This window comes from Sarcophilus harrisii, chromosome 3 (genome assembly GCF_902635505.1).
Source record: "Sarcophilus harrisii chromosome 3, mSarHar1.11, whole genome shotgun sequence".
Taxonomy (NCBI): Eukaryota; Metazoa; Chordata; class Mammalia; order Dasyuromorphia; family Dasyuridae; genus Sarcophilus; species Sarcophilus harrisii.
The window spans coordinates 542,723,208-542,867,386 of record NC_045428.1 but is presented as its reverse complement, the minus strand read 5'-3'; the positions used below and the strand labels follow the sequence as shown (position 1 = coordinate 542,867,386).

Here is a 144,179-nt window from a genome sequence, read left to right as displayed (position 1 = left end):
CGCGTCCCCTCCCCCTGGGGACGCAGGCAGGCAGAAGGGGCTGCGCTCCTCCAGTTTGCCTCCACACCCCACCTCCCCCATTCCCTCTTTCTCTCTTTCCAGCCAGCCCTTACCCCCCCACCCCCACCCCCGTCCCTCCGTAACTCGACTGCCGTCCGACCGCAGAAACTTCTTAGCTCCTTGATCCTCTCTGTCTGTCTTATTTCTTTCTCATTTTCTTTCTCCCCTCCCTGTGTTTCAGAAAGACAGACACAAAGACACACGCCTAAAGTCCGTGGAGTCTAGAAGCTTAGGGTGTCTGTTCCCCACACCCACTTCAGAGGAGCCCGGGAGCGGGTTGAGGGGAGTGCAGAAATATTCCGGTAGCCTCCTAACCGGTCTTCCTCCTCCGCTGCCTCCACCCTCTAATTCAGCCTTCAGACGCTGGCAGATTAATCTTCTTTATGCGTATATGAATCACGTCCCTTGCTGAAATAATGCCCCAGGGCAGAGACGTTGGTGGTGGAAGGGATCAGAGCAGCCATTGGATCCATCCCTTCATTTTACAAGCTGAAGAAACTGGGCAGTGACTTGTTCCTGGTCATCCCCCAAATAGGTGGCAGATCCAATAGGTGGATACCTACCATCTCCTGACTCCCAGTTGCCTCCCCACTGACAAGTCAGTATAAATTCCATTTATGGCCCTCCACAATCTAATCCCAGCTAATTAGCCCAGCTGTATCTCGTACCACTCCCTTGCCTGTACTCTGAGACATCTAGAAATCCCTCTAGAAATCCCCATGTCTGGAATAGATTTCGTCCCCAGCCTAACTTCAACCCGATCCCTGTCTGTTCAAATCTCTCCCTTCATTAAGACCCGACTCTGGTGGCCCCTCCTCCCTAGCACGAAGCGGTTCCAGACTCCCCGGGTAAAAGGGATCTCTTCCCTCCACACATTTTCCATAGTACTTTTCAGGATTCTCTTGGGTCCTTTTCTGTGTCTCAGTTATTTGTCTTTCAGCCTTTCCCTGAATTCAAGAAGCATTATGGTGGGGTAAAGAGAACACTGAATTTGGAGTCAGCATATAGGATCGGCTGCTTATCTGTGGAACTGTGTGTAAATTCCTTCCTTTCTCTGGGCTTCAGTTTTCTTATTCCTGCTCAAAATATGATAATAGGGCCTTATGGGATAGCTATCTTTCTAATCCCAGCTCTGGGTCACTTATATAATCAGAGGTAAATTGATCAGAATACCTTTTGGTTTTGTATTTATTTTTTTTCTCATTACAAACAATTTTTACAGTATATATATATATATATATATATATATATATATATATACTGTAAATGCAAGATAATTTAGAGAGGAAGGACAGATATCAGATAGGGCTTCTTTGATCTTCCATCTACAGCAATTTACAAAGTATTTGAGATAGGGAATGAGAGAATTGCTGTCCCTATTTAAAGATGTAAAAGCTGAGGCCCCCAAAGGTGACATAGCTGGTAAGTGATACTGAACCCAACCAAATATTCCCCCACAGAAACCTATTCTTTGGACAGACCTGGATCCAAACATAGCCTCATATACATACTAGTTGTGTGACCTTGGATAAGCCAGTTAATTGGTGTTTTCCTCAATTTCTTCACCTGTAAAATGAGCTAGAGAAGGAACTCTACAACACTGATAAAATGAGGCTGTACAGGAATTGATGACCCTTTAACAAGTGATGTATACTTTCTAGGAATTGAATTGAGGATTCAATCAGGAAACAGTTCTGAGCAGTATGACTGATTTCTGTGAGTCCAGAGAAAACCAGCTCTGGCTATTAAGAGTTGAGCTGCAGAGAGAAACAGTTTCAAAAAGTTCAGCTGAACAAACTATCCAGCAGAGACACTGCACCAGAGCAAGCAGCATGCTGACACTACAGAAAAGAAAGGATTCTGGGGACCTGCAGTTGAGTTGCCTTAGTCCGATGTATTCCCTAGATATCCTGTCTGGTACTAGTAATCACTCCATTAATATGTGGTTGTGATAGTTGGGTGGGAGAGTGTGCCCCAGTATATTGGAGAGGATATATTGTTACTATTGTTTCTACCGTCTCAGAAAATACTTTTGTTTTAAGCTAAATATGTCAACTTGTTGATTATTAAAGGTAAATGATCTGGTGGAGGCTCATGGACAATAGTTTTAGGAGTGTAAAAACACAGAATATCTTATACCTATGGGTAGTTGCCCCTACACACCAAGCATGTATAAAAGGCATTGAAACTACTAACCTCTCAAACTATCTGCTGTCCCCTTTCTAATACCTATTACAGGGTGATTGATTTTGATCATATTTATATGATTAATGATCAAAATTGAACATTAGAGATAATCAATAGGTGGATGGTTGCTGTCCTTCAAACTCAGAGGACCAAAATGACATCACTAGGTCTGCTGCATTGCATAATGTATCCAACTGTAGCGATACAAGCCCAGAAGCTGTATCACAGATGGGGCACAAATAAAGCATCTTGGAGTGGAGATGTCTAAATTTGCACATCACTTTCTTTTTGAGCTACTGAATTTCTGTTTTGCCCAAAGAGCACAGTGCCTTCTTTGATGCTGGCACACTATGTTAGACAGGCCTGTGCCAGTGTCTCCTAAGCAATCCCAATCAATTCCAGAATTCTTCAAAGAAACGTTGAGAGTGCCCCAGTATCACTTCTTCTGACCTCTGTGTGAGTTCTTTCCTTGTGTGAGCTCTTCATAAAGTAATCTTTTAAGCAAACATACATTTGGCATTTGAACAATGTGGCCAGCCCATCTGAGTTGTACTCTCTGCCATCAATTTGAATGCCTGGCAGTTCAGCTCAAGAAAGAACCTCAGTGTTTGGTAGTTTATCTTGCCAAGTGATCTTCCTAAGACAATTCAAATAAAATCGATTCGGTTTCCTGGCAAGGCACTGGTTTATTGTCCAGGTTTTGCAGGCGTACTTGTACAATGATGTATGTCAGCACAACAGACTTTCAAGTTCAGTAGGCAGTGAATACCTCGTCTCTCCTGATTTTTCTTCAAAGCCTCGGAAAGACTGAGTGAGCTCTGACAATGTATATTAACCTCATCATCTATGTCTACTTTATTAAAAGTACAGGTAAATGAATTTATCCACTGATAGAATGAAATGTGTGGCAAAGAGTGGTAGGCTGATCATAGACTTATCCTCTCCAGGCTAAACATTCAAATTCAACACAAGCACTGGCCCCAAGGCAAAGATAGATTACCAGAAGACTTAATGTCAAAAGATTAGATTGCTTCTCCATGCTTGAACAGTTTGTTGCTAACTTGGAAGGAGAACTGAGCCAACACATGAGCTGGTAACAGTGGAGCAGAAAAAGAGCAGCTTTCAGAAATTTGTTGTACACGCCACATTTATTCATGTGGGCCAGAACACTCATAAACATCAATACTGGTTGGATGAAAATGATGAGGAAATTCAGAAGCTGCTAAAATAAACTGAGAAGTCCATAGGGTTTGCCAGCAGGGTAAAATTTCTGTTTCAAGAAGATAGTGCTTAACTTCATCAAAAGTAAAGTGCAAAATTAAAGCAACTCTGAGATACCACTACACACCTCTCAGATTGGTTAAGATGACAGGAAAAGATAACAACGAATGTTGGAGAGGATTGGGAAAACCGGGATACTAATACATTGTTGGTGGAGTTGTGAACAGAGCCAACCATTCTGGAGAACAATTTGGAACTATGCTCAAAAAGTTATCAAACTGTGCATACCCTTTGATCCAGCAGTGTTTCTACTGGGCTTGTATCCCAAAGAGATCATAAAGAAAGGGAAAGGGACCTGTATGTGCACGAATGTTTGTGGCAGCCCTGTTTGTAGTGGCAAGAGTGGATGCCCATCAGTTGGGGAATGTCTGAATAAGTTATGGTACATGAATGTTATGGAATATTATTGTTCTATAAGAAACGATCAGCAGGATGATTTTAGAGAAGTCTGGAGAGATTACATGAACTGATGTTAAGTGAAATGAGTAGAACCAGGAGATCTTTGTACACAGCAATATCAATATTATATGACGATCAGTTCTGATGAACGTAACTCCAACAATGAGGTGATTGATGCCAGTTCCAATGATTTTGTGATGAAGAAAGCCATCTACACCCAGAGAGAGGACTGTGGGAAGTAAATGTGGATTACAACATAATATTCTCAGTCTTTTTGTTGTTGTTCACTTGCATTTTGTTTTCTTACTCATTTTCTTTCCTTTTTGATCTGATTTTTCTTATGCAGCAAGAGAATTGTAAAAATACATTTACACGTGTTGGATTTAAGATATATTTTAACATGTATAACATATATTGGGTTGTTTGCCATCTAGGGGAGGAGACAGTGGGGGGAAGAATGGGAAAATCTGACACACAAGGCTATGCAAGGGTCAGTGTTGAAAAATTATCCATGCATGTGTTTTGAAAATAAAAAGCTTTCATTCTCCAATTGATAAATGGTCAAAGGATATGAATAGACAATTTTCAGATGATGAAATTGAAACTATTTCCACTCGTATGAAAGTGTTCCAAATCACTATTAATCAGAGAAATGCAAATTAAGACAATTCTGAGATACCACTACACACCTGTCAGATTGGCTAAGATGACAGGAAAAAATGATGATGAATTTTGGAGGGGATGCGGGAAAACTGGGACACTGATGCATTGTTGGTGGAGTTGTGAATACATCCAGCCATTCTGGAAAGGAATCTGGAACTATGCTCAAAAAGTTATCAAACTGTGCATACCCTTTGATCCATCAGTGTTTCTACTGGGCTTATACCCCAAAGAGATACTAAAGAAGGGAAAGGGACTTGTATGTGCCAAAATGTTTGTGGGAGCCCTGTTTGTAGTAGCTAAAAGCTGGAAAATGAATGGATATCCATCAATTGGAGAATGGTTGAGTAAATTGTGATATATGAATGTTATGGAATATTATTGTTCTGTAATAAATGACCAGCAGGATGAATACAGAGAGGCCTGGAGAGACTTACATAAACTGATGCTAAGTGAAATAAGCAGAACCAGGAGGTCATTATACACTTCACAATGATACTGTATGAGGATGTATTCTGATGAAAGTGGATTTCTTCAACAAAAAGAAGATCTAACTCAGTTCCAATCGATCAATGATGGACAGAATCAGCTACACCCAGAGAAGGAGTACTGGGAAATGAATGTGGACTACTTGCATTTTTGTTTTTCTTCCCAGGTTATTTTTACCTTTTCTTGTGCAACAAGAAAACAGTACAGATCTGCCCACATATATTGTATCTAGGATATACTGTAACATATTTAACATGTATAAGACTGCTTGCCATCTAGGGGAGGGGGTGGAGGGAGGGAGGGGGAAAGTCGGAATAGAAGTGAGTGCAAGGGATAATGTTGTAAAAAATTATTCAGGCATATGTTCTATCAATAAAAAGTTATAATAAAAAAAGAAAAGAAAAAGCTTTTTAAAAAAAGTAAAGTACAAGTAAAACTCAGACAGATTCAGGATTCTTGGCTTAGTCAGAAAGCAGGTAAAATTCTGTTTTATGCTGATGATAATAATCCTAAGCATTTTTATTATGCCCTGAAGGGTATTTATGGGTCAGAGACTATGGAGCATCTCAACTACTCATGATGGAGCTATGATCTGGGAGAAATAGGCTGAACACTTCCAAAGTACTCTCAACCTCATCAATCAATACTGAAGTTTGAAAGTTGAAGTCAATCTCTCTCTGGCCAAACTTTCAACTGAATAAGAGATTTTGAATGCCTTAGACTCCTCCCATGTGGCAAAGCACCTAATGCTGATTCTATTTCAACTGAGATTTACAGGGGAAGGGACCCACTGCTCATATAAAAGCTGACTGAAATCTTCCATGTTATATGGCAAGAGATTATTTCCCCAGTAGTTCAAAGATGCCTCTATTCCCATCTCTATAAAGGAAAAGGAAATAGGTTGTTTTGTGGCAATCACAAATTTTCTCACTTAGTCATTGCTGGCAAGATTCTTGCCAGGGTCCTCCCTAACAGGTTGATCTTTCACCTGGAATATGATCATTTTCCTGAGAGCCAGTATGACTTTGGAAAGAGCTAAAGATTAGTCGATAAGGTATTAGCCACTCCACAACTCCAGGAGAAATGTCAGGAACAAAACCGAGTCTGTATACAATATTTGTTTTTCTGACTAAGGCCTTTGATCCTGTCAGTTGGGTGTGCTTATGGAAGATGAAAGTGAAATTTGGTTACTCAGAGAAGCAGTGTTATTGCTAGTTCTATGATGTCTGGGTTCTGAATAATAAACTATCCTTTTGAGCTTTCCCAGTCAGCAATGGAGGGAAGCAGGGCTGTGTTCTTGTTCCCATGCTTTTTGATATATTTTCGGCAACATTGTCAGTTACCTTCAATAAGGGCAAAAAATGGCCCCACGGTCAGCTATTGAACTGATGACAAATTTCTTAACATGAAAGGATGATCAATAACTAAGTTGCTAAAGTAAAAACTGGAAACAAAATGTCTATCCATTGGGGAGTATCTGAACAAAAATAGCATACTTATATAATAGTATATAAATGTCATGGGATATTACGGAATGCTAAGAACTTACTAATGGAAAATCAAAGAAAAATGGGGAGACTTGGGGCAGCTGGGTGCTGCAGTGGATAGAGCATCAGTCCTGAAGTCAGGAGGACCTGAGTTCAAATCTGTCCTCAGACACTTAACACTTCGAAGTTGTGTGACCCTGGGCAAGTCACTTAACCCAATTGCCTTAGCCAAAAAAAAAAAAAATGGGGAGACTTGTATGAACAGATGAGAGTGAAATAAACTAGGGAACCTATATATATAATGATAATGACTGTAGTAATGTAAATTTTAAAAAGCAACACTAAAAGGAAGCCAACTTTGATAAATTGTGTCTCTCTGGAGTAGTGACATTAGACAGCTATGTCCACAGGGAGCAGTTACTACTATTCCTTCTCAGGGTTCTATCATCGAATAACTGAAGGGCTACAGTTTCTAATACTACTACTCCTACTCCTCCTACTCATAAGCCTCAATTCAGAATGCTTACCCTTACCCCACCCCCATTATCTATCAACCAGCTGGTAGTAATTAGGTTTCATAAAGCTATTAATTAATTTTTATGAAGGAATATTTACTGAGAAAGTTTAGCAAGAAGAGTAATTGCATAGCAGTAACCCCCCCAAACTGGGGAGTGTGCTCTTTTCTGGGAAGATTGAGTTCAATTATTTTTTTTAATTGAGCTCAATCTTAAAGCTATATGTGAAACATCCATGTAGAGAATAGGTTCTTCTAGACCTGAGAATCCTTGCAGGGATCCCCACTAAATTGAATTCACTGAAGTGCCATTATAGGTGAACAATTTTTCCTTGTATCCATTAGGTTAGCTCCATGTAGAGGATAGTCGTTAATCCATTCCTGGACTTAGTCAGATACATTGCTTCCACAGGCTGGCTCCTCTAGATTCAGGTATTGATGTTACTGGCTCTCAAAGCCTCTGATAGCAATTTGATTTGTTGGGAGAACTGTTGGGAGCTTTTCCAACTTTTGAAGCTCAAAAAAGGTAGTAATCTTATTTATTCCATCTTCATATGCAAAGATGAAACACAACAGAGAAAAACCCTATATATTCAGGGCACCATGGCAGCCTGAGGACATAGAAACCTGAGGTCCATAGCATTTCTTTCTCACTGGAAAGACTCCAGGGGAGAATAAATGTAGATCATTTATTCCAATCTTTTGTAGTTACTCTCAATTCTGGCTCAATCTCTTCATTATCAGTCCTTCCAGCTCACCAGTCAACCAGAAGACTTTTCATCATGACCCAAACCAGCTTCTAGAGTTGGACTGGTGGCAGGTAGGTACAATTGTTCATAGTTTATGTAGCCAGAAAGGCAAATCTGACATGAGAAAGTCAGAGAATTGATGCAGAATTGGCAGAACAAAAAGCACAATGATCACCATAATATAAAAAGGGGGAAGAAAATAACACCAAAAGCAAACTAACTCTAAAAAGTTGTGGAGGTCTATCTTGGTTCTGGGGAACAGAGAATGAAATAAATATTTTTTTTTAGAATGTTGTAGGGAAGGCAGAGTGTTCAGGGAGGACTAGAACCTCTGGTGTGAGAACTTGTTGAGCCCTTTTCATCCACTCATCAAAGCTCATCTACCTTTGGTGTCCACTCAATTCTCATGCGTGGCTCCAGGAAGCTGTAAGCAGGTAAAGTGGCCATCCCCTGGTAAAACTGCCTTTTCAGACAAACTAAAACAGATTGAGGATAATTGACGGGTTTCAAGCCTGCCAGTGAGTTAGGAAGATGTACATCCCAAGCATATTAAGACTTCCTCCTGTGAAATGGGTGGATGGGGACAATTTGGTTCCAATACCCATGAAGGCAGATAAAGCAGGCCCTGCTTAGAGCTTGGGCAGACATGGAATTCATGAAGGCCATCCACTGAATCCCAAGCCATTGCCATTCATCTTTTGTCTTGCTACTGGACTTCAGTGATTCTGAAAGAGGTAATGAGGCTGACAACTTTGTGAAATTCTCTCCCACTGAAATATGTCACATCCAAGTCAAGATATCACCCTGTGATGTCATTCATCTTCAGGAATGAAGGACAAAAAAAAAAAAAATACCAGAGGAATAAAGCTCAAAAGTCCAGATTGAGGCTCAAACCAGATTAAAATGTAATTTGGAATTGTTAAATAAAATAAGTAAAAATACAATTCAACATAGATAATGTAATTTTGTGGTTTTCAAAGTCAATATGGTTCATAGGGATTAATTTCTGATCTATTGTTATTTACAGTGAAGATACTATGTTATTGGTTGTGATTAATTGATTCCATGTTCAAAAGGAAGTTTTGGTAAGAGTAAGTCAAGGGCTATATCCAGAAATGACAAAAGCCATCAATAAAACAAAGTCCTATTTTGATATTACATCTTAGCTTGGAGTGTGAGTTCTTGAAGGTTACCAGAGAAGTATAAATTCTGACGAGTTCTATCTCATGCTGGAGAGACTTTATAGTCTTCAAAAACCAGATGGAATTGACTTTTCTTATAGGAATATCCTAGCTAAGAAGAATTGACTGGTCATTTGACGATAAATTCTTTGATTATGACCAAAACTTATTTTATTTATTTATTTATATTTGTTGAGGCAAGTAGGGTTAAGTGACTTGCCTAGGGTCACACAGTTAGGAAATGTTAAGAGTATCTGAAATCACATTTGAACTCAGGTCCTCCTGACTTCAGGACTGGTGCTCTATCCACTGCGCCACCTAGTTTCCCCCAAAATTTTTTTAAAAAATTAAAAATAACTTTAGAAAATGTTGCTGATTGTGTATTTGCATAGATATGTCACATAATTTTAAAGCTACCTTTAAGTAACTATAATGTAGATTTCTTCCTGTTCTCCTACTGGGTCCCCAATTATTTTGGATCCTCCCCCCTCCCAGGCCTAGGCTGGGACACCGGAAATTAAATGGGTTGTTTTTGTTGTGGGAGAGGGAGAGAATGTGTTTTTTGTGGTTTGAGAAGTAGAATTAGTGGAATTCTAGTGGAAATATAAAAAAAGTGGGGGAAAAAAATCCCTAAATTCAGGAGTCAAGGGATTTAAATTAAATTAACACTGTAAGTACAAACACAAGGAACATTAATAAAAAGTAGATTAGAATTAGAGTTGGAAGACCTATGTTCTAGCTATGTAAATCCCTTCTTCATCTGTAAAACTGGAATGACAGCATCACAAGGCTGTGAAAAAAAAGTTTTGTAAATTTTAAAGAACTATGGAAATTATTGTACTCTGAGTATTTGATGTAGTTTCCTCCTACGTAGATAAGCATGTCAACCAATAAATATTTATTAAGGATGTAGTATGTGCCAAACCCTGGAGATACTGAGAAAGACAAAAAGCAGTCCTTGCTCTCAGAGTTCAGAGGAGGCAAACAAGCCTGCATTCAGAACAAACTGAGACAATCAAGAAAAGGGGAAGGTGCTGGAATGAAAGGGATTTGGAAAAAGCTTCTTGTGGAAGGTGGGATTTTGGCAAAGACTTGAAGGAAACCCTGAAGATCAGTAGTTGGAATGGAAGAGGGAGAGCATTCTAGGCATGGGGGACAGAAAGATGTTTGGTGAACAACCAAGAAACCAGTATCACCCCATCAAAGACGACTTGTCGGTGAGTAAGGTGCAAGAAGACTAGAAAAGTTGGAGGCTAAATTAAGAAAGACTTTAATGACAGCATTTTGTTTTTGATTCTGGAGACAATAGGGAGCTACTGAAAGTTATGGAGTGAGCCATGGTCAGACCTTTTATTTAACCATTTTGACAACTGGAGAGGGGGGAATTTTCTGGGCCATTGGTGTTTAAGTCATTTTTGAATGTCACCCTTTATCTAAGTCTCAGGTTTTTCTTCTGTAAAATGAGGCTAATGTGGAAATATGTTTAGAAGAAATATACGTGTTTATATTGGATTACTGGCTGTCTAGGTGGGGGGAAGAGAGTAGGAAAAATTTGGAACGAAAGTTTTGCAAGGGTGAATGTTGGAAATTATCTTTAAATGTATTTTGAAAATAAAAAAAAAACTTTTATTAAAATAAAATAAAATTACCTAGTTTAAAAAAATGAGGTGGATAACAATATAAAAGTCTGAAAAAAAAAAGATGTAAACGATTAAGGAAATTATTATTCTCTGGGATAACGTGTACAGCATTACGCAAACTTTATAGAAACGTCGGTAATGATGGGAACGATGTAAAATGGACAAGATGATCTCGAAATTGTCTTTTTTAAAATACTCTGTCTTTCAAGATCTAACTTAGTTTCAATTGATCAAGGATGGACAGAAGCAGCTACACCTAAAGAAAAAACACTGGGAAATGAATGTAAACTGTTTGCATTTTTGTTTTTCTTCCCGGGTTATTTTTACCTTCTGAATCCAATTCTTCCTGTGCAACAAAAGAACTGTTCGGTTCTGCACACATATATTGTATCTAGGATATACTGCGACATATTCAACATGTATAGGACTGCTTGCCATCTAGGGGAGGGGGTGGAGGGAGGGAGGGGAAAAGTTGGAACAGAAGTGAGTGCAAGGGATAATGTAAAAAATTACCCTGGCATGGGTTCTGGCAATAGAAAGTTATTTAAAAAAAAAAAAAAAAAAAAAGACTATTACAGCCTTCCAAAATAAAAAATATAATAATAATAAATAAATAAAATAAAATAAAATAAAATACTGTGTCTTCATCTGTGAAATGGGTGCAGCGACGCTTGATCGGCTTCGCTCAGGGGGCTATTAGAAAGAGGGCAGGATATGGATGGCGTCTGATAGGTCCCTTCCAGGAACGTGGGCTTAGGTAGCCGCTGAAGGCCAGTGCTTCCCTACGGCCAGCAGGGAGCGCTGCCGCCGCGGCCCGAGCTGCCAAGCTCCTCTCGGTGCTTCCGCCTCCCCGTGCCGGCTCCCGGGCCAGGACTTCCGGCGAGGGCGGAACCCAAGTGTCGTGGGGTGTGAGAAGCGGGCGGCAGAGCGCGCTGAGCCGCACCGGCGGCCGCGGCAACTTCCGGTCGCGGCGGCTGCTTAGTGTGAGGTGGAGGTGGTGGGGGCAAAATGGAGACTATTCTGGAGCAGCAGCGGCGCTACCACGAAGAAAAAGAGCGGCTCATGGACGTCATGGCCAAGGAAATGCTCATCAAGAAGTCCACGGTGCGGCCGGGGGGGGGGGGGGGGGGGGGGGGGGGGGGGGGGGGGGGGGGGGGGGGGGGGGGAAAAAAAAGCGGCGACATCCGGGATCCCGCCCCTCCCCCTCCGCGGCCCCCGCCGGGCCCGGGGCTCTCCGCTCTCCCCTGAATCCCCAGGCCCAGCTTCTAGGTCGGGGGGCGGGGCTTCTCGCGCCCGGCCGGCTCGCCGAGGCTGACTCGCTCTGTGTCTCTTCCCCCTCCAGCTCCGGGACCAAATCAACTCGGACCATCGCACGCGCGCTATGCAGGACGTGAGTTCCGGGGCGGGAGGCGCAGGAGGCGGCCGAGCGGGTCAGGGCCCCCCCCCCCGGGCGGGCAGGGCCCCGACTCTCTGCCTGCTCCCTCGCCGCGCTTTGTTTCTGCCTCGCTCACTGTCCGGAACGCCGGGCCGGGCCGGGCCGCCGGTTCTGAGGCTGGAACGTTCCTAAGGGCTCGGGGCCCGCACCAAACCGCTGCTGCCTCCGTTTCCCCATCCGTGAAATGGGAACAATTCTGGCGCCCGACTCGGAAGGTTGTGGCCGATGGAAACGCGAGGCGCTGTTTGTGAAGAGCTTTGCAAACCTTAAGCGCTCCGTAGAGGCTGTCGCTATTATTCTTAGCGCGTTGGCGTTTTCTTTCTGAGACAACAGTCGCAATGAGGGGTGCAGGGATTGACCGGCGCCGTGCAGCCTTTGTAGTGTTACGTCAGCGTCAATTGTCGTTGCGGCGGCTCGGCAAAGGCTTTGCGTGATTCTGCACATATGAGGGACGCTGGGGGGGGGGGGGGGGGGGGGTTGTTTTTTGTCTTTGTGTTTTCACTGGGGGAGGGAAGGAGGGAATTCAGAACTGATTTTTTTTTTTAACTCTCTTTTGTGGACACTTTTTGTCTCATCTCTGAGGGAATTGTCTGCTAGCTAAGGTCTTGATGGCTGAGGCCAGCCTGCTGTGCTCTTAACTTTCCAGTTAGTTAGATTTCCCCTAGGTCTTGGGCCAAAAAAAAGGAAGCTCAAAAAATGAATTGTTGGGACGGTGGCAGGCTGGCAGAGAAAGAACTTTAAGGGGGAATAGACCTTCCTCCTGAAATTATGTCACGTAAATATCTGAACTGTCCTGATTTATCTTGGAGATCGTTTTTTGTTGTTGATCATGTGTTGACACAACTGCTTTATACTGATGAGAGTTTGGGTTGTTGGTTTTTTTTTTTTTCCTTTTTTAGAGGTATATGGAAGTAAGTGGGAACCTGAGAGACTTATATGATGACAAAGATGGGTAAGTAGCCGTGATGGGCCATGTTTGGGTGCTTTGGAGAGTCAGTGTCAATCAGCTGTTGACCTTGGTATCTTGTTTGCTCTTTTGATCCTTTTGGGAATCTCAGGTTAAGAAAAGAGGAGCTCAGTGCTATTTCAGGACCAAATGAATTTGCAGAATTCTACAATAGACTCAAACAGATAAAAGAATTCCACCGGAAGCACCCAAATGAGGTAAGCCCTAAGGGTTGTTGATGAAATGTAGCATATACTTTTCAGAGAGAGCCAAGTGAGACTCCAGGAAGAAACAGCAGAGAAGAGGGACATTAATAATTTTTAGTTTATTTTTACTCATCAGTTACCTAATCTGTACCTCAAAGTTGTTTCAATCACCTTGAACAATTGAGCACATGGCAGATATTTATCATTATAATGTATTCATTGGCACCTATTGTCACCACCTTTTCTAGTTTGCTATTTTAACACTTTTCTTGCAAAAGTATATTATCTGTTAACATAGAGATTTTTTTAATTATTATAGTATGACAAATAGACATTTTGGTATAGGGGCACAATAGAGTGCTGGACTGGAAGTGAGGAAGATTTGGGCTCACATCCTACTTCTGGTACTTAATGGTAGTATTTGACTATAGGCAAGCAACTAATTTTCTCTGAGCCTTGGTTTCTGTAAAATAGGGATAATAATATCTAAAGCACCTACCTCCTAGGGTTGTTAATAATGTGTATATATATATATATATATATATATTATTATATATATACATGTGTATATATATATACATGTATATATAATAATAATATATGAAAACTATTTTGCAAGCTTTAAAGGGTTATAGGAATGTCCATTATTGTCATCATCATTATTACCATTATGATCTGTAGTTGATCACAATATGTTGAGTGCCTCTATGTATGTACTTCAAAGAAACAAAAAAGTCTAAGACTTAGTCTTTATCCTCAAAGAACAATCCCAACAGAGAGATATATTTAAATGCCAGACAAGAGACAGCCATGGTATACTAGACAGTTGACTTGGGCTCAGGAATCTTTCCCTTACCCTGAAGAGAACTGGGTTTAATCCAGTTCTGACACTAATGAGTCCTGTGGCTTTGAGCAAGTTCCGATTTCATGTTTCTGGGCCTCAAATTTTGGATCTGAAAAGTGAGATGGCTGGATGGGATGATGACTGAGATTCCTCCAGCTTTGACCTTGCATGGTTCTGAGGATACAGGCAGTAGGTCCTGTAGGTATTTAAGAGGCAAGAAAGCGCTAGGGATGGAGAAAAGGAAAAGCTTCTTTTAAGAATAGGGATTTGGAGGGTGGGGGGAGGGAGGGGAAAAGTCATAACAGAAGTGAGTGCAAGGGATAATGCTGTAAAAAATTACCCTGGCATGGGTTCTGTCAATAAAAAGCTATTTAAAAAAAAGAATAGGGATTTGAACTTGTCCTTGAAGAATGTTTATATGAAGAGATATGGGAAGGGAATTCAGTGGAATACTGTGAGAAAAGATATAGAAATGAGAATTTTTAAAATTATGTCTGAGAAACAGTAAACCAGCTTTGAATGGAAAGTCATGTTTAATTTTAGCAGAAGAGGAGGAAATGAAGTTTAAGGGCTAGACTATAGAGCCTTGAATTTCAGGTTCAGAGATGTAGGAAGTAGAGAACTGTCAAAGGCTTTTGAGAATGTGAAAGGAACAAATTAGAAAAGGTAATCTGACAATGGTATATGGACTGAATTGGCTGCATAGACCAGTAAGGTAGTTACAATCATCTAGGTATTAGATGATATAGAGTTGGGCTTTATATACATATATATAGATATAGATATAGATATCTGGATGTAGAGTTGGTGCTAGTGGGAATGAAATACCAGGATGTTGCTGAAGATATAAAGACACCTGCATTGAAGAGAGTGTGTAGTAGCTAAGGAATCTGCCAACTTAAGATTGTACTTACCATTCTGATTATTACCTTTCTGGTCATGAACAAATGGACATAAAAATAATTAAACACTTACTTTGTGCCAAACATTGTAGTAAGTTGCTGGGGATACAAAAAAGTAAGCATGGAAAATTCAAGAAGATCTGTCAGGGAGCTCACATTTCTAATTAGGGGAGAAAACAGATGTGGGAAGTTCAGTCAGAAGACAAGAGGCATGTAACAGCATTAGCAGCTACAGGCCAAGTCTAGGGTTTTTAAGTAGAATTGTTTGGCCAGATGTCAATGCCATGAAAGTTTGAAAATCAAAGTTTTGTAAGGATCAGAATAAGACAGATGCTCAGGTATCTCTTAGCTACCTTTCTGTGATATATTAGGATCAAAGACAGTGCTTATAGAGCCCAGTTCAGGACACAAAGGCCTACATATGAGACAATGTTGCTTTTGTTCAGAGGAAATGGAGGATCCATCTGTGCTTTGTGCTGTCTCTTAGATTTGTGTGCCGATGTCAGTGGAATTTGAGGAGCTTCTGAAAGCCAGAGAAAATCCTAGTGAAGAGGCTCAAAGTAAGTGGAGTTTCATATTTCGTATTAACAAAAATATAGCAAATGTTCAGTCAGTTTATGTGTAATTGAACTTGCCCTCCCCAAGTCTGGAAAACATTCTTTCTCAGAGAAAATGTGCATTAGTTACTTTAACCTATCTGTTGAGATGAAATCTTGGCTTCGTTTATTGCTGTGACAGGGACATCATTTAGGAAGATAGTGGCTTCAGTTTCTATGATTACCTAAATCAAATTAGGACTCTGTGGAGTTGGAAGTTGCTGCCTGAGACCTTTTCTTCCAGAACCTACTTAGCTTCCAGAATTACTTGGACAATTTTTCAGCATGTTGTGGTCAGCTTACCCAGAAGCAACAGGGAGCAACTTTGTGAATGGATCTTACTGTCTAGTGAAGAAACAAACAGACTAAATAAATAGGCTAATGAGAGAGGTTTTATGTAAGGGACTGTTTTTAATTTATTTGATACAACTGTTCTCTCCAATTCCCCCAGACTTGGTGGAGTTCACAGATGAAGAAGGATATGGCCGTTACTTGGATCTTCATGACTGCTATCTTAAGTACATTAACTTAAAAGCATCTGAGGTAAGATAGAGAGAACTCTTGATTCATAAAAATAGAATAGGGAGATTGGATTGGGGTTATTAACTGAAGCAGGTAGTGTTCACTAGATTCACCTTCTTTTAATGAGCCTACTTATTAGAAATGGAAATAATATTGTGTTCTGTTTATGTACAGGACAGTGTGCTGAGTGCGATTGTGATTACATTGTTGTATGAAGCATGAAGGAAAATGGCTTTATTAAGCACCTCCTTTGTGCTAAACACTGCTAAAAACCTGAGAATACAAATAGAAAAGTGAGATAATCCCTATCTAAAGGAAATTTTGTCTTAATGGGGGAGACAACATATATAGAGAAGTGGTGGTCACTTGAAAGGTCAAATGTGGGAACATTAGTTGAGGAAATAAGAGGGATAATTCTACTAATTATAGGAAAGGTATTGACCTGCCTTTTCCAGTAGCAATGGCAGTATAAATTTGATTATGATTCCTAGAGGAAGAGATGAAAAGGGAGAGTTCATCTTCATAGCCAGGTTAGATGGAAGGAAGAAGGCCATGCTGGAGAAGATTGGCTTGATATGTGGTGGGTCATTTAACCATGTGGGTTTGTGCATATACACTTAACCACTCATAAGCCCCAAAGTCAGAATGACAAAGGTAGATGGTTTAAAACCCCCAGAATAAGATATCTGATGTTCCTCAGGATGTAGTAGTAGAATGGAAGACAAGAAGAGGGCCAGAGTATATGGACCCTACCTTTTAAGAAATTTACAGGAAAAAAGTATTTGATCATACTATAATTTGTTTTTCATAGTATGAACTTTAGTATTCATATTTGGGTCCATTAGCAGTTTATTGTGCTATATAATTATGCATTAGATTGTCTTCCAGGTTTCTTAGCAGTTCTGTTCAATTAATTGCTTTATATTCTTGGTAAGGTTAATTTTGGATTAAAAAGCCCCTTTATATTAGATACTATATTTTGGATTTTGGTCTTTTTCTGCTGCCACTTCATCTACATGTATATTAAAATGTTCTTCTTAAAAAAAAAAAAAAAATCTACAGGAAATGTTTTCAAAGCATCTTCTGTGTAAATGCCACTGACTTAGGTGCTAAAAAGTTTAAATTGCAAAAACAGTTGACAAAAAGTAGCTCTCAAGTGAAGATGATAAACATTGAGTAAGGTCAGAATTGAGAAGAAACTTCAGTCAAATTCCAAAAAGTTAATTATCTGGAGCATCCACTAGCAAATGGAAATCTTGATTGATTTTATAAAAGGTTACTGTTTCTAATTTTCTTCTAAATGTCCAGACTAAAACATTGCCCACTGAAGTAGTACAGAGTGTTGGAAAAATTGTACAAGAAGAAAAAGTTTCAAAGTTGTACCTTGTTACACTGAGCTCTCAAATTGCATCTTGTATAGATTGATTACATTGTATCTTTTGAATTTTGCACACCTAGCTTAGTCGAGTCTTTTGTGTTATTTTTCAGAAACTGGATTATATCACATACCTATCTATCTTTGACCAGTTATTTGATATTCCCAAAGAAAGGAAGAATGCAGAGTATAAGAGGTAAGCATTGTCAAGCTCCTTGGCTTCTTGTTGTTTTTTAAATTAGAAACTAACTTCTAACCTTAGCTATCCTCTGAGCGCTCCTAGCTTCTAAAGTTATTGGGGACGTGGAACTCTAAAACCCAGTTTTAGAATATTTATAGTCCACTAGTCAGTCTTGGTTGGGTGAATATATTTTTAAATTATTATGAATTTGATAAACATGAATACTTATATATATAAAGAGAACAAGGAGAAAAAGAAATTTATCTGAAACTGCATGGTTTTTGCAAAGTTTATGTTAATTTTCATGTGTTAAATTTAAACACTGCCTTGCTTGTCTGTGTTCCCTTCTGAACTTTGTATTCCTCTAGTCATTGATGGATCTTTCTTTTAATCACCATCCCTCTTCTTCCCCCCCACCACCAAATAATTGTAATAAATAGGTACTGTTAAGCAAAAGAGATCTGTACATTGGCCATATTTGATTAAAACATATTGTCTAAACCTTTGGTCATCACCTCTGCCAGGAAGAGGACTTTATCATCAGTCTTGGAAAATGTTTTCCATTACAGTGTTTTATAATAATTCTGTTAATTGTTCTGCCAACTTTGCTCCCTTTAGTCAGTATCAGTTCAAACAAGTTTTCTCTGGTTTTTCTGAATCTGTCCCTTTTGACATTTCTCATGGCACAATAATAGCCAGAATATAGTTAGTCATCTTAGGCTCAACCTGTTATTTCATTAACATATCCCATAAGAAGTATAAGACTCTAATGCTTAGCATTGTGTGATTGTGAGGCTATGGCTGCAGTCATAAGAGTAGGCCTATGCCTGGATAGGAAACAAGACTTACTTTGCTGTGTCACCTCCATTACAAATAGCACCCCTAACTTTCTCTAACTGAGTCTCTCTCTGTTAGGTACCTGGAAATGCTGCTGGAGTACCTCCAGGACTACACAGACAGGGTGAAGCCCCTACAAGACCAGAATGAACTGTTTGGGAAGATTCAGAATGAATTTGAAAAGAAGTGGGATAATGGTACCTTCCCAGGCTGGCCGGTGAGCTGGAGGGGGCACTTAATTAAGACTCTTGGTCTTTACATTTTAGTAATGGATCTATAATAGATGGTCCTTTCTCCTTCAGTTTGTGGCCCTGAAGCAATCTCTGCCTTGTAATTTTCTTTTATGATTTCTTTTGGGGATCATTCCAAGATTTGCATATGTGAACATGGGAGGGATCCGTTGCTATTGTCCTAAAGCAGGCTATTAATAGGATTCCTTGTTGTTCTTGGCAGAAAGAGACAAGCAGCGCACTGACCCATGCTGGAGCCCATCTTGACCTCTCTGCATTTTCCTCCTGGGAAGTATGTTTTCTGTAACTCTTCAGCCTATCTTGGACTAGTCACTCTTCTTGTTTATCTAATACAGATTCTTTTCTTTGCAATTTAAAACAAAACAAAACAAAACCCAAGGTTTTCTAGAACTGGAACTTATCTCCTAATGCAGGAGATAAGGAAAAATCAAGTGGGCTAATTTGTTTCTACACATTTGAATAATAATAATATGCCATATGCATATATGGTACTTTTGTTATTTATTATTGCTTGACCATGATGTGGAGAGCATTCTGGGAGCTCAAGTTCAAGCAGGTCCTACCAGCCTGGAGGGACTTCACATCTGGATGAATGTGGAATTGCAGCAAGATTCTTCAACGGAATGTTGGCCACAAGCTGATGAATTTTTTCAGCCATAATGACAAATGAAGTCATTTATTAAAATGTTGAGGAGTTACCATCTTCATTAGTATCTAAGGATAGCATTTGGTCTCAGGAGTCATTTTCTTCAGCATCCTAACTCATTCCTTTGTTTTATAGGAGTTGGCTTCCTTGGGTCTGGACAGACTGAAATCTGCACTCTTGGCTTTAGGACTAAAATGTGGCGGGTAAGAGGCAGGATCTGTAGTCTTAAATGTTCTAAGCTCCATTTGTCTGACTACTATAAAACTGGTCAAGTATGGGTGAAACTGCTTGGTATAATAACTTTTTCTTTATACAGTACACTGGAAGAGAGAGCCCAGAGGTTGTTCAGCACTAAAGGCAAGTCCCTGGAATCATTGGACTCCTCTCTGTTTGCTAAGAATCCCAAATCAAAGGGAACCAAGAGGTGAGTGAGCTAGTAGCTTCTGGGCCCCTCTAGTACAGTTGGTTCTGTCTTGATTCTCTTCCCTGACAGGTGATGTGGTATAGGTGGATATATATATATTGGACCTGGAGGCAAAAAACCTGGGTTTAAATCCCAACTTTGATACGTTGGCAAGTCATTCACCTCTGATTTTCAAACTCCTCAAGGATAAAATGGGAAAGCATTTGGCTAATCAAATCCCAAAGACTTACACCAAACTGTTTCATCAATGAGTTGCTATCATTATTGTTTAAAAGGTAGATTTTTAAGTCTGTATTTTACCCTCACTGGTCCATAATAATGGCTGGTTGTTAACTATCTGTACTACTGGAGGGAGGTTGTTAACTATCTGTACTACTGGAGGGAGGTTGTAGTAATGTTCCCAAACAGATAAATTTATGCTTACTTAATTTAAAATTGATTTTTGACTGTGCTATAGAAATGTTACCTCAATTAGCTAGAAATTAAATAGATTGACTTTAGTGAACATATACTAAACAACAACTTAAAGCAAGGCACTTGGGATGAAAGATAAAACAAAATCCATTCTGCCTCCACAAGTTAGTCTCCGCTGGAGGGCTATAGTACATACATAGTTGAACATGATACAGAGTCAGGTGTTATGGGACGAAAGCTCTGAAGAGATTTTAGAGAGAGACAGACGATATTGAGAGCTAGAATTAAAACTTGATCTAAGCTGAGCTTAGAAGAAAGAGAAGACTTCTGAGAGACATGAAGAAGGAAGAGGAGAAAGAAATGCATGATATCAAAAATTGCTTGTGTCAGTGCATGCTGGCTAGACCTGTGGTGATTTAGGAAATGAAACTTTATTTTATAGTCCAGTGTAGTGGTAATGATGAAGTCAAAGATGAAGCTGGAAAGGCAGATTAGAGCCATATTATAGTTCAGACTAAAGAGTTTGTGTCTTGGTCTAATGGTAATAGGGAGCCATGGTTTCCTGGACATGGGTTCAACTGGCTATGTATGTGAAGAGAAAGATGGGAAGAGGTTTATGGAGTTAACCTGACAGGATTTAGAAACTTCAGATATGCAGGAGGAGAAGAAAAGAGGAAAGGTCAGAGATGACTGTTTTGGTCTGTTCATTGCTGATAGGTTAGTGAACCACTTCACTATTCAAATGTCCTTTGTCAGTGGCATTAATTATAGTCATTGCCTCTGTTACATTATTTTCAAATTTCTAGAAAAGTCTATACTTTTTTTTACCATCAACTCATGATGGTTTTGGGTGATTATGACTTTTGAAATTTTTAAACATTGCTTCTCTAAAGGACATATTCACTTAATAGGGGGTGAGGTGCTAAGTGGAACTGTTCTCTGAAGTGGGGGTTTGAGTTTATAGAGAAGCCACCCATTATATCATTGTTCTTTGAAAGATTTCAATTCCAGGGCAGCTAAGTGTCTCAGTGGATAGAGCACCAGCCCTGAAGTCAAGAGAACCTGAGTTCAAATCTGGTCTCAGACATTTAACACTTCCTAGTGGTGTGACTCTGGGCAAATCACTTAACCCCAGGTGCCTCAGCCAAAAAAAAAGAAAAAGAAAGATTTCAGTTCCCTTCAAATGACCAATTTTTGCTGGATCAATTTTTGTTCACAGAGACACTGAGAGGAACAAAGATATTGCTTTCCTTGAAGCCCAGATATATGAATACGTAGAAATTCTTGGGGTAAGTATAACTGAAGGTAATGGGACCACAAAACAAGATCCTCTGAAAAGCCATCTACCTAGATCACACTTTTTGTTTAGTCAGTTAAAAAAGAAAGAGGCTTATTCTCCTTGGACAACTTCAGGTTCTCCACCCTGGTCTTGGGCAAAATTTGAGCACAATTGTGGCACAAATCTCTCTTAAGTTTTTGATTTGAGGGAATTACCTACATCCCTCTACACTTCTGAGCGCTTGCCATATTTCCACTCAAAATGTCCAGGGCATTAGAGGCCATTTGATTTCTAGAAGAAGTTCTGATATTTAGAAGGATGGCGATTCTATACCTCTGCCTAAGACAGTTTGATCCTACAGTAAAGGATGTTAGGTGAACGAGTAGAAGCTTGGATTTTTTCCTCCCAGATTAGGAGATTTATGCTGACAGGAAGCTCTGAAACTGTTTGGATCAGATAGGTCCTAATAAGTTCTCTCCTCTTTTTAAAAGCCTATAATCCTCGTCCTATCAGAAAATAAACTTTAGATTGCTACTGTCCATTAGAAGTGATCCTGAAGGTTCCAAGGATTTTGGCATGTTGGGAGAGATTCTCCTTGGTAATAACAGCAGCTAATATTTATGTAGTGCTTTAATTTGCAAAACACTTAATACATTATCTCATATGACCTTCACAGCTACCCTGTGGAGATGAGTGCTATTATTTTCCCCAAAATGAAGCTGACTTGAAGTGACTTGACCTTGTCATGTGGCAGATGTCAAGGGAGATTTGGACTTGGGGTTCCTAACTCTGGTGGTCCTGCAATGTACCCACTAGATCTACCTTGTTAAAAATGTATTTTTTTTGTTTGTTATTTTGAATTACATAAACATAAGCTTTTCCATATGCAGAGAACAGGAAAAGAATTGTATAAAAATCTTATTACATAATCAGTTATGTAACAAAATCTTTAGTTTTTTGAAAATTTATAGTAAATTCAATTTGATACTTTCAAAGCTGAACTGCTTCTATATTCTCCTGTTTCCTTCTTTATCTGTTAAAAAATACTTCAGTGATGCTTTTCTCATCTCTTTTTGGGGCATAACTATTATTAGCTTTTCTTCACTCCTGTTGTTCTTCCCTATTAAAAAAATCAAAATTTAACTCTTGTAACAAGCATAAGCAAGCAAAATTGATCTACACGTTGGACATGTCTGCAAATGTTAATTTTTTTACTCTCTAACTTTAGTCTGTCTTCCATCTCAAGTGGTAGGTAGCGTGCTTCATTATTAGTTTTTTGGAGCTGTAGTTGGTTTTTGCATTGATTTGCATTATTAAGCCCTCATGTTTTAGTTATTACATAAATTGTTCTTATTCTGTTACCTCCACCTTATATCAGTATATATAAGTATTCCCACATTTCTCTGAATCCATCCCTTATTTTTATTGCACAGTAATTTTATGTTTATATCCCATAATTTATTTAGCTATTCACCAGTTGGTGGGCAATTACCCTTAATTGGCTCTGACAAAAAACTGCTCCTGTAAACAGTTTTATATATGCGGTCTTTTTCCTCTTTAATTCTTTGGGGTATATTCCTGTTACTGATATAATAGAAGAGGATGTTGTATTTTTTGATTTGGGGGAGTATAGTTCTCAGGAGTGTCCACAGATAACTGAATCACTTCAGGGTTCCACTCATAGTACATCAGTGACTATCTTTGATTAGCTTATTTTCTGATCCTTTACTGGTGTGATAGAAGAGAATGTTGTATTTTTTGATTTTGGAGTATAGTTCTCAGGAGTGTCCACAGATAACTGAATCACTTCAGGGTTCCACTCATAGTACATCAGTGACTATCTTTGATTAGCTTATTTTCTGATCCTTTAGGAACAGCGACATCTCACTCATGAAAATGTACAGCGCAAACAGGCACGGACAGGAGAAGAAAGAGAGGAGGAAGAAGAAGAGCAGATAAGTGAGAGTGAAAGTGAAGATGAAGAGAATGAGATTATCTACAACCCCAAAAACCTGCCCCTAGGTTGGGATGGCAAAGTGAGTGCTTGTGCCCTATGTAGGAGTTCTGTTTAGCCCTTCCTATCTTCATATGTCAGTGTCTTACTTACTCTCTTCTATGTCTTTTTTCTTCTAGCCCATTCCCTACTGGCTCTACAAGCTACATGGCCTCAATATCAACTATAATTGTGAGATCTGTGGCAACTACACCTATCGTGGGCCCAAGGCCTTCCAGAGGCATTTTGCGGTAAGGAATCCTGGGCCTTTTCCACTAGAAATGATAACAAAGCCAAGGAAAGGAAAATCGTTGAATGGAGACAGCCCATTCAAGGTGGAGTTAAAGGGAGGAGGAGAGGAAGGATGGCTAAAAAGTGTGCTTGGAATGTGGCAGGGTGGCCCGGATCAACAGCCCATGCCTGTGGCGCCATGGTGTCAGAGTGGGCATCCTGCTGGGCCTTCCCTTATGGGCTACAGAGGCCAGACTGAAGCCACCAACCAATATGTTCCCCAGAGGCAGTTATGTGGATCAGTTTGGGAAAATAGTTGTGAAAGGTCATGCATGTATCTGTCATTTGCCATTCTTTAAAAGGGAGGAAATAAGGCTTCTCTTCCTTCAACCTACATAATCCATACAGATATTACTATACGTCTTGGAATTTTGTTTCTTCTTCTCTTTTCCTTTGACTTTTTTGCCTTCATGGTGGCTATGTCTTATACTTGCCTTAGAGCATTTCTTGGTACATTGATAGCATTAAAGGTAGGGACAGTGCTATCTAGCCCTGAGGTTGCTGTGGGCTCTGCAACTTACCTCTTATAGAATAAAATTCATCTATAACAGTAAAGAAGACAATGTACACAGTGGCATTCTTAAACCAAGGGGATAATGTGAGAATTTACCATGACCAACAGAACCGCTTATGCTCCTTATTTTTATCTATTTTTGCTATTTAGAACTTCCAGGAGGAAAAATGCTTTTGTGGTTGGCATAATAAGGGGAAAGAATGTTAACCATAAAGTCAGGCTTCATATCAAATTTGACATTTACTTGCTGAGTGACCTTGAGCATATCTCTTAACCTTTTTTTTGGCCTCAGTTTTCCATCTGTAAAATGGGCTTAATTATGATACATCTACCCTCTGTATTCCAGTATGGTTGTGCAAAAAAGCACCAGTGCACCTCTTTTGTAAATATCAGTTCATATCCAAGATAATACATCTTACAGTCTTTTCATAGACCAACGATGAAATGAACGTATTACATATATGAAGATATTATTGGCCAGTAATCACTAAGATATTCTTGGGGTTATTTTTCTTCTAGTGATGATAGTTTATATCTAGCCAGTCAGCTTCTCTCACTCAGTTCTTGAAACAACAATATGAATTTTTTTTCTTTCTTTTTTTTTGCTGAGACAATTAGGGTTAAGTGACTTGTCCAGGGTCACACAGCTAGGAAGTATTAAGTGTCTGAGGCCAAATTTGAATTCAGATCCTCCTAACTTCAGGGCTGGTGCTCTATCCACTGCCCCACCTAGTTGTCCCCAACAGTACAAATTTTAAAATTACTAGGCAGATTGATTAGGAAGATCCACTAAGGTCATAAAATGATGTAACTAAGAGATAGGTAATCTTACCACCATATTTTATAGATGAGGAAACAAATTCCCAAAGAGAGCATTCATTTGCCTGTTGTTGCACAGCTAGCTAGTTGTAGAGCTGATGGTCAGCATTGTGCTGATTCCCTCTCTAGGAATTTTTTTACTGCTCTATGATGTTGCCTTCCATTCTGTGTCCATGGCACAGAATTATTGACAGCAAGATGGCCTGACCTTTCAAAGCTAGCCTTTGATGGATTGATTCTGACCAAATGATCCATCCAGCTAGGAAGAAATGTATTTGGGTTCAAAAATATTTCTTTGAATCACTGTGCCTCTTGTGTTAATTGCAGTCGTGCTTGTAGGCAATCTCTGATGAAAGGAAGTTTCAGGATTTAGGGATGAAGTGAGAGTGATGCTTTGTATATAGTTGGCACTATTTCCCATTGTCCTGATTTTCTTACTTTCCAGGAGTGGCGTCATGCTCATGGCATGAGGTGCTTGGGCATTCCAAATACAGCTCACTTTGCTAATGTGACTCAGATCGAAGATGCTGTCTCTTGTAAGTAACCTTTAGTTCTTTCTCAATATTAGGACAGACTGCATGCCCACTCCCTTTACCACTTATTACTTTAGGTACTTGTAGTGAATCAACCCTCAAAGCAGCAACATAGCGACCTTGTGAAAGGTGGGTGGAATCTTATCTTGCCAGGCTAGAGTTATGGAGAGGACCTATGCCAGGTCCCTCTCCCATTACCAAGGGGCTCAAGAGCTTTTACTTATTCCATTTCCACACTGGAACAGTTTGCTCTTCCATGAGTGCCCTGAAGACCTCATCGTATTAATACCAAACTCATTATGGACATGTGACTAGCAGTAGCCCTCTTGAGCCCAGCTTAAGAGGTCCACCAGATAAAGTTCTCTCCAGTGGATGGAATTACAGGCATGCACTTGTGTACATGGCAAAATAGAGTGTTCTTAAATATCTGATTAACAATTCAATCAGCTTTCCTTCATTAATATAAAGTCTAAGGTGATGTGACCATCTTCTTCCAAGATTCCCCTCATTCTGTCATCAGCCACTTCTTCCTTTATCTCTAAGACACTTACACCTATTGTGCTCCAGGTTGCTTTCAAGGCCTTGAAGTTACAGAGCAGGTGCTCATCTTATACCAATGAAATCGTAGCCAAGGTGGTATACAGGAGATAGAGGATTTTTGTGACCTACTTTACACTTTTTTTGTTATCTGCTTTACAGTTGAAAGCACTTTATAAACTTAAAAATGCTGCGTTAATATCAGCTCTTAATATTTCAATTACACCAAGGTTCTAACAAACATGTAGCTCATGGATTTGAAGTAGAATTGGGATTCTAATTCATGTATCTCTTGGATACTATTAATACTAATTGCTGGTAATTATTTTGTAGTGTGGGCCAAATTGAAACTGCAGAAGGCTTCTGAGCGGTGGCAGCCTGACACAGAGGTAAGTAATCATATTTGAAGATTGCTGGTAGTCATCAGTCAGTGATGATACTAAGCAGCAAAGACCCAGATCCTTTCTCAGGGAACTGTAGACATTCGCCTGGGCCTGCTCCATTGAAGCACTGATTCTCTGATCATGACCAGTGAACTGACAGTGGGCCAAATAGATTTGAGGTTTATTGTTTGTAACCGTGTGCATTCTTTGGTTTCTGAATTAGACATTTACCTGGGAACTCTCCACTGTTGTCTTGTTGCTATTCTATTCTAGTATGGAGATGACTCTGTTTTCATAGTAAAAGCTCTGCCAAGTTCCACCAAATTGGAAAGGTTTTCAGTCAGAGCCTAGTGATGGGTGGGCTCTGCATCCAGCATTCAGGAACTAGCCTAGCTTAGTAAGAAGAAACTTATCCCCAGAGTGAGGACCACCCAAAGGCTGAATTTTTTGAGCCACAGCACCTCATAAAGACAGTTTCTGTAATAATCTTCAGCTGAGAGTGCCCACACTAATAAAATCAGGAATTCTTGAAGCATGTCAAAACCAGAAGTCATCTCATTTGCCTTACTTCAAAAATAGTTTCATTTTTCCAATCATTCTGGCATGGATTTGTTAAGGGGATCATCAGTGGTTAGACAAGTTCTTTGCCTTACCAAATGAGCCAGTAGCCACAAAAATTGAGAATGGTTGTGCTCTGGCAGGCATTCTTCACCTTTTCTGTGTCCTGGACCCCGTAGGTATTCCAGTGAAAACTTTGTTTTTAACTCATAAAATAAAATAGAAAGGATTATGAATGAAACTAATCACATTCCAATAGTTGTCAAAATTTTAAGATTAATAAGTTGATGGGCTCCAATTTAAAGAACCACTACCCTAGGAATTCTGAATACTTTTTTTCATGATCTGTCTTTGTTGGTGTTATCTAATGATTGATTGGCTCCTGTATATATGTGATTATCAATAACAATAGTGCCATGCTTGATTTGGACAGATGAAGATGGAGTACAGAGGAAGGGCAGATATGTTAAGGCAAACACCATGTGGTTTCTCACATATCTTGAGATTGCCCAGAAATGACCTAAGGCCATTTCCAAACATCCAAATGCTCATTTTCCCCAGGACTGAAACCATTTCCCTCTTTCTTCCCCTGCTTTTTAGGAGGAGTATGAGGATTCCAGTGGAAATGTTGTGAATAAGAAAACATATGAGGATTTGAAACGTCAGGGATTGCTCTAGTGCTTGAGGACAAGCACAGTGACTGGTTGATCATCCCAGGATTTGGCATTTTTTTATTCTACACAAGCACATGTTCCCAAAGACTCTGCTATGTGATCTAACATTCTAGCATGTGTCTTGTGAAGACAAGAATTGTGGACATAGTGAAGATTTGTGGACTTAGTGAAGATTTGAAATATGTTTAAACTTTTGTTTTATATTAAAAAGGGTTCTGAAAAAAAAAACTGGACTTGATTTGAATGTAACACTTCCTAATATCTGATAGGGAAGCCAGTTCTTCAGGCCATTAGTTCCTGTCACTTTCCTATGCCTAGACTAGAAGGTCAGGGGTTGAAAAGAAGAAAAAACACTATCAGAATGTCAGAAATCAGCAGACTTCTTTATCGTTAATGAGAAGCCAACACAGAAGTGCCTTAGAGCCCCTCTTCAGGGAGTCACCAAGCACCGTTGCTCTCTTCTGTCTCCAGTCCCTTGTCACTGGAGCACCTTTCTCCTGATGGCCCTGGGAGAGCCTCGTGCTTAATTGTTGGAGCCCTAGCAGCTGCTTTCTCTTCAGGAAGCTCGCCTCCCTTCCTAAAGGAGTGGCCTGTGGTCTTTAATTCTACATTTTCAGTGTCTTTATCTTCATATTGTCTGTCAGCCAATAAGCACTGAAGGTCCTGATATGTTTTGGAACAGGGAATACAGGTTAAAGAAAAGTGAAACGCTATGGACAAGCATCTGAATTCCCTTGTGGTTCCTCAGATCTTTTCTTCCACATTTTTATTGTTGTGGTCTTTATTTCCTCGCCAAAGACCACTTCATTCTCCCTGGTCTAGAGAGGAGAGAGATGTTCCTTGAGCCTCTGCTGCCTCTTCTAGGAGGTAGACGAGGCTATGCTTTGAGGACAGTTTGGTTTCTTGGCCATGACAGAAAGACCAGTATGCCTTCTCTTCAGGACACAAATATTTTCCTTGCCCACTGTTCTTGTTGGAAATAAGATCCTTTGTAGTCCTCCCTCTTGTTGGAAGGTATCACAGATGATAATCTTGAAAGACAGTTTGCTGAGGTAAACTGCCTGTCAGCACAGTTTAATAAGAATCTCCTTATCTTTTCTTTCAAGATGAAGCAAACTTGCTCACCTTGCTTTGGTTCAGCACCTAACACTTGTCTTACATACAGTAGGCACGTACTAAATGTCTAGAATGCTCCATTTTCAGGTAGAGAGCTGCTATGCCAAATGCCTTTTTCCCATGAGACTAAAGCTCAGCTCTCTTCCACAATCCGTGGGAATCTGAGCCCTCAGTCTCTACTCTTTATCTGTAAAATGGGAGTCAGGGGAAGACGTTTAGTCTAAATGATTTCTGAAGCCTCTAAGGTGCTGATCCTCTGCTCTGGGTTGGCCTCCCCCTTCCCCCCAACTGGTTTTTACTATCAGAGATCTTAAGCCGGCTCCCCCTTCTAGGCTTCACTTTACTCGCAAACAAAGTGCCTCTTCTGGGTCTGTTTCCTACAAGCTGCCACCCCAAACTCCTCTGCTTAGCCCAGGAGAGCCTCTGGGACCCCAAGGCCTTGAGCATCTCTCACACCTGCACCTGCAGGCTGGGCAGTGGGTGGATGGCTGAGACCTGCTCTCTGCCTTTGGGGCATTTCCCTCACCCAACATGGTAATGGCTGCCCTGTGTGCTATGCTTTGTTGCTTGGATGTCATCTCATGGGCTTTTTTTCATTTCATCCTAATTGTATGAAGCAGGTGGGACATTTGTCATCCACATTTAGAGATGAGAATTTGGAGGCTCAGAGAGAGAAAGTATCCTTGCCCTTGATTACTCTGGCAAAGTGTCTGATTTCAAGGCAGATCTGCAGACTTGTAAGTGCATTTTCTATGGCATAGGTCACCCAGAGAGGTGGATATTGGCTTGGGTTCTACTCTGGCTGCCCTCCCTCCCTCCCAGGTGCTCAGCACACTGCAAGGTGGCAAACGGCTAAGGGGGTCACCTTGGGGTTTGGTACTCTGTCTCAGGAAAGATCCAGGGAGTTTGGGGTGGCAGCCCCTGAGCTTTCCACAGGCTTCAACCTGAGCTGATTTCTATTGTCCATTTGGACCCTGATTTGTTAATGCTCACAAGAAATGTGTCCATTTGTCTAACCAATCCCAGGAACAACCAAGCCAGTGACTGTGGTCAAACAGTCCACGTCATCAGTGTTCTCATGATGGGAGAGAGAAACTGATAATCACAATAAGTTATAGAATGCCACTGTGGTTTCTGATGAATTGAAAATGGAAATTATCACCCAGAGAGCAGTGGAAAGAAGTGTGGGAGGTGATGAGGAGACAAACATTTCAAATGAGGCCCCAGAAAGAAATTCGGAGTTAACTGATGCTTTAAAAAAAAAAAACAAAAACAAAAACAGTAAAGAAGAGCTGGTTGTGTGAGGAACAGCTGATATCTGCCTCATGGGATCCACTGGCATCCTTACGATGCCAGGAGAAATGGAGGAAAGTCATGGGCACGTTGGATGAACGCCTCTCGGGGGCTCGAGTTCTAGTTGAAGTCATTTATTTTTAGGGATTTTCTGTGTCAGGCACTGCACTAACAAATACAAAGAAAGGCAAAAACAAAACAACTTAAGCTCATGGTCTAAGAATACTCAATGCACAAACAAGCTATTTTATACATGCAATATTAGAGATAATCCCTCTCAAAGGGATAAAGCCTCTCAAGAAAGACTGGGAAAAGCTTCTTAGCCTCGATAGCAGGGACTTGAAGGAAGCCATGAAAGAAAGTTCTAAGTATTGGGAGGCAGCTGGGGAAAAGGTACAGAGCCGAGAGATGGAGGGTCATGTCTGAGGAGAGTACGGGCCGGTTACTGGATCAAAGGCAGGTGAGGGGCTAAGATGTAAGAGGGCTGGAAAGGTAGATAGAAAGAATTGAGGGTTTTATATTTGATCTTGGAAAGTAATGGGGAGCCACTGGAGCTGAAAGAGAGAGAGAGTGTGTGTGGGTGTGCACGTGTGTGTGTGATACAAGTGATGTGAGAGGTAAAATAATAATGAGAATTAACATTTACAAAGTACTTCCTGCTTTACAGTAATCTCATTTTTTCCCTCACAGTCGTAGAAGAAAGATGCTATTATTATGTTTCCCTCTTGCAGATGAAGAGATTGAGGCAAACAGGTGTTGATTCACCCAGAGGTTGTCATTAAAGTTGAATTTGAACTGGGGTCGTCTGGACTCCAGGCTTAGCACTCTTAACCTAACGTTGCTACTCCTTGATTATTAGGAGTGGAGAATGAGAGGAAGGGGAGTTGAGAATGCCCCCAAGGTTGTGAACTGGGGGCTGGGAGGCTGGTGTGCCCTTGATGGTGAAAGGGAAGTCAGGAACGAGGGAAGATTATATACATAGAGCTGTGAGTCAAGATGTCCAGAAGGCAGTTGGAAGTCCAAGACAAGGTTAGGAGAGTTTAGGGCTGGACAAGCAGACAGAGCAGAATCACACAGGATGAGACGTGAACTGCAGGGTCACAATCTCTATTACTCATTTGAGTATTTATGTTTTTATATATTTCTATAAGCATTTCTATCATCATAATTCGGTGAGGATCCAAATCAGGTCCAATTGATCAGCAATGAACAAAACCAGCTACACCCAGTGAAAGAACACTGGGAACTGAATGTGGACTACAACATAGCATTTCCACTCTTTCTATTATTGTTTGCTTGCCTTTTTGTTTTTCTTCTCAGGTTATTTTTACCTTCTTTCTAAATCCGATTTTTCTTGTGCAGCAAGATAACTGTATAAATATGTATACATATATTGGATTTAACATATACTTTAACATATTTAACATGTATGGGACTTCCTGCCATCAAGAGGAGGGAGTGGAGGGAAGGAGGGGAAAAGTTGGAATAGAAGTGTTTGTGAGGGTCAATGTTGAAAAATACCCATGCATATGTTTTGTCAATAAAAATCTATAATGAAAAAAAATACTAACAACAACAACAAAAAATAACCCTGTGAGGCAGCTGTAAATTGAAGAACTGGACTTAGCTAGGTGAAATAACTTGTTCAGGTGCACCCAAGCCAGCATTGTTAGACCTGGAACTTCAGCTCAGAATTCTAACTCCAGTTCTCTCACTACAAACCATGAGATTTAAAACCTTCATATGTTGGACTGTCTCCCTAGCTGCCCCATAGTTCTCTAAGTTTGTGAGTATGAGGGAAAAGGGCTTGCTTTTTTCTCAGAGTTCAGAATACAAGTCAGTCAATAAGCATTAGGTAAAAATACAAAGAGTAAATCATCTCAATTTTATGGAGCTAACAGTCTGTGGGGAGACAAATATATCTATACAAATATATATATATGTCTATATATAAACAAAAAAATCTATACTGAGCAGAATAAATATAAAGAAGTGGATGGCTGGAAGAACACTAGGAAGTGGGGGGAGAGAGTGATCAGACAGAACATGATGCTTGAGATACAAGATGAACAGAGTGAATTCCAGGTATGGGATACATGGGACCAGTGCAATGCAGAAAAAGGACCATTTATGTGTGAGGAACAAAGAGAAGTCCACTTTGGCTGGAAGTATGGGAGGAGGAAGAATATGTAATGAGGCTGGAAAGATGGGTTGGAAGCCAGGTTAAAGGAATTTAAAAGCTAAAACAGGAGTTTATATTTTCTCCTAGGAGCCACCTGAGCTCAACCAGTAGGATGGTAGCATAGTCAGATCTCACCTAAGGAAAATCACCTAGGCAGCCTTGTGGAAGATGGGCCCATGGGGAAAGATTTGAGGAGAGAGACTAATAATACCAAGATACTCCATGTACCCCACTTAGAGAGTTCAACCCCTGTCCCTTGGGCTCCCTAGGACCCATGGGCCACTCCTCACATGGCAGTTTATAGATTAGTTCCTGCAGCTGTTGTAAACCTCAATTAGTCTGTGTGTTGTCTTGGGACTAGAGTAGCATGAATGGATATTTAAACTTAATTGGGCCATCCAGGAGGGCTTCATTACTGTAATGACCCACTGGGGTGAGCAGGGCCAGGGCAAACCCCTGGCAGGACAGGGGTGGGGTTGGCTGGATATTGGAGGGGAAGATAAGACCACTAATGTGTGAAAGGCAGAGGGATGTGAGGGGAAGAGCACTCGTTGATCAGATCTGAGTCCATATCTCTGGCACTCACCAAGTTCAAATGACCATAGGCAAGTCACTTCTGAACTTCTTCCTGAACATAACCTTTACTGTCTACCTCTCAGGGTTCTGAGGAAAGCTGGAAATCTTAAATTGCTGTATAGATGTTCTTATGGGGAGGTCACAATGTGTACCCCAAACTCAAATATCCAAGTTCCTTTCTTAGGTTGGAGGGCCTAGAGCTCTTGGGTTTGTCTTGAGACCCAAACCTCTCTGCCTCCAAGCAAATTCTTAGAATTAGAGCCACCCAAAGGATGTATGGACTACTTCAGAAGGGAATGAGATCCCTAGATAATCACTTGTCAGAAAGGCCATAGTGGGAATTCATAGTCAAGTAATAATTGATTAGATGAACTTGAGGTTTCTTCTAAGTCTTGAATTTCTATAGAAGGGAAAACTGAAATTCAGAGATAAGATTTTAATGATCCTCATGATTCTACTCCTAAATAATAACTCCAATTTCTTATAGCACTCCTCAGACCAGCTCCTTGCAATAGGGAGACAAGTATTATTTTTTCATTTTATGGATTAGGAAGTTGAGGTTTAGCAAAAGAAAGCAATTTATATTTAAATCTAGGTCTCTTGATACCTGGCCAGCGAGCCAGCCAGCCAATCAATAAACATTTACTAATGTACCAGGCTTTAAGCCAAGTCAGACCAGGGTTACAAAGAGGGTCAAAAGACTTCCATTCAAGAAGCTCACAGTCTATTAACAGCTGTTATATTTAGATTATATTGGCTCTCTTATAGTATGAGCTTAATGTCATTCCCTTACTTCACTTATCTGAGGAATACAGGCATTTGAGCTCTCTGTGTGTGTCTTGTTCTTCTCTCTCTCTGTTTCTTTGTTTCTGTGTCTTTGTCTCTATCTCTGTATCTCTGTCTGTGTCTTTCCTTTCTCTATTTATGTCCCTTTGTGTCTCTTCTTTTTCTCTGTCTTTTTCTCTCTCTCTTTTCCTCTGTCTCTGTCTTTCTCTCTCTCATACATACACACACACACACACACACACACACACACACACACCTGCCTCTGTAGAAATTGGGTACTTTTTGCTGTTGAGAGTACTGTTGGTCCCAACTGGGGTATGTTTGTAATTGTATTTTTCCTCATATAAAATATTTTTGTAACTATTACATTATAATTATGATATCCTTTGTGTTCATATAGTTCCTGACTTTGGATTATGATTTCCTTTGTAATCCTTGACTAGTACTAGGTTGCCTTCCCAACCCAAGAACTAGCATTTATATAGTGCTTTAAGATATATATGTTGCTTCATTTAATCATCACAACTCTGGGAGGTAGGGATTATAATTATCACCCCCACCCTCCTATTTTGAAAATGAAGAATAGTAACTTGTGTAGAGAGGAAACAACAGAAGGAATGAATAGGTATTTATATAGTTCCTGCTATGTTCCAGGTGCTGTACAAAGCAAGCACTTTATAAATATTATTTGCTCCTCAGAAACACCCTGTAGGTAGGTGTAGTTATTATCCCCACTTTACAGTTGAGAAAACTGAGGCAAACTGTGGTTAACTCGCCCAAAATCAATCACACAGCTAATAATTGTCTCAGGTAGGTTTTGAATTTGGATCTTCCTGACTCCATGTCCAGCGTACTCCTCCCTGGCTACAATTGCTTGTCTTATAAGGTTTAACAGTCAGAGAAGGGTTTTGGAGATGGCCATGATAATTCCTCCTCCAAGTGAGGGATCACTCAAAGGCCTTAGACAGATGCCTCTGTTCACCCCCCCATCCATACTGGGATTTCCATCGGATTCCTCATATATCTTTCCAAGGGACGGAGTCAAAGTTGGAGAAGAATTTCCTCTTGGAAATTACTCCAAAATTCAGTGCCTGCTCCTATGGCAGTACTTTTGGCAAAGCCAGAGGCAAACCCTGGGACTGACCTTCTTGGCCATGAACCTCACTCTCCATCCTCTGGCTGTTCAGGCATTCCATCACTTCATTCCCTTTAAACTGTGTCTGTACCTCCCACCTCGGACTCAAAGCCCCAGCAGCTTTGATTTGCACCCATCCCCTTCCCACTAGGATTGCTTGTGCTGGAAGGATCAGTGAAGGCAAACAGGGAGATGGGGGAAGGAGCAGAGCAGAGCTGCAGGGTTGTTATGTCTGGAACTCTTTCAGCTGGATTCCCCATCCCTAGTCCGCCTAGCCTTGCTTTCTCCTACCCACCTCTAGGTCAGTTGGTCAGTCAACAAGCATTAATTCCTGTGAAGAATTGATTGTATGACATGGGAGACCCTGGCACAGGAATACCCAGCATGGACCCTCATCAGAGAAGATGCTGTGCTCTGTGAGCAAAACTGAATTGAATTAGCCCAGAAGAAACTTGAAACACGCAAAGTTAGGGAAGCCCCTGAAATGTTCAAAGGGACTGTGTGTGTCGGCCCTCGGCGGAGCACTCCGAGCTCGTATTGCTCTAATCAGCCACAGATGGACACACTGACTGTCCTTTGGGTCCTCTCGAGAAGGAAGAACAGCAACCAACCACATATAGCATAAAGCATGCATAGGAAGTAAAAAACAATACCTAGCCTCATTCCTCCCCCATCATTCAGCCAAGGAAGAAGAATAAATTTCTAAAACACTTTAAGGTTTATAAAAGATTCTCTTCACAACCTGACAATTATTCTTTTTTTTAAGATGAAAAAAAAGACCTTCAGAGAAGTGGATGAGATGGCATATCCCTGGCCATTTGGCTAATACGTATCTGAGCTGGGATTTCTGACTCCTGGTCCAAAGCTCTTCCTATTACCCATCACTGCATCTCAGAAACTGCATCTGAACTCAAGCAGGAGCTCTTACTTTGGGTCCATGAACTGGGTGGGGTTTTAAAATATTTTTATTAAAGCTTTTTATTTTCAAAACATATGGATAACTTCAATATTAACCTTTGCAAAGCCTTGTATTCCAGTTTTCCCCCCTTTCTCTCACCCTCTCCTCTAGGTTACAAGTAGTCCAATATATGTTAAATATGGTAGAAAGATATGTTAAATCCAAAATATGCATACAATTATCTTGCTGCACACACACAAAAAAATCAAATCAAACAGGAAAAAAATGAGAAAGAAAATAAAATGCAAGCAAACAACAACAAAAAGAGTGAGAATGCTATGTTGTGAACCACATTCAGTTCCCACAGTCCTCTCTTTGAGTGTAGATGGCTCCATCACAAGACCTTTGGAACTGGCCTGAATCACTTTGCTGTTGAAAAGATCCACATCCATCAGATTGATCATTGTATGATCTTGCTGTTGCTGTATACAGTGATCTCCTGGTTCTGCTCACTTCACTTAGCATGAGTCTCTCCAGGTCTCTCTGAAATCATCCTGCTGATTCTTCTTATAGAACAATAATATTCCATAAACATTCATATACCGTAACTTATTCAGCCATTCTCCAACTGATGGGCATTCACTCAGTTTCCAGTTTCTGGCTACTACAAAAAGGGCTACAACAAACATTCTTGCACATGTGGGTCCCTTTCCCTCCTTAAAGATATATAAAGATAAACCCAGTAGAGACACTGCTAGATCAAAGAGTATGCACAGTTTGATAACTCTTTGAGCATAGTTCCAAATTACTCTCCAGAATGGCTGGATCCGTTCACAATTCCACCAACAGTTTTCTCACATGTTTTAAAATATTTTTATAACTATTACATTATAATTCCTATGAATTCCAAGCATTTAAAAGCATTGGTTTGTGAAGGGATCCATAAGCCCATGGACAGAGGACATATAAAAATGTTAAGGAACCTTGAGGGTAGAGTTTTGTTCACTCCCCCATGCTTGGGGCTCTGGGAGGGGGCAGAATCTCTCTCAGGTGAGGGTTGATACCTTCTTCCTGGACCTTACTTCCCTCTGTCAACCCCCTTCTGAGATTTCTGGTCCAAATCAGGAGAAGCACTTGGTGAGTGATGGGAGGAGGGAAAAGTTAAGAACAGCCTCTTCTTCTGCCTAAGATGCAGGACTTTCCCTAAGTTTCCTTAAGGAAAGATGGGAGAACATACATTCATACTTCATATTTAGCCCCTCTGGGGTACTAGACTACATCAGAAAGCAGTGTGGATGAGAGGTGGCTCCTTGAGTTCTAGCCTTACTATGGGGAGTTCTCAGCCCACAGACTTTTGCTATGACTGCTGACATTATCCTTATCCACACCCAGGTGGGTGGGCTGTAGGGGACTCTGAGTGATCAACCTGACCATTCAGTCCTCTTGGGATACTCTTGGGAAGGCTAGCCTGAGGAATGGAGGAAGAGTCACAATTCGTGGCAAATCGAGAAACTGGGTTTTTTTTCTGATCCACAGATTCAGAATCATCATTGCAGTGACTTTCGGTGCTAGGAAGGTCCTGTGCACAGGGCCCTTCAGGCCCTGTATATCATCACCAGGAATCAGTGACCAAAGAGAAATCTGGCTCCAAGCCCCTGAGTTTCTATTCCCTGTGACCCCCAACTATTCACACCAGCCACACCCACACAGGTCAGAAAGTGGCTGGTCTTGGCTTACTAAGCAGAACTAAACCGGCCCTTCTGCTTCATCCCTTCATGAGGACACAGTAACTTTGGCAAGATCTTCCTGATTCTCTGTCTCTGCCTCAGTTTTCTCCTAGGAAAGTTGAGAGAATTAGATACTGTGAAGATCCCTTGAAAAAGCACTGAATAGATGACATAGAGAATCCATTCAATTACTCCTTGAACATTTGGCAGGTAAGATTGACTGATAGTCCATCCCCAGTGGCCAGGGAAATATTTGTCCAGGGAGCTCCTGCAGTGACCAGTGTGGAGCCCCATTCCTTGCCTAATGCCAGAAAAATAGTACTACCTTTCCCTTCCTCTGTTCCTCCACCCCCACTCCCCGTCATATAGCACATAGTATCAGGGGAGCTCAGCCCACAGTCCAGAGTAGGAGGCCCCAAGCAGGGAAGGAACAACCAAATCTCTGTCCTGTAGATTCCCTAGCTATCCCTAGGGTGGGACGGGGGTGGGGGGTGGGAGAGAATTGCATTGACCTTTGTCATAGCTCCCACTGTTATCTAGGGAACTAGTTCTTGGACTCAGATCTGAGGAGTCTGTTGGCCGCTGCAAGGGCTTGGAATCTGGTTATCCCTGGGAAGCTTAGGGCTTGTGTCCTCTGGCAGTTGGAGAGGGAACCTGCCCTGTTAGCACTACTTTTGGGAAGGGAACAGAGCTAGTTCATGGCCTGCCCTCTGAGGCTGTGATCCCCTTGCTTTGGATAGAGGTAAAGAGGGAATTCCTTAGATTCCTTTATCTTGGTGGGTGAGAATCTTGGTCTTGGGACCTCAGTGATCTTGTGCTCAAAGCACAGGAGTTATCCAAATGAAGGAGCCCCAGAGGAAGGGTATGTCTTGCCTCTGAGGAGATAATAGCTCTTAGGGATTGGGAGATTGTTGATTTTTGCTTCTTGATTTAATTGATTGGATCTGAGAGCTGCCTCCTTCTCTACTCTACCTGCAGTTTGGATATAAAGTCTACAGGATCAGAATCTGCACAACTAGAGCTTGTAGTCCTGAGAAATTATTCTGTAGGGTCTCTGATGGGCGACTGAGCCCAGCTCAGGAACTGAAAGGGAGAGGGAGAACTGAGGTTCAGTCCCAGAATGACATAGAGGTGTCTTGGGGAAGGGGGTGCTCCGTGCTTTGGGGTCAGAGCAGGACTGTGTCTGACATGCCTGGAGAGCCTAGATAACAGTGCCTGGAGATCATGGAACTGATCCTGAAATGACCTCGGTTTGGGGAAGGGGCAGCTCAGAGCTTGGTGCCCTTATGGATCACCTGAGGAGGAGGGGACAGAGAGCCAGTCTGAAATAACATAAATAGGGACAAGCACAAATAGAGAGGCTCCACTTTCCCTTTCTGTCAGCTGGTGACATTGGCCATTGGGACATTGGGATGAAGGCCACTATATCAGCCACGGCTGCTGCTGCTCCCCTTGGTGCCGGGTTCCTGGGCTGTGGGACCTAGGGAACCCTTGGTGACAACACTGAAGGGAAAGGCAGAGGTGCCGAGTTTCTAGAAGCAGGGATATCGTCCTCTTGCCCTTTCTCCATCCTCTCCCCTGAGGGCAGTCACCTCAGCAGGGCAGCCTTAGGTCTTGCACGGGGGAGCTGGGGTATGATGGAGGAACAGTTTGTTTCTTACTCCCATTGGGCCTCAGTTTTCTCATCTGAAAAGTGGGATGATAGCAATGGCATAATAATCAATTCTCTTTTCAGCACTCACTGGGCCACCCAGTGCTCGTCATTCATTCTCCCCAGGTGCAGTAGTCACTGGCTGAATATGGCTGGTGGTAGTGACAATACCATGGTGTCCCGTTCCTTCATAGGTGCTTTTAAACCCTGTGATCTCCCCCAACCCCAAGATTTCCTCTTCAGATACATGAACATCCTAATTCTAGGACCTTTTCCTAACTTTTTAACATTTTTTTTTACCTATGACCTTATGAGACATAATCTCTTTCTGACCCCATGACCTTCCCTATTCCCCTGGCCTTTCCCCAACTTGGTGACTGCCATTGATCCAAGACTCTCTCTTCCCTCCAACTCCCATCTTGACCCCTGACTTCTTTCCTTCATCATCACAGCCCCAGCTTTTTCTGAACCTATCACTTCACTTGACCTATGAATTTCCCTTAATTGTCATCCTTCCCAACCTGATGACCTTCATTTGTCAGAGTCTGTGGACTTCCATAATTCTTCAACTTTCCTCTAAATCCCCTAAACCTTCTGTGATCCCTGTGAGGGTCCCCTCTTGATTCTCCATCCTTTCCTTCTCTACCAGTTCTCCTCCCATTGAGCTGGTTTACCACCCAAGCCTGTTAAATGCTCAGGTGACTCTTGCTCCAAGCCAGCCCCAGGTAAGTCTGGCAGTGAGGAGACTGGAAGGGGGTGGGTCCAATCTTACCCTCAGACCTGCCACAGTCTCCACTGCATACAGTATGCAAGGTACAGATCTAATACTGGACTGTAAGGCTGCAGAGCAGTACTTCCAGGTGAGGCTGTGCGAGCTGGGGGAAATGTCACTGTGAATTAGCAGAATATGAGTATATTGGGGTGAACTATGGGGGAATGGGAGTTGAGGGTGCTTTTTCTATGTGCTGGGAAGTAGATGAGACAAAAAACTCGTGAGGGGGAAGAATGAGGAGGGAAAGAGCTTAGCTTATTAGCAGGAATTATTTGGAGCTGGGGGTGGAAAATCAAGAATTTGTGGAGTAGGGAGGACACCATAAGGAGCAAGGTGGGTCAGTCTTCCAAGACCTCAGTTAATCCCCTTTCTTCCTCCTGGGGACTACTTTCTCCTCATGACAACTTTTCTTACCAGCTACACCAAGTCATTCCTACCCACTACATGGCCTGATATAGCTATTAGTGTACCAATGGCAGCAACAGTACCACACCATGAATGATGCCCAATGAGACTGTCCTCTGCCAGTACCTCTGCTCCCTGGAGTGCTTCAAGCGATCTCTGTTTCTCTCAGTGCCACTGCCTATGGTGAGCTATCCCTAGTGCTTTTTCAACTTATATCTCTTCCTCCCTCCCTCATTTCCTTCCTTCCTCCCTCCCTCCCTTCCTTCCTTCTTTCCCTCCTTCCTTCCTTCCTCCCTTCATCTTTCCTCTCTTTTTCTCTCCCTCCTCCCTCTCTCCCTCCTTCCTTTCCTTTCTTCCTTCCTTCCTTTCTTCCTTTCCCCCTTCCTTCTTTCCTTCCTTTCTTCCTTCCTTCCTTCTTTCCTTCCTTCCTCCCTTCATCTCTCCTCCCTTCCTCTCTCCTTCCCTCCTTCCCTCCTTCTCTCCTTCCCTCCTTCCCTCCCTTCCTTCCTTCCTTCTTTTCCTTCCTTCCTTCCCCCCTTCCTTCCTTCCTTCCCCCCCTTCCTTCCTTCCTTCCTTCCTTCCTTCCTTCCTTCCTTCCAAAGGTCTGAAACTCTGAATAGGTGCACTAGAATCAGACAATCGAGCACTTAAGGCTAATTACTTATTGGACAATACTCTATTAGCATATGCTTGGAAAAATGACCCTTCTCGCTATTCTGTGCTGGCTCAATCTTTTGGTGTATACAGAGAATTGTAGGAGGAATTAGTGGGTGGAGTAAGATAAGCAGAGTCACTTTGGAGGAGAATGAGGAGAAGGGAGGTCAAATAAATTGGTGGAGAGCATATGGCAGTTTTGTCGATCCCCTTCACTTCTCCCCCTAAAGACCAAGGACTTTTGCTTATCCTGACTCCAGCTGATTCTGAGGCCTCCAGGGAGCTAACCTGGACTTCATACTTCCTTCCTTCCTTCCTTCTCTCCCTCCTTCCTTCCTTCCTTTCACTGAACCACCCAGCTGCCTCTTTTGAATTTTGCTTATCCTTTAAAAGCTCCACTTAGATGCCACCTCCCCTGATTAGTAATGACCTCTTCTTTCAGAATTCATAAAATACTTTGTAGCTGTGTGATCTTCTTAATTGTGTAATAACAAGAATGTCAAGAATCATTTGTACAATTGCACTATAAATTACATAGGGCAGGGATCAGATTTCATCTAAAATTGGTACCTCCCCCAGTACTGAGCATAGAATTCTTTTAAAATATTTTTTGCATTTAATAGTATTTTATTATTTTCCAATTACATGTAACGACAATTTTAAGTGCTAACTTTTATAATGTAACTTTTTTTGCTAAGCTTTTCTTCTTCCCTCTTTTTTTCCCCCTCCTCCCCAAAAGAGCAAGCAATCCAACATAGGTCATTACATGTAGGATCATGTTAAACATTTTCATATTATTCTTATTGTGAAAGAAGAATCAGAACAAAAGGGAAAAAATCATGAGAAAGAAAAAAACAAAATTTAAAAAGGGAAAATAGTATTCTTTGATCTGCATTGAGACTCCCATAGTTCTTTCTTTGGATGTGGATAGCATTTTCTATCACAAGTCTTTTGGAATTTCTAAGATTATTGTACTGCTAACAAGAGCAAGATCTATCATCGTTGATCATCATATGATATTACTGTAACTGTGTACAGTAATCTCCTGACTCTGCTCACTTCACTCAGCATCAGTTCATTTAAGTCTTTCAAGGAAGTTTGTGAAAAGGGAAAACAGATGGGCACAAATTGTTGCAGGATTTCCAGAAGGGACTGAGGTACTAGGGAGGGCTTCAAGGAAGAGATGGTATTTGAGTTCAACTTTGAAGGTTTTAATAGTTGAAACATGATAAGGAAATGAGGATTGGGGGGGGGGGGAGGCAGGAAGGAGGAAAACTATTCATTACACCTGAACTACCTGCCTGATGCTCTCCTAATACTATCCCTAAATAGGGGAACTATGAGTAGCTATGACTGACAAAAGAAGGCGGCCCAGTGGGGACCAAGGAGAGGTCAGGCTTGACAAGACCCTCGGAGTCCACAAATACAGATAGGTTTCCTTTCTATTTGACCAAAATGAGAGAAAAGAAGATGAAAATTCACTGGTGACAGAAAGTGATCCTGCTTGCCTACCTTGAAAGTCCTTGAGAATGGCCCAGAATTACTCCTTGTTCAGTTCATTTTCCTCAGATGATGAAGACAAACTCTGGCTGTGAGGCAGGCTGCAGCCATGGATGCCAAGTGAGGAAGTCCAGGGTATTCTCAGGCCAGGATCTAGACTTGCTACCAGGAGTGCTGCTGGGCCATGCCCTCCACTAGCCACCTCTGTCTAGATGGATTCATTTACTTTAACAGAGCAGCCTCCAGGTTTGCAAAGAACCTCCTCTCAGTTATACTCCTTCTCCATGTGCCCCACTCCCCTTCCTGCCCTCTTGCCCTTCCTGCAGAGGGGAGCCAGGGCATTCCTGGCTCTCAGCTCTCACATCCTTCCTGTAGCCAGAACCTTAGAGAAGGTGACAGTTAGGAGACAGTCACCATCATAAGCCACTCTCTGTTCTTCCTTCCTAAGCTCCCAAGTCTCTCCTACCCCAAACTCATGGTCGATGAGTACTTTTTCATTATTGAGATGAAGGTTGCTCATTGGGCTCTAGGCTAGAGAAAAGTCATGGTTTGGGGAAGAGAAGTCAGCTCTTTCCCTTCTAAGACCACTCAGGACAGACTGTGCTCCTTCCTTCTCCCCCTTCCAGCTTCCCTAGCTGCCCTCTTCCTTCCCTCTCCTTGCAGTGAAGTGGGGTTCTTGCTTTGAACAAAGTGAAAAGAGCAGAGGGAAGCAGCTGAAGGAATGGGTCAAAGCTCTTCTCTCCTGCTAGGATTGAGGGAAGCTATTGGTGTTGGTTTGAAGACCGGCACAATAGAGGGAGTTTTTTCCTCCTAGCCTTCTGTCCCTCAGTCAGAGAATTTTCAGCCTTGCTGTGTCCTCTTCCCATCAGAAATGTGACCTCAATAAACATGTGACTGAAAGGTGGGTATTTACTAAGGGCAAGTAGTGGATAGTGAATGGGGAATATGGGGGAGAAGTTGGAACCAACAGTCTCACCTGGTTTCCATATGCAAAACAGGATAAGCCAGGGCTTTAACCAACCCTCAGCTTTGGCAAGTAAGTGCTTTGGGAGGTTGAAGGCAGGGGAAGATTCTATAGAGTCAGAGAAGAGAGCCCAAACAGAAACGTATCCTTATTTAAAGGTTTATTGATTTTTTTTATGTGCCCAGGACTGTGCAAGAGTTTAAACTCAGATTCACAGAGTATTAATAATAGAAGGGACTTCAGAATACAGAACACACCCACATACACAAATATATGTATGTGACATATTTTAAATACAATATATAATCCAATGTAATATTTATATGTAATATTACTTATGTGTATATGTTGCAGTGCAATGACATAACATTAATGATATAACAAACAGGCTATGAAATAAAGATTATATAATGAATTATATTTTATAAAATACAGTCAATATAAACAATACAGTAACATTGTACAGTATATGTACATAGAATATATATAGCATATACATACACATAGTATATAATAGTATACACATATATGTATATACATATTATATACTATTAGACTAAATTTATAATACATATTGGATCCTATGTATAGAATTTTATATAGTATATAATTGTATACACTTATATATATATATTATATATTATTAGGTTAAATTTATAATATATATTAGATTCTATATATAGAATATATATTCTATGTATATCATACATATAAATATGTTATATTTATATGTATGATATACATAGAATATATATTCTCTCTATATATAATATATATAATATATATTTTCTATATATGGAATATATATTCTCTATATATCATAACTATATATTAATTAGAACATATAATATGACACTATATATCTATTAAGCTTTTAAAGGTTAACACTGCATTGTGAACCTATATCCATACATAGAGAGAGGAATTAGATCTATGATTTCATTAGTATAGAAAACTTGTAGAGAAAGAAACTCCCTTGACCAATTCAGGTCAGCATATTCATTGAACCTTAAAGAATTACCTTAGCAATGGTATCAAACTCAAATAGAAATAGTGCCACTAAACTGTGCATAGGGATCCCTACAGGCCACATATTGACTTAGAACACCACATCATATTAACAGAATCCATGTTTTATTGCATTTTTATTTAATTTGCTAAATATTTCCCAATAACAGTTTTAATCTGATTCAGACTGTACTTGGAAAGGTTTTAGGAAGGGCCACCACTTGATACCTCTGAATTAGAGGTTAAGTGCCTTGCAGAGGACCTAAAACCAGAATGTGTCACAGATGAGATTTGAACTTAGGTCTTCAAAGTTTCTTGGACAACTCTGTCCATTATGCCATGCTAAAAGAGAGATATAGACAGATGAGAGCAAGATAGGTGTTAGACAGAAAGATATATAGTTAAAGCAAAATATTGATAGTAAAGGAACAGAGAAAGAGAGAGATGTGCAGACAGAGAAAGGGAAAGAGAAAAAGAGAGAGAGAGGATGGAAGAGAAAGACATGGAGAGAAGCAGGCAGGCAGGAAGATAGGCAGTAAGGTCAAGATCTCCTAGTGCAGCCAAGGCCATCTCCAATCATCCTGATTTATACCTGGCTACTGGACTCAGAGGAGAAAGTGAGGTTGCAGAGACTTGGAGAAACTTGCATGAACTGATGCTGAGTGAAATGAGCAGGACCAGGAGATAATCATTATACACTTCAACAACAATACTACATGATGATCAATTCTGATGAAAATGGCTCTCTTCAACAATGAGAGGATCCAAATCAGTTCCAATGGATCTGTAATGAACAGAAGCAGCTACACCCAGAGAAAGAACACTGGGAAATGAGTATGGACCACAACCTAACATTTCCAGTGTTTCTGTTATTATTTGCTTGCATATTTGTTTTTTCTTCTCATGTTATTTTTACCTTCTTTTTTACTGTCTTTCTAAATCTGATCTTGTGCAACAAGATAACTATATAAATATGTATACATATATTGTATTTAATATATACTTTAACATATTTAACATGTATAGGATTATCTGCCATGTAGGGGAGGGGGTGGAGGGAAGCAGGGGAAAAGTTGAAACAGAAGTTTTTACAAGGGTTGAAAAATTACCCATGCATATTTTTTGTATATAAAAAGCTAAAAAAAACTATCTGCCTCAGTTTCTTCATCTATAAAATGAGCTAAAGAAGAAAATGTCAACCCCCTCCAGTATCTTTGCCAAGAAAACCCCAAATGGGGTCATGAAGTCAGATCCAACTGAAGAACAACAAAGATAGATAGATAGATAGAAATAGATGATAAATAAACAGGTAGGCAGATAGATTGGCTTTCTCCTTCCACAAAAATTATCTCAAATTTATATATTTGTATATTATAACTTTGTGTATTTCTCTGGTAGAATAAAAACTTTTTGACAGCAATGGCTTTTCCTGTCCCCTTATATCTCCTAGCACAGCGCCTGGCACTTAAAAATGCTTGTGAATGAAATGCTTGGTATCCAAGATGGAAGACACAGCATGTTAGAGCAGAAGGGGACCTTTAGATAAAAAATTTCAAACCTCTAAAAGACCTTAAAATGTGGGTTGTCCAAGATGTTAGAGACCTGGAAGCATTCATTTTACAAGTTGGGATACTGAGGTCTCTGGAAAGGAAGGCATTTGTTTCAGGGCTTCATAGCTAATAAATGACAAATCCACCAGATCTTCTAACAATGAGGCTGATGGTCTTTTCACCACATTACCCGTGTGTGTGTGTGTGTGTGTGTGTGTGTGTGTAGTGTGTGTGTGTGTGTGTGTGTGTGTGTGTGTAGTGTGTGTGTAGTGCTCAGAGTTCTTCATATAACAAATATTTGCTGAGCACTAATAGAATCAAAGAACCTTGAAACTGAAGGAAAGTATTTAGGATCATAGGTGATTTACAGCTGGAAGGGATCTCAGAGATCATTTGGTCCAACTCTCTCATTTTACCTGAAAAGATAATGAGGCCTTAAGTGATTAAGTAATTTGACCAGTCACACAGGATGCAAATGGTAGAGCAGGGATTTGAACTCGGACCCTCCCACTTCAAATTCTGAAAGTTTTTCTCTATAATATCATGTTGCCTCTTCTAGGCTAGTTTCCTCATTGTTACAATTAGGGAAAATAAATAAATTGCTTTTATTTATTTATTTGTTTGTTTATTGGCTAGGTGAAAAGAGCCATTCTTTTGCAATTACAGTTAAGTGAACCACTCAAGGTCACACAGCTAGTAATGTTCTGGGGTCAAATTTGAACTCAGATCCTCCTGATTCCAAGACTGGTGCGCTATCTACTTCACTATCTAGCTGGCAAAAGATACCGTTTTTGTTGTTGTTGTTGTTGTTGTTTTTTGTTTTGCCTCGATTGCTACCTAGGCTTAATCGATGAATGGGTGTGAGCTTAGACTGAAACTTAGCTAAAAAGATCAAGATCTCCCAGTGCATCCAAGGCCATCTGGCCACTACACCCAGAGGGGAAAGCGAGGTTGAATAGCCCTTCCTCATTTAAATCATTAAATTCATTTAAATCAATTCACTTGTATGTCATGGCATCACTACCCTGATGTTATGGTCCTCTTGGAGAACAAAGGACAAACAGCAATAATAAATGAGGAAATGGAAGCCCAGAAGAGACTTGTTTAAGGCTAGAAGCTGAGAAGAGACTAGTGCTCAGTTCTCCTAGCTCTTGGACCAGTACAACTGTTCCATAGTTTCTTTGTGATGGGTATAGAGATCATCAGTACAAGGGAGCACTTGGTATGGAAACTCATGTCAGCAATATTTTGGCAGTTCATTTTAACTTAAGATCTAAGAATCCTATATTTAGAGATGGGAGGCACCTTAAAAACCATCTAGTTCAATCCCTTCATTTTAGTGATGAGGAAATTGAGACCAAAAATGGTCAAATAATTTATTTAACATTACACAGGTCATAAGTTATGAAGTAGGATTTGAACCCAGATCTTGATTCCAAATTCAGTACTCTGTAGGGGGCACTGAAAGGCTGTGACTTCCCTACATTTCAAGGGTAGTATATGTCAAACACCCAGCTAGACAAAATATGGATCTTTTTGATTCTAAAAACTGTTCTTTATCTCCTATGCAACACAGCTTCTTTTTCTTCTTATCTCATTCAAAAGGCTTGAGTTTGGGTCCTATCTCTGACTCTTATTAAGTGCTCCTTAAAGTCAGCCAGATGGTCTCTAAGTTTCTTTCCAGTTCCCCCTAAGCTTGAGTATACTCACTTTTCTTCTTTCCTTATATTTTTTTCCTTGTCCACTGCCAATGATCTAATCACCTTATATAAACCATTGTCAAATTTATTTTTTTCTTTTTCTTTTTAAAAAAATTATTTTCAATTTATAGAACAAAACAAGATTTTCTATAACATAGTACAATAAAATTATTATTGTATATGAAATCAAATCTACTATTCACAATTTGTTAATACTTTCAAATACAAAACAAAATTATCAGCTAAATTAAAATTGCTAACTTTTTAAAATGAGGTTATTGGGGTTAAGTGATTAGTTAGGGCTCATACAGCTGGGAAGTATTAAGTATTTGAGGCTATAGTTGAACTTAGGTTCTCCTGACTTCAAGTTCTGGACTCTATCCACTGCACCATCTAGCTGCCCCTCATTTTCAAATTTAAATATAAGCTTAGGGTCACATTTCCTGCCACTTCCCCCAAAATGCTGGGCTTACATTGATTGGCCAGGACCAATCCCAAGGATTTATCCCTCAGAGTACTTTTCTCTCTTTGAATTATCATTCTGACATCCTGGAACTCTGAAATTCACTCCAGGAAAATCTCTGTAATAAAGTTTAAGTATATTTCATATCTAGATTTCTCCAAACATGGATAATAATATCCTCAGCTCCTATATAAGCATTCAAAGTGATAATATGGGTATTGGGTATGTTGTTAGGTCATTTTAAGTTCTATCTAACTCTTCACTCTTTGTGACCCCATTTGAGGTTTTCTTGATAAAGATACTGGGGTTACTTGCCATTTTCTTCTACAGCTCATTTTACAGAGGAGGAACTAAGCCAGACAGGGTTAAGTCACTTGTTCAGGGTCACATAACTAGTAAGTGTCTGAGGCTGGATTTGAATTCTAGAAGATGAATCTTCCTGTTTTCAAGCCCAGTGCTCTATGCACTGTGCACCTAATGTGGCCATGGGCCAGCCTTTATTTCACCCCATAAGAAGATGCAGAAGAAGAAAAGAAGATTCATAGGAGTCTAAAAACATATATAAAAACACACACAAATATTCAAGTAGCTCATATGGTCCCCTTGAAAGGGAAAAGAAATGAAAATTAAACATTTATATAGTACCTGCTAAGAGCCAGGAACTGTGCTAAGTGCTTTTCTACAAATATGATCTCATTTGATCCTCATGACAACACTGCAAGATATGTATTATCTTCTTTTACAGTTGAGGAAACTGGGACAAACATGGGTGCCCAGAATTATACAGCTAGCAAGTGTCTGAGGCAGTATTTGAAATCAAGTCTTCCTGATTCCAGAGCCAGTGCTCCATCTATTTTGACATTAGCTGCCTCTTAAATTACATTTAATGAGTTTTTCTCTCCCACAAGCTACTACAGTGTCCTCAAAACTCATAGTACCACTCCAGAAAGTAAACATATTGTGGAGATTACTAAAGAAGCAATCTTTTCCCATCACACTTATATTATCTGAATAATTCTTAGTAGGGGGTGGCAGTCTCCTTTGCTCCCTCTCCCCACTTGTTTTGCTTTCCAAGAATGCTGTTCAAGAATTACATAGGCATTGTTCTTAGCTTCCCAAAAGGCAATGGTTTTTGTGAAACTTCCTTTCTAGAAGGACTGGAGATAAAATTCCCAACTCTCAGACTCTGAGTTAACCACAAGATAAACCCCAAGTCCGGCACTACCCATAAAAATCTCCCTTCTCTACTAAAAGGCTAGATTCTGGGATCCTCTGCCCAAGAGGATTCTGGGATCCTCTGCTGGGATCTCCTCTACCCAGCAAGATTTATGTTCAGTAACATTGTCCACGAATTCCCCTCTTTGAGCAACACCTCTGGTCCTGCCATGTTCCCCTGCAGGAGCACTCATTTGTCTTAACTCCTAAAGTCTCTTGATCTGGGAAAGTCTACTCTAAGGCATCCTTTTCTTTTTAATGCCAGTGCAAGTATGTCCATCTCTCCCTGTTTCTGAATGGAGAAGAAATATCCTTTCCTCACTATCCCCCAAGAAAGGTGCAGCAAAAAAGGGAATCAGAAAGAGATCGAGTTAAATTCAGCCTCAGACTTTTACTAACTGCATCATCCTGGGCAAATCACTTAACCTCTTTCTGACTCAGTTTCTTTCTCTGTGAAAAAGGGAATAATAATAACTCCTACCTCCCAGGTTTTTTGTGAAATCAAATCAGATAATATTTATAAAGAACTTTTTAAACCATATAAATATTAGAAGTGTAGAGCAGCAATAGCAGGAGCAGGAGCAGGAGCAGTAATATAACAGCAGCAGCAGCAGCAGCAGCAGTAGTAGTAGTAACAGTGGTGGTAATTGTCATCATTTTGTCTTTGTGGGCTTGAGAGTCATCATGGCTTAGTGGATACAGTTTTTCTTTCTTTTTTAATATGTAAAGTTTTTTTTTTTTTTCAAAAGACATGCATAGCCTTCAACATTCACCCTTGCAAAACGGTTGTGTTGCAATTTTTTTTTTCTTCCTTCCTTTCCCTCACCCTCTCTCCTAGATAACAAGTAATCCAATATATGCTAAGCATGTGCAGTTCTTCTGTAATACGGGTTTTCACAATTATTGTGCTGTACAAGAAAAATCAGATCAAAAAATTTAAAAAATGAGAAAGAAAACAAAATGCAAATAACCAACCACAAAAAAAAAAAAAATGAAAATGCTATGTTGTGATCTACCTTCAGTTCCCACAGTCCTCTCTCTAGGTGCAGATGGCTCTCTTCATCACAAGACCTTTGGAACTGGTGTGAATCACCTCAAGGTCAAAGAGAGCCACACCATCACACTTGATCATCGCAAAATCTTCTTGTTGTTGTGTACAAAGTTCTCTAGGTTCTACTCACTTCACTTAGCATCAGTTCATGTAAGTCTCTCCAGGGCTCTCTGAAATAAGTGTATACAGTTCTGACAGTGTATACAAATACTGACTTGTGTGAACCTGGCCAAGTCATTTTCCCTCTTATTGCTCTAAGTCCTGTCTAAAATTGAGTTGTAGAGATGTCAGACCCTGTGTCCTAATAATATGTTCTAACGGGCAGTGTTAGATTTGAGAAACAGTATGTGGATTCTTCACTTATTCCCTTGGAGATAGTCTGTAAGTCACTTAAACTCTCTGGTCCTCAGTTTCCCCATCTGTTAAATAAGGGGGAGGGTTGAATTTGATGACCTCTAAGATTCCTTCCAGCTCCATCCTTCCAATGATGTTTTACTCAACTTTAGATCCAACGATCCACTTAGAGAGATCTACGCTAAATGAGCGTTGGACTGAGTTCTCCTCACTGTGACACTATTTGCAAGCCAGGGTTCAGACCTGGAGTTTGTGTGTGTGTATGTGTGTGTGTTGGTTGTGGGGACTCGGGATGAAGGGGCAGATGTTGGGGGAGAAGTGCTTAATACCTCGGAGCCTGTAGGAGTCTCCAATAATCTGGCAGGGTCTGTCTAGTCTGGTAAGGTCCCTTCAAGGCTACGGAGATACACAAGGGGTTAAATAGCCCAGTCGTGAAGGGGCAGGCGCAGTGCAAGCTGGGACTTGTAGGCATCTGGCCCCCTGGCCCGCTGGCCCGCGGGCAGCTGCGTGGAGCCTGCCGGGAGGTACATGTAGTGAGCTGGCGCTGTCCCGCTGTCCCCGGGCTCTCCGTTGTCTCCAGCACGCAGCAGGCAGTGACATCCCCAGAGGTAGGCAGGCAGGCTGACAGCTGCTGCTCTAGCAGGCTAATCAATGAGCTGCAGGACCCGGCTGGAGTCCCGGGGCAGACTAACAAGGGTGGGGTCGGAGGCTACGGTTCTGAAGCTTGGGTGGGGTACCCTTCTCTCTACTCACTTGTCTTTCTCCGCAGGACACTGTGTCCCCTCCTGCCCCCACCTCTGGCTGATGCAACCTGGCTGGATATCCGCCCCACGTTGGTGGTGGAGATTGGGACTAGAAGCGGGCTGGACTATGCTCCCTCGCCACTCAGTTCTCCTAAAACCTCTCATCCTTTGCCATCTCTCCGCATCCTCCATCTCCCTCCTCTCGCCTCTCCCAACCCTTCGGGGTCTCGGGACTCCAATCACCCACCCCCTCCCACGTCTACTCACTTATCGGGCCTGGACTGAAAGGACGTCTCCGTGAGCCAGTTCCCAGATCCCCAGCTGTGCGTCTCTGGGTCCAGTCGCAGCTGCTGGGATGGACCAGTCTGGGGCCATTCAGGAGACCCTGGCCCAGGGTGAACACTGCATTATTGTATCCTTTCCCTGCATGGCAGGCTTTTGGAGATCGGGGGAGGGGGAAATGAGGAAGGGAGCTCTGCGTGGTGCCCAATGTGATGAGGGGTTCTTGGAGACAGAAAAAGATTTTTTTTTCCTGCCCTGGTCCCATTTCTGCAGAACTTGGGCCCCTTCTCTCAGTACCCCAGCTGGGCAGATGAGGGAGAGCCCTGAAGATAAGGGTGGGGTGAGCTTATTTGAAAGACATCCCCCTCTCCCTCCTTCCTTTCTTCCCTCTCTCCTTCCCTCCTTTTTTCTTTCCTTCCTTCCTTTCCTCCTCCTCTTCTTCCCTCCTTCCCTCCTCCCTTACTGCCTTCCTTCTTTCCTTCTATTTTCCCCTCCTATTTTCCTTGACTTTGGACTGCAGGCGGTACAGGGTGTAGTCTGTGCTGGGGATAGTCTACAAAGCCGCCTCTTGGGCTTGGTCAAATGTGGCCTGGAGTATGCGTAAGTGAACCGAGAATGACATCACATCGAAGCAAAGGGATCTTAAAGTTCATCTCCTCCAGCCCTTTCATTTTGCAGATGAGGAAACTGAGATCGAGTGAGGGGAAGGGATCATTCAAGGTTCCTGAGCTAGTGAGTGGAAGAGCTAGAAACGAAACCCAAATCTTGCTTGGGTCTTTTGTTTCCAGGGTTTTTGCGTTTTAGCAGCTGCCTCCTGCTTTTCCTTGACACATCATTTAATTAATTTGGAATTCTAAGTGGGATATTAGTATTGATTTGGTCTCTCTTGGGTAGAACCCAGAACTAGTAAAGGGGTGGAACTACATCTCATTTTTCCTTTACTTCCATCCCCCCCAACACAACACTGGATATTGTGTCAAATTGGGTCAAAGTTGAGTGATCCAGTATAATTCAACAAACATTTGTTAAATGCCAGCTGTGTATAAAGCAAAGCTAAGTGGTGCAGGGCCTGAAATCAGGAAGAAATCATCTTCCTGAATTCCAATCTAGCCTCAGATACTTACTAGTTATGTGACCCTGGTCAAGTCACTTAACCTTGTCTGCCTCAGTTCCTCATCTGTAAAATGAGCAGGAGAAGGAAATGGCAAACTACTTCAGTATCATTAGTTAGTTAGACCTAACTGAACAACAATGACATGTGTAAAGCTTAGTGTGGAGGGAGATATCAAGAGAAATATGCATCCCTTATCCTTGAGAGATTGTAGTCTTGTAAAGAAAAGAAAAAGTCCATTAATGTGGGGAACTTCCTGTGTGAAAATGTCTCCTGCTGTTACAATTCAAGCCTTTTCTGACATAGTATTATAGTTGCGCTGATAGCTTAAGGAATTTGAATATGGTACTATAACTAGAATAAATACATGTCATAGGAAGGACTTCAACTCCTGTCTGGCCCTGTATCCATTACAGCAGGGTGTTTCTGTGTAAGGGAAATGAGCCAGCTGGATTAAATTGAATTGGTGCCAGGAATGAATGAAGAAATAGTCTTTATGAAGTGTTTTGTATGTATTTAGAGTTGGTGATACAAATTGAAAAGCTCTCTAGGAGTTTACTTTCTCTTAAGAGGAGATAACTCATATAGGAAGAAGTATCCAAGGAAGGTGCTTTGATTTGGAAAGTTATAGGAATAATAAGTGGAACCATAAGGCAATCTGCTGATCAGAAACAATTGACGGAAAGGGGCCCGGGGCGAGGGAGGGGGGGGAGGAGAGGGGAGGGATATTTGCCTCAGCAGGGCAGATGGTAAGGAACTGCTAGGATGGATTGTCACATGAGATATAAAGTCTGGAGCTTGGGGATGCCTATATATAGTGAGCCCTTACATTTGCAAGGCTAATTCAGGCACACTATGACCACAGGGCAGTGGGTCTAAAGCTTAATGGGTTAACTCAATCTGGGCATGATCTGAGAGGGGTCTGTCTGCGGTTCCAAGGGAGAACTGGCAGGGGAGAAAGCATAGAGATTGTTGGAATTCAGAAGATTTGGGTTTCTGTCCTGCCTGTAACATGTATTTGTAGATAGAATAAAACATTTCAATTCAATAAGTAAGCAAGTACCCATTGTGTGGGAGCACTGGAGATACAAAGATGGAGTAAGACACTATCCCTGCCTTTCAAAGGGCTTATCTGTCTATTGAAAGAATAGACAAGGATACGGATGACTCCAATAAAGGATAGAATGTCCTAAGAGAAATGACTTGAGAACTTCAAGGAGAGGGATCTCCCATGTTTGGGAAGTCTGACAATCTAAGTCTTGGCACATACTCACCTCCACCTTTCAGAAGGCATATCTTCATGCCTCAGCTTAGGAGTTACTTCCTCATTGAAGCCTTCCCTGATTCTTTCAGTTGCCTACACTTTCTTTTTACTTACATGACCACAATGACAATTCACATTTGTATAACACCTTGAGTTTGCATCACACTTTCCTCATAACCCTATGAGATATGTTGTGCAAGTTTTATTTATCTTTCTTTTACAGATGAAGAAACAGACTGGGAACAATTAAGTGATTTCCCCATAGTCTAGATGTTCTGAGGTGAGAGTCATAGAATTCCAAAATTTGAGCATTGGAAAGGACTTCGATGGACAGCCCAGAGTTTAAAGGAATCCTCACAATCCCTTGCCCAAAAATGGTCATCCAATCTTTATGGATCTCCAAGGGGTCTGGATGGAGGAGGGGGAAATTTCTTCCTTTTAAAAGGCTTTCAAAAACAGAAATGAGCTTAATTTAGTAGGACATGATCTTTTTAATCACCATCTCCTACCACCTCTTTAATGATCCATTCTAAGATTTTCTCAGGAATTGACATTAAGTTCATTGGTCCCTCATTAATGTCTTTTGCCTTTGTTAGCAACTGAGTGCTTAGCATAGTCTGTGGTACATAGTAGACACTTAATTAAGAATGTTGGGTGCCTGACTACAGACCAGTATTTTCCTCTTTTAAAAATTGGGACAATGAGTCTTTTCCCAATCTTTTGGTGCCCCTCCCTTTTTCTATGGCCTTTCAAGTATTATAACTGACAATAAATAGCCCAGCAGTCACACCTGCCATTTGTTTTAAGTAGTGGAAGACCAAGTGTCCTGAGTTCTTCAAGGATAGACAGGTACTGTTTTGCTGTTTATTTATCATGCATATCAACTCTGTCAAACCATTCTTTGTTGGTTCATTTTTAGTGATATGATTAAAATAAAGCATTCTCTTTGGCAGAGAAACAGTAGCAAAATGAAAATTAAACAGCCTTACCTTCTCTCTGTTGTCAATTATCATTGTTCCATCCACTCCAGGCTGAGGTCCTATTCCTTTTTTGATCCTCTTTTTTCTTTCAATATAACTTCAAAAGACAACTACCTTTTTTTGGTCCTTAACTTCCTTTACCTAATTCATCTAATTCTAAGATTCTGTTAGGTTTTTTACAGGACCATACCATGCTTCTATATGTGTCCACTGTTACTTGGACTTACTTCCATCTTCTGCACATTTCTTTTAAAAATCTAAGTTGGTTGGTGAGTTCCCTGTGCATCAACATTGGTCTTTTCAAATAAATCCCACTTTACTTCATCGTTGGAATTGCTTTCCTTTATGTCAAGAATGTCATCCCTGAATATATTTCATCTTTCCTGGACTGACTTTCCCTGTAACATTTTAGTGCATGGGTGCCAACCTATGTTTTCTCTTGAATTCTTTGAAATCTGCCTTCTCAAAATCTCATGTGAATTTGAGATTCTCAATTAATCAACTGTTTAGCCAACAGTTATTAAGGGTTACCACGTACTGGGTACTGTGCTAAATGCAAGGGATGCAAAGAAAGGCAAAAACAGGCCTTTCCCTCAAGGAGCTTACATTCTAGGCTCGGGAGACAATATGTAAATAATTTAGTGTATATGAAAGGTAACCTTAGAGAAGAAGGCTCTCATTACTGGGATAATGAGAAAGGCCTTCTGCAGAAAGTGGCATTTGAGTTGAGGCTTGAAGAAAACTCAGGATTTTAAGACATGGAGTTGAAGAGGCAGAGTATTCCAGGTGTGGGGTAGAGTCATCCCATGGCGATAAGAAATAGGAGATGGATTGTAGCATTTGAGGAGCAGCGTGGCAGGATTGTGGAATATGTGGAAGAAGACTAGTAAAGTAAGAAGAGATTTCCCTTCTTCTATCACAAATGCTAGGAGAAATTGGTTACTTCTCCCTAGACAAATCTTCATTTCTACCACAATTTCCCCCAGCAACCAATTTCCCAATGTTAATGAGAATATAATGGAGTGTATAACTTTGCCTTGTTTCTTTCTTTACCTGTTGAAGGACGAAATTATCACTAAGGCAAGTCAAGAAGTTTGTTGTTCTGCTTTGCCAGAGAAACACAGAGGCAGAGAGAGAGAAAAGAACAAGGGAGGGAAAGAGAGAGGCAGAGTGCTAGAGGGCTAGAAACAGAGATCTCAGCAGATGTCTGGATAATCCTCCATCAGCACTCTATCATACCACTGTTCCAGGCTTGTGATCTATTGCCCAAACTCTCGGCTTCCTCTTCTTGTCCAGAAAATATGTAGTATACTCCAATAACAAATCACTTTTGTTTCTCCCTCCATTAACATTCATACAAATATTCTCTATCATACTTAAGTTCCTGTAACTTGTAAGTTTCCTTACATATGTGCATCTCCTTTTGGCTATTGTATTTCCTTACATGTATGTATCTCTTTAAAATTCAGCGCTGTTGTATTCCATCACCTTTTCTTTTTCCTGTTTCTTTTGCCGATGATATACCCATTTTTGAGTCATGATCTAGCTATGTAACTTATTCCATAAGATCTCAGAGATACCTTTGAGGTCAAATTTGCTTCCTTTTATGAGGCCTTCTAGTTTCTTTTGTGTGTTGCATAAACTCTGAGCATTTGGGTATAGAAAAGGGAAATCATGAGATTTTTCTACTGGATCTTTTCTTGGATTTTATTTCCTGTGAACTGTATGTTTCAACTATTCTTCATTCATCATCGCTAATCTCTTGGGGAATATTTAAATGTAAGCAGTCCTCTCTCCCTCTCCGATCTTTTTTTAGTTTAAACCCCCCCTTTTGTTTAGATTTACAAGACATTCAGAAAATATATTTTTTGCCAACTTCTGTTAGGGTATACTTCATCTCTGGCCACAAATCTGTCATCTTTATATTTTAATTTGTAGTCCAGAAGTACAAATACCATTCTCGGACAGCACTTTCTTAGGCACTATTCACATCCTAAATAATTGTTCTCTTCTTCATTGTCTCTTGAGAAAATTGCATGCTGGGATCCTGCAAGAAACCTTTCGTTTCTTGCCCAAGACTTTATAAGCATGAGCAATACGTTTTTCATTTGTGCCCATTAGAATCGCCAAAAGTGGGTAGTTGTTATCCATTTTGATAAGCTTCAGGACATTCTCTGTTATATCTTAGATCCATGCCCTGGGAAGACAGCAGACTATTGTTGTTATCTTTTCACTTCTTTTCAACAGATAGCTGCTTTGGAGCTACTGAGCTGGGAATCTCCAATTACTTACTCTTCTCTTCTTCCTCTGACCTTCTTCAACCAATTCTGTGACTCTACATTAGTTGATATTTTCACTCCTCAGGGTATCCGGCTCTCTCCTTTCCAAGATGAACTTCAAGTCCAGTTTTGAACTCTAATTGTACTTTACTCCTCTCCCTTCCCCTTTTCAGTCAATCAACAAGCATTTAAACATCAAACATTAAGAATAGAAAAAGTGGTAAAAACATGATTTCTGCCCTAAGTGACTCATATTTTAGTGGGAGAGACAATTTGTGAATAACTATGTGCATACAGGATAAATACAGGATAAATTAAGATACTCCCAGAGGGAAGGCACTTGCTAAGGAGTGAGGTGTGATTGGGAAAGATGTTGCAAAGGGTAGGATCTTTAAGGACATAAGTCATCAAATCCAAATAGCAGAGATGAGGAGGAAAAGCATGGCAGATAGAGAACGTTCAGAGATGAGAAATGGAGAGTTTTCCTCAAAGAACAGCTAGTAGTAGGCAGATGGAGTCAGAGAACATAGGTCAGTGTCACTGGAACACAGAGTATGTAAAGAGGATTAGAATGTAAGAAGGTTGGGAAAAGTTAGAAGAGACCAGGTTATGAAGGTCTTTAACAGTCAAAGATAGGCTTCTAAATTTAATCCTGAAGGTAATAGGGAACCAATAAGAGTTTTTGGAGTATGTGTATGGTGGGCCAAGGAGTGTGATACTGTCAAATCTAGGAAAATCATTCTGGTAGCTGAACAGAAGATAGCTTGTAGTGGGGAGAGATGGGAGGCAGGGACACCCCTCAAGAAGCTAATGCAATAGTCTAGGTGATAGGTGATAAGGGCTTGCCTGAGGGTGAGAATTACATAAATGGAGAGAGGGAAGCACAGAGGCATACACATATACAGTATACACAGACGATGCTGAGAAGATAGAAGCAAGATTGGATGATAGACTGGCTAGGTGAGGTGAATGTGAATGGGGAGTTAAGGGTGTTTGATATCAAAGCTGTAAGCCTGAGGATGGTTAGTGACCTTGGCAATAGTAGGAAAACTGGGAAGATAGGAGGGTTTGGGAGGAAGATCATAAGTTCATTTTTGGCCTGCCAAAATGCTGCTATGATTAAATAGAAAATAGAAAAATGGAGTAAGGTTACATAAAACAAACCCTTCCCTCTTTCCAACTTTACTTTTACTCTAGGGCTTCCTCTATGTAACATTATTTTCCAAAATGCTGATAATAGTTGAATCTCCACTCCTCCACCTCATTTTGCTGTTTTTTTTTTCCCCTTGAAGTCTTGATTTTGTTCTTTTAAGAGCACTTCCTTCTCTCTAACAACCTGGAGTGTTTAGAGGTGTTCTTCACATCTCTTTTACCTCCTACTTCAGGATCAAGATAAGCCTATATATACTTGGAACACAAATAAATCACTCAACTCACAGAAATATGAATGTTCCACACTCAAAGCCACATTTTTTCTTTTTATTTTCCATATTGATTGAAATATTCAGTTCTTTTGTGTCTTTTTTCAATGTTAATGTGTTTTTAAGTAGCTTTTTATTTTTTCCAAATACTTGCAAAGATAGTTTTCAATATTCACCTTTGCAAAAAATTTTTCTCCTTCCCTCTCTCACCCTCCTCTCCTCACCTTAAATAAGGAATCCAATATAGCTTAAATATGTGCAATTCTTCTAAATATATTTCCATATTCATCATGCTGCCCCAGAAAAAAAAATCAGATCAAAAAGTGGGGAAAAAAAAAAACAACACAAGAAAAAAAACCAAGCAAATAAACAAGAACTAAAAAAGAGATGAAAATACTATGCTTTGCTCCACAGACTTCATAATTCTCTCTCTGGATGAGAATGGATCTTTCCACGGCAAGTCTATTGGAATTGTTTTGAATCACCTCATTGTTGAAAAGAGCCAAGTCCATCCCAGTTGATCATCACACAATCTTGCTATTGTTTCATACAGTATTGTCTTGGTTCTACTCACTTCACTTAGCATCAGTCACATAAGTCATTCCAAGCTTTTCTCAAATCAGTCTATTGATCATTTCTTATAGAACTATCATATTCCATTGCATTCATATACTACAACTTATCCAGCCATTCCCCAACTGGTGGGCATCTACTCGATTTCCAGTTTCTTGCCACCACAAAAAGAGCTGCTACAAACATTTTTGCAGTTTGGGTTCTTTCCCCTTTTTTATGATCTCTTTGGGATACAAACCCATTAGAGATGTTTGTGTATTTTTTTTTTTTAAGTAACTTACAGGTATTTATACTTCAACCTTAAGTTCCTGGTTAAGACTTATGGTCTTTTAACACCTCTTCTTCATAATCTGGTAAACCCACTTGACTTTCTTTCATTAGGCTTACTAAAAACATTATAACTACACATTCTCCTTTTACAGCCTAATAGTGAACTCCTTTCTACAGGACCAGTTTCCTTACCCACCCATCCATTCTCTCAATTTGCTTTACCCTCTGACAACCCTCTTTGTCTCAGTTTCCTCATCTGTAAAATGAGCTGGAGAAGGAAATGGCAAACCACTCCAGTATTTTTGTCAAGAAAATCTCAAATGAAGTCATAACAAGCCGGACATACCTGAAAAACTACTGAAGAACAACAACTGATTGCTACACTTATCTTCTGTAACTTACTTTGCCTGTTTTGCCAAACTACTTTCTTTTTTTCTTTCTTTAGTCTTCTTTAGGATGTTATCTTTTTTGGTCTTTTCATGTCCTCCTCAATTATCTTTTATCTTGCTTCTCTTTGAACTCAGAAGTAGAATCTAGATTGGTATCTGTACCTAGAGAGTTTACGTTCTCCTAATTTTTCTCAGTTTCTTCTCTCCAAATTAAAATTCCAACTCTTCTAAGTACATTGGTTTAATTTTCCTTTTCTTTTTTCCCATAGGAGATAAAAACATATTAGAAGCTGCTCTATTGATCTATCCACACTAACCCTCACCCCAAATGTATTTATTCTAAAATTAGGTTTATTGATGTCTTTGATCACCAGAGCCATTTCTAGATGAGTTTTCCTACCCAAGAATTGAATCTTTCCTTGTAATTAAGAAAGAAGTTAAACATAAATAAATTTGTGCTCTTGTCTGACAGCATGTGCAATATTCTGCCATGAGATTATCCTATTTTACCACCAAGAGAAGGGAGGTATATTTCATTAACTGTTCTCTGGGACCAAGATTAGTTGTTACATTTACTAAGAATTCAATAACTTTTTAGTGTTCTTTGCATTACAAGAGTCATTGTGTAAGGTGTTCCTTTTCTACCCTGCTATCTTTACCTTGTCTTAATATATGGATGATTTCCCAAGTTTCTCTAAATTCCTCATTTCTATTATTTTTAACTTTATAATAATATTTCACAATAATTATATGGTACAGTTTTTTAACCACCTTCCAATCAAGAAGGATCCATTTTATTTCTAGTTCTTTGCTATCATGAAAAAATATTATTTGGGGGCAGCTAGATGGTGCAGTGGATAGGGTGGCAGCCCTGAAGTCAGGAGGACCTGAGTTCAAATATGACCTCAGACACTTAATACTTCCTAGCTGTATCTCCCTGGGCAAGTCACTTAACCCCAATTGCCTCAGCAAAACAAACAAACAAACAAAAAAAAACCCCCGCAAACAACAAAGCAAAACTTTGTATCGTGGCATATTATAAGGCCTTACTTTCTATATTTGACTTTCTTATGGTATATATCTATTTCTTTTTTATTTACTTTTTTTCTCAATTATATGTAAACATTTCCCTCCTTACCTTCCATTTTGGAAAGGCAAACAATTTTTTTTTATTTAATAGCCTTTTATTTACAGGATATATGCATGGGTAACTTTACAGCATTGACAATTGCCAAACCTCTTGTTCCAATTTTTCACCTCTTACCCCCCACCCCTCCCCCAGATGGCAGGATGACCAGTAGATGTTAAATATATTAAAATATAAATTAGATACACAATAAGTATACATGACCAAACTGTTATTTTGCTGTACAAAAAGAATCAGACTCTGAAATATTGTACAATTAGCTTGTGAAGGAAATCAAAAATGCAGGTGTGCATAAATATAGGGATTGGGAATTCAATGTAATGGTTTCTAGTCATCTCCCAGAGTTCTTTTTCTGGGCATAGCTGGTTCAGTTCATTACTGCTCCATTGGAAATGATTTGGTTGATCTCGTTGCTGAGGATGGCCAGGTCCATCAGAACTGGTCATCATATAGTATTGCTGTTGAAGTATATAATCATCTCCTGGTCCTGCTCATTTCACTCAGCATCAGTTCGTGTAAGTCTCTCCAGGCCTTTCTGAAATCATCCTGTTGGTCATTTCTTACAGAACAATAATATTCCATAATATTCATATACCACAATTTATTCAGCCATTCTTCAACTGATGGGCATCCACTCAGTTTCAGTTTCTAGCCACTACAAGAGGGCTGCCACAAACATTCGTGCACATACAGGTCCCTTTCCTTCTTTATGATCTCTTTGGGATATAAGCCCAGTAGTAACACTGCTGGATCAAAGGGTATGCACAGTTGGATAACTTTTTGAGCATAGTTCCAAACTACTCTCCAGAATGGTTGGATTCGTTCACAACTCCACCAACAATGCATCAATGTCCCAGTTTTCCGCATCCCTCAACAATCATCATTATTTTTCCTGTCATCTTAGCCAATCTGACAGGTGTGTAGTGGTATCTTAGAGTTGTCTTAATTTGCATTTCTCTGATTAATAATGACTTGGAGCATCTTTTCATATGACTAGAAATAGTTTCAATTTCTTCATCTGAGAATTGTCTGTTCATATCCTTTGACCATTTTTCAATTGGAGAATGGCTTGATTTTTTATAAATTAGAGTTAATTCTCTATATATTTTGGAAATGAGGCCTTTATCAGAACCTTTAACTGTGAAAATGTTTTCCCAGTTTATTGCTTCCCTTCTAATCTTTTCTGCATTAGTTTTGTTTGTACAAAAACTTTTCAGTTTGGTATAGTCGAAATTTTCTATTTTGTGATCAGTAATGATCTCTAGGTCTTCTTTGGTCATAAAGTCCTTCGCCTTCCACAGGTCTGAGAGGTAAACTATCCTGTGTTCTTCTAATTTATTAATAATTTCATTCTTTATGCCTAGGTCATGAACCCATTTTGACCTTATCTTGGTGTACGGTGTTAAGTGTGGATCAATAAGGCAAACAATTTTTACAGAGATTATAGGTATACAATCACGTAAAACATTTCCATATTAGCCATGCTGCACAACAAAATGCAGAGAGTATATATCTAGTAATGGTATAACCGGGCCAAATAATATAAATGTTCTTTTCACCTTTCTCACATAATTTCTATTCCCTGAATGTTTGCCCCAGTTTTCTTGACTGCCATTATTTAGTAGTGAGTCAATCTTCTCACAGCCCTCCTACATCGACTTTTTCCATTTTTTGCCATTTTTGTCGATTTTCTGGGTATGAGGCAAAACCTCAAACATTGTTTCAGTTTTGATTTCCCTTCTTATAAATGATTTGGACTATGGATTTATATGGTCATTGACAATTTGTCATTCTTTTATTGGAAAGTGCTCATGTCTTTTGACCTCTTATTTATTGAAGATCTGATAGTCCTTTATATCTTCGAGCTGTATTTTCTGCTTCCCTCATCCCCAGAAAATTATAAGCTTTTTGAATGCAGAGCTAATTTTTGTTTTTGTTTTTGTTTTGTCTTTGTGTCACCAGTGCCTAGCATTTGGAAAGACTTTGGTCATTTTTTGCCTAATCAAATTAAATTGAAGAGGTTTAAAAAAAAAAAAAAAGAAAGAAAAGAAAAGAAATTGAGGAAGTCTTATAAAGAAGGAAGGAGTTATCCAGGCAGAGAAGAGAGGTGACGGGCAGAGTCTGTTCCAGATGGAGGGGATGGTACATTGCCAGGAGAAGGGAGGGTAAAATGGAAAAACTCAGAGTACTCATGAATGCAAATCATTAAAATACAAAAGAGAACTTGAGGACATAGGAAAAATGCAAATAAAGTGCCAGGCAAAGTTAGAGGAAAGAGATTGATTTGTAAGGCTGGCAGTTGGTAAAGGCTTACCAGAAGATGTGACATAAGAATAGCACTTCCCTATCCTTCCCCTTCCCCTAGCTATAGTCCCAGAGTGTTCCACTGGGGCCATTGATTCCACAACCAGAGAACCCCCAGGTTATAGAAGATTTGGAATGATAGGGAGGGATTTTATTTGGTGATTTATAGCCTCATTACATTTATCGGATTTGCTCATTCTATGTACCCCTCTGGGCCAATTATTGGTCATGGCTAATGTAACCATTGAATAATAAATGTATATTAACTATGCACTCAGTGTCTTTCCCATACTCATTCCCAGAAGGCTCTCCAACGTTTTATGGCTTTGGTGAGAGCCTGTGGTTACCCTCCTATGGAGATCAATGTTCCTGGATATCTAAGAGCCACAAACCTTCTGTCTGCAGCCTCTTCCTGTACTGTCATCGAAGAATGGCGATCACTGGCGAGGATGTGTCCCTGGACAAAGTGGTGCCCATCACCAGGAATTTTACAGTGGAAGAAGGTGCCTTGTAGGGATGGGGAGGAGGTGATGATGCAACAGATATTTAAATACCTGCTATAGTACTATCTTAGGCATGAGGTGGGGAGGGAGTGTAATACACAAATTTGATCCTGACACAGGTTCTTACTCCTAAGAAACTAAATGGTACATCTCTTCACTTTGGACTTTTTTTCATTTTGTTCTTGAGTTGGCCCTCTCCAGACATCTGCAGACTTTGGAAGCCTAAATCTATGAATAAGGCTTTGAAAGGTCAAATAGTTAGAATTAAAAAATATCTCAACAGGCTTGAATATTGCGCTAGGAATATGGAATTATAAATGCAGTCATCCACTTTCAAAAAAAAAAAAAAACAACTTCATAAGTCCAAGTTTAGACATGATGGTTAGATAGCCTCATTTGTCTAAAAAAACAATCCAGGGATTTTATTGTGCTGCAAAATTAATCTGAGTTAAAAGTGTGATATGGAGACCAAAAATGAAATCTTGGATTGCATTAAGAGGTATAGCTACCAGAATAAAGGAAGTGGTAGCCTGCTTTGCTCAGACTAAATTTAGAATATTCTGTTTTGGATGCCACAGTTTAGGAAAGACATTGATAAGCTAGAGAGCATCCAGAAGAAAGCCACCAAGATGGTGAAAGGAGTCGAGTCTATCTCACATGAGGATCAGTTAAAAAAACTGGAGATATTCGGCCTGAAGAAGAGAAGACGTGGAACAGGGGTGAAGAGAAAGGTGTTGAAATAGTTAACTATAAGTATTTAAAGGACTATGATACATAAAGAGACTTATTCTGTTTCAGATCAGAGGGCTGAACTGGGAGCACTGGGTTGAAGTTTAAAAAATATATATTTAGGCTTAATGTCAGGAATAAAACTTTCTACCAATTTGAGCTGTCCAGAGAGGTTTAAGCAATATCTATTGAAGGTATTTAAGCAGTGGCTATCATTATTGCATAATGGGGATTCCTCTTCCAACTCTCAGATTTTGAGATCCTCTGATTGTGAAATGATATTTCTTTTCCTTCTGACAGTATCTCCTGACTGTGACCTCCATTTCCTGGGTAAGTTCTCCATTGATTATTTTTTTGTCCCAATTTGGGAAAGAGTTCAGGAGATGGTGAGAAAGAAATGAATTTTTAAAAAAGATTCCAGTTCCTCTTCCTTTTGAGAACCTTTTTTAGTGGGGCTGAAGATCTGAGCAGTTTCTCCTGGCTCACTAAAAGTACTGTAATGGTGAGAACTATGAACACTTTGGTATCTAACATTTCTATGTTGCTTTCGGAGTAGAAAAAATACTAGATTTAGGTCAGAAGTACTGAGTTAAAATCCTCATTTTATTTATGATCTTCAGTAAATCATTTTACCATTTGAGGATTCAATTTCCTCTTCTATAAAATGATACATGATAATAAGATTGACAATATCAGAGGATGACTTTTGGGAAAGCATTTTGCAAAGTCTTCAGTTATAGAATTTAGATATGAAAGGGAGAGATAGCTCAATTAATACATAGTTGTTATTGTTCAGTTGGGTCCAACTCTTTGTGATCCTATGTGGAATTTTCTTGGCAAAGATACTGGAGTGGTTTGCCTTTTCCTTCTTCAGCTCATTTTACAGATGAAAAAATGGAAACTAACAGGATAAAGTTATTCTCTTAGCTAGATTTGAATTCAGAAAGACGAGTCTTCTTGACCGCAGGCCCTATACTTACTGTACCTATATTTATTGTACAATCTAGTTGCCCTGTTAATAGAGCATTTATTAAGTACTTGCTATGTGCCAGGTGTTAGAAAAGGAAATGGCAAAGCAATCCAGTGTTTTTGCCAAGAAAATGAAGAATTGGACCACAACTGACACAGTAGAATAACAAATGTGTCAGGCACTATGCCAAACACTGAGCATACAATTATAAATGATAAAAGATAGTGCTTACCCTCAAGGAGGTTATATTCTAACTGGATAAGAGAACATATCATCATCATCATCATCATCATCATAGATAGCATTGATATAGCACTTTAAAATTAACAAAGCATATTACTTATATAAACTAATTTGTAGATGCTATTATTATTCCATTTCACCTTGGAGAAAAATGAGGCAGAAAGGTTATTTGACTGATATCATATTGCCATTCATGGACTTGGTGACTTTCCTGCCTCTGTTTGCCCTATTCATAAAATGAAATGGAGCTGGGGCTAAGAGGGAGCAATGGAAAGAAAATTAAAGACCGTCACTTCCCCATACTTTTAAGGATATCAGTTCCAAGTCTGGATGAGTAATCTTGGAAGTCTAGGAGAGCAACTTAATGTTGTGAACTTAGGAGCCCCGGCTGTTCTTCTGTTGGTGATATTGGTATAGAATGTTGGAGGGTAGGACCTTATGGATGCTTGAGTTGCCCTTTAGCTGTAGCTTCAGCTTCTCTCTTTATGCAGGCTCTGATGTGACTGTCTGGATAGAGTCTGAAGAGATCAGCCTCACTGTTCGGCTCCCCTTTGGCTCTCATACCAGAATGTTCCTTCAGGAAGTCATCAGATGCTACCCAGGTGAGTGAATCTCCTGTTAAGTTAACTTCCTTCTTCCATGATCCCACTTGCTTTAGCAGCCTCTGACAGCTTCTGTAGGAATGGAGAGGACTGACCTCATACTCTCTGTGCATTTCATATCTAGGGTCCTTTAAGGGATTTACCCTTCAACAATTCAATTCATCAAACTGTTGAGTACCTTCTAATGTAGGATCCTGCAGTATAGGAACACCTAATTAAGCATAGCACACAAAGAATTTTTATGTTAATGACAGAATGACAAACATGCAAGGAATCAATCAATAAACATTTATTAAGTACCCACCATGTACTCAGCACACTATGCTGTGTTGGGGATACAAAAAGAAGGAAAAGATAGTGCCTTTCTTCAAGAAACTTATAATATAAAGAGACAAGATACAAATATTTACAAAGCAAGTTATTTACAGGATAAATAGAAAGTAATTAACTGAAGGAAGTCACTAGTTTTAGGAGGATTTGGGGAAGTCTTCCAGCAGGTGGAAGAGAAGAAGTATTCTAGGAATGGGGGAACAGTCTGAGAGGACTTGAGGCAGGCAGACCCATCAGCAGACTATCTCTATAGTCTAGGTATGAGGGGATGAGGACCTCCACTAGAGTGGGAGCAGTGTCAGAGGAGAGTAGTGGGGCATATTGGAGAGATGTTGCAAAGGTGAAATCGAGAAACCTTGGCAACAGTTTGAATATGGGGGAAAAAATGAGGGGTCCAGGATGACATCAAGATTTTGAACCTGAGGGATTGGGAGAATCGTATTGCCCTCTATAGTAATAGGAAAAGGGATTAGAGGGAGAATTTCAGCAGAAAGACAATGAGTTCAGTTTTGGACATGTTGAGTTTAAGATGTCTACTGGACATTCAGTTTGAGCTGTGTGAAACTCAAGTGGAAATGCAAGATTCAATTTAGCAGAGAGGTTGGGACAGGATGAGTATATTTGAGAATCATCAGCAGTAGAGATGGTAATTAAAACCATGTGAACTGATGAGATCAAGTGAAATAGAATAGAGGAAGAAGAGAGGTGGACCCAAGACAGAACTATGTAAATAACTATACTTAGCATCTTTCTGCTGGAAGCAGTTTTTAAAATTTAAATTATTAAAACTCCAAGCATTTTCTTTCTTTGAGAGAGAAATAGCTAACCTGCCACAATCTTTCCCTGCCCTCAGACATGTCTGTCTGCTTTCTTAGACAATTTGAGATCATATTTATAGAAATCCTAAACACAGAAAATGTCATAATATTTTAAATTAAGGGCAGCTAGATGGTACAGTGCCAGGCCTGGAGTCAGGAAGACATGAGTTCAAAAGAGGCCCTTGACATTTACTAGTTTTGTGACTCTGGGAAAGTCCCTTAACCTCTATTTGCTTGTTTCCTCATCTGTGAAATGGGGATAATAATAATACCTACTTCCCAAGGTTGCAGTGAGTATCAAATGAAATAATAATTTGTAAAGTTCCTAATGTAGTGTCTTGAACGAAGTAAACATTAAGTAAAAGTTAGCTATTAGCCATATAATTGGCTTCCTTTGTAGTCCTATATATTTTATGTATTTAAAAACATGATTCTGAAGAGACAATAGCTTTTGACAGCCAACTAAAGGGGCCCACAATACTGAAAAAGTTAAGAACCCCTATTGGTGTTTTTTCTACTCTTATTTTCCTTCCTTCATCCTTTCTTCCTTCTTTCCTTTGTTCGTTTCTTGATTCCATCCTTCCTTTTTTTTTTTTTTTTTTTTTTTTTTTTTTTTTTTTTTTTTTTTTTTTTTTTTTTTTTTTTTTTGGAGTCTACATCTGGCTTTCTACTGCTTATGCCTCAGGATCTTATTCTTTGACCTCAATCTTCACTCCTTCAAGTAGAATGTCAGCACTTTGAGGTCAGCACTATTTTTTGTTTTTGTTTTTGTTTTTAAAGGGAAAGGGGGAGTCTTTTTTATCTATACACCTAGCACAGTACTCTATACATAAAAAGGGCTTTAATGCATTTTGTTGAGCTGAATTTTCACCTGTATAAACAAATGGATGGAGATAAGAAAGGACAGGATGTAAATGGGGTCTGAAGAGTACTGGAGTGGACAGGATGTGAAACCAACTGCAAAGCTGGAGATAAGACTGAGAAGTACACTGAAGATGTGCTGATAGGGCTTTGAATAGTAAGAGATTAATCATACTTTTGTTCAGTGGGCAATGGGGAGGTACTAGAGAATTTGGTAGAGAAGAGTGATGTGATCCCAGTGCATTAGGAAGATTTCTTAGGTCAAATGTGAAGGATGGACTGAAAAAAACCTTAGTGTTATACTGGACCCCTCACTCTCTCTCATTCCCCCCATAGCCGGTGAGAAAGCTTATAACAAACAAGATGAGTGCCTGAATAAAACTGGGAGAGTAAAGAAAAACTGTATGGGATAAGACATTGCATAGACAGAAATGGCAGCCCTTGATACACGAATGCATTGTGGAAGTGAGTCCAATGTGCAGGGAGCACTTCATGATACCAGTCCTTTTTATCCAGTGTCCCCAGAAGAAAGCCCTGTTTGTGAGGGCTTTAAGATCTTCATGTCTTGCACTGAGCTGTGATCATCTTGAGCCTGCATCTTTCCTTTCTACCCTTTCCTCATATTGCTCATCTCCTTTTCTCTGTTCGGGGACATCATATTCTGGCTATTGAGTCATGGTAGTTTCCCCAGGACCCCTTATGCCAAGAAGCCATAGAGAAAGGGCCACCAGGGGTCAATCTGGAACTGGGGGAGCAGAGGGAAGTAGGCCTTTCTGAATTAGAGCAAAGAGAGCCACAGAGAATGTCAATTAGGAGGGACTTTAGAGGGCTCCTCTAATCTTATCATTTGCAGAGGAGGAAAGAGGCCCAGGGAGGAGGCCCAAGGTCACAAAGTGAATCAGTAGCAGAGCTGGAACCAGAATCCAAGGATCTTGAGTCATCTCAGGGCTCTTTCCTTGGATCAATTCCCCTTTTCTGTACTACTCTAGGGTTCTGGGGAATCCTGTGGTGGGAGTGAGGAGATCTTTTATTGTTAGAACTGAAACGTGATGATTCTACTAATTGTTTTTGCTCTCTTCCCAAATGCTTTACATAAAGCATTTTCGTGTTTATTTGTATATTGACTTATCCATCTACATAAACTTTCTCTCTGATAGAATATAAAATTCTTAGGGGAGAGGCTGTTTCACTGTTGTCTTTGTAACCCTAGCTAGTGCAGAGACTTAAATAGAAGCTTGTCAAATTGAATTCAACCGATTAATCAAGTATTTATTAAATTCCTACTAATTGCTAGATAGGCAGTTGGTTTGATGACGGAGACAGTCATTCAACAAGCATTTATTGACTGCTTATTATATGCCAGGTAGTGTGCTAAGCACTAAAGATCGAAAGAGAGGCAAAAAAAAAATAGTTTCTGCCCTCAGGGAGCTCACAAGCTAATGGAGAGACAACATAAAATAAACTATGTCCAAATATGTCTATCTATAGCTATGGATAAGTTGGAGATAATCACAGAGAGGATGGGCACTAGTATTAAGGGATACAGCTGCAAGTATCCCTTCTGGATCTGGAATTCAATCAGTGTCAAAAAAAATTTTGTAAACTCAGCATGGTTCAATAGAAAGAGAGCATTGAATTTGGAGTCAGAAGATCTTGATAAAATCTCAGCTGGGTGATCTTGTGCTAATCATTTATCCTCAAAATTATCAGTTCTCCTTGTAAACTTGTAAGTTTAGATGTTTCAGCTAAAATCTACAATTTATACAGAGCTTCAGGAATGCAAGACATTCCCTTTTAATCCTCACCCCTTGCTTGGTGGGCTAGATTCTATGGATTTTATTCTTCCCATTTTACAGATGAGCACAAGGAGGTTCAGGAAGGCTGAGTAATTTGCTTATGATCCTACAGTTTAATCAAGTACCAGAATCGGGATTTGTACCTAACTGCACTCTGGAATTGCATCCCTGAAGCCCAGTTGCTTCTTTTTTATGCCCATCTAGTTACGAGTTTTCCCAGTTCCAAGCACTGTTATTCGCTCCATCAACAAGTTTTTATTAAGGGTGAGCAGCTCCTCGGATCTAGCGCTTCGACGCCTATTAAACTCTGGGGGCTGAAGTTCTGCCTTCCCTCCCACAAACCCAGGCTCTGGAGTCCCAGATCCCCAGTTTCGGTGGCTGAACCGATACCGGAGCGCAAGTCTGGAAGAACAGCAGTCGCAGCAGCCGCAGCAGTCGCAGCAGCCGCAGCAGCCGCAGCAGCCCGTGCTTGCAGACGCAGGTACGTTTGCAGGGAGAGAGGAGATTGGTAGAGACTGGGAGAATCCTGCCCTGGCGGGAGGTCCCTGGAAATTAGGGAGGGCGTCAGCAAAAGGGTGGGTTCTTCTACTATTGGTGAATGTTGCATGACGTCTAGGAAAGTGGGCGTGGGCCCCTGTGGCCTCCTCAGGGGGTGAGGAAGCCAGGAGAGGAAGCAAAGGCAGCTGCCTGGAGATGACATGTCCGGCTCTCGGGAGCGGAACGCTGCAGGTTGTTTTGGGATCCGGACCGGGGGCACCTTAGTGGGACTGTAGATTAGGAGTGTGGATTAGCGGGCTGAAGAAGGGGTTCCTGCTGCTCTGTCTCCCCTTCCCTTCTGTGCCTCAGGACTGGAGGGAGGTTGGATTATTCGGGACCGGGGAGGGGAAGCAGGGCTGGTCAGTGTGCAAAGCAATCGGATTGTTTGGGAGGTTCAGTGTGCATCAAGGACGGATTATTCCGAAGGTCAGGGTGCAAAAAAGGGGGTTTATTCGGGAGGTCATTGGGCAAGATTATTAGGAAGGGTCTGTGCAACTAGGGAGGATTATTCCGATATGCAAGAAGGAAAGATTATTCGGGAGGGTCACTGTGGAAGAAAGGTAGATTATTGAAAGGGGATGTTTGTGTGGAAGATGGAGATAATTCAGGAGGGTCTAAAAATTATGTAGAATGTCAACCTCCCCTCCCCTCCCCGAAGGAGGGCCGAAGTTATTTCATCGTTGTCTGACTGTGTGCGTTTAATAGTAGGCGTTTAAAGCATGTTTGTTGATTTTGGAGGGTCAGTGTGGAGGGCTGGAGGCCAGCTTTGCGTAGTAGGATAGTGAATGAATCAATTAGGTCATAGAGGAAGATTCATCGACTCAATTTGTGAGCAAGGAGGTTAGGAAGATTAATCATCTTAATTAAACACATTGTTTCTGCAGGGGAGGGTCCTTATTGGGTGAAGATACCAAACATATATGTGAATGAGTGAAATACCGTGTATAATAGTGAGGGCAGTCTATTGGAGAAGCAAGAGCAACTGGGCTGGATTGAAATTTGGGTTCTAGTTCCTCTTCTGCCATGAAATCCCTTGATTTTTTTTTTTTTTTTTTGCAAGTTGTTTCAATTTCTTACATCTTAATTCAGTTATAAAATGAAAGGGTTCAGTTAGGTTAAAGTTCTTAACTTGATTTTTGGTAACTATTTCAATATAACTTGTTTCCTTTATAATCTTATTAATTTTATTCTTTCAAACACATTATTTTGAGAAGAGATCCATAGGTTTCACTAAAATGAAAAAGGGAATTAAAGTAAAGGAAATTTTTAAAATTAAGAATCTTGAGTTAGGTGATCTCTAAGGACTGAAAGGGAGCTAACATCTTCTGAGTCTGCATGAATCAGTAATTAACATTAAACTTGGGTTGTTGGTAGATTCTAGGGAATGACTGTAGACTTCTGGGAATCAGAAATCCTTCTTTTAGAGTCTTGCTAGAAACTAGAAACTTGACTAAGTGAAAAGAACCTTGTTCTGACAGTCAGGTGATATGACCAGTGGCTACTTTGAATAAATCAATTCTGTTCTCTGTGTCTCAATTTCTTCCTTCTGGTTTATAATCTCTAAGATCAGTTCTAAGGTTGACCTATTATTTTATGATGTTACCCTTCCTTACACAGCTCCTCAGAACATTTGAATGTTGGAATTGGAAGAGATCTTAAGAGTTAATCTTGTTCAAGACTACCCTTTTATGGATGGATAATTGAATTCAGAGAAATGAAATTACTTGCTTAAGATCTGACACTGAGTCAGTTCATCATGGCCCCCCTATGTGAATTTGGTGTTTGAGGAACTGATTGTTAGCATTGGCTTCCAAGATGAGCTTGGAGGGTGAAAATAACTGGACAATCACCAACTACTGCCTGGTGGGCATTTTTGTGTAGTCCCAAGGGCCACTTGTTTGGTTTTGCTTGACTAAGTGCAGGCCAGTAATGCAGATCAGCCTGATGCTTTAGTAAGGAACAGTGCAGACCTCTGTGAGTCCAGTTTCAAGCCTTTTCTGGAAAGGATCAAGAGGTTTAGGATCTTTCTTTTGATGTAGTAATGAATGCTCAATTTATCAAGTAGAATTTGGGTACAATAACAAGATAATGAGTTGCCTTTCTTTCTTAGTCATTGACAGGAATTGAAGGATATGTTAGAAGGCTTTGTCAAGGCCATGAGAACTGGGAGGGACCTGGTTTCACAAGGGTTTAAAGAGAAGATAGTACTTCTCTTTCACTGCAGCCTTCATAAGTAGCAGCTCAGGTGCTTGATAGGGAAGTTTATTTGTGTCTTTTCTAGACTTATCTAAGGAAAACTCAATCTACTTGATCTTTCTACTTTTTTCCTTTTTTCAGTACTGTGCTCTCTTCTGTGGTATCTTAACAAGTAAAAACAATGAAAGGGACATCCTCTTTGTTTTCCCTCTGAAAGAAGCTGCCCAGGATCAAGGGATCTGATGGGAGAAAGGCACAATGCCATCATTCCTCCTTCATTTTGGTAGTTTCCCTGTATATTTCCACCAGTTTATTCTGCCTCTATCTTTTCCCTATATGGTCATTTGCATGTTGTCTCCATTAGACTGTGAGCTTCTTGCGGGCTGGGAGTAGCTTTTTTCTGGTGCCCCAGAGCTTAGAGCAGTGCTTGGTACATAGTAGGTGTTCGATAAATTTAAGTAATTATAATACTTAGTACACTAATATTTAGTAATCATACTAAAATAATAATTAAAGTACATTCTTTCTCTTCCATTGACTGTTTCCCAGCTTCCTTCCCTTCTTCTCAGGCCAGGTTTAAACTCAATTAACTGCATCTTAAGAGACATAAACTGGTGCCTCTATGATTTGTTTGCATCTTCAAAAACTATAGCTACTTGAATGTTGAGGGCTTTGCTTTCATTGTAGCTTTGTTTTTTATTTTATTTATTTATTTATTTTATCTTTTGATCATTTATCTTTTTTTTTATTTTTTATTTAATAGCCTTTTATTTACAGGTTATATGCATGGGTAACTTTACAGCATTAACAATTGCTAAACCTCTTGTTCCAATTTTTCACCCCTTACCCCCGCACCCCCTCCCCTAGATGGCAGGATGACTAGTAGATGTTAAATACATTAAAATATAAATTAGATACACAATAAGTATACATGACCAAAACGTTATTTTGCTGTACAAAAAGAATCAGACTCTGAAATATTGTACAATTAGCTTGTGAAGGAAATCAAAAATGCAGGTGGGCATAAATATAGGGATTGGGAATTCAATGTAATGGTTTCTAGTCATCTCCCAGAGTTCTTTTTCTGGGCATAGCTAGTTCAGTTCATTACTGCTCCATTAGAAATGATTTGGTTGATCTCGTTGCTGAGGATGGCCAGGTCCATCAGAACTGGTCATCATATAGTATTGTTGTTGAAGTATATAATGATCTCCTGGTCCTGCTCATTTCACTCAGCATCAGTTCGTGTAAGTCTCTCCAGGCCTTTCTGAAATCATCCTGTTGGTCATTTCTTACAGAACAGTAATATTCCATAATATTCATATACCACAATTTATTCAGCCATTCTCCAACTGATGGACATCCATTCAGTTTCCAGTTTCTAGCCACTACAAAAAGGGCTGCCACAAACATTCGTGCACATACAGGTCCCTTTCCCTTCTTTATAATCTCTTTGGGATATAATCCCAGTAGTAACACTGCTGGATCAAAGGGTATGCACAGTTTGATAACTTTTTGAGCATAGTTCCAAACTACTCTCCAAAATGGTTGGATTCGTTCACAACTCCACCAACAATGCATCAATGTCCCAGTTTTCCCACATCCCCTCCAACAATCATCATTATTTTTTCCTGTCATCTTAGCCAATCTGACAGGTGTGTAGTGGTATCTTAGAGTTGTCTTAATTTGCATTTCTCTGATTAATAATGACTTGGAGCATCTTTTCATATGACTAGAAATAGTTTCAATTTCTTCATCTGAGAATTGTCTGTTCATATCCTTTGACCATTTTTCAATTGGAGAATGGCTTGATTTTTTATAAATTAGAGTTAATTCTCTATATATTTTGGAAATGAGGCCTTTATCAGAACCTTTGACTGTAAAAATATTTTCCCAGTTTATTGCTTCCCTTCTAATCTTGTCTGCATTAGTTTTGTTTGTACAAAAACTTTTCAGTTTGGTATAATCGAAATTTTCTATTTTGTGATCAGTAATGATCTCTAGTTCTGCTTTGGTCATAAAGACCTTCCCCTTCCACAGGTCTGAGAGGTAAACTATCCTATGTTCCTCTAATTTATTAATAATTTCATTCTTTATGCCTAGGTCATGAACCCATTTTGACCTTATCTTGGTGTACGGCGTTAAGTATGGATCAATGCCTAGTTTCTGCCATATTAGTTTCCAATTTTCCCAGCAATTTTTATCAAACAGTAAGTTCTTATCCCAAATGCTGGGGTCTTTGGGTTTGTCAAAGACTAGGTTGCTATATTTGTTGATGGTTTTATCTCTTGAACCTAACCTATTCCACTGATCAACTAATCTATTCCTTAGCCAATACCAAATGGTTTTGGTAACTGCTACTCTATAATATAATTTTAGATCTGGTACAGCTAAGCCACCTTCATTTGATTTTTTTTTTTCATTAATTCCCTTGAAATTCTTGACCTTTTGTTTTTCCATATGAATTTTGTTGTTATTTTTTCTAGGTCATTAAAATAGTTTTTTGGGAGTCTGATTGGTATAGCGCTAAATAAATAGATTAGTTTAGGTAATATTGTCATCTTTATTATATTTGCTCGCCCTATCCAAGAGCATTTAATATTTTTCCAATTGGTTAGATCAGACTTAATTTGTGTGAAAAGTGGTTTGTAATTTTGTGTAGCTTTGTTTTTCAGTTTAAAAAATTGCTTCTTTGAAGATTGTTGTTGGACTATGTGGGACAGTGTTATTAAATGTTTTCATTAAAAGCACGGAGATATGAAGACTAGGTCTTAAGGGCTAGACATGTAGCATTCCCAAACTTGACTGACCTCACCTCTGAGTGTAGGTGGAGCACAAAAAACTTAGTAGAAAGAACTTTGTTAAAGATTGAGGCCATTCAGAGATTAGATATGAAGCCCCAGAAAAGCAGGCTCTCCTGGACTTGGGCCCTATGATCTGTATATTATAAAAAAGAGGGAAAAAACCCCCAACTACTTCTTGCTAGCCCAGAACACTAACCAAGACCAAAATCTTCTAAATGGAAGGAGGGGTGAAAGTAAAGAGAAATCGTATGTAATGGGTCTACTGGACAAGAGAACTAACAAATCTATCCCTCTGGACAGGTGCTAGGAAAAAAGGAACATTAGACCCAGAAGGCTAATGTTGATAGGGGCTTTAGGGATCTTCTAGTGTAACTCTCTCATTTTACAGATGTTGAACCACTTACAGAGAAGTGACCTTAACAACTTTCTAGTTCACAGAATTTGAGAATGGGAAGGGACTCTGCAACAATCTAGTCCAACCCATAAACCAAAGTAATCTCTTCTATAACATACCAACAAGTGGACATTCAGCCTCTACTTTCAGACCTGCCAAAGAAGTAGATCTGGGATGACATTTTGAGGTGGCCATTACACTTCTGGACATCTAATTGTTGGGAAATATCACCTGATATTGAACCAAATTTGCCTCTTTGAAATTTCAATCCTTCCCCCCTTCCACCCCGGTTCTGCCCTCTGGGACAAAAAAGAACAAGATTAGTCATTCTTCCACCTGACAACCCTTTATTCTAGAAAAAAGCTCATTAGAGAGAGATTAGTGATGAACATTAGAAAGACCATCCTGGTTTCATTGAGAACAGCTTGTGCCAAGCTAGCCTTTAATGGGATTACTAGACTACTAAGTGAGGGGAATACTGTGAATATATATTAGCTACATTTTAAGAAGACTTTTGATAAAGTATTTCATGCTATTTTTTTTTTTGAGAAAGTGGAGAGTTATAGATTACCAGGGATTCTTAATCTCAGGTGACCCCTTTGGCAGCAAGGCAAAGCTTATGGACCCCCTTTTTAAAATAATAGCTTTTTATTTTTCCAAATACATGCAAAGATACTTTTCAATATTCACCTCTGCAAAACCTTATGTTCCAAAAATTTCCCCCATTCCTCCCCCCAGAAGCAATTAAATTGAACATATATAGTTCTTCTAAACATATTTTTGTTTTTTTCCTGCTGAGCAAGAAAATTCAGATCAAAAGTAAAAAAAACAAAACAAAAAACAAAAACAATCCACAAGAAAGAAAAAAAAAACAAGCAAACAAACAATAATAACAACAAAAAGTATTATACTTTGTTCTACATTCAGTCTCCATAGTTCTCTCTAGATGGGGATGGCTCTTTCCATCACAAGTCAAATATTAGAATTGCCTTAAATGGACCCCTTCTTAAGATCATGTTTTTAAAATGAAAGATGACAAAGGAAATTAATTACATATGAAATACATTTACCATTTTTTAAAAAAGTTCATGGCCCTCTGGATTAAATAATGATAGTATATTATACATTCAGAGTTGATTGATGGCCGAATTATAGAGCATTGCTGAACATTCAATGACAATGTTGTAGAGAATTTCTATTAGAGTAACTGTGCTTGGTCTTGTGCTATTTGGCATTCTTACCAGTGTCTTGAATAATGAATAGCTAGCATTTGTTTGATGCTTTCAGGTTTCAAAGTTCTTTGTAGATAGCTCATTTGATCCTCACCATAGCCCTGTGAGGGAGGGTGCTGTTATCATTCCCATTTTATCTATGAGGAAAGTGAAGTAGATAGAGTTTAAATGATTTGCCATACAGCTAGTATCTAAGGCTGTGTTTGAAATCAGGTCTTCTTGATTCTATCCAATGGACCACCTAGCATTCATTAATGATAACGGCATAGATAAATACACTGGGATGGAAGACTTTCCATTGAATAAGAGTCAGGATCCAAAAAGAATCTTGCAGGACAATAGCATTGGGCTGAATCTAATCAGATAAAATTCAGTAAAGATAAATTTGAAGTCTTATCACCAAAAAAATCAACTTCACCATTGTAAGATGAGAAAAGTATGGTTAGACAATAAATGTTTTGAAAACTATCTGTGTGGAGGACCTGAGTTCAAATCTAGTTTTAGACACTTAACACTTCCTAGCTATGTGACTCTGGGCAAGTCACTTAACCCCAATTGCCTTAGCAAAGAAAAAGAAAAGAAAGAAAACTATCTGTGGGTTTTATCGATCTTCATGCCCAACATGAGTGAGCAGTATGATATAGCACACAAAAAATGGCAAGCTTCATTTAGTGTTACGTGCATGAAGATTGGCATTGTTCCTAGGAACATGGAGTTGATCGTGCCACTGTACTTTGCCCTCATTGGACCTTGTTCAGTTCTGATCATCACAGTTGAGATTTTTTTTTTAACTAATAGGGAATGTGAATCTGACTTTTATTTCCCCTCATTCCTCTTGCTAGAAAAAAAATCAAACTTTTTTTTTTCCCTAGCAAATTTCTTATAGTTCACAAGTTCACTGAATAACCCTAATGCTTCTTCAAAGGGATCAGCACCTTTCTTTGATTCCATTTTAGAGACATCAGTTTGGACATCCTAGGCAAAAAGGGCTGCAGGAGAAGGGGGAAAGTGTAGATCACTCACTTATAGCACGGACCAGAATGTTAAGATGTTCTCATCAATTCTTCATTCTTTTGAATCAGTATCAAAAAGGGAAATGTGCATCTGTTTGGATGCCAAACTCACCCAAAGGCCTTGTGTTCATTTCCAAATTTCTTTGGCTCTTTCAGTCTAAAAGCCTTATTTTTGGATGAACAACTGGTCTGGCCAAGTTTTCTTGGGCAAATGGTTTTTTTTTTTTTTTTTTTTTTTTTTTTACTGTGCTTCTATTTGTTGTGTGTGCATTTCTCTTTTCTCCTTTAAAATGGATGTGGCTTGATTTAGAAGAGATGCCTCATTTATTACCAGTTATGTGGCTAGAGATGCCCTTCCCCTACTCTCCCCAGTATGTTCTTTCCTAAAGTGGTCACAGGGAAAGAGATTTTCTTAGCTAGTAACTTTTGGCTTGTGTATCCAGTGTCGTTGCATGATACATGAAATACAATTTACATGGGTTTGCCCGCTAAACTTCAATTAAGTGATTAATGAGTTGCTCTTTCCCCCAGTTAAATATGTGTATATACCTGCATCCCAGGGTCCCGTAGAGCCAAATGACAGGTTTCCCATGGGATTCTTAGGATTGTGGTAGAAGGAAATAGCCACCCCCAAATCCTATTGGTCTATTGGAATCAGGCTTTTAAGTAATTTGATAAGGTGGTGAGAGCAAGAAACTATCCCTTGTCTTTTCAAAACTGTTCTAAAATTCTTTGTTTAGTTGAAAGTAGGCAGGGTTGTAATTCAAATATAGATTGGATTGTTTTAGGTTTTCCCCCCTCTTGGTGGAACTAGAAAACAAACATTATAGCTTGACTTGCCTTTGAAAGGAAATGAGTGCTATTTATATCTCAAGATCCCAACAAAGCACAACCCAGATTACCATGGTAGAAGCCAGAGATTGTTGGAAAAATAGCTCCTGGGCCTCTTTAAAAAATGCAACTAAATTCTGGGATTTTATTCTGTTGGAATTAATAAACAAAGTTTCATTTGTCAACAAGTTCATTTGATGTGAAAGTAATGTTAAAGGATGAATTTGTTTCCATTGACTTAGATATAGTGACATCCCAATTACCTCGACCTGTGTTGGAGGCTATACTGGTTTCTAAGCAAATTAAATCATTTTAGGTCACCTTGGTGTTCTTACACAAAGGGTTCTTGTGTATTTACTTTCTTCCTCTTTTCCCCACCTGTTTTCCTTCTGTGTCCCTTGTAACTTTAGACATAGTATCATTTGGATAGAGCAACAAACTTTCTTTTCCGGGGCTTTCTCCTAAAAAAAAAGTTTGCTTTTGAATTCTTTGAAGGACAGTTTAGAGCAAGGCAAATAAACCATAAATATTTAGTTACAAAGGAAACTTTGAAAAGAAGAGTCCTCAGGGACAGCTCAGAGGGAGGAATAAATATTTATTTAAGGAAAGATATTATGTTGGTCAATAGAAAAAAAAAACAGGAGACTTGTATATCTTTTTTTTCTTGAAACATACAGTAGTAATAATCTTTATATACAATGTAACTTATGTGACTTGAAGCTTGCAAATAAATGTGAATGAGATGTTTATTTCTGGAAGTGCTAATAATTTTAATATTGGAACAAAGTTGTGGGTTTTTCAAGGTTTCCTTAGTCAGCTGGTTTCCTGGAGTTGATTTTCCCTTTTACTTTAGGAATTTTATCTTTGGAGGAGAGAAACCAGCCCAGTGTCTAAGAGAGTAGATGTTAATGGTGTGTATGGTCTGTTGTAAAAGGAGTAGGATGTTTCAGATGGGGCAGAGTTGAAAGTGTGAAATTTTAACCTGTTTGATTCTCTCTTGATGTTGCAGCATTCAGCAAGTCTCTTGATTGGTTTTCCTTCGTTCTATAAAATGGATATGGCGCTATATCCCTCCTGGAATTGTGGGATTCTGATTATGTCATCCAAAAATGTTAGCTATCCCTTTTAGCTTTGTGTCTCTAATAAATTCAGTGAGCTTGGCATCTATGCATCTGTTCTGTGGAGAGCATAGTTATAGGTTGCAGATCTGGAAAAACAGGGATTTGGTACTATACAGTTAATATGCAGCTATTCTGTTCCTCCTGTAAGGTAGAATTCTTATACCCAGAAAATAAATTAGGGCCCTCAGCTTCTGGAAGAAAAAGTCCTTTCTACCTCATTAGGCAGGATAGACAGCTTTCACTTCTCCTTGGTCTTCTTTTATCCATTTCTCTTTTGGCCCAGTGGGTGGGACACTGAGGCCTTGGTATAGGGATATTGGATAAAGTCATGTCTTAACCTGACTTTAAATGCAGTGTTCCATGTCCACCTGCAGTTGTCCTGATCTATATCTTGCCACTGGACCTAGATGGCTCTGGTGAAAAATGAGGTTGGTGACTTTGCACCCCTCTGCTTCACTTAAATACAATTCACTTGCAAGGCAAGACATTACCTTCCTCATATTATTGGTCCTCTTCAAATGAAAGACAAACAACCAACTTTATAGACTTCCATCTCTGCAGAGACTATCGGGAACATTTTCTCTTTGGGGTCAAGCTTGATCATTATAATTGGACAGTTTTTTCTCTTCTTTTACATCATTATAGCCATTCAATATATTATTTTCCTGCTTTTACTTATTTAACTTTACAGTCAGTTTACTTCATCTTAGAGGATTTCTTGCTTGACGACCTAAGAGGACTGTTGCTCAGAATAGAAGAATCTTATTTGAATCCTGCATTCACAGATGTAAATGAGAAGAGAGAGCTTGCAGTGTGTGATTAGTGATGACAAAGGTTGTCTAGAAACCGGTTGACCTTAAATAGCTTCCTGTTTTAGAAGTTGGGTGTTTAAAAAAACAAACAAACTATGCTATTTGGTGTCTGAAGGAGAGGCAAAGCTGGTTTTGGATGGCATTCTGACTTGGGACGAAATCAAATTCTCCATTGAAGGCAATAGTTGAATATTAATAAATGCATTTATGTGCTAGTACCTGGCACAGTGCTTTGCTCATGATAGGCACTTAATAAACTTATTGAATGAGTGAATTAACATTGTATCTTATCTTATTGGTGGTGACAGTTATTTCATAGTAACAAATTAACCACAATCTCTTAACTACCATTTGAAAAATACTCAGATTTAATCTAGTGTATTATGCTGTCATAAACCATTAAGTCTTATAGAGGGCTCTCTTTTATGCAGACAGTATAAGTATAGCTTTTATAAATGCTTACTTAAAGACACAATGTTTGGTAGAACACTATTACAGTTAATTCTACAGGAAGTGTTAAAAATGAGCAACACAAGAGGTATTTAAGTACTTATTACGTGCCAGGAAGAACAGCTATGTGGCTCAGTGAATTGAGTGCCAGGTCTGGAGTCAGGACTCCTTTTTTGTGAGTTCGAATCTGGCCTCAGACACTTACTAGCCTGGACAACTCACTTAACCTGTTTGTCTAGGTTCCTTATTCGTAAAATAATCTGGAGAAGGAAAGGGCAAACCACTCTAGTATCTTTGCCAAGAAAACCCCTAATGTGGTCATGGAGAGTAAGACATGACTGAGAAATTACTTAACAACAACACACTTACCAGGCACTATACTAAGAATTGAGAATAGAAATATGAGAGAGAGAAAAAAAAAGGACAGTCCCTACACTTAAAGGGCTAACATTTTAATAGGGAAAGATAGAACATAAAAAAGGAATTGAAAAAGTATATGTGTATGTGTGTATGTTACATAAAAATGAAGGTATCTAAAATAAGTTGGCTGTCCAGGACACCTCCCTGCAATGGAAACTCTTGGAGGAATTCATCATTGGGGAGGTGGGGATGGCATGGCAGAGGGATGTTCCTGAGTACGGATGCGCAAGGAACTGGGAGAGGGTCTAGGTGAGACTACAGCTAAGACATAGTATTGAAGTCCTGCAGATGCACAACTAGCAAGAGGATGGGACATTACATGACTGATATCCAGTAAAGTCAATCTTGCTGGGGCTTATGTACTAATTTGAATTGCTTCCAGCCCTTCAATTTTCATCTTGAATTTGCTAAATTATATTTCAGTGACATTTTAAATGTTAGGGTTTAGTTTGTTATGCTACTGATGACATTATTGGGAAATGTTCATTAGGAAAACATCATAAAGGATATATCTGTGTACCTGTCACAGATAAGTATTATACAAATTTATTCACCATTTTATTACTATTTTTTGTTTTATATTATCTTCATTTTCAACTATATTCTTTTCCCCCACTATCCACTGAGAAATCCCTGGTTACAATAACTGAAAGAGGGGAAAGCATTTTTTTAGCAAAAGTAACCAACATTTACTTCATTTAGTGTAAGATTAACTTTAGGTTTGTTTTTGAAACAATGTTTGCTGCTCACATGTTTTTGCAGATTTTTAAGTGCAAGGGGATTAACTCTAGGTGGAAGTGATGTGGAAAGCACCACTGTGACACTGATCTGTCCCTCAAGAAACTCAGAAAGGGGAAGTTAAGAAGGAGTTTCTTAGCCTCATTGCAAGAGAAGTTCCTCCCCTCCCTGTCTCACACACACTACTCACACACTGTCTGTCTGATGAGATCATGATGGTCCAAACTAGAAGTATCAAATTTGTGGTTTGGGGCCTCTTCCTGCCAATTCCTTGAGTGCAAGGGGAACCAGATTAAAATGTTATTGGAAAATTTAACAAAATAAATAAGACTACAATACAACATAATATTATTTTGTGATTTTCTAAGCCATTATATACTCTACAGTGGACACTGCTGATCTAGACTTTTTCCTTGCCTGTGCATTATAAGGAGAGAATATTAATTAAATACATAGAGTAAACTCTTTACTTATAGTTCTTGCCCTCCAGGAATTTACAGTCTTATTATTTAGAAAATACACTCATAGAGACTTACACGAACTGATGCTGAGTGAAATGAGCAGGACCAGGAGATCATTATATACTTCAACAACAATACTAGATGATGACCAGTTCTGATGGATCAGGCCATCCTCAGCAACGAGATCAACCAAATCATTTCTAATGGAGCAGTAATGAACTGAACTAGCTATACCCAGAAAAATAACTCTGGGAGATGACTAAAAACCATTACATTAAATTCCCAATCCCTATATTTATGCACACATGCATTTTTGATTTCCTTCACAAGCTAATTGTACAATAATTCAGAGTCTGATTCTTTTTGTACAGCAAAATAATGTTTTGGTCATGTATACTTATTGTGTATCTAAGTTATATTTTAATATATTTAACATCTACTGGTCATCCTGCCATCTAGGGGAGGGGGTGTGGGGGGGTAAGAGGTGAAAAATTGGAACAAGAGGTTTGGCAATTGTTAATGCTGTAAAGTTACCCATGTATATATCCTGTAAATAAAAGGCTATTAAATTAAAAAAAAAAAAAAAAGAAAATACACTCATAGATGTAAGTTTAAATAATACTACAAGACAGTATTAAGTGATGAATAAAACAAACTTTATAATAGTTCTAAGTGATCTAAAGGAAAAGTTGAGAAATGAGCTAGGCCTTGATGGGTAGGTAGAGTTTGCATAAAAAGAGAAGAATAGAACTAGAAATTACAGTTATAGAATATTTCTTTAGCAATCCAAATAAAGAGAAAGATTAGAGAATTTGTTATGGTGTAGTAAAAGAAAAGTTAGGTAAAACAGATTCTGAAATGGATGCCAAAGGGCCTGAACACTATACAAGAGAACCTTAGGAGCTCAGAGTTTGAAGGAATCTTAGAGGTCATTGAGTCCCAATTTTATTAGAGGCATGAAGACTTTTTTATCCTACAAATAAAATGAAAATCTGATCAACTTTTTGGAAAAAGATGAAAGGGGCATTTTAGAAGAGATTTGGGGAAGAGCCAAAAGGAATATTTTATTGTGTATTTATATACATATTGATGCCTTTTTTAGACCACCACAGTCACTTTTCAGTATCTCCCCCCACTTTTTTCATAGCACCCATCATATAAAAAAATTTACAAGATGATTATGACTAATAGTGAGGAAGCCTTCCACACCTATAGTCTCCTAATTTTCTGTTGCAATCAGGGAAGTATGTTTTATTATCTGCCCTCTGGAACTGTGATTGGTCATTGTTTATAATCTGAGTTAAGATGCCATCTTGCATTTTTTCATTTACATCATTATAGTTATATTACACAATCTCTTAGTTCTGCTTTTTTCATTCTCTATCAGCTCATACATTTTCTCATGTTCCTCTAAATTCCTAATATCTATTTTTTTTTACAATACAGTAACTTTATATATAAATACACATACATGTATACACACATTAGCAACTTTTCCATTACACTAATATGTCACCATTCCCAACTGGGACACTAATGCATTGTTGGTGGAGTTGTGAAATGATCCAACCATTCTGGAGAGCAATCTGGAACTGTGCTCAAAGAGCTGTCAAACTGTCCATACCCTTTGACTCAGCAGTGCCACTGTGTCCTAAGAAAATCATAAAGAAGGGAAAAGGATCTTCATGCGCAAAATATTTGTAGTAGCTCTTCTTGTGGTAGCAAAGAATTGAAAAATGAGTAGATGTCCATCAATTGGGGAATGGCTGAATAACTTACGGTATATGAAGATAATGTAGTATTATTGCTCTATAAAAAATGATAAACAAACTAATTTTACAAAAGCCTGGAAAGATTTATACAAACCAATACCGAGCAAAATAAACAGAACTAGGAATACATTGTACAAAATAACAGCAAGAATGTGCAATGATCAACTATGAAAACTTGGTTCTTCTTAGTGGTTCAGTGATTGAAAGCAATCCTAAGACTTTGGACAGCAAATGCCATCTGCATCCAGAAAAAGAACTATGGAGATTGATTGTAAACCATCATATGCTATGGTAACTTCTTTTTTCTGTTTTTTTTCCTCTCCCATAGTTTTTCCCTTTTGCTTTGATTTTTCTCTCCCAGCATGATTCATAAAGCCATGTATATAAAATAATTTTTTTTTGAAAAATGAAAAAGAAAAATATATCACCATTCCCCAATCAATATGGTGTGTGTGTGTATACATACATATATATCCCCATGGGGGAATTGTTGGATGTAAAGGTATGATCAGTTTTCCTAACTTTTCACATAATTCCAAATAGCGAATTAATTTGTTTATCTTTCTGCAGTTTTTCTAACACGATTTTCATATTTTTCCTTTGTTGGCAGTTGATAGGTGTAAGTTGAAACCTCAGAGTTATTTCAGTTTGTACTCATTTATGACTGGGAGCAATTTTTCATTTTTTTGTGGATAATTTCCTTTAACTACTCATCTCTCGGGGATGTACTATTTTTTGTATATTTCAGTCCTTCTGAGGCTGGGAAGACTGCCCCTGTTGGAAGGATGGGAGGAGGCAGGCATGGTGATGTTCCTGAAGGGGTGGTGGTTTCCTCAGCCAATGGGAGAGAGATGTTTGATGCAAAGATTTCTCCCCTCCCCCTTACCAGTTAATCTTTTATTGATACTATACATACATTGATTTTGTCATTGAAGTGATCTAGTTGTCTTTTATTCTTTTCTGTCCCTTGTTTGTTTATGACTTTTTCTGTAAACACAGAAATATCTCTCATCCTTCTTTAATTTTTTAATGGCATGGTCTGAAAGTGATATTTTTTAAACAAGATTAATCTAGCAAAAGCATGTACAGTGAGGGAGAAAGACTGAAGGCAAGAAGAAGATAATTTGGGAAAGAAAGGAAGAGGAAAGAAGCATTTATTAGGTGCTTGATGTGTGCCAGGCCCGGTGTTAAGCACTTTATAAATATTCTTTTCTTTGATCCTCACAACAATCTTGTGAAGTAGGTGCTATTATTATCCTCATTTTATAGCTGAGAAAATTGAAGTTAAATGATTTGCACAGAGTCCCAGGACTGATTAATTTCTGAGTTCATATTTGAACTTAAGTCTTTCTGACTCTAGACATACTTCACCTACACATTCACTCCATACCATGGTAGCATTGGGTATGATGGCTAGACGGTGGATTAAAATGGCTGAGGAATTGACCTGTCTCTTGTAGATCCTTTCCTGAGAGCAGGAAAGAAAGCAACAATATCCTTAGTTAGGAACTAGAGAAGAAGAAAAGGCTGGAAAAAGAGTGATCATAGAGCTAGAAGGAACCAGGGTAAGAAGAGAAGGGGAACCTGTACCTGCTGTCCATCCCATCACTGGTAAGCCTGCAGAGAAGTTTCAGCTAGACCTTAGTGTTGAGCTGCCCAAGGAGCAGTGACTTCAGTGTTCTGAGAACATCCTGAAGGCTGCCTTTGTGGAGAGGACTCATATCACTTATGTATGCCAAACTGGATTAGCTGCTTTGCTCCTGCATAGTATTTTCAGAATGAGTACTTCTGGTGTCTTTCACAATGCCTAGTCAGAGCTGTAGGATTTGCCCTTCTGGCCTGGTATGACCTGGTATGTTTGCACTATGAGGAAGTCGCCTCACGTGGGAAATAATTCCAGTATGGAAGTGAACCAAAAAGGTAGTTGGTGAACAGTTCTGGAAATTGCATTCAGGTTAATCTCTGAAGATAAGACCCATGGGACTTTGACTAGCATTACATTTGGCTAAAGGGCACCTATTAGCCAACCATTGTGGCAAGTTCTGGGGAGGTTATGTTCCAAGAAGATTATAAGGGGAATTTATCAAGACTTGGGAGAGTTTATTCTAAAGTCTAGAGCAAATAAATCATATTTGACTGAAGAATTTGAATGAAGAAATCAGGATTCATGGGCAGCTGATAAGGTACAAATTAGGTACCATGGTCTAACTTTTATTTATTTTTCTCTAACATTGCATAGCTTTGTTTATTTATTATGGTAACTAAAGAAGGCTAATGTTTTCAAGTTGGCATGTCCGTAAGCTTCTGGTATTTAGCTGAGAGCAAGTAATATTTTTGTCTACATAAAGAAAAGGCCCATTTTTAAAAGCAAAATTGCTTTGTATTTGGTTTAGCAAGCTTTCCATGAGTTAGTGTTGGTTAGTAAACCTTGAGAGATCTCTCCCTTCCCCAGGAGAGTTCTCTACTACTTGTCCCTTCTTAGTAGAAGTCTTAGGAAAGAAATGCAGTATTCAAGGAGTCCTATAGATTAGTGATGTAAACTCAAATAGGAATGAGGACTACTAACCTGTATAAGGATATGTGTAGGCTTTCTGTTGACTTAGAAAACCACATATTAACATTATCAATTTCCTGTCATATTTTTATTTATCTTATTCACTGTTTTCCAAGACTCATCATCCTGAGTTCAAATCTGGTCTTAGACACTAACTAGCAAAGACTCTGAGCAAGTCACTTAACTTGTTTCAGTTTGCTCATCTATAAAATGAATTGGAGAAGGAAATGGCAAACTAGTCCAGTGTCCTTGCTCCCCCCCTAAACAAAATGTCACAAAGAATCAGACAGAACTGAAAAGACTAAACAACAAAATGTGTATGTGCATATATAAATGCATGTCAGGTAATTTTGGTGGGAGAAGCACTAGCATTTGGAAGATCAGGCAAGGATCCATGTTGGAAGTGATGTTTGAGCTGAAATTTGAAGAGATTCTAAGAGATTGGGGTGGGTGGGTGGGGAGAATATGCAAAGGCATGAAGACTGATGACTAAATTTACAAGTGTGTATGAACAGCTCAAAGGTCAGTTTAGCTGGATTATTGAGTGTGTTAAGGGAGGGGATAATGCATGATAAACCAAGAAAAGTAGAAAATGGAGTTGGTTTACAAAAGGCTTTAAATTCCAAATAGAGAAGTTTGTAGATGATAAGTAGGGATACTAGGGAGTCATTGGAGTTTAATGAATAAGAGAGTGACATGGTAAAACTTATGACTTGAGAATGTGTCCCAGAAGTTAGGAGACTTCTGTTTTAGTCCCTAATATTCTGCTCATTTCTTGTGTTACCTTGGGAAGATAAAGTTATAGATTTGAGCTGAAAGGAATTTAGAAATCCTCTAGTTCAACTTCTTTATTTTTACAGCTGAGAAAACCAAGGCACAGAAAGGTTAAACAACTTGCTTAAGACCACATAAAAGCTCATGGAGGGCAGATCCAAGTTCTAGAATTCCAAGTTTATCACTTATTCTATGGTGCTACCTTTGGTAATGGATAAATCATTTCCTCCCCTTTTGAAACTTAATAATAGTAAATAAGTAACATAACTTTTGAGAAAATAAGACCTGAAAGATGACTTCAAAATAAACTTCTGTTATTCAAGGTGGGAAGTGAATTTGGGGAGGCAAAATTCCATTTGAAGATGGAGAAGAGGATCAGGTAGGAAGAACTTTGTAAATGTCCATTGCCATGTTTCCCTTCTGTCTTTTTTTTATGCCCTCTAAGGAGAGAGCATAAAATGCCCTATATAAGGAGATAGCAAGGATTCTTAGTGATTTATATAAGGCATTTTTTATACTTCTGTTTCAAATGAAGGGATATTATGGAGCAAACATGGTTGAAAATGTAGTTTTTAGTCATTCTCTCAGATTAGATTCTTCTGTGGTATTTCATTCTTCCAGTGATGCTACCATAATTTGAGAAACAGAGCAGAGAGAGTCCATGACCTCTTCATATTCTCTATTGACAAGGGATTAACCTTTTTGGAAGCAAGAATGCTATTCATAGAAAAAAAATTTTTTTCTCTTCATTTTAATCATGTTGTATAAACTTTCCCCGAATATTTTTGGTGTAATATGGCTATTGGGAATTCTTAGACTTTTCAATGTTCAGAGCTTTTTGGTAGAGCAAAAGGCACCAACTTTGGTTAGCTTACTCCACGTTCATTTCCCTATCCTTCATAAAATAAGGAGGTTGGATCAGAAAATAGTGTTCCAGACACGATCAATGTGAGAATTTATTTTGCTTGATGTGTGTTTGTTAGGAGATTTTTGTTTTGTTTTTTCTATTGAGGGAGGTGAAAGGATGACAAGGAACAGGGTTTCTCCCCAGTGAGAAGGAAACAGAAAGGCCAGAAGGGATCATGGACAAGTGGGACAGTTTTAGAAATGACATGTAGAATTTATTATATACTGTACTCAAGAAGAAAAAGAAGCACTACGTAAGATATTCTCCATTTCATGGACATCCTTCTCCTTCTGCTCTATACTGTATATAGAAATGCTCATTTTATTTAGTGTTAAGTTCAGAATTTTAAGATTTGAGTGGGAAACAGAAGAAAAGAAGAAAATCTTCAAGGTTCTTCTTCTGACTCTTATTATTCAGGGATTTCCTTTTAGAAGATAGGCACTCTTGGGGGTGAGAAATTAACAGTCCCTCATATTTGCATGACATTTTACAGTTTTCTAAACATAAGCTGCTTCATAACACCCTAGTAGCAAAACTGTCAATTAATCATGGCAGATATTGTCTCCATTTTACAGATGAGAAAATTAGTCTCAGGGATGCTATGGGCTCAGACCTAGATCACATAGTAAATGATAGAGACAGAATTAGAATCCCTGTCTTTTGACTACAAATCCTTTCTATTCTATGACACAATCTCAACTGATAGAGAACAAGGGAGTAAACTAGTAGCTGAGAATAGAATTGTTTAAAATAAATACTTCCTTCCTTTTGCTTTTGCTGTTCTCTTTCTACCCACAGTGTTTCCTTTGCTTCCTCACAATAACTCAGACTTAGAAGGATCTTATTTCCTTCAAAGTCTATTTCTAATGTTACTTTTTCCATGATATTTTCCTCCTGACTCAATCAATCAAGAAACATATATTGAGCACCTATTGTGTGCCAGACACTGTGCTAAACATTACAAATACAAAAAGAAGCAAAGGATAGTCCCTGCCTTAAAGGGGCTGCCAATCTAATAAGAGAAACAATATGTGAACAGCTATTGATCTCTTCTCTGAATACTTACAGTATTTTTAAAAAAGCTTTTCTTGTCTATTTTTTATTTGTAAAGCTTTTTATTTTCAAAACATGTATAGATAGTTTTCAACATTCACTCTTGCAAAACCTTGTGTTCCATATTTTTTTTTTCTCCCTTCCTTTTCCTACCCCTTCCCCTAGATGGCAAGTAATCCAATATAAGTTAAATATGTGCAGTTCTATACATATTTCCACAATTATCATGCTGCACATGCAAGAAAAATTAGATCAAAAAGGAAAAAAAATTAAGAAAACACAATGCAGCAAGCAACAACAAAAAAAGTGAAATTACTATTTTGTGCTCCACACTCAGTCCCCACAGTCCTCTCTCTGGATACATATTCTTATGTATTTTTGCTTTATGATTTGCATGATGCTTTCTGCAGTTTCCTCTTTTCCTCTCTCCCTGCTCTCTCCTTTTCCTTTAATAAACTTCTTGAGAACGGGGACTAGAAATTTTGTCTTTTATCTTCTTAAGTGTCTAGCATCATGTTTTGGTATACAGTAGACTGTTCATATTTGTTGAGTTGAATTAAACTTCTATAGGCTGTGAACATCACTATATAGTGGCCAAATCTTTCTGTGCATTTTTGGATCAATGTGTATACTAGTATAGTTTGAGAACTATTGATCTGTGTATAAGAAGATAATTGTAATTAGAGAATCAGTGATCTCTAGATGATAGGGCTTCTAGGTGGCACCATAGTGCATAGAGTGCTGGTCCTGGAGTCATTAAGATTCATCTTCAGAGTTCAGATCCAGGAACTCTGGAAGGAAGTATTATTAGTTGTGTGGCCCTGGGTAAGTCACTTAACTCTGTTTGCCTCAGTTCTCTAATTGGTAAAATGATCTGGAAAAGCAAAAGGCAAACCACTCTAGTATCTTTGCAGAGAAAAGAGCTCGAAAGAACCGAACTACAGCAACAAATGATCTCCCTGTGAGTAGCGATATGTGTCTTGATACTTTCCTTCCCCTCTTGCCCTTTTAGGTATTCCAGAGGCTGACGAACTGAAGCCAAATGGGAAAGGAGTGCTGGGAGAGCAAAGCTCTTGGAGTTTTGAGAAACCTGAAACTACATCCACCAGGTAGGATTTCTTTCATTTGGACTTTGTAGGTCTTAGAATGGGGAGCTTATTATATAGATAAGCTAGAGGAAATTCAGCAGCATAGATAAAGGATATTAAAAAAAATCTCAAAAAAATTGTGCTGTGTTCATAGTCTGGCCTTAGTCTCAAATTCTTCCTCTCCCTCCTTTTCTCTCTCCCAAAATCTACATTATTTTTGTGCTTTCCACGTAGGAAAAAAGCATAGGCTGAGTAATGGTAGCCATGGCCCTTGTAGCCCTAGAGAATCCATCAATGCTGGGTATTTGGAGAGGTGCCCAGAGCTTATCATCCTGGGAAATGGAGACATTTTCTCTTGTCTTGTTTGCTATGTTAAATAGGACAACATTCTCTGGAAGAGGCTCCTTCCTGTGCCTTTGTAGGGTTTTGTAGTAAGGAACAAGGTTGCTCTCTGCCACCTTCTGACCACAAAGAGAATTACTTGCCATGGCAAAAAGGATAGCTTTCTTCTGCAAAGAGCTTTCTCTCTTTTTCATCCCTATGATTCTTATCCCCAAGGATAAAAACTATTAGCTTTATATTGATACATTTCCCCTGGGGCAAGACTCAACATGCAAACATCTGGCTTATTTTTGTTTCAGGCTGAATAAATCCAAGCCTGAAATTACCAGCCACATGGTGCGGTCTTCCACTGTGACTGTTTCAGACAAAGCTCATATCTTATCCATGCAGAAGTTTGGGCTCCGAGACACAATTGTGAAATCACAGCTGGTACAGAAGGAAGAGACTTACACTTACATCCAGAACTTCAGGTAACACACTCAGAAGCAAAATACTGACTTAGCTCTGAAATGTAAGCCCTTTTGTGCCTTTATCCTGGGTATCAGTCAGGCTACAAAATCTCTTTCCTTTGCACAAGTTCCCTCGACAGAAGCAGCCTTTTCCTTTTTATTTTCTCTCATTTCTTCTCTTCTTTGACTTATAAACTACCTTTGGATTCTTAAAAAGAATTCAAACAAAAATTGTATTAATCTACACTTGAGATTCAGGAAGTCTCATTAGAAAGTACGATGGGTCATGGAAGATAGAAGGAAGTATGTGATTTTGGACATAATTTATTTAGGCTTTAATTTCCTTATCTATAAAATGAGGGTATTGGACAAAAAAATGAGTCCTTAGGTCCCTTCAAGCTTAAATTTCCAGGTATCTATGAACTCAAGCTAGGATAATGGTACAAAATTTTTCCCCAAGTCCTCTTAATTCCAGAGCTTTTCCTCTTTTAATTATTTTCTATTGATCCTGTACATAGCTTGTTTTGTATTTATTTGTTTGCCTGTTGTCTTCCCCATTAGATTATAAGCTCCTTGAGAATAATGATTGTTTTTTGCCTTTTTTGGTAACCCCAATGTTTAGCATAGTGCTGAACACATAATAGATATTTAATAAATGTTCATTAATTGCCATTTTAAGTTATTTTGCATTATGATTATAGAATAGAGTGTTGACATTCATTCAATAATGTTTTATTAAGTGTCAGTTATATTCGGTACAGTATGCCAAGTGTCATAAATTTTTGTTGTTGAGTTGTTTAAGTCATATCTGACTCTTTGTGACTGCTTTTGAGGTTTTCTTAACAAAGGTACTGGAGTGGTTTGCCATTCGCTTCTCCAGCTCATTTTACAAATGAGGAAACTGAGGCAAATAGGGTGAAGTGACTTGTCCAGAGCCTGAGGCCAGATTTGAACTCAGGTCTTCCTGACTCTGTTCTATCCATTGTACCACCTAGCTGCCCATAAATTTAGGGTACCCTAAAAATCATATAGTCCAACCTCTTCATTTTACAGATGAAATAAACGAAGGTCAGAGTATCTGAGTGACTTATTGTAGGTCACATGGGTAACAAATATCTGAACTTGAACTCCATTCTCTCCTATACCATACCAACTAATTTAAGTAAGTCCACGTCCTTGCCCCAAGCCTTATACTTTAGTTTAGGTGATTAGACATCTGGATCAACAAATATGGTATAAATAGGAAAGTGACTAGTATTTAAATGGAGTTCAGAGTGCTAAGAAATCACACAAAAGAGTGAAACTTTCTAGCTGAGGGAATTTAGAAAAGATTTCTCAAAGAAGTCATTATTTGAATTTTAAATATATTTTTAAATTTTAAACTTAAAATCTCAAGAGATATAAGTAAAAAGTAATAAAACCATGTGATGTCAACTATTTACATATTTTAAAAATAGATTTGAAAAGAAATAATAGTATTTGTTATTTCCTTCTGAATTCTTATTTGTATACTTATGCAATTTTCAAATGATAGTTATAAAAATATGTTATTCCTATCTTTTGATATATCTCCTATATTTTCTAGTGCTTCTCTATAATCCTTATAATAAAAAAGAAAATTAGAAAAAGAAAAAAAAAAAAGAACAGTTTAGCAAAACTAACCAACAAATCAAAAAACTGCCACTATATATACTATTCCATACCACTAGACACCTCTGCAAGAAAGAGGAGATGTGTTCTCGTATCAGTCAACAAGTATTTATTAAATAATTATTCTGTATTAGGTCTTGTGGTGTAAGTGCTGAGGATACAAAGAGAAACAAAAAGGTACCTTCAAAGGAGTATACATTCTAATGGGGAAGACAACATATCAGTTACAAGATACTAAGTACTAAAAGGTCTAGAAAGAATAGATGATTGGCAGTTTGAGGGAGGAAGGCAGTACCATGGGAGGGTATCGGAAAAGTGCCTCCTGCAGAAGGTGGGATTGGAAATGAGGCTTGAAAGAAGCCAGGAAAACTATGAGATAGGAGGGAAGGGGAAGAACATTTTAAGGATAGAGTGAGAGGAAGCACAGCTATTGAAAAGGTTGCTAGATGATAAGCTTGCGAATGAGAGTAAGATGTAAGAAGATGGGAAGATTGGGAAGGGACCAGATTATGTGGGGCTTTAAATGCCAAATAGGACCATATATATTTGATTCTGGAAATAATTGGAAGCCAGTGGAAATTCCAAATCACAATGCTCAGACCTGCATTTTAGGAAGAGTCACATATGACTGAAGAAAAAAAAGATTGAATATCTCTTCTGGGTATCTTCTTTTATTCTAATAAATTTTTATTGATACTCTGGTTTTTTACATCATCAGCATTTCCCTTTCTCTTTCCTTTAGTATTTTATCTTTTCTCAGAGAGGTATCCTGTATATCAAGACAAATTTTTGCATTCATTTTTTACAAGATTTTGAGTTCCAGATCTTTCTCCCTTACTTCCCTCTTTTCTAAAATAACAAAAATTTTTTTCAAGAGTATTTTATTTTCCAAGTAGATGTAAAGATAGTTTTCAACATTCCCTTTTGTAAAACTTTGTATTCTAAATTTTTCTCCTTCCCTCCCCACTTCCCAAGATGGCAAATAATTTGTTATAGGCTAAATACGAACAATCATTTTAAACATATTTACGTAAAACATTAAAAAAAAAACAAAGAAAAATAAGAGGAGAAAATCAGTAAAGCTAATCAGCACATCAAAAAAGTTTGAAAATACATGCAGTGTACCACATGTGTGGATTTGGAACTCTGTCCTTGGCAAAAGGAGGTATGTTCTTCAAAGGTTTTTTTTTTTTTTTAATTTAGTAGCCTTTTATTTACAGGTTATATGTATGGGTAACGTTACAGCATTGACAATTGCCAGACCTCTTGTTCCAATTTTTCCCCTCTTACCTCCCACCCCCTCCCCCAGATGGCAGGATGACCAGTAGATGTTAAGTATATTAAAATATAAATTAGATACACAATAAGTATACATGACCAAACTGTTATTTTGCTGTACAAAAAGAATCGGACTCTGAAATAGTGTACAATTAGCTTGTGAAGGAAATTAAAAATGCAGGTGGGCAAAAATATAGAGATTGGGAATTCAATGTAATGGTTTTTAGTCATCTCCCAGAGTTCTTTCGCTGGGCGTAGCTGGTTCAGTTCATTACTGCTCCATTGGAAATGATTTGGTTGATCTCATGGCTGAAGATGGCCAGGTCCATCAGAACTGGTCATCATATAGTATTGTTGTTGAAGTATATAATGATCTCCTGGTCCTGCTCATTTCACTCAGCATCAGTTCGTGTAAGTCTCTCCAGGCCTTTCTGAAATTATCCTGTTGGTCATTTCTTACAGAACAGTAATATTCCATAATTTTCACATACCACAATTTATTCAGCCATTTTCCAACTGATGGGCATCCACTCAGTTTCCAGTTTTTAGCTACTACAAAGAGGGCTGCCACAAACATTCATGCACATACAGGTTCCTTTCCCTTCTTTATGATCTCTTTGGGATATAAGCCCAGTAGTAACACTGCTGGATCAAAGGGTATGCACAGTTTGATAACTTTTTGAGCATAATTCCAAATTGCTCTCCAGAATGGTTGGATGTATTCACAGTTCCACCAACAATGTATTAGTGTCCCAAAGGGTTGTTTTAAGGAATAAATGAACAAACATGTAGAATTCTTTACAAACTTTAAAGGTGGAAGAAGGAGAAGGAAATAACAAGCATATTTTTAATGCCTCCTGTATGAAATGCTTTATAATTATTATTTCATTTGGTCCTCACAACCCTGTAAAATAAGTGCTATTATATCCCCATTTTACAAAGTAACTGAGACAGACAGTTGAAATGACTTACTCAGGGTCACACAACGAATTAAGTATCTGAGGTCTAATTTGAACTCAGGTTTTCCTGATTCCAGGCCCTCACTCTAATACGATGGTACCACCCAACTGCTTCACTATATTCATATTTGCACACATTGCTTTGATTTTTCTAGGTATTCATGTGGTCTTTGTAGAGAACTCATTTTTCCTTTTTAATGTCCTCTCCTATTGTTGTGAAGTTACTTGCTCCTTCTTTGGGGGAGGATCTTCAGATCTACAGGTTTTTTTGTGTGTTTTTGTTTTTTTTTGGGGGGTGAGGGAGTTGGTGTTAAGTAATTTGCCTAGGATTACACAGTTAAGATCTACAAATTTTGATACTGTTTGATATTTTTTGATCTTCCTGTCTCTCCACTTTTAGTTCTCAAATTAGAACCTTGTTCCAGGGCAGCACATGCCTATAAGCCCTTTTGGGTGGGGTGGTTGGCTCTATTTGGTTGATTGAGGTCACCTGGACTCCAGTGCTCTGGAGTTAGCTGTCCCAGTCCATCTACTCTCACCCCTCTGTTTTCCCAGTCTTTGAGATTCAGAGCAAGTCTTGAGGTCCCTTTGTATTGTCTCAGTAAGGAATGTTGGGGATCCCAGAACCGTTAAGTCTAAGATGTCCTGGTATGAGTGCTGCCGTTGCCTTCCATGGAGATTATGAGGTCTCTATCCTGGATCTTCTTGACCACACTGGATCTTTCTTGGGGGAGGGGATGTCCTTCATTCCTATTACCTGTAGACATACAGCCTTGTAGGCTACAGTGTCTCTGACCTGTTCCTGGTCCCACTATGTTGACAGCCTCCTTTCCTATTGCCCTTTGGTTTCTGGCTAACTCTTCAAACAATTATGAGATGGAAAAAGTCACTGTAGTTTCTCAGTGTATTTCTTGATTATTATTTGGGCTGGTGATAGCTTTAGAGTTTTGATGGAGAAGGTATGTGGGATCTGGGTCCTCTGCTTTCCATTGAAGTAGTCATCTTTGTCAAAGGTTCCAAAGTATTCAGTTTAATTTTTATTACTGTCATTATTTTTGGTATCCCCCCTGCTTATCAATGTGCCTGGCATATATTCTTATTGTTTGGTTGTTTTCAGTCTTATCTGATTCTTCACCCCATTTAGGGTTTTCTTGGCAAAGGTAGATGGATTTGCCATTTCTTTCTCTAGCTTATTTTACAGTTGAGGAAACTGAGGCAAATGGGGCTAAGTAACTGGCTTAGGGTCTCACAGTAAGTGTCCGAGATGAGATTTGAACTCAGGAAGATGAGTCTTTTGGACCCTAGGCTGGGCACTCTATCCACTGTATCACATAGCTGCCCATTAAATACATAGTTGACACTTGTTATTGATTGATTAGTTTACATTATTGTAATTGCTATGAATATTGTCTTTCTGATTTTGCTCACTTTACAGTAGTTCCTTTTACTTCTCCACATAAGTTTCTTACAACCCAGCATATTCCATTACATTCATGTTTCACAATTTGTTTAGCTATTCCCCAGGTGATGGTATTCATTATAATATATATGGTGTTCTATATATAGAACATATATAATATATATAGTTCTGTTCCCCTTGCTTTTATCGCATGATATATCTTTCCATATTTCTTTATATTCCTAATTTTTATTTTTATTTGACTCAGTAACATTCTTTTTTATCAATATAACTTCAACTGTTCTTCATCATAATTGTTACAACTTACATTTTATAGAGTAGTAATGTTTATCACGTACTTTATATATATTATCTCGGTTGAGATTCACAAAAAGCCTTATGAAATAAGTTAAGTGCTGGTTTTCAAACTGGGAAGGGATCAAATCAAAATGTGAAATCTTGGTTTATTAATTCTTAACTCCAGCATACTATGTAGCCATTGTACTGTACTTTCTCATTTAATTACTGGACATAATGTTTTTGTTGTTGTTGTTTTTCTCTTTTATTTTTTTATTAAACCTTTTTATTTTTCAAAACATATGCATGGATAATTCTTTAACATTAGCCCTTGCAAAACCGTGTGTTCCAATTTTCCCTCTCTTCCCCCATGCCTTCCCCTAGATGGCAAGTAGTCCAATATATGTTAAACATGGTAGAAAATATATGTTAAATCCAATATATACATACATATTTATACAATTATTGTGCTGCACAAAAAAATCAAATCAAACCAGCCAAAAAAAAAAAAAAAAAAAAAGAGAAGCAGCAGAATAAAATGTAAGCAAGCAACAACAAAAAGTGATATTGCTATGTTGTGAACTACATTCAGTTCCTACAGTCTTCTCTCTTCATCACTGAACAATTGGAACTGGTTTGAATCATCTCATTGTTGAAGAGAGCCATTGGACATATTGTTTTAAGTTTTTTCTTAGAAATTAAAGGGCTATGATTTTTTTGTGTACTGATAGATCACTTTTTCCACTTAGTAACTAAGTCACTTGTACAAAGTATATATGATTGAGCTACATTTCCCAAGAACTCATGAGACATAAACTAGCTACCTTCAGATAGAGCTGGTGTCTTTGTGTCATCCTCATCAATATCTTCATCCTTAATCATCTTCTCTTGTTCTCCTCCTCCTCCTCCTCCTTCTTCTCCTTCTCCTTCTTCTTCTTTTCCTCCAATTTCTCACCTTCCCCTCCTCCCTCCTCTCTTTTGGGCATAGTGTGGGTATTAATTTTGCTTGGCTATATATATTTATAATGGGTTTTGGTTTCTAACTTCAGTGAGTGGAAGAAGGAAAGAGAAAGGAAGATAATTCAAGACTCAAAATAAAATTGAATTAAAAGAATAATAACAGAATATATAGTTGATTTTTGCAAATTTTATTGTATTTCTCCAAACTGACCTTCAAAAAGGCATCATTTATTTAATTCAATCAACAGTGTCATAGAGTTCTTTTTTCTCAACAGCCCCATTAACATTAAATTTAATGGTTTTAATATTTTTATCAATTTGATGAATATTAATTTATTTCAAAGTTGTTTTAATGTCCGTTTTTCTGATTATAAGTTTTAATAGTTTTTCAAATGATTAGAATTCTTGTTGCCTCTTGAAAATTGTTCACATAATTTTGACAACTTGCTTTTTCATTGGGAATAGCCATTATTTTAATAAATTTCCATGGTTTCTTATTATATATTTCATATTTCAGACTTAAAGTAGCATTATTTATAGCCAAAATATATTTTCCCAATCTTTTCATTCTTTATTTGGGAGTTGTTTTTTTCTTGCAAAAATCTTTTTTATGTAATCAAGTCTATTTTTGTATATCTTTTTGAAAACAGTTACATTTAATTTTTTTTCAATTATCAAGCACTGTTTCCTCCCTCCTACCTCCCCACCAGTGAAAACATTTACAAAATAAAATAAAACCATTGTAACATTAAAGTCAGGCAAAACAAATTCTCACATCCAAAAATGTGTTTTGTATTAGACTATTACCTCTCATCGTGAGGAAGGAAGCATTTTTCATCATCAGTCCTCTGGAATTGATGTTGATCATTGTTTTGATCAGATTTCTTAAGCCTTTAAAAATTGTTCGTTTATTAAAAGTAGTAATGTTATGGTATTGTTCTCTGGGTTCTGCTGATTTCATTGTGGATTGGTTTATACAGGTCTTCCCGGTTTCTTTGAAACAATTTTCTCCATTTATTATAGCATAACAATATTCCATTCCATGCTATTCACATTGTATTTATTTAGCTATTCCCTAATTGATGAACACTTGTTTCCAGTTATTTCGCTATGACCACTGATCAACTGCAGAATGGCTTTTATTTTAAATTTGAATTAGTTCCTTACATTTCTTAGAAATGTGATCCTTGGCAGAGAAACTTTCTGCAAAGATTTTTATTTTTACAAGTAACTGTTTTCCTTCCATTCCTGGACAAATTGGATTTATATAAAACTTTTAAAAATTCATATAATTAAGATTACTTTGCCTTCTGTGATCTTCTTTATCCCTTGTTTGGTCATGAATTTTTTCTTTATCCATAGATCTTGAAAGGTAATTTCTTCTTTGTTCCTCTGATTTGTTTCATGATGTGATGTGTTGTATTTAAGTCATGTATCCATTTGAAGCTTACCATGGCATATGTTATTAGGTATTAATTGATCTAAACATTTTTTTCCCAAATCACTGTCTAGTTTTCCCACCAGTTTTTGTTAAATAGTGGATCCTTCCTCTACTAGTTGGAGTCTTTGGGCTTTTCAGATGCTAGGCTAGTAGTTTCATTTGCTTCTGTTTGTTATATACCTAAACTGTTCCACTGCTTAATCTCTTTTTTAACCAATGCCAAATTTTTGAATTTTTTTTTGAAGATTATTATTTTGTAGTATAATATAAGATCTGGTAGGCCTCTTTCCTTCTCAACTCCCCCCCTCCCCATTATTTCCCTTGAGATTCTTGGCTATTTTTCCTGATGAATTTTGTTATCTTTTCTAGTTTGATAAAAGCAATTCATCAGTAGTTTAAATAGGATGGCACTAAAGAAAATAAATTCAGGTAGTGATGTTAGTTTTAATATATTAAATCTAACAATCTAATGAATATTTTTCATATAATTTCTTCTATTTGATAAATTTTTTGTCTATTCTCTACAATTGAGAGAAATTTTATTACACTTTTAAATGACTTTTGATGCTTACTATTTGATCTAGTTGGATTTATTATATAACATATAAAGTATTGATCTAAATTGATTTTTCCCCATACTGGTAAGCAATTGTTTTATTCAACAAAAATGATTGAATTTACTTTCCCAATATTTTATAATTTTGGTTTTATATGCCAAAATTAATCTCATATACCTTTGGTTTTATTTCTGAAATCTCTGTTGTTTCATTCTTACCAGAGGTGTCATAGAAGATAGACTTTGAAGCCTCTGTTAAAAGGTAGGGGGAAGGAAAATATTTCAGATATAAGGAATAGCCCCAAGTCGGAAATGGAAATGCCTGGAATATAATCCTCATGAAAAAGTCCAGCAGGTAGCTAGGTTCTGGGGGGATTGTGCATTCCAGCACAATTTGTTATACTCTACTCAGTGGAGATAACAAGGAGGAACTGAAACTTTTTGAGTCACAAGTGTATTATCAGTTCTGGAAATATAAATCATGATTATTTTTGAGATCCTATTTGTTTGTCTTTTAGAGTCCTTTATGCCTGCTCCTTTGCTCTCTGAACTCTCTTCAATGTGGATATATTTTAGGAAGTTTGAAGACACTCTTGTTTCCCGTGAGAGTGTTCTCTTCTTTGGGTTAAACATCTCCACTATCTTCAGTGACTTTTGGATGGCATGACTTCCAGTTTCTTTTGATGAGGCTGTTGGGTTGTGGGTTCAAGGTCAAGTCAGGAATTATAGAACCAAAGTGGATTATTAGTGAAAAGTCAGGAATATTTAGTTAGGAATCTAATTTCTTGAGTGAAAAGAAATGAGAGGTAACTGTGGTTAACCTTGAACACTCTTTGGTTGACATAGTAAGCAACAGAATACTAAGCATGGTGGACTATAATCTGAATTCTCTTTGATAATTATTGCATTTTAAGACTTTTTTTTTCTTAAGGAGAATGGAGCTAAAGAGAATGGGCAGTAAAATAATATCTTCTTTGTTAGTTCTATATGTTATTTCAAATCAAAGTTTTTTTCACATTGATTTATTTTCATGCTAGGTTCTTTGTGGGAACATACAATGTGAATGGCCAGTCCCCCAAAGAATGCCTCCGGCCTTGGCTAAGCCAGGATATTCAGCCTCCAGATGTATATTGCATAGGGTAAGTATTTTTTTTTTTTTAAATCTCAGAAGCCCCTCTGATTCTTTACTTTGGATTCCAAGCCATATATCAGTAAGCTAAGACTTTGTAGCTAGTAGAGGGAATTTTAAAATGACTAGGTCATTAAAGATTTCTGTTTCTTTTCTGTTCTGTCATGTAACACTTTTCGTATTATTAAGCTTGAACCATGAGTGTTATTTTAATACTAATACTTCACATTTCCTTTAACCAACTGTCAGAATCATTGTTCTTAGAGAGTTTTCTTCCTTAGCTGTTGGATACTTTGCATGCCAAAACTAATACTATCATGAAGAATGTAGAATTAAGGGAAGCCATAGCAATCCACCAAATCTTTATTAAGCACCAGGCTAGGTATTGTGGGAGGAACTAGAATAGTGAGCTGATATGTTCTGGGGCTTCCATTCTGGGGGGGAAAGGGGGAGTGGAACTTATACCTCTGAAACAATTCTAGAACAGGCCTGGTGTTTTATTCTTTTCTAGAGACTGACTTCTTTCATCTCATTTCTGACAGGTTCCAAGAATTAGATCTGAGTAAAGAAGCCTTTTTCTTCAATGATACCCCAAAGGAGGATGAGTGGTTTAAAGCTGTAACTGAGGGTCTTCATCCTGATGCCAAATATGCAAAAGTAAGATGGGGTCTGGGCTAAAGAGTTTTAGCTTCTTAAAGCTTTATCTTGGTATCACAGAAAGGAAAAGTCATTGTCCCTGCTTTTTATATCTTTTAACTTGACTAAGTGACCAACAGATCTATTCCCTTTTGGATCTAGTCCAAAAGACCTGCACTTTTAGGATATTCACTTTAGCACTGAATGCAGGATGGATTGAAGGGGTAGTGGCTTGAGTTGAGGTAGGGAGACCAAAGAGAAAGCTTTGAGGTGATGAGAGCCTGTTCTAGGTTGGTGGCTACTCTAGTGGAGAGAAGTGCTCATGTATCAGAGATGCTGTGAAGGTAGAAATGATGAGTTTTGCTAACCTGTTGGATATGTGGAGTGAGTGTAAAAAAGAAGTCTAACATGATATCAATGTATACCTGGATAATTGGGAGTTCTACAACGCTCTTCAACAGTAATAGAATGTTTAGGAAGTAGGGAGATGTAGGGGGGAAGATAACAAGCTCTCATTTGGACATGTTGAATTTGGGATATCTATGAGATATTCAATTCAAGAATTGATGTCCAAAAGTCAGTTGATGACATTAGACTGGAGCTCAGGAGAGAGATTAGGGGTAGATTTATAGATCTGGGAATCATCTTCAGAGGTGATATTTGAACCCATGGAAACTGATGAGGTTACCAAGTATTGGCAGTATAGAGAAAGAATTAGACCCAGTATGGAGCTTTGAGGGTTGCCAAGAACCAACCTTTCCTCTTTCTTTTTTCTTAACTCTCTATAATCTGACTTCTGACTTTGTTAGTCCATTGAAATTGCTTTCTTCAAAGTGATCTCTTAATTACCAAATCCAATAGCTTCTTCTTAATCCTGAACTTTCTTGAACTGTGTAGCCTTTGACATTGTCTAACACCTTCTCATTGACACTTTTCTCTCTTGACTTTTATGACACCATTCTCTTCTGATTCTCCTTTGACCTGTTGGACTGCTCCTTCTCCTTACTGGATTTTCATCCTGTCATGCTGGATTAATCATGGGTATTCCCCTAGACTTTGTTGTGGGTCCTTTTTTCTTCAGTCTCATCAGCTCCATGACTTCAGTTATTCTATGCTGATAAGTCTCAAATCTACTTATCTAGTCTTAACTTCTTTCCTGACCTTCAGATTTCCAACTCCATTTGTCTCCTGGACATCTCAGATTGGTTGCCTATAGATCTTAAACTCTACATGTTCAAAACCGAGCCCATTTTCTTTCCTTCCCAAACCCTCTTAGTGACTGCCCTATTACTGTTGAGGACACCATTATCTTCATAGTTCCAAGCTTGATGCCTAGTTTTTATCCTCAGTGGTTCTGACATCCCATCTCTCACCTTCTCTATTCAGTCAGTTGCCAATTCCTGTAATTGCTTCCTCTCCAATATGCTTCCTTCTCTCCTCTGACACCCCTCTGCAAGTCCTCATCACCTCACACTGGGACTATAGCTTGCCTTTTAATTGGTCTTCCTCAGCCCCAAGTCTTTTCCCATTGCAATCCATGCACTCACTTGTCAAGTTGAACTTCTTTGTAAAAAAATTTTTGTAATAGCTTTTTATTTTTTTTCAAATACATGTGAAGATAGCTTTCAACATTCACCTTTGCAAAACCTTGTGTTCCAAATTTTTTCTTTTCTCTCCTCCCTCCCCCTTCCTCTAGATAGCAAGGGGCCCAATATAGGTTAAGCATATGCAATTCTTCTAAACATATTTCCATATTCATCAGACTGCAGAGAATAATCAGAAGAAGAGGGGAAAAAAAACACAAGAAAAAAATATGCAAACGAAGAAATAGGTGAAAATGCTATGCTTCAATCCACATTTAGTCTCTGTAGTTCTCTGTCTGCATGAAGCTGTCTCTTTCCATCACAAGTCTATTGGAATTAAATCACCTCATTGTTGAAAAGAGGCAAGTCCATTACAGATGATCATCACATAATCTTGTTGCTGTATATAATGTTCTGTTGGTTCTATTCACTCCACTTAGCATTAGTTCATGTAAGTCTTTCCAGGCTTTTCTGAAATCATCCTGCTCATCATTTCTTATGGAACAATAATATTTCATTATATTCATGTACCATAACTTGTTCAATTATTCCCCAACTGATGGGTATTCATTCAATTTCTAATTCCTTGCCTTTATAAAAATGGGCTGCTACAAACACTTTTGTACATGTGGGTTCTTTCCCCTTTCTTTCAAATTGATCTTCTTAAAGCACATGTTTAATAAATGTCACACACTTTTCCCTGTCAACTCCAATTCAATAAACTTTAGTGGTTCCCTGTTACTTCCAAGATCAAACACAAAATCCTCTGCTAGTGTTCAAAGCCCTTCGTACCTTGGCTCCCTCCTGTATTTCTAGTCTTTTTGCACTTTATGTTGTGACATTGGCTTTCTTTTTGTTCCTTATTCTATCTCCTGATTGGATATTTTCAATAACTATCTCTCACTCCTGGAATTCTATCCCACTGATTTATATCTCCTGTCGTTCTTTTCTTTCTCTCTCTTTTTTTTTTTTTTTTCAGGCAGTCAGGCTTTGGTGACTTGCCCAATGTCTGAGGTCAAATTTGAACTCAGGTCCTCCTAATTCCAGAGCTAGTGTTTTAAAGACTGCATCAACTAGCTGCCCCCTAGCTTCCTTCTAAATTTCAGCTAAAATCCCACCTTTTACAAGAAGCTTTCTTAAACTCCCTTGGTTCTAATGCTTTTCCTTCATTGATTATCTCCAATTAATCTTGTATATATTTTGTTTGTACATAGTTGTTTGCATATTGTTCTATCCATCCATGCCCCCCAGTATCCTGGGGCTCCTTGAGAGCAAAGACTGCTTTGTTCAGCACAGTGCCTGGCACATAGGAAGCACTTGATAAATGCTTGTTGAATGATTTACTAACCTGATCTGATGCTACGCCCATTGTACCACCACTAGCCTGTGAAGTAGATGGTCAGACTTGGGGGAGGTGGGGAATGGAGAGCCAGGAAGGAGAGCAGTGTCCCGAAAGCCTAGAGAGTATCTAGGAGGGGAATGTGACCAGTGGAGTCAAAAGCTATAGAAAGAGGTCAGGAAAGATGAATATTGAGAAAGCATCATATCTCTTTAGAGATTTTTGGTGACCTTGAAGAGAGCAATTTCATTTGAGGGATGGGGTCAGAAGCCAGATTAGGGAGGATTTAGAAATGGCATCTAAGTGGCACTTAGTGCACAGAGAGCCCAGCCAGGGATCAGCAAGACTTCTTCTAAATTCAAATCCAACCTCGGATAATAACTAGCTGTGTGACACTGCGCAAGTCACTTAATCCTGTTTGCTTCCATTTCATTATCTGTAAAATGAGCTGAAAAAGGAAACAACAAATCGCTCAAATATGTTTGCCAAGAAAATCCCAAATGGGGTCACGAAGAGTCGAACATGACTGAAAATGACTGAACAACAAAGAATTGAGACGAGCGGTAGTGGAGGCAGCAATTGTAGACTGCTTTTCCCAAATATTTAGCTAAGAAAAAGATTAAAGATATAGGATGAAAGCTAAAAATTATAGAAGATCATGGTGAATATATGTGTGTTTGTAGGCAGCAGAGAAAACATTGGTAAAAGTAGGGGAAGATGAATAATAACAATGATATCTGGTATTTATGTAGCACTTTAAGGTTTGCAAAGAGCTTTATAGTTATCTCATTTTATTTTATCATAGGTACTATTGTAAACTTCATTTTACATATGAGAAAATTGAGACAGGCAGAACTTAATTATTTGTACAGGATCACTCAGCTTTTAAGTGTCTAAGGCTGGATTTGAACAGAATTTCTTGACTATAGATGCAACACATTTTCCATGGCATCACTAGCTGCCTGGAATGAGAGTAGAGAGATAGTAAGTCGTCTGGACCACTCCAGTCTTCTGGGGTGGGTGGAATGTAGTTAAAAGGACGTGCCTTGCTAAGGAGAAGGGCCACATCATGAGAGAAAGGGTGATAGAAAAGAGAGTGGGAGAAGACTTCTGAGGTCTATGAGATGAAAAGAAGAGGGAGCTGTTAGCAAATGATTTTAATTTTCCTGCAAAATATGAACCAAATTCTTCGACTAACAGTGGGGAATTGAGGTGTTCTGGGAGATTTGAAGAAAGATGAAAAGGTTTGGTATATCTATAGTAGTGAGAGGGAGAATATTTAGTAATGCATGTAAGAGACTGCCATGGCCAAAATTCATTCCCTGGTAACTCATCTTGCCGTGCCAACCCTCTCCAGGGCCAGTGGTCCTTGGATGTAGACCAATCAGGCACTGGTCCCATTTGTGATTGAAGCCTTTCCAGTTGGGTGGGACTGCCAGAATTTTGGCTCATTCAGAATAGCATCAAGATCTCCTTGTCACTTCTATGCCATCACAGGTCTTAGGAGCATCATCGCCATAGCAGAGATTTTTCTTTCTTTTTTTTTTTAAATTAAAGCTTTTTATTTTTCAAAACAGTGGAAATTCTTCAACATTAGCCCTTGCAAATCCCTGTGTTCCAATGTCCCCCTTCTTCCCCCACGCTCTCCCTTAGATGGCAAGTAGTCCAATATATGTTAAATGGAATGTATGCATACATATTTATACAATTATTGTGCTGCACAAGAAAAACCAAATCAAACCAGTAAAAAAAAAAAAAGCAAAATAAAATGCAAGCAAACAACAACAAAAAGAGTGAAAATGCATAGCAGAGATTCTAATGAAGAAAAACTTCACAATTTCAGATAAAGCTTGTCCGATTAGTTGGGATCATGCTGCTCCTTTATGTCAAGCAAGAGCATGCAATGCATATCTCAGAAGTTGAAGCTGAAACAGTGGGGACAGGAATCATGGGCAGGATGGTAAGTGACTCCATGCTACAGGTGGGTATGGTCCTGGCCCTTTCCTTGGGTAGTGGTTCACAGAGGTCTTACTTCAAGTCAAAGTGTTTTCCTAAAGTGGCTCCCAGTGCTAATTGTATAGGTCTTAAAACAGAATGAATTGTGCTCTTCAGGAAGGTAAGAGGTACCATGATTCACTGCAGTGTTTTGATGACTGTGTATCCCTCAGTTCCCCAAATCTTCTGAATATTCAATCCCTTTCATGATAATATAAATTTTGATCTACCTTTATCTTTTCCCCAACTTCAGCTGATTGTTGCTTTTTAGCCCATCAAGTGAGTTTTGAACACTGCCTTGAAGAAACTAGAACAAACAAATGGGGAAAAGGAAGCTTGTTTATTGAAGGAGTTGGACTTCTACTGACTTTTAAGATTGAACCTGTTGTGATCTTAGTGTTCAAAACTTCCTTCACAGCTGTAGATCAGCAGCTATCTTATAGTGTAGGAGGATTCTCAGGAGCACAGTGAGGGTGCCATGTTATATCATGCAGCCAGTGATTATCAGGGGCTAAACTGGAACTTCTAAGTCTTACTTCTAAGGCTGTCTCTCTATCGGTTATTCCACATTTTCTCAAATGCAAACATGTCATTTTTTCCCCTGAGGCAATTGGAGCTAAGTGACTTGCCCAGGATCACACGGCTAGGGCGTGTTAAGTATCTGAGTTCATAGTTGAGTTCAAATCTGGCCTCAGACACTTAGCATTTACTAGCTATGAGACTCTGGGCAAGTCACTTATCTTTAATAGCCTTAAAAAAATAACTTCTACTTCGCTAAAACCATTGCACATGTATAACCTATGTCAGATTACTTTTTGACTTGGGGAGGGAAAAAATTTATAACTCAGAATCTTATAAAAATGAATGTTGAAAATTATCTTTACATGTAATTGGGGAAAATAAGATATTATTAACTGGGGGGAAAACAACATTGAGTTGCAGAATTAGAAAGGGCATAATTTAAATCTATCTAAATTGAAGCATGAATCCTGTCCAAAAGATGCCTCATAATTGGTCATTAAGCTTCTGCCTATACACCTTCAGTGACAGGGAACTCTCATTACCATCTGAGACAGTTAAATCCATTTTTATTATTAAAGCCTTTTCTTTTTTTTATTATTATAACTTTTTATTGACAGAACATATGGATGGGTAACTTTTTGCAACATTATCCCTTGTACTCACTTCTATTCCGACTTTTCCCTCCCCTCCTTCCACCTCCTCCCCTAAATGACAGGCAGTCTTATATATGTTAAATATGTTACAGTATATCCTAGATACAATATATGTGTGCAGAACCGAATAGTTCTCTTATTGCACAGGAAGAATTGCATTCAGAAGGTAAAAATACCTGGGAAGAAAAACAAAATATGCGAATAGTTCACATTCATTTCCCAGTGTTCCTTTTCTAGGTGTAGCTGCTTCTTCCATCATTGATCAGTTGGAACTGAATTAGATCTCTGTTTTGTCGAAGAAATGCACTTCCATCAGAATACATCCTCATATAGTATTGTTATTGAAGTATATAATGATCTCCTGGTTCTGCTCATTTCACTCAGCATCAGTTCGTGCAAGTCTCTCCAAGTCTCTCTGTATTCATTTCTTACAGAACAATAATATCCCATAACATTCATATACCACAATTTACCCAACCATTCTCCAATTGATGGGCATCCACTTAATTTCCAGTTTCTCACCACTACAAAAAGAACTCCCACAAACATTTTTGCACATGTGGGTCGCTTTCCCTCCTTTAATATCTCTTTGGGGTATAAGCCCAGTAGTAACACTGCTGGATCAAAGGATATGCAGTTTGATAACTTTGGGAGCATAATTCCAGATTGCTCTCCAGAATGGTTGGATCCATTCACAACTCCACCAACAATGGATCAGTGTTCCAGTTTTCTCACATCCCCTCCAACATTTATCATTATTTGTTCCTATCATCTTAGCCAAGCTGACAGGTGTGTAGTGGTATCTCAGAGTTGTCTTAATTTGCATTTCTCTGATCAAAAGCCTTTTCTTTTCAAAACATATGCACAGATAATTTTCAACATTCATCCTTGCAAAACCTTGTGTTCCAAACTTTTTTTCCTCCCTTCCTACCCTCTCTTCTAGATGGCAAGTAATCTGATATATGTTAAACATGTGCATATTTCTTTTATGATTCTTCCATATTTCCTCTATAATTATCATGCTAGACAAGAAAAATCACATCAAAAAGGAAAAAAATGAAAAAGAAAGCAAAATGCCAACAAACAACAACAAAAAGAGTGAAAATACATTGTTGTGATTCACACTCAGTCCCCACAGTCCTCTTTCTGGGTGTGAATGGCCTCTTCATCACAAATCCATTGGAACTAGCCTAAATCACCTCATTGTTGAAAAGAGCCATGTCCATCAGAATTGATCAAGTTGAATCCATTTTTGAACAGCTCTAATTGTTGAGAATTTTTTCCTTTTCTTCAACTCTGCCTTCCTGTAATTTCTCCCTAGTTGTTGTTGTTGTTGTTGTTGTTGTTGTTGTTGTTGTTGTTGTTCTGCCATGTGGAACCAGGCAGAATAGTTTGACAAGACTGGTCATGTCTTTTCTTCAATCTTGTTGTTCAGTAATTTCAGTCACATCTGATTCTTCATGACTCCATTTGGGAATTTTCTTGGCAGAAATACTGGAATAGTTTGCCATTTTTTTCTCCAACTCATTTTCCTGAGGAAACTGGGCCAAACAGGGTTAAGTGACTTGCTTAGGGTCACACAAATAGGAAGGATCTGAAGTCAGATTTGAAATCAGACCTTTTTAACTCAAAGCCCCACACTTTATTTACCCACTACACCATCTAGCTGCCTTCTTTCAAACTAAATCTTCCTAGGTTTTTCCACGAAATGAACCATATTTCTTAATCTGTTCATCACCCTCTTCTGGACCTACTTATCAATATTATTTTTACTTTTAAATATTCATTCTAAAGAGCCATGTTCAGAATATTCCTGATATGGTATAGCCAAAGCAGCATTAATTAGGCTTTTTACATACCACTTAGATCCTATACTTCCACTTCTGTAGCCTAATGTTACTTTCTTATCTGGCACAACATTCTGCTAATTCGTGTTGAGTTTCCAGACCACTTAAAGCCCTCAGGTTTTTTTGAATTAAAAGTGAAGCTTTTTATTTATCCCCAGTGAGATTTATTTGTAATCGGTCAATCAGCAAGCATTTAATAAGCACCTAATATTTCTAGGTGCTGTGCTATGTACTAGAGATACAAAACCAAAATCAAAATAGCTCTTCTCTTTAAGGAGCTTCCACTCTTACAGGAGTGACAATGTGTGCATTATCTATACACAAAGCAGAAACAAATTAATTTGGTTGGCAAGGCATCAGAGGCTTAGAAAATTAGGAAAAGTCTTCTGAAGAAGGTAGTACTTGAGCTGAGACTTAAAGGAAATGAGGAATTCCAAAAATAGGGAGAGCATTCTATGCTAGCATTCTGGGGTGCAGGAAATTTTTTTATTAAAGCTTTTTATTTTCAAAACATAAGCATGAATAATTTTTCAACATTAACCCTTCTAAAACCTTGTATTCCAATTCCCCCCTTCCCTCACCTCCTCCTCTTGATGGCAAATAATCCAATGTATGTTAAACATGGTAGAAATATATGTTAAATCCAATATATGCACACATATTTATACAATTATCTTGCTGGGGTGCAGGAATTTTTTAACTTTTTGTTTTTTATGGACCTGTTGGCAGTTTGGTAAAACTTTGACTTCTTTCTCAGAATCATGTTTTTAAATGCACAAAATATGTGGGATTTTGAAAAAAATAATAAATTCAAATCTAGTTATCAAATGGTAATTTCAGTTTTCACTCATGAATGCCTGGTGTTGTCACTTAATCCTGTTTGCCTCAGTTTCCTCATCTGTAAAAGGAGCTTGAGAAAGAAATGGCAAACCACTCCAGTATCTTTGCCAAGAAAACTCCAAATGGGGCACAGAGTCAGACATGATTAAAGCAAGTAAACAACAACTTGTAATGGAATTATTTTGATGATAATATCCATGAAAACTTTTGGAAAAGTTTCTCACAAACTCAGTTATGATTTAGATAATATTTTTTGTCTCCTTTTTAGGGTAATAAAGGAGGAGTGGCAATCCGATTCAGATTTCACAATACAAGCATCTGCATTGTGAATTCCCATCTGGCAGCTCACACTGAGGAGTATGAGAGGAGGAACCAAGACTACAAAGACATTTGTTCCCGAATGCAGTTCTGTCAGGTCGATCCAAATCTCCCACCTCTCACCATTAGCAAGCATGAGTGAGTGGCTAATTTTTCCCCACTTACTATACGACTGATGTCCATATTCAATGCTAGGCTATTGAAATTGGGGAGGGTAGTGGGGTGCTTCTTCCTAGAGGGGCATAATCGACTTCCACAATTCATGTAGGAAACCTCTGTTGGGAATCATCGATCCTGGACTTATTTCCTCTCATTATCTAGCCAGCTTTGGGCATCTATAATTCTTTATAATTTGATAAGTCCTTAGGAAATAAAGAGATATCAAAACATTCCCTGAGAGAGTTAATCAGCTACCCAAAGCAAGTCATATGGTAGATCCTGAACCCAGATTTAAAAGCATTTGTTATTTTGAATTATCTGTGTCATTCTTCCTCCTCCCTCCTCCCATTAGTATTGATCAATGAGAGAGTATTTTCTTCTGTTCTGTTTATCTTTTTGTTCACAGCTTCAGCTGCTTAGATCATTCTAGTTTAAAAACTTCCTTATGATTCTTAGCCTTTCCTTCCAGCTCACTTTCTTTTTTTGAAACTCTAGTGTATTATCTTTTTAAAATACTTTTTTATTAAATGACAAAATTCCATTAAAATTATAAACTTTTGGCAGATGTGTAAAGCCCATGCTACTAGATCTTGGCAAGTAACAGGCTTCTGCAAACAATCCACCAGAGGGCATGCAGAGCCCCGAACCTGCTCCTGTCGGCTCTCTGCCTGTGTATGTGTTTGAATTGGAACTTGGGCTTCCATAAACTGATAGGCTGGCTTTCGTTCTTTAGGGAACCTGGCCAGGAGTGTGTCTTACCAGCCGTGCTCTTCCTTCCTGTCGAAAAGGCAGAGTCCCAGATTCGAAGATGCAGCTTGAGTGTCAGTTTGGCTGCTTTTTACTTTGTGGATGCTTTGATCTGATTTGTGGTGTATTTGTATGTGTGTGTGTAGCTGCTGTGCTAAATTGCTTAGTGATGTGCTAGTTGGCTTCTTATAGAGCAGACATGGTGTTTACAGGGTGTGTGGGATCATCTGGGGTTTTCCATCTTCTTCATACCCAAATGATATTTGTCATTAAACACAAACACTCACCGCAGAGGAGTTTAAACAGTGCCAAATGAGCAATGGTTGTGTTTTCTGGGAGCTGAGCCCTGGAAACCAAGCGTTTCAGTGCCTTTGGTGAACCAAAGTATGTGGGGGTAAAGGGATGCTGCTGTTTGGAATCCCCTGGAGATCTGCACAAGCCCATATTTAAAGGATTTTTTAAAGGATCGTGAGATATATCTTATTCCTCAGACTTGTCATGCTGGTTTCCAGTTTGATAAGAGTTGGGTATATAACTTCCCCTGTGGGGAGGAGGAGGAGGGTAAGGAGAAGGAAGAAGAGGAAAAGGATGCTCTTTTACTCTGAACTCAGATGTCTGAGAAAGAGGTATAGATATATAGCAAAGACATCTTATGGCTATCTGAATCGCTTTCCCAACCAGCTTCCTGGAGTCTCACTTGTCTTTTCTAAGGAGAGCCCTGGTTGGGACAGAACTCTGCCTAAAAACCTTGTCACCCTTGTCCTCTGTCCTCACAGTGTGATCCTGTGGCTGGGGGACCTCAACTACAGAATAGAAGAGCTGGATGTGGAAAGAGTGAAAAAACTCATCGAGGAGAAGGCATTTCAAACCCTGTTCACATACGATCAGGTACAGAGAGCCACTAAGAGCCTGGGCAGGTAGCCACTTGCCTACCTCCTGCCATAATATGAGCAGTGATGCCCTTGGAAGTATTGGGTCTCTGATGTTGAGACTCACAAATCTAGCACATGAGAAACCTTCCCCCATCTAATCAACTCTCCTTTGTCAAGCATTTTCCTTAATATTCAGCCAATATTTCTCTTTTCTGGTCTTCCCTAAATTATTGGAGTTTTCTTTGCTTCTTCTCTCATTGCTTCATTGGAAAATGAGATTTTCTTAGGAAGAATGGTTCTCATTGTTTTCAGACTGATTTCTTGAGCAACATGTTTCTTCACTTTCTCTTCTTTATGTTATATAGTATCATTCTTTTCTAAGAACTGTCATTGAAAAAAAGACTTTCTTTACTTCCTCCATGATTCTCTAATGTCAGTTTACATCCTCTTTTAACTTAAATATTCTTTGCTCAAGCATCAGTCTTTTGTGTATCTTTTTGCTTTTCTGAGACACATACATTTGAATGTTTTTATGAATCAGTTACATGGTCACCATGTTCTGTTTTAAAGGGGAAAAAAGATTCCTTTCTTTCCTATTAGTCTCAATACCTTTGGTATCCCTTTTTATTTCCAGAACTTTATCATTCTCATGAGTTCAAATCTTTCTATTCCCATTTTGCAACACGAAGAAACCTACTTAGAATAAAACAATCAATTCTGATGTTTTAATCATTAGTCATTTTCAACAGGCCCATTTTGCTTCTAATATTCTTCATTATGTGTATTTCTCCAATCCTTGTTTTTAACATGAAGCATTCTGTTCTCTTGCTGCCCATATCTTTGTTTCTTAACAGTTTATTTTGATGCATTAAAGTCTTAATTTCATGTTTTTGTCTCATCTTTATTCATTAGCCTATTTTAGTGGTCTTTCCAGAAGCTATAACATACATCTCGTGCCTTGTGCTATTCTTTGTAAATGGTTTCTAAGATACTCAGGAAGCATCTTGGCTTATTAGCTCTGTCTTGTTCCTCCTCAGGCCATTTTGGGAAATGAAAATTCAGCTGACCTTACAAGTTATTTTATCTAGGACCCAGTCCCAGCTGCAAGAATTGAGTCTTTCTGTAGTATTCCCAAAAGTGTCAGCTGTGGGATTCCAGAGACTAATCCAAGAATGCCTCATGTCTTCACTTTTTGCTGAAAGTAGTTGTCAAGAGACCTGATATTCATGGTTGCTGCAGGTCAAACCAAGCTGACTAGATGCCATGAGGAGGAGTTAAGCAGTATAATTGCTTATGCTTCAATCAGTCTCCCTTGGACTTAGCAATTTACTTCTTTTGTAGAAGATCCTTAAAAAGGTGGAATAAGCTTTCTAGTGGCTCCATACTCTGCAAATTTTCTGTCTGGGAATCTTGTTTTCTTAACTGTGTTGATAAAAGAATAGCCAACCAGCTCCTGTTCTCAGAGATTGATGTTGATCACAAATTATATAATGGTCTGATTCCCACCCTTGGCTATCCATTCTCCTTTAATAGGAAATTTAATCTGTTAATATTAGGGTTTGCTTTCCTCCCTTCCAACAGCTAAACATTCAAGTAGCTGCAAAAGCTGTCTTCCAAGGCTTCACAGAGGGAGAGTTATCTTTCCAGCCTACCTACAAGTATGACACTGGCTCTGATGATTGGGATACCAGGTAGGTTGCAGGTGATTGAACAGGTGTGAAAGTCCAGAAATCTGGGAGGCATAAAGACCCTAGTCCTCCTTATCCTTCTTAACTGAGTCCCAGTTGTATTACTTGTCTTAGGACCTGTTTTCTTTTCCTTGGTTCTCTGTCTTCTGGAAGTATACTGGGACTCCCCTTTAGACTACATACATAAACAGTACAGATTGCAAAATGCTTTTAGGACAATATTTCAAAGTTGTTGATCACACCTGGATAAGAAATCCTTATTTGTTTTTTATCAGTTCTAAAGCAATGACTTGCACTGAGTCCTTTTCTCCCCCTTACCAGTGGCCTAACCACATTCTTTGAGGAAATTGTATGAACAGTTCAGACAGAAGTTCTTATTTTCTCTTTTAATAGAATTAAGGCCATGACTAAACAAGGTCTAGGGATCCTTCCTTGTTCTATTTAAGAGCTATACCCTTTCCCCCTATGCCTTGATCAGATGGGAGTAATGATCAGCCTAAGAAAGAAAGATGACTTAGATTTCTTCAGTTAATGGGACTATCTCTTAAATTCACCTTTGACCACCTGGGAAGGAGAATCCTTGAAAGGAGTGGTGAAAGGATTGGATGGCTTTACAAAAATGATTCTCAATGGTGTGCCAAAAGCTAAATGATTAATTATTGTTCTGTCTGATGAAACAAAATGTCAACTGGAGTTTCACCTGAGCTCTTTAAACCCTTCGGTCTTACTGTGGAATTTTGCCCATTGTATAGAAAAGCTATAAAGAGTAGCTCCAAAATGGCTTGAGAGAAAAAGATTTTTTAAAATCAGAGGAAAATTCAGCCCACCTTTGGTCTTCTCTCTAAGCAGAAATGTTTAGAATTAGTTTAACCTAATAAAAATTGCTGCTAGTAGGCTTATGCCTAATTGTAGAGTGCAGAATTTTTTACCACGGTTCTTGGCTTGATTTCAGTAATTTACCTTTTAATTTCTGGTAGCTCCCAATATTGAATTTGCCTTCTATTTGTTTTAGCATTTCTCTGGGATATCTATGGGATATCTCTGGGATTTCTATAGGATTTCTATGGGATAGTGGTTCGAGGACTCTTGAAGGGAAGGAGATATCAGACTGTTTTAGGAAGTTTGTGAAGACAAAACTATTTTCAAAATACGAAGACATTATCAATAAACATTAACATAAGCAAAAGCTAGTTAGGGAAGGTCTTTAATAATTTTTAAGAATGAAAAGCATCTTGAAACCAAAAAATTTGAGACTTGCTATTCCAGAATGATAGGCTATATTTTGGTCATCAGCTGGAACTTATATAGTGCCCCCTAAGAATCATGGGGACTGTCTTTTATTCCTTCAGAAATAGCTGCTTAATTTGAATTCTTTTCCTAATATCAGTTAAATTTATAGTGGATCAAAAGGTTTTTCATGGTTTGGGTGTTTTGCAGACTATATGCTTAAACTAAGAACATAAACTGTTCTTTCTTCTCTATGGGCAAATCACTGCAGTTCAAATCAACATAAACCAAATCACTGTCAGTAGAAGCAATCTGTATTATTACTTCTAAATTGTTATTAAGGCATCACTCAAGAGATGATCTACAAGACTGCATTAATAAGCTGGGCTCTTCTTTATTCAGGAAGTAGATTAGACCATGGGATAAGCTCTCAGGGCTCTGTCCCTGAAACAGAATTCAGTGCATTTCTTTTCATTGCAGTGAAAAGTGCCGAGCTCCTGCCTGGTGTGACCGGATCCTGTGGAAGGGAAAGAACATTACTCAGCTGAGTTACCAAAACCATATGGCTCTAAAGACAAGTGACCACAAGCCAGTTAGTGCAGTGTTTGACATTGGGGTATGTGACAAATTATTTTTTAGCTTTTTTTTTTTTTTTCTGTCTTTCAGGTTTAATTAATTTCTAGTCACCTTGCTTCCATCTCTTTCAATCAAAGCCCTCAGGAAATATCTGCTCACAGCCTGTCAGGAGCAAAAGCTCCATGACACCAATCACCCTTTTATGCTAGACCTGCATCTTGGCAGAGCTGTCAGCCAAACCTTTGCTGTTATCTCAGTTCTTGCCAAGAGGGAAATGGTTCACAACCACAAGCATTGCCTCGAGGGAAACCTAGTAATTATATTTCTTGTTGGAATCTTTGCTAGTGAATTGACAATGTCCAGGTCTTCATTTTTTTTAAGAGAAAATCACTGTTTTTATCCTCTGTTGCATATAAATTTGCCTGATTCCCATGCTGTAATCCTCTCTGTACTGAATTAGGAGAAACCTATTCCTGGCAGAATACTGAACTTCTGGCTTTGTTCTTCCAGGTAAGAGTAGTAAATGAAGAGTTATACCGGAAGACCCTGGAAGAGATTGTTCGGTCACTGGATAAAATGGAGAATGCCAACATCCCATCAGTGACTCTGTCCAAACGAGAGGTAAAAGGGAGATGATCATAATTCTGGCAGCCGACTCCTCCAACAATGCAATTTTGATTCTCTTAGCTTGTTAGGGCAAAGAATTTTAGGATAGTTCAGTGCTATGGCCTCAGTCCACTAGGCTCCAGCACAGCCTTGTGAAGCAGTTGGAATCATTTGCCATATGAAATGGGGTTGTTGTTGATGACTTGGCAGAGCTAAAACAAGAGTTTAGACTGTAGTCAGCATTTCATCTTCTACAGACACTAGTCTACATAATTCCAATTTATTCTCAGTTTCCTAGAATGCAATAGTTGATAGCTCATTTTGTAGCAGATTTGTAGCAGACAGGAAAAAGCACTCATATATATATATTTTTTTTAATCATGGAATTAATGGTATTAAGAAGGGAAGCAAAAGAAGATAACATGGGAAGAGATGAAGGAGAATCTTGTTGAGATCAACACTTTGTTATATATCATCCACAAAATGGACCATTTAAATTGATAAAAGAATAGCAAAAGAAACTTATATGATTCTCTGGCTTTCCCAATCAAAATTCAGAATAGCTTGCTTTTTAAAATTTTTTATAGTATTTTAGTTTTCCAAATACATGCAAATATAGTTTTTAACATTGACCTTTGCAAAACCTTGTGTTCTAAATTTTTTTCCCTCTCCTCTCTTCCTCCTTAAAACAGCAAGCACTCTGATAGAAGTTAAACATGGGCCATTTTTCTAAACATATTTTCATAAAATAGCTTGTTTTTAAGTTTGTTGTGGAGAAGATCTGTTCAATGAACTGGACTGACTTTCCCTCTGTCATCTTGTCTCCTTCTCCTGCAATCACTCTATATGATGAAAGCCAGATTAATATGATATCTTTCCTTCTTGTTAGAATAACTTTTCTGTAGGCACAGATCTGATGTTAGCTGGGTACAGAAGGGTTAAACTTTAATGTCACTTTTCTCCCATCTTGGGTTTAACTCAGAAATCCAGAGGCTATTGCTACTAGCAAAAGATTAATAGAACCAGGATATTGGCCCATAGAAGATGGTCTCTTGTTTTTTTTTTTTGTTTTTTTTTTTTTTTTTTTTCCAAAAACATGAGAATTATGGCTTTGGGGTTGATTTGTCAGGGTAGCCAAGGAAAAAATGCTGGTGCTCACTGATCCCTGCTCTTCTCCTAGTTCTGCTTCCAGAATGTGAAGTACATGCAGTTGCAGGTTGAGTCTTTCATGATTTATAATGGGCAAGTGCCCTGCCAGTTTGAATTCATCAACAAACCTGATGAAAATTCCTACTGTAAGCAGTGGCTGAATGCCAATCCCAGCAAAGGATTCCTTCTACCTGGTAAGTCTTTTTCCTTACCTGGCAGTGCAAATGAAGAAAAATAATTGTTTCCAAGAGTAGTAGGAGAAATATAGTTTTAGAGACATATCATCCTAGTCTCACATTTAGTAGTGCTTCAGTTTAGGGCATTAATTGAGTGGATTCTCAGAACAACGTCAGATTAGGAAGGGTAAATATCTCTATTTTATAGATGAAGAAATTCATTGAGAGAAGTCAGTGACAGGTTCTATATTACAGAGCTGGTATGAGGCTCCCGCCTAAGCCTTTCCCCCCAAGATGTGGTGGTTTGTCCTTGTGGATGCTGTAGTATGGTTTGTGTCATTCCATGAGGGTGTCATATACATGTGATACAGCAGTCACAGAAGGGAGGCAAGCCGAGGAGAGCTGGGAAGTACCATATACATGTGATAAAGCAGTTACCTGGAGGAGGCATGCAGAGGATAGTTGAGGATAGTTGGTGGAACTGCCACTGATGAGAAATGTCTTCAGTGGTTTGCTAAAATCAAATCTTAATTATCTACAGTCCTATGCAGCAAAATAGTGATCAAATGAGATGAATTATCTATAAATCTTTATATGTGGCTGTAGGATGCATAATATTATTTTTCTTCCCTGGATGTTATTTTTATATCGTATTTATGGAGCTGTATGACAGAGAAATATTGTCCATGGATGAACATTTTCCATGTTTAATTCAGATTATTGCAAGGTGGTTATCCTTACTACTATCTTGGTATTGACCCCATTCTACCCAGAAAAGAGCCTGATCCACACATTTACATTGTATTTATAATCTATGCCAAAGCTTCTTAAACTATTGGTTGTACATATATAGGACTGCTTGCTATCTAAGGGAGGGGGTGGAGGGAGAGAGGGGAAAAATCGGAACAGAAGTGAGAAGAGAAGAGATAATGTTGTAAAAAATTACCCTGGCATGGGTTCTGTCAATAAAAAGTTATTATAATAATAATTAAAAAAAACTATTGGTTGTAACCCCACATGGGGTTGTATAATTGAATACAGGGAAGATTGGTGGAGTGTGACATGATAGTATGATTTATTGTCAGTAAATTTTTTATTTCTATACCTATTTTATATACTTATAAGCACAGGATTGCATAAAATTTCCCAGGCAAAAAGGGGTCCTGAATGGAAAAAGTTTAAGAAGCCCTGATCTATACTATATCAATTAGTACTTGCTACCTAAAGTGTCGAATTATTTGATGTGTCACAATACAAGTGCCTTCTCAACTGGATTGTAAGACCTTCCCAAGCAAGAATCGTCTTCCCTAGAAAGCATGCTTCCTACTATGTTGATTTCTTTCATACATTGTCTTTTGATCCCCATTGCCTTATATCATCTTTTCTTTGTAGATTCTGCCATTGAGATTGAATTGGAACTGTTTGTTAATAAAACCACTGCTACAAAGCTCAATTCAGGGGAGGACCAAATTGAAGATATTCTGGTTTTGCACTTGGACAGGGGGAAGGATTACTTTTTATCTGTGTCTGGGAACTATCTGCCTAGCTGTTTTGGTTCTCCCCTCCATACTCTATGTTACATGCGAGAGCCCATCCAGGACTTGACCCCTGAAACCATTCAAGAACTGGTAAGTTAACATTGAGAGTGAGGGGCCCTTCTCACAAATGAAATAATCAGTGGCAAAATCACTACATTTCCAAGGTTAGAAGGGACTTCAGAGAAGGCATTGAGTGCATCTTAGAAAGAGGGCTACCCACTACTCCCATATGGTTTCCAGCTTCTTCCTGAAGACCTGAGGTCTTTACTATCATTTCAGGAATGTTATTCCATTGTTAGCTCCAATCATTAGTTTTTATTTTGAATCAAAATTTTCTCTTTGTGACTTAGGAACTAAATATTCTTGTCCTTGCATCTAGAGGGAACTTGCTAAATCTATGGGAACATTTTATTTCCTATAGTCTTATTGTTATACTCTCTTTTGTTAAATCTACTGGCTCTTGACATTTTCTTCTGATGTCTCATCATGGCAGGGAAGTAACTGAGTTTGTGAAGGATTATTTCAGTTGAATGCAAACAGTGGTATATGCTACTGTGTTGGAAAGACTTTAATAATGTGCCCAGTGATAGATTTTAAATATCTTCCCTAGGCACTTAGTAACCATGGTGAGGAAGCTTGTAATCTGCCCCAGTAGAAGTCATTAGTAGACATACTGATGAAACATTGTGTCTCTTGAAAACATAGTAAGGAAAAATATTAAATAAAGAAAGAAAAAAAAGAAAGAAAACATAGTAAGGGAGAACTAAGACTTAAAAGTCCAAGGATATTTCTAATAAGACTCAAATAGTTTGAAACAAGCTGTGGTGTGATTTGTGTGTGGATTTTGCCCAAGCGTTTTCAACATGGGATATTATTCTATTTATAGGGTATTCCTATAAGTAGAGTCTATTAGCTAGATGAAAAAAATAGAGACTAGGAAAGGCTGTGATTTGTAAGTGATAAAGTTAGAACTGGAATCCAGATTTCTAGCTTGGGACTGTTTTATAGAATCATAAAACTGGAGGGGAAGTACAGATCATATATTTCAACCCCTTCATTTTGTAGATAAGGGAATAGACTTCACCCTCCCTCTTGTAATTATGTTAGATGAATTCTGATAGAATTTAACCTGTATTTCAGCTAATTCACTGGAATTATTCTATATCTCCCAGAATCTGGAAGAACTCATCTGATCTAATTTACATTTTCTACCCTTGGAGAATGGGAAGTTTGGTTGATTGTATAGAACTGCCTCCTTTCTTTTATAGGTTCCCTTGTTTAGCAGATATCTTTCTTGGAGCCACCTAAGCGGAAGAAGGAAGTTATGCTAGTTAGCTGAATATTTTTATGATTATTTTTTTCCTTTTCAGACCTTAATGCCATTGCAGACAGAAGATGATGGCACCCGGGAAGAAAAGCCTCTCAAAATCCCCAAAGAACTCTGGATGATGGTTGATCACTTGTATAGAAATGCTTCTCAACAGGTAGGTAATGGCCAAGGATCTTGACTCTGTGCACCCCCAAGCCACCTTTAGAAAGAGTATCAGGAACTGACTTAACCATTCTTGAAAGCAATTTGGAACTATGCCCAAACAGTGTCACTATTGAGTCTGGATCCTGAAGAGATCATAAAAGAGAGAAAAAGACCCACATATGCAAAAATCTTTGTGGCAGTTTTTATTTGTAGTGTCTAGGAAATGGAAATTGAGTGGATGCCCATTAATTGGGGAATGGCTGAATAAGTTATGATATGTAAATGTAGTAGGTTATTATTGTTCTATAAGAAATGATGAGCAGGCTGATTTCAAAAAAGCCTGGAAAGACTTACATGAACTGATATTAAATGAAGTGAGCAGAACCAGAACTGTTGTACATAGTAACTGCAAGATTACATGATGATCAACTATGATAGATTTAGCTCTTCTCAGCAATTCGTTGATCCAGGACAATTCCAATAAACTTGGGGTGGAAAATGTCATCCACATCTAGAGAGAGAACTATGGAGACTAAATATGGATCGAAGCATATTTTCACCAATTTTTTTTTCTTTGCTTGCTTTTTCATTCTCATGTTTTTTTTCCCTCTTTTGGTCTGATTTTTCTTACATGACATGACAAATATGAAAATAAAAAAAAAGATTATCAGTAACAAGTGCTTCTGGGGGAGAATTCTGGGAAGATGCAATAGGTTGGTAAATTTCACACTCTACCAATTTTCCCCACAAATAGAACAAATTTGCGCCTCAGGATGAACATAGACTTTTGAAAAACCAAGAAGACTTGGGAGGTAACAGGGATCTTACTAGTACAACCCTAGAAAATCTGAAGGCCCCAGGCTGAGGATTAACACACGTGAAGTGCAAACACCTCCAGTGAGCTCTGCAGAAGCATCATGTGGGGATCCCTTAGGCTATCTGGTTGTGACTGGAGTCTCACCAGGAACCATAAAGATTTTCATCTCCTGGACTATTTATGGAGTTGAAGTTTAAGTTCAGGAAGACTAAGTGAACCTTGGCTGATTGAGAACACTGGGCCCAGCTGTGTTGCTGAGGCTTGGTCCTGGGTGAGAAGGAACTAGCACTTTGTGAAAACAGAAGCAGCTGGGTAGGGACACTGCTGGCTGTGGGCACTTGTAAGAGGGTGGAGCTCTTGGTTTGGGGGTTCCTGGTCAGAGTAGAGAGTTTAAAGGAAGCTTGAGGCACCATCTTTCCATCCCACAGTAGAGTGTTTATATTAATACCTCTTATTTAAAAAAAAAAATGAACCAGCAAAGAAGAAAGAACCCACTATTAAAACATATCATGGGATCTGGGAAAAACAGGATTCATCTTCAGAGGAGGACATTTTAGTAAAAAAAAAAAAAAAGTTTCTACCCCAAAGAGTAACATGAAATGGCTCCCTGATCAGAGAGAATTTATAGAAGAACTCAAAAAGGAATTCAAAAATCAAATGAAAGACATTGAGAAAAAAACAAAGAAAAAAATTAGAGCCATCCAAGAAAAACATTATGAAAAAAAAGTTAACCAATTAAAAAAGGAGGTATAAAGTCTCAAAGATGAAAATAATTCTTTGAAAATTTAAATAGGGCAAGGAGAAACCAGTGAAGCTATGAGAATCCAAGAAATAACAAAACAGATTATAAAGAATGAGAAAATAGAACAGAATGTGAAACATCTCATAAGAAGAACATCAGATCTGGAGAATAAATTAAGAAGAGAAAATATAATAATTGGACTGCCAGAGAGTTGTGACCAAAAAGAGAATCTTGACATAATGTAGGAAATAATCCTAGAAAATTATCCTGGAGTGATAGAACATGAAGGGAAAGAAGAAATAGGAAAAATCCATCAATCACCACCTCAAAGATATCCTTTGTGGAAAACACATGGGGATGTTATTGCCAAATTTCAAAATCCCCAGATCAAAGAGAATTTTGTAAGAAACAAGAAAAAAACAATTCAAATACACTGGAGCCACAATTAAAATTGTACAAGACTTATCAGCAGCTACAATAAAAAACTGCAAGTCTTGGAATCATATCTACAGAAAAATAAAAGAACTAGGCCTGTGGCCAAAAATATCATATCCAGAAAAATTATCTATAATTTTGAATAACAACAACAACAACAACAACAAAAACAGACATTCAATGAACTTGCAGGTTTTCAGGCCTTTATAAATCAACCAAACCCAAATTTAACAGAAAATTTAACTTATAAGAGTCGATACCAAAGAGCAATTTTAAGGAACTCAACATGGACAAACTGTTTAAACATGGACAAATTGTTTGTTTTTTTTTAACATGAGAAATATATATCTTATGTTAAGATTTACATCAACAATAGGGTAAGCTGGAAAGAAACACTGGAAGAGTAAAGGTAAAAATTGTAATCATATTATTCAAATGAGGTGCATAGGTTGAATAGACAGAGGCTTTAGAGAGGGGAGAAGGGTTCATAATTCTGAAAACCTACTCACATTGGGAATGTGTTCAATAGGCAACACTACATATATACCATGAAGTAGAGCATCTTCCAAAATCTATAAAGAAATAAGGGGAAGGGGGAGAAGGATACATGGATGGGGGAAAAAAGGGCGACGGAAGAAGACAAAGGAGGGATCCCTGGTGAGGGGAGATTAAGTAATAGTAAGCCAAGTTATGGGACAGAATTTAATGAATCAGCAGGGATAGGAAAGACATGTATATGTGGGATATGTGTATGTGAGTATGTGTGCATGTATGTATGTATTTACATATGTATACATAAATATAACTTTTCTTAACTAACTTGGTTGGGAGGGTGGGGATGAAAGGGGATGTGTGTATATATATATATGTATGTATATATTTACATAGGCATATATAAATATATCCTTTTAAAATTATAGCCTGCTTGGCGGTGATAGGGGGAATGAAAGGAGGAAAAAGAATAAATTTAAAAAGTGTGCAGCAGAGAACAAAAGAATAGTTTACAAGAAAGTAAAGAAAACTCAGATACTCATGAATATAATTTCTTCTGCTAATACATACACACACACACACACACACACACACACACACACTTTTCATAATTTGTTGTTATATATCTTGAATCCTCCTTGATGTTCTGCTGGGCACATGATAATGTTCTCTTTTCTTCTGTTTCATTTTGTTTGGTATTGCTTTCGTTTTTCTTTTTTCTTATTCTGTTTCTTCAAATAAAATAATTTGAGGGAAAAAAAGAAAAAAAAAAGTGCTTCCAACTCAAGGTAGCCTTGATTTGAAGATGGCCCTATAGAGAGCAGTCCTCCTTCCCCAAGGAAGCTCAGGCCCCAAGAGGCCATTGTGTTGCCATCAACAATCACTGTTCCCTTAAGGAAACAAGAGTAGATATGCTCTAAAAACTTCAGGCTAGCTCCAAAGTGCTGACTTGCATTGCATCATTTTTTTGTTGTTGTTGTTGGAGGAAGCAGCAGCTTGCTCATCCTCCTGGTATCAGATCTTGCAGGAAATCTCATTTCTCTAATTTTGGTACCTTCCTTGGAAAGGAAGATATCCACAATGTAGTAGACTGGTCATTGGGGCACTTGATTTTAGTTCTGGTTGTGCATCTCAGGCCAGTCATTTAATTCTGGGCTTCAGTTTTCCTGTCTGTTAAATGAAGGTTTTGAACTGAAAGTTCTCCAAAGCCCCTTCCTTCCAATTCTAACACTCTAGGACTGTATGTTCTGTGATCTTACACTCATACTTTCTGGACATGGAAGGGGCTGATTCAGAAACCTAGGAAAAGATGGTATGAAGAAGAATGTCTGAGTCAGGACACCTTAGGCCTGGCATCTAGGGGGTGAAATGAATAGGCATCAGGTCTGGAGTCAGAAAAAATTAAGATCAGGTCAAGCCTCAGACACTTCCTAGATATATGATCCTGGGAAAATCATTCAGCCTCTGCCTGTCTCAGTTTCCTCATCTGTAAAATGGCGATTACAATAACTCACAGGATTGTTGTAAGGATCAAATGAAATATTTGTAAAGCACTTTGTAAAGTCCTACATAAATGCTACCTATTACTATTTATTATTATTATCACTGGTAGACTTATAGAAGCAATTCTACAGTTCTGTTACTTGAGAGCAAGACAAATTCTTGCCGTATTCCCTTTCCTCTCATTTGTGGAAGGACTACTTTCAATTACATTTTTAGGGTAGTGTATACCACCTTTTATCACTAACTTATATAAAAGTTTTCTAAAATAATAAATATAAAGTATTTTAGGTCAGGTGGCAATATACTTATAATTATTTTGGTCTTGTTTGCATTTGGCTGGTTTTTCCCTTTATGTTAATTTTTTTTATATATATATTAAAGGAATCCTGCTAATAGCAACTGCAGGAAGCTTAAACATTTACAGTTTTCCCCTTGTACTACTGTCATGCTTATTCTATGATAAGGGGCAGGACTGAATAATACATGCCACATCATCATAAAAATGCCCCTAGTGAGGAAGGACCTGGAAATGCTTAGGAGTTAAATTGGTTTCATTAAACAGGGCCAGGCTATTCACCACTCCAACCAGAGGACTCACCAAAGTTCTCCTTTCTGCACTGTTCTTATGATTATTTCTAGTTTTAGAAACATAAACATTAAGAAACATTCTAAAACAGACTGTTTACTTTGATTTTCTTTTTTCCCATTGAAGGAAGATCTGTTTCAGCAGCCAGGCCTGAGGTCAGAGTTTGAACAGATTCGTGACTGTTTGGACACTGGAATGCTTGATACTCTCTGTATCCTCACATTTAAGTCAATTGCAATTCAGAAAAAAACATTTCTCTAGGGACTGGGAGTCATCATGGGTGTTCTTCATGGAAGAAGCTCTTTACACATCTTCTCAAGCTTTCTTTCTGGCAGATGATTGAGAACCAGGATCAGCTGGAGCTTGGAGCAGGCTCCAGGAGGAGGAAAAATCAATCAATCTGTAAACATTTCCTGAGACTAAGTATCAGGCACTGTGCTAAATGCTGGTGAAACAAAAAGAGACCAAAAGTCCTTGTCCTCAAGAAGCTTACAATTTAATAGGGTAAATAAGCAAATGAATATATGCAAAGCAAGCTATATACACGCTAACTAGAAAAAAATTGAGAAGAAAAACATTAGAATTAAGCAGGGCTGTGGAAGGCTTCATGTAGGAGGGTAGGATTTTAGTCTGCTCTTTAAGGAAAACAGGGAGGCCACTAGTCAGTGAAGGAGGGGGAGCATTCCAGGCACAGCCAGAGAAAATTCTTAGACTTGAGAGATGGATTGTCTTGTTAGTGGAATGGCCAAGAGACCACAGTGTCAGTGGACTGAAAAGTTAGAATAAGGCATAAGAAGACTGGAAAGGCTAAAAAGGGCTTTGAATGCCAAACAGAACGTTCTATTTTCATCCTGCAAACAATAGGAAGCTACTGGGGTTTATTAAATAGGGGAGTGACATGATCAGACCAGAGCTTTAGCAAAATCACTTTATTAGTTTAATGGGAAGATGGATTGAAGTGGAGAGAGACTTGAGATGGGCTGACCCACCACCAGGCTAGTGCAATAATCTAGGTATGAGGTAATGTTACCAGAATGGTGGCAATGTCAGGGAAAGGGGCATATTTGAAAGCTGTTACCTTGTCATCAGCTTGTCCTTTTTGTCACCATGGACGGTAGAGTTTGTCTATTCCTTAACTATGCTTTCCTAGCTGGGAGCAATCACTCTGTGGCTGAGGCCCTGCTGCTTTTCCTGGAGAGTTTGCCTGAGCCCGTCATCTGTTACAACTTCTATGATACTTGTTTGGAGTGTTCGAGCAACTACCCATTAAGTAAACAGGTAAGAATCAATTCTATGCCCATAGGACTTTCCCAAATGTTCAAGGAATAGTAACTACACAAATTAGGTGCAGGAGAGAAAAAAATCATAGTATGCTTGAGGGATTTGGGCTCCAAGGGCAGGGTCTTGAAATAATTTTAGACCAGACACTGGCGATTTAAAGCAGAAAGAGATGGTTGTTTGATCTACATATATACGGAGCTAGAAGGGACTTTAGAACTAATCTAATCCAACCCTTCATTTTATAGATAGAACTGAAGACCAGAGTTATTGTTAGAAAAGATGGCTGTAACTACCAAGGTTTTAGCAAACTAAATTCGGTAGATGAAATAGGCCCCAGGCTCAACTCTAAAAAAAAAATTTAAAAAAAAGAAATATAAGATAGCTTTTCTTCCTACTTTATTATGGAGATGGGGGACCATGGTTGTGCAGTAGTTATATAATTTCAAACTTCTGGGATGACATTAGTTAAGTTTTGTAGATTTTTTTTCTTCATATCAAGTAATCATATTAGGTAGAAGTATGAAGAAGGGTATGGTAGAAAATGTAGTGACGTAAAAACAAAAGCTAACAATAATAATAATAATTCAGATTGAAAATGCCCTCTGAAGTCAAGTCATCCAATCCGAATAAGTATTCCTTCTACTGCAACATTCTAGACAAATGCTATTAATACAGCCTCTTCCTATGCACAAATAGAGCAGACCTCTCTCTGTCACTTCTTTCTTTGACTTCAAGAGCATGAAGTTGTATAAAAGCTGATTCCTTTGAATTCCACTGGAGGCTACTGGCTTTTTCCTTTGAGTACTCCATACAAATTATTCCTCCATTCAACATTTTTTTTTTGAGCTGTTACTATGTAGAAGACATTCGTATGTTTCAGAAGAACTGAAGAATTTAGTAAGAATATGTAGTTTTTTGTTTTGTTTTGTTTTTTTAAACAGGGAAATTTCTTGGCTAATCCTACGCTCCTATTTTTTCCTTCTCTTTTCTTACATTTAAAAGGCCAATATGGAGACCTTATCAGGAAAGGGATTAGAAAAGAGAAAGCATTCTCTTTTATCATAGTAAAGCATAGTGCATCTGACCTATGATACTGCAGGCAAATTCTCCTGGCTCCCTTCCAGAAATACATGGGGCTTCCTAGAGTAAGTCCAGAGAAGAGCAGTTAAATTGATGGGACACAAAGACTTGTCTGAGAAAACAAATTAGGAGTAAACATTTTGATTTACAGAACCAAAGGCTGTGAAGGAGGTAGAATGGAATAGTCTGTAAGATCCTAAACAGGACTGAAGTCTAAGGGAAAAGAACTGATAAAAACACTCTTCTAGATCTCTGGGAGTACTACTAGATTTTTTTAAACACTCAAGTTTAGGCCAAATAAAAAAGAAGTTAACTACACATTAGGGCAAGTTTTTGGAAGTTAACATCTCAAGAAATGGTACATTGGAAAATCATCTGTGAGTCCTTTGGGAAGTCACTCTTGCTCTCAGTATCTTCCTTTGGAAAGTGTAGGGGTTGAATTAATGACTTCTGGGAACCATTCTAGTTCTCAATTTATGAAAATAATGAATTCTAAAAGAGAGAAACAGATTTAAGGAAGCATTTTTGCAAGCTAGAGCTGAATGCAGAGAATGGATACTGGGATGCTTGATGAGACTTGAAAGCATTCCCTAAAAGTACCCACTGAAGAAACTACGGATGTTAAACTCAGAGAGGACAAAGTTTAAGACTAATATAACCACCTTCAGGCATGGTAAGAATTATCATAATTAAAATCCTGACAGGCAAAACTAGAAACTAGATTTTGGTTCCACATGGGAAAACCCATACAAAGATGGAATGGTTGACCTGGGAGAAGACTCTTTCTTCAAAGTCTTCAAAAAGAATATAGGTCCACTTGTCAGGGGTATTGTAAAGGTGGTGTCCACATAGATAGGACTGGACTAGATAGTTTCTGAGGGTCCCTTATTGAGATTCAGTGGTTCTGGTTAAGAAATTTGTCACAGATCAAGAGTTTCTGAGCATAGTCATTTCTCGATTAATGCCCTTAGTGAATTCTGTGAAATGGTCACGTTTTTAAAATTGTACTTTTTGAAGTTACGTAAAATGTGGTGATTGGTTCCAGTCCAATGGAAACATTCAGTGTGAATTTGAATACTGCAAACTACTTCATGGAAGTCATTATTTGTACTAATTAGGAGCTATCTGTTCATTCTTAATCTTTTGAGCTAAATCTTTGAGGTTAAAGCCATGTTCATCTCGGAAATCAAAATTTTAGACTATCTGACTTATGAATTTGACTCAGGTATTGATACTATTGGCAATAGGAAGAGTTAGGTATAGGGATTTTATATTCCTGCCTTAAAAAAAAAAATAACAAAATTCTTTTCTCCTTTCTAGATCATCTCTACTCTTCCAACTTGCCACAAAAATGTCTTTAATTATTTGATGGCATTTCTGAGAGAATTGCTGAACAATTCAGGGAAGAACCATTTGGATGAGAAAATTTTAGGTGAGTGTCATATCTATGCATATCAAGGGGCTCATTTTTGCTCAGAGGAAGAGTCCAAGTCTAAGATTTTCTCAATATTCAACAAAATGTACTATTCTTGAAGCATTATTCATAATTTGCACTCTGAAAATGAAAAATGTTGCTTTTGAGCAGGACCAAGAGATCATTATATACTTCAACAATAATACTATATGATGACCAGTTCTGATGGACCTGGCCATCCTCAGCAAGGAGATCAACCAAATCATTTCCAATGGAACAGTAATGAACTGAACCAGCTATGCCCAGAGAAAGAACTCTGGGTGATGACTAAAAACCATTACATTGAATTCCCAATCCCTATATTTATGCCCACCTGCATTTTTGATTTCCTTCACAAGCTAATTGTACAATATTTCAAAGTCTGATTCTTTTTGTACAGCAAAATAACGTTTTGGTCATGTATACTTATTGTGTATCTAATTTATATTTTAATATATTTAACATCTACTGGTCATCCTGCCATCTGGGGCAGGGGGTGGGGGGTAAGAGGTGAAAAATTGGAACAAGAGGTTTGGCAATTGTTAATGCTGTAAAGTTACCCATACATATAACCTGTAAATAAAAGGCTATTAAATAAAAATAAAAAAAAGAAGAAGAAAAGAAAAGATACTAGGAAAAAAAAGAAAAAAGAAAAATGTTGCTTTTGTGTCCTTTTGAGGACTTAGGACAAGTAGGCAAAGTCTCTTTCTGATGAATCAATTTTGTGTTTTTATGCAGCTAGCACATTTGGCAGCTTGCTTCTCCGTTCTCCAGCCGGTCACCAAAAGCCAGATGTGGCAGAGAAGAAGAAGGCTCAGGACTTCATCCAGCAGTTCCTTGTATGAAGATTCAGCATATCCTGAAGCCTTACTACAGCTGTCCTCCCTGTTGCTCACTGCTCACTGCTGGCAGCCAGTCTTTCCCAGATATTTCAATTCAATGGCCCCCTTGGACTGTGTGCCATGAGTTGTCTTGGGAGCTAGGATACCTGGCTGATTTGAGCACAGCTTCAATTTTTAGCCTTCATTGTCAATACACACACACACACACACACACACACATACACACACACACACACACTGCTTTGAGCTAAAAAGAACATTGGGTATCACAGTTTGAGGACAATTAGCCAGTAGAACTGATATTCAATGTTCAAGCATTTATTTAATACACATAGTTCTTACCATTTCCTTTTTTTTTTTTTTAAAGAGGAAAACCCCAAATAAATACTATATTAGTTTCTTGTGTTCACCTAAGCTATATGTGTAGCTTGGACTGGGCTCACCATGATCAGATGTTATTTTATCAAACACTCTGGAGTCCTGGGAAAGCAAGCATACAGATGAGTCATCAGGTCTGAAGGTGCTAGCCAAGCTACAAGGGCTTCTTCCAGAGCTTGATTTGAGAACCTATTCTCTTGAATGAACTCAGGCATCCTTGGAAGAGGATACAAAAAGGGCCTGGCCAAAGAACCTTTGCAAGCAACATAAGGACTTCAAGATTCAAATGACGTGGCAAGATGAAAGCAAGTGGGATTTTTCTCAGCTTGCTCATCTCCCACACTGTAGATACTGCACCTTTCTAATAAGTGTAATATATTTTGATGATAAATGTATTTTTAACAGTGGTCAGTGTGTGATTGTTTTGTGGGCACTCCTAGATATGTGAGTTTTGAGAGTCTTGAGCATTCTGGTTTAAAAATTAGTTTTAAAGGATTTTGAACAGCAGCTTGATGATCAATCGCCTTTCATGGCAGGAAAGAGAACAGTCATGGTCTAAACTCCTATGTGCTGTACCTTGCTTCACTTTGGGACTGCTTGGTCCTAGGTGGGAAGAACAAGACACACAAGTTCTGTTGCTTCAGTGTCTCTGCTTCCTGAAGAAGATCCTTTAGAATCAGATTCTTACAGATGATAATCCAGTCCAAACTTCGGTCTTATAAAGGAATCTCGGATAATAATAGCCAATATTTAAATAGCAACTTTAGATTAACAATCTGCTTTACCCTTTGAACTGATCCATACTAGAATCCTTTCCAGGATAACATATTCCCATTTTACCTGTGAAGAAATTGAGACTTATACTTGTAAAGTGATTTGTTCAGGTTCACACAGCTGATAAGTTTCAGAGATAGATTTCTTGATAAGGGTAGAGTCCTAGTCTCTGCTTATTCCAAGTCTAGCACTCTTTAAATTAGTGTACACTGCCTCATATGATTCCAACCCTTAAATAAGTAGGGACTTAGTACCTCTCAAGACAGCCCATTACACTGCTGGATAATTCTAATTGTTACATCGTTTCTCCTCATACTGACTTAATACAATTTAGTACACTTCCTTAAATTTGTTTTTCCAATAATTAGTTCATGTGGTGAAAACCAGTTCAAGCCTTAAGGAGCTAAATTCTGTTAACAACAAAGCTGTAAGATGAATATCAAATTAGGAACCTTTAATTCACCTGAGACTAGGGAATTTCTTTTACCACTTGCTATTATTTTTCTTTACCTAAACCTTATACCTGGTATAAGAATCTTAAAAAACAAAAACAAAAAAAGTTCTGATTTGTAAAATGAACTGTTCTCTCTTTTAAAATCAGACAGTTCTTTAAAATGGAGAAATAATTTCACTTTCTTTACAATTAACAGTGCAATTTTATATGTAAAATCCTTAATCCAATTTTGAGAACTGATTACTAAAACAGAATCAAAGCCTGAATTTCCATACTAGATATATTTGAAAGTCATACACAGACATACATATATATGTATGTGTGTATACACACACATGCACATATACTTCAGAGAAAAAACTAATCCTCTTCCTCGAAATTTACTATTCTACTTAATTAGAAAATTTTATATTACATCTTTGTCTTATTACTTTGTCTAATCCCCTTTTCCTTCCCCTGAGGATATTATCCCTGTATTATAACTTGATCACAAATACAGATTAAAATTGTAAGATTTTTCATACTTGCATCCTATTAGAGTAACTCAGAGATATTCCTGTATTAATCTATTAATAGATTTAGTATTGTTTTTACAAAATTTCTACTTCTCAACTGCCCTGATTATAGAAATTTGCCATGAAAGGAAAAGCAGAGACAATTATAACAATGTCAAGAATCATCTCAAGGGCACAGACTAATCTGACATATACCATAACAGGGGAAAAACTTTAGCTCTGTATTATAAAGGGTTGAAACTCTGAATATGTGTACTGGAATCAGACAACTGAGCACTTAAGGCTAATTACCAATTGGACAATACTTTATTAGCATATGCTTGGAAAATGGCCCTTCCCATTATTCTGTGCTGGCTGGATCTTTTGGTGTACACAGATAATTGTAGGAGGGATTAGGGGATGGAGTAAGACAAGCCAAAGTAACTTTTGCAGCAGACTTTTGTGGAGAGCTTATGAAGCCTCATTGACACACCCCCATCAACTTCACCTTCCAGGATGGAGGGAGGAGTAGTAGTGGGAGAGGCAGTGATATCACCCTGGAGAGGTGAAATCTGTTCCTCTCTAGCCTATGGATCCCTTGCCTCCAGGCATAGTAGGCTTGACCATTTCACCTCCTGAGAATACTTAAAAAACAGTGTTCATTTGTAACTGATGTGGGAAACTGGGGAATGTGTAGATAATATCCTACTAATACAGGTAGACAATGTGTGTGTGACTTATCAACCAGGAGAAGTAGTAGCATCAGGTTCTGCCCCTCCCACTACTCCTCTCTCCTGGAGTAAGATAAGCCCAGATTCTGACTCCACACAACAAAATCCAGGAATATACTAAACAGCAGCTGTAACAGCTGACTGACCTATGCTCACTATCTATATAAATGGCATACTATTAGAAGGACTGGTAGACACTGGTTCAGATTGTACAGTCATTAGAGGTGCCAACTGGCCCAGTCACTGGCTAAAGATTAAGGCAGACACCTACATGTTTGGCGTAGGAGGATCAATAGCAGCTGAAGTTAGTGCTGCCCCTTTGAGATGAACTTTTGAAGGCAAAACAGGAGTTTTTACTCCTTTTATAGTTGAAAAAATCCCTATCAACCTGTGGGGAAGAGGCATTTTACAACAATTAGGATTAAAAATGAGTACTTTGGTTTTTTAGGCAGGGCCTGCCAACGCTTTCGCCTGTTCCTATCCAATGGAAAACTGATACATCAGTGTGGACAGAACAGTGGTCCTTAGCTAGTAATAGAATTCAGGTCTTATTAGATATAGTGCAGGAGCAACTTGATCAAGGACACTTACAACCTTCTCTAAGTCCTTGGAATTCCCCAGTATTGGTTGTAATAAAGAAATCTGGAAAATGGAGAATGTTGACTGATTTAAGAAAGGTAAATGAACAGATGGAAACTATGGGAACTCTTCAGCCTGGACTTCTGTTTCCTACTCAGTTGCCTAGAGAATGGCCTCTTTGAATTATAGACATTAAGGACTGTTTCTATTCTATCCCTCTAGATAAGGAGGATATGAAAAGATTTGCCTTTTCAGTGCCCATCATTAACTTAGCTGAGCCTTATAAAAGATATGGATAGTTTTGCCACAGGGAATAAAAAACAGCTCTACTCTGTGTCAAATGTATGTTGCTGCTGCTCTTACTCCAGCAAGAAAAGCATTTCCAAAAGTAGTTATTACATTACATGGATGATATATTGGGATGTTAGAAGTGTGTCTGCAAAAGACCATAGAAACACTAAGGAACTACAAATTGCACATAGCTCCAGAAAAAATTCAAAGACATACTCTTTTTTCACTATTTAGGATATGAAGTACACCCTAAGGTGCTTACAGTACAAAAACTTTCCTTAAGAACAGAGAAGCTAAACACCTTAAATGACTTTCAAAAATTGATAGGAGATATCCAATGGATACGTCCAGTGTTAGGTTTGACTACCTATCAACTGCAACCATTATATGACATTTTAAGGGGAGACAGTGCTTTAAACTCACTACACCAGCTTACAAAAGAAGCTCAAGAGGCTTTGAGAGAAGTTGAACTGACTTTATCCAATGTGGTTAAAACCCTTGGAAATACCAGTTTTTGCTACACAAGAGGCATTCACAGCAGTCCATCAAGGAGACAGTGTGATAGAGTGGGTGAACCTCCCAGCACAACCAGAAAAACACTTTACTCCTTATGCAGTGCTTGTGGCTAAAATTTTATTAAAGGCCATTAAGCAAGCAGTACAATTATCTGGGATAAGACCTGACAAGATATATACCTTTTATACTAATGCACAAATTAATGTATGCTGTGAAACCATTCCAAAATGGTAAATTTTATTAGCCATGGCTCCAAATTTTACACACAGGTCTCCATTAAAGATAACCAGACTATTACATAATTAGTGATGGATTCTTGAAGAAAAAGTTTCTAAAGTTCCTCTTAAATGACCAACTATCTTTACAGATGCATCAAAACATAATGTTTGTGCTGTATACTCCTGTGAGAGTAGTCATAACTTTTTTTCAGTCCACTCAGCAGAATGAATTGTATGCAATCATTCTAGCTCTTACTTATTATCCAGGAGACATAAATATAATATCTAATTTGGCCTATTCAGTAGGTGTAGTACAAAGAATTGCCATAGCCCAAATAAAATTTGTAGCCTCTAATATATATCAGCTCTTTAAAGAACTTCAAGAGCAAGTGAGAAAGCATCCAGTTAAGATTTATATCTTGCATGTCCACTCTCATAGTGGACTTCCAGGTCTTATTTTTGATGGTAATTCAAAGACAGATAGCCTTCTAACCATGTTGGCCAATGCTTCTTTATTTCTGGAATCCCAAGAATCTCATTTTAAATATCATCAGGCTGCTTGAGCTTTACGTTTGCAGTTTGGGATAACCAAAGAGGAAGCTAGGAGCATAAAAGCCTGTACAGCTTGCCTTCCTTTCCACACTCCTACACTCCCTCCAGGGAAGAACTCTTGTGCTTTGAGACCTAATGAAATTTGGCAAATGGATGTGACCCACTAAAAATCTTTTGGTCGTCTTGTCTTTTATCCATGTTGTGGTAGACACCTTTTTAGGATTCACCTTTGCAATACCAGCAGCAAAAGAGACAACCCGAGTGGTCAATGAATTCCTTATACAAGCATTTGCAATTATGGGTATGCCACAAGCAATAAAAACAAATAATGGATGTTCATATACTTCTAAACATTTTACACACTTTTGTGCACAGTATAAGATTTTACACACTACTGACACACCCTTTAATCCTCAAGGACAGGCAATAGTAGAGAGGAGAAACAGAGACATTAAGACGCTCCTCCAAAAACAAAGGAAAGGGGAGCCACAGGTAAACCTAGAGAACTTCTAAATCTAGCTCTTTATAATATTAATTTCTTGATTTTTGACAAAGATGCACTGGCTACAGCAGTCAGGTTTTATAACTTGCTGAGTGTGAGCAGCTCCACTATCTTTAGATAATCATCCAGTGATGTGGAGAGACCCAGAACGTGGTGAATGGAAGGGACCAGATAGGTTAACTGCTTGGGGGAGAAAGTTTGCTTATATTTCCACAGATGGAAAAGGAATCAGATGGGTGCCAACGAACCATATTCTCCTTGTCCATTGGAGAGAGATGGGGCAGACCCTTGAAACGAAGGAGAAGACCCAAGAAACATCGGGTGGTTCTGTCACTGACTGTGCCCACCACTGAAAGTGCGTGGCAGTTACAGCATTTGACTTATGGACATCAAAAATTGTTGGACTTCAAAATCCTCAGAAATCACTGGATTCTCTGAGACATGATAAAACTGTTGTAGGACTTGAAAACCCTCAGGAATCATTGGATTCCCTAACACATAAAAAGACTTGCAGGATTTCAAAAACTTGTGGGGATCATTGGATTCTCTGACTCATAAAGCAATGGACAATAGATTGATTTTGGACTATCTCTTGGCTGCTGAAGGAGGCGTATGTGTGATTGTTGTTTACATACCCTCCTTCTAGGACTTCTGGAAATCTTTTACAACACCATGTTGATTTATATAGTTTATTATATCACTAATTGCATGTACAATTCATGTTTGTTACACCACATTGAGCCTGCACTGGCTGTGGGGAGAGTCATCACTAATAACCTGTGTGTTATTGCTATGTGCTTGTGTAATACCTCCCATGCTGATGGGTTTGAGTATACCTGTTTCTAGTAAGACCCTTCATCCCAGAAACTCACTAACAATATCTGGCTTGACTCCCCACTTCCCTTTGGTGTTTTTCATCTCTCTTCCTGAGAAGTCAGGGAGGGTGTGATCATCTCCTTTTTGGTGTTTTCACCTCCTTTCCTGAGAAGTCAGGGAGGGCATGATCATCTCCTTTTTGGGGTTCTTACCTCCCTGAGAAGTCAGGGATGGCATGACCACCTATGTTCTAAAACAAAAGAAAGTGAGAGATATAAAGGACTGAAACTCTGAATATGTGCACTGGAATCAAACAACTGAGCAGGTAAGACTAATTACCAGTTGGACAATACTCTATTAGCATATCTTTTGAAAATGGCCCTTCTCACTATTCTGTGCTGGCTGGATCTTTTGGTGTAAACAGATAATTGTAGGATGGATTAGGGGGTGGAGTAAGACAAGCCAGAGTCACTTTTGTGGCAGACCAGGAGAAGGGAGGTTGTGGAGAGCTTGTGTCCATTCCCTTCACTTCTGCTCCTAAAGACCAAGGACTTTTGCTTATCATGACTCCAGCTGATTCTAAGGCATCCAGGGTGCTAAATTGGTCTTCACACTGTATGATTCCAGCCATTAGTCATATCTGACAGCCAATCATGTAGCAAAGCTCCACATTATTCAGAGTTTTTAAGAATTAATCAGGTAGGAAAATTTCCTGTTCAGAAAGAAAGCATTACAATTGGGAAACTAAGTCCAAAAGGATCTCATCTTGGGCCATACCAAGGTCCTCCCTTCAACTTTGAGACAAAACTGTAGCAGTTCTCAGATTGCAGCACATGCCATTTTCTCCTGACTGGTGGATTATTAGTTTTATAAACTTCAAACAATCATTTCTGAAATTAAACTAAAAATAATATCAGACTACAATCCCATGAGAATTTACATCAAATGATAAAATTTCACTAACCACAATTTGGGCCTTTAATATTATGTTTTCTTAACAGTTACCTGTCATTTATCCTTTATTTATAAATGAATACTAATCACATTTTGGGATTTCAGATATACAATGAATACTTGAAAGATGACTGACAATGTACTGAAGTTACACCTTTAAACCATTTTATACATTAATAATAGTAAGTGATAGCCAAGAATTTTCAAATGAAACACTCTTTGATATAGTAAACTTCTAAATTCTCTAAATTTTTGTTTGGAGGGGAGAAGGCATTAATTGCCACAATTAATAGAACACATTTCATCATATCATAATCTAGTTACAGGACAACCAAACCAAATTTGGATTTACAACTATAAAATCAAAATCTCAATTTCCCAGGGCTATTAGTGCTTTGAAATTTAGAGCCCAGAGTTAACAATTAGATCATTTTCATAAATTTATTTTCTTTCAAACATCATCCAAAGAACTAAATCAATTCCTTTCATGTTTATAATTTAAGCCTATCCTCTCTTTCCCTGATATGTTTCAGTTTTAATCTGGGTAAAAACATAGGGAGAGAGATTCCAAATGATAGCCTCAAATTCCCATCCCCTTACTTTGGAGCTCACAGGGTTCTAATGACTGGGGAATATATCCCTGGAATGGTCTTTCAAGGACAGAATACTTTCCTAATCATATCCAAACTATATAAGCATAATTAATCTTTATTCCATAGAATGTCTCCTTTGCAATTTTGCACAAACTTTTACAGAACCCTGATTAATTGTAATATGATTACCCTTTTGTTATTAAGAGTTTACAAATGCTTGACTTCTAATTTTTTTAGTAATCTTGTCTCTAATCTACCTAAATAATTGATTCTATTATTTAAAGCTTTGAAAGTTCTACTTTCTATTAAAGTAGAGTTTGGAAAGGTTCTATTAACCTTTCCAAAATAACATTCCTAGTTCCTGGTATTTCCCCCTCCATTCCCATATCCTCAATACTCCTTATTTTCAATTTCTATCCAGGGATTAGGCCCAGGCAAACATGGGAGTGAAGTAGGTGATACTTTTCAAGGATTTGTTCAGTTCAAATAATCTTCCATTCCTTGTCTAAATTTTACTCATTTTTAAAGTTATTCCCGGATTTGAACAACCTTTTTTTCTCTTCATGGTGGAGAAAGGCTTCATAAGAGGTAGCTCTAAAGTTCTAGCTAAATTTAAAATGCAACTCAATACTCCCCCTCATCTCCTTCACTCTGGATTTTTTTTTAAACTAGTTGCCTTCCTTTATTACACTAAAACAACATTTCTATCATTATTCGGGGGGGGGAGGGGGGAAGTGATCTAAATGTTGCTTACCCCTGCAACTTTCAGAAAATTTAACTCTTAAAACAAATTCTACAGAATGGCATCTCAAAACTAAGATATTTCATATATGTTAAGCTTCTGAATTCTCTGCTGAGTTCTATATTCAGTGCTTGCCTCAAAACTATCTCAATGAATTCAATCATTTCAGATTTCTTTCCCAATTCTAAATCCTTTCCCTCCAGAAAGAGAAAAGTGCTTAAACTTAATCTGCAAACTTCCAAAATCTACTAAGACTTTTTTTTTTTAGCAATTACCATAACTTGGAAATTTACAGTAATGATATAACATATCAATTTCAAATTCAATCTCCTATTCCTTTATAATGACACAATTTTCTACAAAGCAGAAAAAAGTTTTCCTTTTTTCTGATTATCTTACTTTATCTCTATAATCCCAACCTGAACCGATGAAATAGCAGAAAATATTTTGCAAAATGCTTTTTTTTTTAAAACTTAATCTTCTGATGAAAGCCTAAAGTGGCAGTGAGTCTCTGCTTACCAGAACAGTTTGCCATCAGATTACAGAAAGTTGTGGTAACCGTTTCAAATATGAAACTATGAAATTTCCCTAATCTTCCCCAGCCTTATAACCCTCCTTTTTAAAAATAACTTTTTATAGTAGTCTTTATGGTGTTTCCTCTTAGACCTCTTTCAAAGTAGCAAAATCTATAGACACTAAACACAAAATATTTTTCTGAGCACTTTACAAAGACATAAAACAGACAAAATGACAGAAAACATTAGTGTGCACAATTTCCCAAAATTTGCAGCAATTCAAAGTCCCCTCAGGCCAATTTTGGAACGCCATTTTGATTCTATTATATTTTAGCATAATTTGAGAGTTCTTTTAGTCACCCCCTCCACTCTTATATGGGAATCTGCACCTGTTTCCAGGACAATAAAAATTTTCTGAAGGGGGGGCATCAACAGCCCTTTTTTTCTCTGTACTCATGCCAAAACAAATTTATCTGGGGGTTTTCCATCAGGATGCTCCTCCCAAATCCCATAATTTCCCCAAGGGAATTTCCCAAACACTATGAATTTATTCTAGCTTATTTTCCCAAGAGAAGTTTTATGTTGAAGAGGTTTATCTTAACCTAAATTCTTAAAGTGAACTTCCTGGAGCCATCTATTTACCCAACAATTTGGGAGTTAACTTTTCCCAGCAATGTTTCCAAATTCTTCCTCAGCAAGCAATATGTGTGGAGGATAGTATTGCTTTCCCCAGCATACAACCTGGAGGCCTAGGAAATCTGACCTCTGGGGCATTCTTTCCCCAAGAAATCCTTTGGTGAAAGATTAACCAGAATACTCTGGGGGAGTTTTTCTGAAAGGTTGTCCTGATGACCAAAGTCTTATGTTTAGATTGGCTGGCTATGCCAAAGAATAAAGGAATAGTTTGAGATATTTTGAGGTGATGCTTTCAAAGGGTGGGGGTGGGGTAGGAACCACATGAAGTAAAGGAGAGTACTTTTAGTTGTGCTTTAAAGACAAAAGATATGAATGGCCACAATCTTGATTCTTTACTCTCATCTGCTGCCAAGTCCTATTAATTTTACTTTTGTAACATTTGTTGAATATTTTGTATTCACTCCTCTGACACTGCCACCAACCTGGTGAAGGCCTGTGGGTCACTGAAGTTGATTTCTGATTGTTCTTCCTTTGCCTCAAATTTCTCTTCACTGTAGTGGAACCACTACTTATCAAGTTGATCTTCCTAAAGAGCAGGACAGACCCTGTCTCTCTCTTTCATACACCCCCCCCCCCAAACTCCATTGTAAAATCCTCGGTTACTCAAAGCCATTCATAACCTAGTCTTTCCCATTCTTCCTATATCTCCCATCCCTTCCACCAACTTAATCTTTGATCCATGATGCAAAAATCCTGGCTTCCTTCAAGTTAGAACTAAAATCACTCTGTATCAGAGTGACTTTCCCAATTACCTCTTCATGCTAGTATCTGAATGCTAGCCCTGAAATTAGCTCCAATTAATTCTATGTTGTTGATACATAGTTTTTTGCATGTTGTCTTCCTCATTAATCTGAGCTCCTTAACAGCAGAAATGTATACTTTTCTCTATATACCTAGTGCTTAGCATAGTACCTGGAATGGTATTCTTCATACTTGAAGAGGACCATTGATAAGAAGATGGAGTCAAGAAACAGTATGTTTAACTTTGACTGATCAATACAATGTGAGCTTGGAAGGCTCTACCAAAGGTTGGGAACAGAGTTCATTTGAACATTTGAGATGGAGATAATTCTAGATTTTCAAATGTCACATTCCTTACTCTTTATGCTACTGAAATTGTACTTTGATCATGAAAACACAGGGCCTTCTTTGGTGTGGGTACTCCATGCTGGGTGGTCCTGTGATATCCCGTCTCAAATTAATTCTAAATTCTTTAGAGAAACTGTCAGTGTGTCCTTGTACTGCTTCCTCTGACTTCTGTGTGAGCACTTACTAGATAAAGCTACTTTTGACCTTGTCCATTTCAATAAAAGAAACCAAGGTGTCCTGTGACAACCACAAGAGAGGAGGATCTCTCTGTCATTTCTGGCAAGATTCTTGTCAGAGTCTTCCCTTAATTGGCTGACCTTCATCTGAAGATGGTCATGTACCAGAGAGTCAACGTGGCCTCAGAAAGTGCTGACAAATAATCAATATGGTTTGCTACTCTGTTAACTCCCAGAGAAATGCCGAACAGAGGTCTATACCGAAAGCATGTGGACCTACCACTTGCATGGTAGGGGGTTAAAAAGTTTACTCTTTAGCTCCTGCCTACAATTGTATCATTTGCTATGTCAAGCAAATCTAATAAGTATTGCATTAGTACTGATTTTAATGCACATCCCTAAAATGATCTGAAATCTTATCAACGTAGAAGTTCTTTGCAATTCATCCTGCCAGTTGATCCTGTACAATTCTGGCCCATATACTCCAATGAGTCAAAGGTCAACTCCCTCACTATCTTGAGATGTCAAGAAAACCAATGGAGTACAAAGGTTATCTGTTGCTTATCCTTCACTCTTGGTATTATGTTATCAGCGTATCTTTCCCTTTCATTTGTTTCTTTGATTAAACCTTTTATTACAGTTTTTCAGAGACCTTATGTCTTTAAGTGTACTTGCACCCACTATGCTTTTTCATTTCCTCTAAGTAATACTTTATTTCAGTTTTGGAGATTAGGGGTTCAGTTCCAATTCCATAAAACATCAGAACACGGCACTAAAAGATGGGCTCCAATCCCTATATTTATGCCCACCTGCATTTTTGATTTCCTTCACAAGCTAATTGTACAATATTTCAGAGTCTGATTCTTTTTGTACAGCAAAATAACAGTTTGGTCATGTATACTTATTGTGTATTTAATTTATACTTTAATATATTTAACATCTACTGGCCATGCTGCCATCTGGAGGAGGGGGTGAGGGGTAAGAGGTGAAAAATTGGAACAAGAGGTTTGGCGATTGTTAACGCTATAAAGTTACTCAAACATATAACCTGTAAATAAAAGGCTATTAAATAAAAAATAAAAAAATAAAATAAAATAAAAAAAGAATTCTATATTAAAAAAAAAAAAAAAAAAGATGGGCTCTTATTGCAGTGAGAATTCTGAGAAATTGCCAGGCTCCTACTTACCCCTCTACGTTTATATGTATATACCTCTGAACATACACATTCCAGTTGGGGCATCTGAAACCATCTCCAGAATTTGCCTTAGTGACCAATTTAATCATCGTGTCAGAGAAACGCTCGACCTTCTCACGCAGTCCCCACAACCCAGGGAGGCGGGCACTATCGTCCCCGTTCTTAAGAGAACTGAGGTTCGGAATAAGTAAAAGGCCATCGAAGTCGGAGGCAGGATGGGGCCGGATTCAGCCCGCCTCGAAATCCACATCATGCCGCCTCTCTAGTAACGCCTAAGTCTGGAAGGCTTTAAGGACTGCAGATTGGCTGGGGGAATTCATTCCCCCACACTTCCTCCGTTAATAAAAGCTGGTCCCACCCCCCGGCCGTCTAGCGTGCAGAGAACGCTGGCCAATCCCCCGCGCGCTGGCCGCTCAGCTACCTGGGACTAGCCCAGGAGGGCGGGGCGATGGAAGGGTCGCAGGTTAGAGCCAGTCCCGCTCCTCCGGGGGAAGGGGGGGGTCACGTCATCCACCCGGCGGGGCAGCGGGAGTCCCGGGTCCTCTTCCTCGAGGCCCCTCCAGCGCCCTCCCGGCGACCGCGGCGGCTGGTGGAGAAGCCTAAGCTGCAGCGCTGGGAGAGGAGCGCGGGCCGCCGAGGTGGGGAGGGGCGCCGCGGCCTTGGGAAGGCGCTCTTGCTCCTCTTTCCCGGCCGGGCCCG

General features: G+C 38.6%; 2 protein-coding genes across 6 annotated transcripts; both read left to right on the top strand.

Moving 5' to 3' along the window:
- Window positions 1-11,555: 11,555 nt before the first annotated feature.
- Window positions 11,556-28,035, top strand: SF3A3 (splicing factor 3a subunit 3). 2 transcript variants are annotated; one of them, XM_031962184.1, is made up of 17 exons: window positions 11,556-11,751; window positions 11,990-12,037; window positions 12,982-13,034; window positions 13,141-13,246; window positions 15,468-15,540; window positions 16,028-16,119; window positions 17,587-17,669; window positions 18,570-18,708; window positions 18,945-19,013; window positions 19,524-19,591; window positions 19,705-19,812; window positions 21,446-21,515; window positions 23,377-23,541; window positions 23,639-23,749; window positions 25,568-25,658; window positions 26,526-26,581; window positions 27,734-28,035. In XM_031962184.1, exons 1-17 carry the CDS (start codon window positions 11,656-11,658, stop codon window positions 27,809-27,811), a joined length of 1,506 nt encoding a protein of 501 aa, XP_031818044.1. In that variant the 5' UTR covers window positions 11,556-11,655; the 3' UTR covers window positions 27,812-28,035. The 2 variants fall into 2 exon arrangements, with proteins under 2 accessions (XP_031818044.1, XP_031818045.1); XM_031962185.1 differs by lacking the exons at window positions 11,556-11,751; window positions 11,990-12,037 and adding an exon at window positions 12,592-12,857.
- A 23,251-nt stretch (window positions 28,036-51,286) lies between these two features.
- On the top strand, window positions 51,287-132,000 carry INPP5B (inositol polyphosphate-5-phosphatase B). 4 transcript variants are annotated; one of them, XM_012545944.3, is made up of 24 exons: window positions 51,287-51,415; window positions 51,577-51,962; window positions 52,353-52,432; window positions 63,976-64,073; window positions 65,103-65,132; window positions 66,507-66,617; window positions 70,769-70,903; window positions 91,504-91,600; window positions 92,221-92,391; window positions 101,948-102,049; window positions 102,582-102,696; window positions 107,441-107,557; window positions 111,723-111,910; window positions 113,455-113,566; window positions 115,132-115,241; window positions 116,946-117,081; window positions 117,552-117,662; window positions 118,828-118,990; window positions 120,365-120,600; window positions 121,881-121,994; window positions 126,686-126,770; window positions 127,710-127,837; window positions 130,241-130,352; window positions 131,112-132,000. In XM_012545944.3, the coding sequence occupies exons 2-24, from the start codon at window positions 51,906-51,908 to the stop codon at window positions 131,216-131,218; spliced, it is 2,715 nt and encodes a 904-aa protein (XP_012401398.2). In that variant the 5' UTR covers window positions 51,287-51,415; window positions 51,577-51,905; the 3' UTR covers window positions 131,219-132,000. The 4 variants fall into 4 exon arrangements, with proteins under 4 accessions (XP_012401398.2, XP_023355957.2, XP_023355958.2 ...); XM_023500189.2 differs by lacking the exons at window positions 51,287-51,415; window positions 51,577-51,962 and having other exon boundaries at window positions 63,873-64,073; XM_023500190.2 differs by lacking the exons at window positions 51,287-51,415; window positions 51,577-51,962 and having other exon boundaries at window positions 52,383-52,432; window positions 63,876-64,073.
- Window positions 132,001-144,179: the final 12,179 nt, after the last annotated feature.

Excerpts from the sequence above, each read along its gene's own strand:
- SF3A3 (XM_031962184.1), top strand. The coding sequence starts at position 11,656 with ATGGAGACTATTCTGGAGCAGCAGCGGCGCTACCACGAAGAAAAAGAG. Across the intron at positions 13,035-13,140 it reads TTATATGATGACAAAGATGG|GTTAAGAAAAGAGGAGCTCA; the intron begins GTAAGTAGCCGT and ends TGGGAATCTCAG. Across the intron at positions 19,014-19,523 it reads CTGCATTTTCCTCCTGGGAA|GAGTTGGCTTCCTTGGGTCT; the intron begins GTATGTTTTCTG and ends TTTGTTTTATAG.
- INPP5B (XM_012545944.3), top strand. The coding sequence starts at position 51,906 with ATGGACCAGTCTGGGGCCATTCAGGAGACCCTGGCCCAGGGTGAACAC. Across the intron at positions 115,242-116,945 it reads TCTGATGATTGGGATACCAG|TGAAAAGTGCCGAGCTCCTG; the intron begins GTAGGTTGCAGG and ends TTTTCATTGCAG. Across the intron at positions 118,991-120,364 it reads CAAAGGATTCCTTCTACCTG|ATTCTGCCATTGAGATTGAA; the intron begins GTAAGTCTTTTT and ends TTTTCTTTGTAG.